At 52.6% G+C, this 109,225-nt stretch overlaps 3 protein-coding genes across 3 annotated transcripts; 1 reads left to right on the top strand and 2 right to left on the bottom strand.

The window, feature by feature from the left end:
* Positions 1 to 7,774: 7,774 nt before the first annotated feature.
* Positions 7,775 to 45,267, bottom strand: Cep104 (centrosomal protein 104). The gene is made up of 21 exons (XM_051171320.1): positions 44,970 to 45,267; positions 42,803 to 42,976; positions 42,418 to 42,556; positions 40,577 to 40,639; positions 40,052 to 40,137; positions 37,562 to 37,730; positions 37,128 to 37,286; positions 35,816 to 36,028; positions 34,261 to 34,458; positions 32,227 to 32,394; positions 31,619 to 31,792; positions 28,801 to 28,977; positions 26,842 to 27,048; positions 23,514 to 23,621; positions 20,596 to 20,632; positions 19,172 to 19,238; positions 18,523 to 18,631; positions 13,936 to 14,074; positions 13,695 to 13,762; positions 9,011 to 9,101; positions 7,775 to 8,660 (listed from the first exon to the last, which is right to left on the bottom strand). The coding sequence occupies exons 1-21, from the start codon at positions 45,080 to 45,082 to the stop codon at positions 8,548 to 8,550; spliced, it is 2,772 nt and encodes a 923-aa protein (XP_051027277.1). The 5' UTR covers positions 45,083 to 45,267; the 3' UTR covers positions 7,775 to 8,547.
* Positions 45,268 to 48,603: 3,336 nt separating this feature from the next.
* Dffb (DNA fragmentation factor subunit beta) lies at positions 48,604 to 57,842 on the top strand. The gene is made up of 8 exons (XM_051171891.1): positions 48,604 to 48,804; positions 48,987 to 49,117; positions 49,461 to 49,464; positions 50,518 to 50,746; positions 51,739 to 51,818; positions 52,727 to 52,897; positions 53,810 to 53,910; positions 57,410 to 57,842. Exons 1-8 carry the CDS (start codon positions 48,682 to 48,684, stop codon positions 57,666 to 57,668), a joined length of 1,098 nt encoding a protein of 365 aa, XP_051027848.1. The 5' UTR covers positions 48,604 to 48,681; the 3' UTR covers positions 57,669 to 57,842.
* A 3,752-nt stretch (positions 57,843 to 61,594) lies between these two features.
* On the bottom strand, positions 61,595 to 66,131 carry C29H1orf174 (chromosome 29 C1orf174 homolog). The gene is made up of 4 exons (XM_051171447.1): positions 66,052 to 66,131; positions 63,762 to 63,875; positions 62,353 to 62,811; positions 61,595 to 61,851 (listed from the first exon to the last, which is right to left on the bottom strand). The coding sequence occupies exons 1-4, from the start codon at positions 66,064 to 66,066 to the stop codon at positions 61,750 to 61,752; spliced, it is 690 nt and encodes a 229-aa protein (XP_051027404.1). The 5' UTR covers positions 66,067 to 66,131; the 3' UTR covers positions 61,595 to 61,749.
* Between the last annotated feature and the right edge of the window lie 43,094 nt (positions 66,132 to 109,225).

The following is a 109,225-nucleotide window of genomic DNA, read 5'->3' as shown; positions in this document are numbered from 1 at the left end:
GAAATAGTGGGCTAGGATAAGGCTCACTGCACTGGGGCTGGAGTGTCTCACTCCATGTGGGCCTCCAATTATCCCTTCACTTTGGGCTCCAACTATCCCTGGACTGTCTTGAGCCACCAGCCGCCCAAGTAATGACGGAGACTTTTAATTAATATGAAAGCTTGACCTTAGCTTAGGCTCCTTCCCAGCCAGCGCCTGTAACTTAAATGAGTACATCTATGCTAATCCTCACAGTGCCGCATGGCTCCTCACCTCTCCTCAGAACCAGCACCCGTTTCTTCCCTGGAATCCGGCTGGTGAATCCCGTGCCTGATTCTTTCCCGTAGTTCTAGCTCTGCCTGTGATGTCTCGCCTATCCTCTCCTGCTTTTCTACGGGCCGAGCAGCTCAGAAGGTGATGGGGACAATGTTTGCAAAGCACTGAGACAGATGCTGCCTCATAAAAACTATACCAAAGTCTGGCCCATTCTCAACTCTCTGTCATGGGAAGTCAGCATCTGAATAATAAAGACAATCTTTACACAGTGCACAAAAAGACCATCCTGACGTCTCCCCTTTTAGCCCAATAAAGGCTCTTTCTCTAACATTAATAAGTTATATACAACGAGAACAGCTATGAAAACTAATCAGGTAAGAATTACATTCCCAGCATCCAGTCCGTTTATATGTGGCAACCTTGGGGAAAGCACTCCACTCTCTGTCCTGTCTTGGAGACTTCCAAAGTTCTGTACCTAAATCCTTTTGTATCATAACTTGCTTTTTAAAAGAAATCAAGTAAAAGCATCGTTTTGGATATTAAAACATTTTCTTAAATCCTAACCAATTTAAGCCCATTTGTGAGGCTGTAACTCTCCAGTCTTCAGTCCCATCAGAGACCTGAGAGGGACAAATATGTAAGCAGGAAGTGCAGAGCAACCGGCTTCCAGAACTGTGAAAGTGACAGAGGGCCATGGCTGCCTGGGCAGTCAACCAAGATTCCTTTGCAGCATCAATACTCAGACGTCAGGCCCAGAATCTCTGACAGACTTTTCTGTGAGGCAGGAATTATAAAGGACTAGCCTACTTTGTCTTGGCAAAGTTTGGGAAGTCAACTTGCTCCGTGCTCTGCTAATCTGCAGCTTGGATGGCATGTTGTTAACAGTTGAGGGAAGGACATTTTCTTTTCTTTTCTTTTCTTTCTCAGCAGCTAGCTTTGCCACATCTGAAGCAAACTCCATATGGAGGTCCCTTGGTGCCCTTCATCTTCTTTGAAGTATTACGGGGTGCTGTCAGGAGCAGACGTGTCTTGCTGTCAAAAAAGCCTCTTATTACCAAAACATCTTTAAATGCCATATAATGCAGATCTCTGAAGTGTTTGAAGACCATCCATTTGTAGTAGCTCTGACTAGGCAAATGTTGCTTGTTTCCAGCTATTTACTTCATCTTGAAAGCACCCACAGGAGGTAAAGAAAGCTTATTTAGTGTATTTGACGAAACTAGTATGTAACAAGACACGTTTGACTGACTGACTACTAAACTTGCATTTCATAATTGGCCTTTACAGTTTGTAATCATAGCTTTCAAAGACCAGAACTTTATATTTTTTAATGAGTTGCATAGGTACACTACCTAAAGAGTTGAAACACACACATACACACACAATGTTATGTGTGTATATATATGTGTGTGTGTGTGTGTGTGTGTGTATATAAAATATAACAAAATGTAGTCTTAAATTTGTATCAGTATATAAAAATCCATGCCAATGTAAAGTATTTGGCTTGTTGATGTTCTTTAGTTTAAAGTAGATTCAACAACCCCCCTTTCTCTTTTCATCCCCTCCCCCCTTTCCTCCTAACATTAGATAAGATGGAGAGAAGGACAGAGGGGAGAAAGAGAAAGAGATCCCCGAATCTAACCTCCTTTCTGTTGTTCCCACCCTGACCAAGACCACTACCCACTGAGGGAACGAACCCCCACACCTCCCCTTTTGGGAATGGGGACACTATTAAAGTTGCTTCCTGCTCTCTGGGGGGTGATGGCATGTTTTGGGGACCCTTTTTGTTTATTTAACATCTCTTTCAAGGTACTTTTAGATTTTTCTATAACTGCTTGTTCTGTAGGATTTTGTGGTATGCCTGTAATATGCTTCATGTTGTAATATACAAAAAAATTGGTTTTTTTCTTACTAGAGACATATGCTGTCTTAATTTGTAGAGGATTCCCATAATAGCCATAATTTTTCATAAATGTGTAGTTACAGAATCATTCTTTTCAGAACTTAAAGTAGCTGCCCATTGAAATCCTGAATATTTACCTATGGTATGATGCACATACTTTAATTTTCCAAAGTCTGTAAAATGAAACATATCCATTTGCCAAGTTTTATTTCTTTGGGTACCTTTTGGGTTATTTCCTGCAGGAACTGGAATTTGGTAATACAAAGAACACATAGGTTTTCTTATAATTTTCTTGGCTTGTTGCCATGTGATAGAAAAATCTTTTTCAAACCTTTGCTGATAACATGGTGTTTCTTATGAAATTCTGAGGCTTCTAGCACATTTCTTCTTAACAGCTGATCAATTTCATCATTACCTTGTGCTAGAGGGCCTGGTAGACCTGTATGGGATCTGATATGTGTTATATACATAGCATTATTTCTATTTATAATTACTTGTTTTAGTTGAATAAATAGCAAAGTTAATTCTGAATCATCTGGAGTAAGTTCAGTGGGTCAGTAACTGTATCAAGAGATTCAAGAAATTCTACTAATACCATAAGAATGGCATACAACTCTGATTTTTTAACTGAATCATAAGGGCTACAAGCCCCTTTACTTATTTTTCCTGACTTATAACCTGCTTTTCCTAATTTATTTGCATCAGTAGAGAATGTAGGGGCTCCTTTTTACTGTATGAGGGAAAACCTAATTTAGTTCTTTTTATAAACTGAAGTCCCTTACTTTTGGCGTATTTATTTTTAATATCTCACCCAAAATACTCAAAGCTCTTTGCCAATGTTCTTTTTTTGGCCCATAATGAGGCAATTTCAGCATTAGTAAAAGGTACCACAATTTCTGCTGGGTCTACTTCTGCTAAATGATGAAGCTTCATTTTTTCCTTTCAGAATCATTTTAGGAACTTTTGTATGTAGCTCTTTAATTTTTAAATCTGTGTGCTAAAAATATACATTCTAAAATATTATCTTTTCTCTGCATAAGAATTCACATGGGAGAATGAATAAAAGGCAAAATAACTAAAATACAATCTAGCTTTGGGACCAAATGACCCACATGTGCACCCTGTATGTCTTTTCTACCAGAGCCAATTTTTTTTCAGCTTCAGCTGATAATCTTCTTGGATTATTTAAGTCCAAATCACCTCGTAAGGTTTGAATAAATTACTTAGCTCTTGAGTAGTCAATCCAATATGAGCCTTAGCCAATTAATATCTCCCAACAAATTTTGAAAATCATTAAGAGTTTGTTATTGATCTTTCCTGTTTTGTACTTCCTGTGGTCAAATTTTCTGTACACCTATCTTATATTGTAGATAATTGATAGAATCTCCTATTTGTATTTTTTTCAGGAACAGTCTGTAATCCCCAGGAAGGCAAAATTCTCATTACTCTATCAAACATTAGAAGTATCTGCATCTGAATCAGCCAGTAAGATATCATCCATATAATGACAAATTATAGATTGAGGAAACTGTTTATGGATTATTTTTAATCACTGTTGTACAAAATGTTGGCACAAGATAGAGTTGTTTAACATTCTTTGTGGTAAGACTTTCCAATGATATATTTTTTAAAAAGAATTTATTATGCATAGTGCTTTTACCTGCCTGTTCCCCTGCACACCAGAAGAGGGCACCAGATCTCATTACAGATGGTTGTGAGCCACCATGTGGTTGCTAGGAATTGAACTCAGGACCTCTGGAAGAGCAGACAGTGCTCTTAACCTCTGAGCCATCTCCCCAACCCCGATATTTCTTTATTGGACAACTATTATTATAAGTAGGTACGAGAAAGCAATTTTTTCTCTATCTTGTTGTAAAGGCATAGTAAAAAAGCAGTCTTGCTCAGAAAGACATGTGCCTGACCTCAGAGTGGCAGGGCTGTGCTGTGCGAAGCCACCAGAGTTGTGCTATCTTGCTAAGGCAGCGCTGGTGTGTATTCAGAAGCAATTATACGATTTCCAACTGTAGGTTCTAGACTGGGCTGGAGAGAAGTGTGGTGCTTGCTCCTTTACAGATGTGTAGTGTCCTCTCCCTTGAAGACACAATGTCTTTGTTGGCTGTGCTCTGAACGTCTCCCAACACTGAGCCCCTTTTGGGTCAGAGCTCTGTACGTGATTGGTGAGTGCTGTGTTCCTGATCTAGACATCCAACTGCTCACCTTTGTCTACATATGTGGCTTAACAAAGCTTTAATTCTAGAACAGTCCATGGTTGGCTGGCTTTATTGTTTTGGGCCTGTGGAGGAGTAGAGATGGTGTTGGAAGCAGACAGGAGAAGCTGCACACCTCACGGCAGCCAGAAGAAGGGCAAGCAGAGTGGAGAGGAGGAAAGAGGGGTCAGAGGGGCAGAGCGGACTGAAGAATGCTGGCTCAGAGCCAATCTTTGGTTAATTCTCTCTGGAAATGTACCCCACTACCACCACCACACACAGAACGTGGCGTACAAATCCAAGTGCTTCTCAGCTCAGGCTAAATTCACAATGGAGACTGTCAGAGAGGTTCTCCGTGCACTGCACCGAGGCTGGATTGCGCGACCAGCAAGGCGTTGAACAAAGGACTGAGTGTCATCAGGAACCATGGAAGACATTTGCTCCATGGATCCCATGCTCTGGGGACATTTGGGTGGGTCTTTTGAGCAGCCTTTAGGCCCTCTGCTCTTGGACTGACCCAGGCCTCCCACCTGGGGTCAAGAAGCAGTGAAGTCCACTGAGTGACAACTTGAGTGCCCAGGATGGCCTGTCTTAGTTAAGGTTTCTACTGCTGTGAAGAGACGCCATGACCACCATGACTCTTACAAAGGAAAGCATTTAATTGGGGCTGGCTTACAAGTTCAGAGATTTAGTCCATTATTATCATGGGAGCAAACAGACATGGTGCAGGACAAGCAGCTCTGAGTTCTACACCCAAAATGGCAGGCAGCATGGAGAGAGTGACACTGCGCCAGGCTTGGGACTTTCTCACTCTGAGGCCCCGGGGACACACCTACTAGGCTGTCTAACAACATCACTCCCTGTCAGTCATTTCAAACCAGCACAGCTGATCCAGAGAGACCTTCTCAGTGGCTGGGAGAGCCATCCTCGCAGACGTTTTTAGCCCTTCAGCCATGGTCTGACATAGAGGTAGCTGTTATGGAGAGGGCCCAGGGACCTCACTCAAAGCAGGTAGGTGTGTTGTCTACCACCAGGCTCTGAACGTGTACATTTGGGAACTCTTGCTGTGGGCATGGTAGCACAGGGTTGTAACGCCAGCAGGAATAAGGGGAGGCAGGAAGATCAGAAGTTCAAGGCCATCCTCAGCTACATCGAGGTCATCCTTGGCTATGGTGACAGCAGTCTTTAAAGCACTTCTTTAAAATGATGCCATAAGTTTATCTGTATATTTTTGGATTCTAGGACTGCAAAATGAACACATTATAGGTCAGTCACTGAGTGGCGGCTTCGGCTCACTGTTCACCTGCATAAAAGGCAGCAGGACACACTGAACGTGACACTGTGCCTCTCCTTGAGAACATTCTGCAGGGCGGAGTCTCTCATCTTTCAGCTTGTTGGTAGTAAATAGCTTATCCTGACAGGACTGTGAAGTGCAGCCCTTGCCCAGCAGCTGGAGAAACCCCAGCACTCTGAAGTCATCCCACAGAGCGAAATCTTTGCTCTGTCCTAAACTCATTTTAAGGACTGTTTTGAAGACCCAGCTTTCTCAAACAACTCTCCTTAGCAAATGTGGAGGGCTGGGCTTCTCTCACTGCTAACTTGAGGGTGATTTACAGCACCCTCGCTCCCTCCTTCCCTTCTTTCCAGGCTGCACATGGCCCAGGCTGGCCTGTAATTCCCACACAGGCAAAGGATGACCTGGAACTTGCCATCCCTGCTTCCAATTCCCGAGTGCTGGGAGGTCAACCTCAGCCAGGGCTTTGCGCACACTAGGCAGGCACGCTCCCGGCACATCAGCTGAGACACAGCTCCAGCACTCCACTTGCTTGCTCCTTAGTGACAACTTTGAGCTGGGCATTGCGGTGCTTGTCTTTAGTCTCAGCACCTGGGGGGCAGAGGTAGGTGGATCTCTTGAGTTCAAGGTCAGCCTGGTTTACAGTGTGAGCTCCAAGCCACCAGGGTTGCACAAAAACAAAACAGGACTTTAGTGGAGCGATAGCTTGGTGGTTAGGAACACGTGTTGATCTTGCAGGGAACCAGGGTCCAATTCTCAGTATACACATGGTGCCTCATAACCATCTATAACTCCAGTTGCAGAGGATCTGGCGCCCTCTTCTGACCTCCATGGGCACCAGGCACACATGAGGTGCACAAACATACATGTAGGCAAAACACACATATAGGGAATAAAACAGATATAAGAAACCAAACAGATGAAATATGTGTATAACAATCTCATAATAGAAGTGACAAAAAACTGATCTTTTTACTGTATTAATGTACTCAAGGCAAATTAGCACATAAACCCTAAGACAGTAACAATAAAAATATATTATTTTATACTTCTGGTACCTGAAATAAAGACAAATAGAAACTATGTCAAAACATTAAAAAGCTGCAAGTTCCCACTAAAGGCATTTACATTTATGCTCTAGTGTCAGGTATGATGCACTTCTTTTAAATTAGATTTAATAGAATTATCTTTCATGAAAAATAATATAAATAAATATTAAATATCCACAATGCATCATATGTGAAGGTTGGAGGCGTGTTGCACACTTGGATACTGAGTGGTTGGGCTCTTAGTGCCTTCCCTGAATCAAGCACAGTGGCGTGGAGCTCTGTGATGCCAATACTGCCAGGCACCTCTGCAGACTCATGATTCTGTAACAGGAGACACGGGAGCTAAACACCAAGGCTTCCTGCTTGTTCTAATTTGAGCCTGAGTCTCCCTATGTAGCCCAGGCTTCCCCTGAACTTGTGGTGAGCTTGACTCTGGCCTCCCACATGCTAGGAGTACAGGTGTGAGCCACCATGCCAGGCTAAAAATGAAGGGTTTTTTACACGAATCTTCAGGTTACAGCAGGCAGAAGACATTACAGGTAACTATTAAGTTCTGAGGTTAAATTTCCACTATTGTCTGTAGTTTAAGGTGAGTTAGGAAACAGCAGGCGACACCTCTGACCTCAAGCACCGCCTTGCCATCCCTAAAGGCCTCTGACAGGATCCTCCTCTCAACAGACCCTGATCCACTTGGTACTCTGAGCCAAGCTGTTTGCCAAATGTAGGGTGAGCTCATGGGATTAACTACCCAGGGTGCTTGCTGCTCAGGCACCTAGAACTTTTTATGGATTTTGTTTTACATGGTTAGCAATTTTAAAGAAGTGTGCCCTAATTTCATAATAGTCATTTTCTCAATGCTATACACTTCAAAGGGGCATTGGGAAAACCTCAGGACGCAGCACAGTGCAGGCCCTCAGAGGGCAAAACCTTTAGCCTGTGGTGGCGACAGTGACAGGAGGGTCTCTGGTGGACTCGGTCCTCCTCACAGATGCTTGTCCATCAAGGGCTTCTGGGAGGAAGGCGGGGAGAGGCTGCTGACGGCTGTCTCCTGAGGTCTGTGTCACTGTTCAGTGAAGCACTTGTGACATACTGTGCGTGATTTGGAAAGGTGGATTTGGTTATATCACAAAGAGTGTGACAGAACTGACTCAGAGGCCCTGGGCCAGCAAGGTGTGTGGGACTTGTCTTTGTGGGTTGGGAAATGTGGAAGGTGCTCATCTTGCCATAAAGAAGACGGAGGCTTGTAGGTGGGCCGTGTCAGGGGAGTCAGGGTAACCAGGGGACACCATCCAGCGCCCATTCTGGACTCTGCAGCAGAGAGCCTGAGGCCCCTGAGGGAGGGTGGCCAGGTAGGGCTGTCAGGAGTGCCCAGGAGCATCAGGCAAAGTGTGTGCTGGAGGGGCCTGTCCTCAGGATGGCGGCCTTTTGCTTGCTTTACTTTATTGCTTGTTGCTGTATATGGCGTGACAATGTAGCAGACAGACCCATGAGAGAGACGGCTCAGCATGGTTTGCTGCTGTCCTCTGAGGCTGCCAAACCTACTGTGCACAACAGACACCAATGAGTTCAAAGTCTGGGGAACAGCTCCTCAGTAGTAAGGAAAGTGGGTGCTATGCTTGCTGGCTTCCTGAGCAAGATGCACTTCCTGCCTGAGCACTTCAGGCCCAGCTTGGGAAGGGTCTTTGGTCATATCCTTACACTGTTCCTGTGAGAGTAGACACTGGGACACAAGAGGCCAAGGGACGGTAGGTACCGAGCCCTGCATCACCACGCCAACACACATGGCTTAAAATGGGGAAACTTGCAAAGCCCCTGGGCAGGGACAAAGTGGAAACTCTGTCACCGCCTCCTGTATGTCCTGCTGGAGCTCTGACTCAGGCCCCCCTTTGGGGTGGGGATCTTGCTTCCAACCTTGGTACCTGACTTTGCTGCTGCTGCTGCTGCGCCTTTTCCTGCAGTGGAGACAGATGCACAGGACACAGAACCACGTAAGAAAAGGAGCTCCTATCCACAGGTGGGCTGCAGACCTCACAGTGACAGTGTGATGCTGGGAGAACCCACACTGGGCAGAGGTACCCACATGGCAGCCAGAAAGGAACAAAGGACACAAGCCGCAGCAGCTATGGTGACCCTCGCCAGCCCCCCAGTGAGTTTCCAGGAGGCATTGTGGGGGGGGCAGACATAGCCTGCTGAACATAGAGAATGGGGGTGCTAGGTGCCAGCACATGGACAGGAGGCTCAGGATGCACTGTGCCCAAGATGGAACAGAGCACAGGCGCCTGGCACGTGGCTGACGTCTTACCTTGCTGAGGGGCTACAGCCTTGTAGAGAACGTGTGTTTTGCGCAGGTTCATTGTGCAGCCATTGGGCCCCATCAAGTGAACCTTCCATGCCTGCAAAAAGGCAGAGGCACAACCTGTAAGCCTGGTGGCCCAAGGGACCTGGGATGTTGCCACAATAGACCCTCACTGTTCATGGTGAGAATGAGGTGCTAAGCCAGTGAGAGGCTCGGAGTGTGGTTTCCTGCCCTTCTGGAGCTCAGTCCTGTGACCAGGAGGACTTACTTCTGCCAGCTGCTGGGACGTACTGGGCAGTTGGCCTACCAACCTGAGCTGCCGGAGAACGTGTGGCTTGGCTAACAGCTCCATGGCTGGAGGCCCAGCCTGCCCAGGCCCCGAGTCAGGGAGACCATCAGGTGGTAGATGCTGTCAACACAGCTAAGTGGGGTGTGGCTAACAGCTCCATGGCTGGAGGCCCAGCCTGCCCAGGCCCCGAGTCAGGGAGACCATCAGGTGGTAGATGCTGTCAACACAGCTAAGTGGGGTGTGCACACCATACAGCTGCTGACAGAGAAGTGTTGGTTCATGGCAGATGGTAGACATGGAGGAAGCATGGAGGGAGCACCGAGGGGGCATGGAGGTAGCACGGGGGGCATGGAGGGAGCACAGTGGGGACATGGAGGGAGCACAACTGGGACACAGAGGGAGCACGATAGGGACATGGAGGAAACATGGAGGGAGCACGGCGGGAACATGGAGGGAGCACAGCAGGGACATGGAGGGGCATGGAGGGAACACAGTGGGGACATGGAGGGAGCATGGTGGGGACATGGAGGGAGCACGGCGGGGACATGGAGGAAACATGGAGGGAGCACGGCGGGAACACGGAGGGAGCACAGCAGGGACATGGAGGGGCATGGAGGGAACACAGTGGGGACACGGAGGGGCATGGAGGGAACACAGTGGGGACACGGAGGGGGCATGGAGGGAACACAGTGGGGACACGGAGGGGCATGGAGGGAACACAGTGGGGACATAAAGGGGGCATGGAGGGAACACAGTGGGGACACGGAGGGGCATGAAGGGAACACAGTGGGGACACGGAGGGGCATGGAGGGAACACAGTGGGGACACAGAGGGGGCATGGAGGGAACACAGTGGGGACACGGAGGGGCATGGAGGGAACACAGTGGGGACACAGAGGGCATGGAGGGAACACAGTGGGGACACGGAGGGGCATGGAGGGAACACAGTGGGGACACGGAGGGGCATGAAGGGAACACAGTGGGGACGCAGGGGGCATGGAGGGAACACAGTGGGGATACGGAGGGGCATGGAGGGAACACAGTGGGGATGCAGGGGGCATGGAGGGAACACAGTGGGGACACGGAGGGGCATGGAGGGAACACAGTGGGGACATGGAGGGGGCATGGAGGCAGCTGTTGAGGGTTCAGTGCTGTTCAAGGTGGGAACCAGCAGAGCACAGGGAAGTGAGAAAAGACTGTGTCAGTTGCGAGTGCACAGCTATTAAGATGAAAAGTGAAGGCGGGGTCTGTGGATGTGCACAAGGACAAGTCCTCTGAGCACAGGGTGAGGAGGGGACAAAGACAGCAGCCTCAGTATGGATGCAGTTCTTAGGACAGGCCTTATGTACAGATGTGGGAACCATCTACAGAACTCAAGCCCTCCAGCCCTGTGAAGGAAAACAATGCACCCATGCTATCTCCAGTGGTTGTCCAAATTGACAGAACCTGACTCTGGTTACCCCTGGGTACCAGATAATCGCAGAAGAGGCTGGACACACTGACTCCAGTGCTGCCCGGGCTGTCCTAGGGCAGACAGGAATCTCATATCCTTTGGGCCTCTGAGGTTGTGAAGCTATGGTCAGGGGAGGGGCATGCTGGGACGCCAGGGTGACAGGGTGGGAAGGCGTACTGGCTGCGTGTGCTCTGACAGGATGTCCCAGCTCTGCCCACTGTGGCTTTCCCTGTGCTGAGCACTGAGGCCTGCTGGGAGGACCACACGCCTTAGCAGGACAGCTGATTCCTGGTCTGGGCAGAATGCTCTAGAGAGATCACTCACTACCTGAGGCTATGCGCCAGCTCCAGAACTTCAGGAGCCAGGTGAAGGGCCTTGTTGTCCAGAGGGACCATCCGTAAGGGCAAGGATGGCAGTGACTCTATACCTACTCTCATCCGTGACTTTAGCAAGATGCTAAAAGCAGATAAACTAGTGAGCAGGCCTGCCCTACTCCTCCTCCTCCTCGAGACAGGGTTTCTCTGTGTAGCTCTGGCCATCCTGAACTCACTTTGTAGACCTGGCTGGCCGCAAACTCTGCTGGGATTAAAGGTGTGCGCCACCATGCTGGCAGGCCTGTCATTGTGTTGTGTAACAGTACAAGCTCCTTAAGCAGGAAAAGAAATAACTCAAAATAGCTTCGGGAAGTCCCTGAAACTAATCCGATCCACTAGGTCCTCCCAGTGTATACAACCAAGCTTCAAAGACCCCGAGACCAGTTCAGCTGCCTGAAAGAAGCAGAAACCAGCCAGCGGGCTGCTTGGAAGAGGATAGACCAAGTCACCTGGATAGGACATTCATCAGGCTGCGGGCTGTGCAGAGTTTCAGGTTCCTAGCTTCCATGAGCTGCCCTCCATGCTGGGGTGGGTACTGGGGCTGCAGTGGAGCCATTTCTGCCTGCTACACTCCCCTTAGGTTATCACAGTGAACTCATATTCACACGTGGACTGTGATGGTGTCTGTTGTGGGATCTCTATCTGGGGCTTCCCAGGAAAATCTCACCACACAACACCCTTGATGAAGAGGGGGTGGCAGGAAAGAGCGCTGGACTCTCTAGCATCTCCTGGGGCAGAGGCAGAGCCAACAGCAAGCCCCGAAAGCTGCCTGGCATGGAAGGCGCTGAAGGGACGCAAGCGGCCTGAGTATAGCAAACATGGCTCTGGTAGGCCTTGCCTTTCTCCCTCATTCCCTGTGCCTTGCTAAAAACTGTTAGGTTAGCCAGGCAGTGGTGGCGCATGCCTTTAATCCCAACATTTGGGAGGCAGAGGCAGGCGGAACGCTGTGAGTTCAAGGCCAGCCCGGTCTACAAAGCGAGTTCCAGAATAGCCAGGGCTACACAGAGAAACCCTGTCTCAATTCTCTGCCCCAACAACAAAACAAAACAAAATAAAAAACCCAACCAACCAAACATTAGATGACACTCCTAAAGCTGGCCACCAAAGCCCACTCCCTGATTTGGCTGCTTCCCCCTCCTGAGGCTGACCACCGAAGTCCAGCTATCAAAGTACTGAAGTCCAGCAATCAAAAGCCCCCTCTGGCTCACCTAATTAACATGCCCAATCAGAATTAAACCCATCCTAACACGGGTTTATCCCTTTACCTTTATAAACCGCCATCTGCCTCTCTATCCAGAGGCAGTCCTCTGTCTCCTCTCTATCCAGAGGCGGTCGGTCCTCTCTCTCCAGAGGCGGTCCTCTCTCTCCTCTCTATCCAGAGGCGGTCCTCTGTCTCCTCTATCCAGAGGCGGTCCTCTGTCTCCTCTCTATCCAGAGGGGGTCCTCTGTCTCCTCTCTATCCAGAGGCGGTCCTCTGTCTCCTCTCTATCCAGAGGCGGTCCTCTCTCCCCTCTCTATCCAGAGGCGGTCCTCTCTCTCCTCTCTATCCAGAGGAGGTCCTCTGTCTCCTCTCTCTCTATCCAGAAGCGGTCCTCTGTCTCCTGTCTATCCAGAGGCGGTCCTCTGTCTCCTGTCTATCCAGAGGCGGTCCTCTGTCTCCTCTCTATCCAGAGGCGGTCCTCTGTCTCCTCTCTATCCAGAGGCGGTCCTCTGTCTCCTGTCTATCCAGAGGCGGTCCTCTGTCTCCTCTCTATCCAGAGGCGGTCCTCTCTCTCCTCTCTATCCAGAGGCGGTCCTCTCTCTCCTCTCTATCCAGAGGCGGTCCTCTGTCTCCTCTCTATCCAGAGGCGGTCCTCTGTCTCCTCTCTCTCTATCCAGAGGCGGTCCTCTGTCTCCTCTCTCTCTATCCAGAGGCGGTCCTCTCTCTCCTCTCTCTCTATCCAGAGGCGGTCCTCTCTCTCCTCTCTATCCAGAGGCGGTCCTCTCTCTCTGTCCTGGGACCAATACCCATTTCCCTTGTTCCTTTTCCTTTCTCCCCCTGACTTCCATCTTTGCCCCTTAGCCGTGCCCTCTGTTCCATGGCAGGGGGCAAATAAATCCCCTTTGTGCTGAGAACATGGTCTTGGGGTCCTGAGCTGAATCCAAGGTTCCCACAGGCACCACCACTGTGCTGTGCAGGCAGCCAGAAACAGGGGGTAGACCATGGATACCTCAGGCCCTGCATGCAGACCCAAACACCAGAGGAAAAAACCTGCAAGTGTCATCAGCTACTGCCCAGGACTGGAGGAGAGCACAGCATTAAGTAGGAAAAGAACTATCAACCACCATGGCACACGTTTTGTTAATCCAAGTGGCTAATGGCTGGCAGACTCTGACTATGATGCCGGGGAGGCCCCACATACGAAAGCTATGACCAGGAAGAGCAAAAGCAGCGTTGCTGTCTTTGCAGTGAGCTGGGACTGACGCTGACCTCTACTGACTGTTAGGAAGTTAGGAGGCTGCACCACACAGCCATCATCCTGAGAGTATGCTCAACTCTTCCCTGGGGCTCCCATCTCAGCTCAGAGCCCCTTACCTCTTCTCCAGGGGCAAAGTTCTCATGACACAGAGGACAGCGGTTTGCCACTTTCTCCGATTTGGCAGCTGAAATGATTTCAATAAAAAAGACTTGGTTATTTGGATGAACCTTCTACAGGGGGATGGGGTGGGGAAGAGGAAGGAAGGGTGCATCTAATCCCACAATGCTTGTGTCTGACCCCCCAACCCCAGCAGCTGGACCACACCCAGGGAGGACACCTGGCTGTCAGATGACTCACGGTTACATTCCCTAGTCTTGATGTGCCTGGGAAGCTCCTCCTTGGGAACAGCCTCGCTGCAGCGGTGGCACTTCCCAAACTCATCCCTTCTGTCACACTCTGTCAGCAGGTGCTCCGTCAGGCTAGATATCTCAACCACCTGTGCTCAAGGAGACAGCAGAGTGTGACGTCTGTGGGCAGGACAGCTGTTCTAGCTCCCCAGTATTTCTCAGAATGTGCAGGTACAGGACTCTCCCTCCTGCCCAACTCTTGGTGGGAAAGCCTTCCACGCAGCCACGGCCCACATGCTGCTGAGAGGCCAGGTGCCCACCTGGGGCTTTCAGAACCTGTGCTGCCAGGGAGCAGAATGAGCGTCTTTACACTCTTCCTGTGTGGCAGAGAAAGCAGACAGCCCCCATCCTGTCTTCCTCCTTGGAAGAGGGAGGCCTGGAGCAGGAGTAGGACCAGGGCATGAACCCTTGAAAAGACTGGTGGGGCCGAGGGCCCGAAGTAAAAAACACAAGGAGACAATGAAAAGATAGACATGGCAGAGAATGAGGAAAGGCCAGCCCACTGCAGCTAAGGGTCAGTTGGCTATATCCAGATGTAGGCAGTGCCAAAAGCAAAGGGCCTAGCAAAGATGGCGATGACCAGCGGGCGGGGGTGCTTCCCCCAGTCATGGGCAGCACGTGTAGTACATGTAGCATGGTGAGAACAGAGGCACTCTCTCTCACTGCCCTGAGCTGTATAGCAGCCAGGACTCTGCAGTACCTGTGGGTCCTGGCTCAGAAGCAAAAGCCTGTCCTATAGGATCATGGCTAGGAATGCAGCCCAGGGTGGTCACACCAACGGGACCATAGCTAGGAGTGCAGCCCAGGGCTCTGCTGTGGTCACACCAACGGGACCATAGCTAGGAGTGCAGCTCAGGGCTCTGCTGTGGTCACACCAACAGGACCAGAGCTAGGAGTACAGGCCAGGGTGGTCACACCAATGGGACCATAGCTAGGAGTGCAGCCCAGGGCTGTGCTGTGGTCACACCAACGGGACCATAGCTAGGAGTGCAGCCCAGGGCTGTGCTGTGGTCATATCAACGGGACTATAGCTAGGAGTGCAGCCCAGGGCTGTGCTGTGGTCACAACAACGGGACCATAGCTAGGAGTGCAGCCCAGGGTGGTCACACCAACGGGACCATAGCTAGGAGTACAGCCCAGGGTGGTCACACCAACGGGACCATAGCTAGGAGTGCAGCCCAGGGCTCTGCTGTGGTCACACCAACGGGACCATAGCTAGGAGTGTAGCCCAGGGCTGTGCTGTGGTCACATCAATGAGACCATAGCTAGGAGTGCAGCCCAGGGTGGTCACACCAATGAGACCGTAGCTAGGAGTGCAGTCCAGGGCTTTGCTGTGGTCACACCAACGGGACCGTAGCTAGGAGTGCAGCCCAGGGCTGTGCTGTGGTCACACCAACGGGACCGTAGCTAGGAGTGCAGCTCAGGGTGGTCACACCACCGGGGCCGTAGCTAGGAGTGCAGCCCAGGGTGGTCACACCAATGGGACTGTAGCTAGGAGTACAGCCCAGGGTGGTCACACCAATAGGACCGTAGCTAGGAGTACAGCCCAGGGTGGTCACACCAATGGGACCATAGCTAGGAGTGCAGCCCAGGGCTGTGCTGTGGTCACACCAACAGGACCGTAGCTAGGAGTGCAGCCCAGGGCTGTGCTGTGGTCACACCAATGGGACCGTAGCTAGCAGTGCAGCCCAGGGCTTTGCTGTGGTCACACCAACGGGACCGTAGCTAGGAGTGCAGCCCAGGGCTTTGCTGTGGTCACACCAACGGGACCGTAGCTAGGAGTGCAGGCCAGGGTGGTCACACCAACGGGACCGTAGCTAGGAGTGCAGCCCAGGGCTCTGCTGTAGAAATGACTGTGGCACTGTAGAACAGAGATCACTCTGCTGATCTTTAACTCACAGTCATGGCAATGAAATTATACAAAATGATACATGGAGAGCCCAGGAGAACCCAAGAGATAGCAAGGGACGGAGCTGCAGCCCTCACCTGAGACTCCATCCCCACCTTTCCGGGGCCTGCCCCTCAGCTGTATGTCATTCTGAGGAGGTCAGCAGTACACAGCAAGTGGAAGGCTAGCTGAGGCTGACACTGCTGACACGGCTGTTGTGACCTGTCTCCAGAGCCGCTGTGAGTGGCCTGAGGAAACTCACTGGCTCACCACTCTGGGAGGAACTGTCTCTTTGTTTTGCTGGCGTCCTATCAGGGGTGAGCAGAGGTTCTGTATATCCCTCCAGGAAAACCCACACAGCCAATCAGTACCTGACTGCTGACATGGTAGAGCCAAAAGTCTTAGAGAAGCAGACTTGCATGGCCTGTTATAGCTAACAGGAGCCATCTGGAATTGAGGCTGAGCCATCTAGAGTTGGAACGTCTGCAGGGCATTCTCAGTATGTCTGTCCTCACGTAGTACAGGATGGCATACGTTTTGTAAGAGGTCCTGAACATGGTAATCCATCAGAGAATGTGGTAACACACAGGGGTCAGAACTGAAGTTGGCCATGGCTGGCTAATCGCTGGGGATGGAGGGCAAGCCAATGCCCATGAGCCTCTGTAAGATGGAAAATTGCTAAGACTCTTCCTATGATGATATACAAAACAAAGGAAACGCAGAGATGGGCTGAGGCTCTCAAGAGGAAGTGACTCAGCCAATGCCCAGGAGCCTCTGCAGCACAGATCACAGGGAGCTGCTGCTGACCCTCTGCCTCACGCCGTGGAGGAACAAAACCCATGAGGTAGGAACCACACCAGCTTCTTTCCAAGAGGCCCTCAGAGACCTGCCCACTCTGTAAACAGGTCTCATCACTGCAAGAATAGGCAGCTGAGCAACTGAAGGGCTGAAAGCAGAAGGCACGTATCCCAGGAGCCTTAAGGGAACCTCTAAGGGAGGAAAGCCTCAGTGCCTGGAGTGGGCTCCATGCCAGAGTGTGTGCAAAATTCCTACTGCTAATGACACCACATGCTGCAGTAGGAAGACATGAAGGCATCAGCTACAACTCTGCCCACTGGCTACTCGGGAGGACTGTCACTGACAGCCCTGCTCAGACATGGACAACATGCCAGGTCCTGCTGATGCGAGAGTACCTCAAGTCCTGCAGTAGAACCAACCGCCCTCTGACAGGGCTAAGGCCCACTCTACAGCAGAGGCTGGGGCAACACCCATAATGCTGAGAACATGGGCCCAGTGCGAGGCTCCTGCTCCTGTTTCCTTAAATGGGATGTCTGTCAGACTGTCCTCTGAGCATCTGCGGACATGTCTCTAGATCCCTGCTACTGTGAACTGTGGTGAAGCCCACCTTCCTTCTGTAATGAACACCAGTTACTTCCAAGATTCCTAACGGCCCGAATGCCGAGGATGCGCGTCTGCTGCGGAAGAACAAACTGAATATGGCTGTTAACCTCAGAAGCCTTCTCACCTAACTCCGGTTTCTTTGAATCTCGGCGAAGTGGAAAAGTACCAGGCTTACCCTACGACCTTGTCCCAGAGTCTGTTGAGCCACATAAGGGGCAAAAGAGGTTAGTTCAACTGTCTAGAAGAGACAGCTTCGAGGAGCCAGTGCTGCAGATGACTTTCATGAAGCAGCTACTAGCTAAAGTCAGCCCCACTTGCACCTCAGTGCCCTTGTGCTCTGACCCCATCTGTGGAGTGTGAACAAGTTTAGTTGCTTATTGTGAACAGTTTTCTGTTTACACCATGTTGGTGTAAGCCTTTGTTCAGTTTCCGCCTAACAGCACAGAGCCCAGTGCTCAGTTACCCCACACGGCTCAGGAGCACAGTGGAAGAGGTGAAAGGTGAGCATCGGAGGAAGATGTGGCAAAGCTTATTTTGTCTGGGCTTAATGTAACTATTGGCCTCAAGGGCCAGAGACTGAGGTGACCTACAGAGTACCTTGGCCCAGTTATGACAGTGACTCTCATGACTGATAGGTCTGGGTGACAGTCACAGAGCTGTCAGCATCCCGAGCATCCCCCCCCCCCCCATTCCTGGTCCTACCCGAGGCGCACATGTGCTACGTGGCAGCAGTGAGTGGAAGTGAGGCTGTGGGCATCAGGAGAGTAGGGACTCCTTTCAGGGATGCAGAGTTCGAGCATCAGCTGTAGGTACCTAATACATTAACTGGTAAGCTGGACTTAGAGGATCATGGGACAATGGATATTTCTTTATGTTTCCCGGGAGTAATGCAGCACGAAACTTGTCAGCAGCAAAGCTATTCCCAGCAGCCGCAAATGCAAACAGTCAAGCACATGTGTCATGGACAGGGCAGCAGGCAAGCTAGCAGCGGAAAGCGGGGCCCACACTGCAGGACTCCACTCACACCAAGTGCCAAGCAACAGACGCCACGAATGCCTTCAGAGTGGAAGGTGGCAGCTGGTGCAGCGGGTGGTAGAGATGGTGGCTGGCACAGCACGGACTTCTCCATTCTCCTGGCTCCCCGTGCTTTGGTCTCTTTCTCTAAGCCAAGATATCTCAGGTGCTTAGCCCCTGACTTGCCCACAGTAGTCACCCATGAGTGGCCATGGCCCATGCCCAGCTCCTGACCTGCCTGCAGTGATCGCATCTCGTCAGCATGAGGCAGTATTTCCAGTAGTGGAGGTCCAGGCCCTCTTCTGTGAAGGACTCATTCCTCTCCCCACAAAAGATGCACAGACTACAGTGAGAGAGAAAGATGGACATGAAGGCCGAGCTCTGGCTGCTGTGACCACGCAGCCCTGACCGTACAGGACGCAGGATTCCCTAGACCCCTCCTGTCCTGAAATGCTGGCGCGCTGAGGGCAGGCTGCACCTCTTGGGCAGGACAGTGTGGCTCAGGGTTCTTGCACAGTGCCAGGGAAGGGCCTCACCAAGCAGGCTACAGAGCCCTCTGGTTTGAGTCTTGCTGGCACAGTCCTGCTGTAGGTGGCCTAAGTCACAAAAGAGGTGAAGGACATGCCAGTCCCTGACAAACTGAACCTGACCCTGGACAGTGCGAGTCATTCGGCTGCAGCAGGGTGCAGAGGGAAACTGTGGTGGACGAAGACGGGACACTAGCTGAGCCTGGCCCAAGCCCGCAAGATCAGCTCAGGGTAATTTCCAGGCTTTAGAATCAGGAAGGAGTCAGAGACTGAGCATCAGAGTGAGCCAGGGAGGAAGCCCACATCCCTCGAGCCTCTCCACGCCCTCAGCAACAGACCCAAGTAGTGTCACTCACTTATACAAATAGTGGTTATCTGGGACTTCCGGAGTATCGGGTGGGACAGCTTTCCTTCCTTGAGGATCTGAGGAGATTAAAAGAGCACAATTTAAGTAATGTTTGATTGAAATGTTTAAAGTCTCAGTAAAAAAATAGTAATTAAAAAATGTCATTTTAAAATTATGAACCCAATGGCAGGGCGTCCAACACAAAGGATGTACCCAGTCAGGACTACAGGGCCAGGGAGGAAGCTTTCCTCCTCCTCCTCCTCTTCCTCCCTTCTTCAGGGCTCAGGGTCAGATCTGGGGCCTTGCACACCCCAGGAAAGCACTGTCACCACATGCTACACCTGCAGCCCCTGGTTGGTGGGCTAAGGCCTTGCTTCGTAGCTACAGCAGCCTCAAATGTGCTGCAGTGCTGCAGTGAGAACGGCCCCACAGGCTCATGTGTTTGAATGTTTGGTCCCCAGTTGGTGGAACTGTTTGGGAAGGGCTAGGGGGTGTGGCCTTGTTGGAGGAGATGTGTCACTGGGGATGGGCTTTGAAGTTTCAAAAGCCCATGCCACTCCCAGGGTCTTTCTCTGCCTTGTGCTTGTGGGTCATACGTGAGCTCTCAGCTGCTGCTCCAGCGCCATGCCTGTCTGCTGCCATGTTCCCCCGATGGTGGTCATGGCTCACCCTTGGAAACTGCAAGCCCCAAATAAACTTTTTCTTCTGTAAGTTTCCTAGATTGTGGCATCTTATCACAGGAATAGAAACGTAATTAAGATATCGTCCTGTCTCTTCTGCCATTCCCTAGGCTCATAAGTGACACCAGGCCTGCTAAAGGAAGTGATTTCGTTTTGCTTTGAGACAGTGTCACTATTAGCCTTGACTGGCTTGAAACTTGGTGTTTAGCCCAGGCTGCCCTCTGGCTCACAAGAGACCCTCCAGTCTCTGAGTGCTGGCATGAAAGGTGTGTGTCACCATGCTCGGCAAATGTCAGGAGCCATAGGACCTTGCCTGACCTGCCCCAGTGGCTGAGAGGCCCTGCTGGCTGAAAGCCACAGCTGTCTGCATACTTGAGATAATTATTCTGCCTGGCAACCACAAAAGATCCAGCCTGACCTTGAGAAAGAGAACATTCGGTGTATCGCGACTTCTGAATAATCACCCCACTCCACACCTGCTGCCCTTGGGCCTGGTCCAGAAGATTTTGTAACTTTCCACTGCATTCCTTCCTACCCCCCGCCCTCCCAGAAGCTTACTTTAAATTTGGATACCCCCTTACAATAAACGGCCCTTGACAAGCAATGTTTCCCTGGGCCCCTGTCTCTCTCTCGCCCAATTCTTTATTCACAGGTCGCGACCCCCCTCGCCACTCCACGAATAACTGAACCCGCGGGTCAGGGACAGGCAAAGGTGCATTCTCAGTGCTGAGCTGCCCTATGGGAATTTGCTCACCTTGATTCTGGAGCTGCGCAGCATCACTCTCTTTCTCCTAAGACACAAATACAGAAAGGTCAGGAGGCAGTGTCCTCATAGCCCATGTCTAGATGTTTGATATTTCTATCAAAGAACAACAGGACTTATGTGTTTTCCATCCATCCACTCATCCAACCCACCCATCTATCCATTGACCTATCCATTCACCCATCCACCCATCCATCATCTATCCACCCATCCATCATCCATCCACCCACCCATCATCCATCCACCCATCCATCATCCACCCATCCATCATCCATCCACCCATCCATTATCCATCCACCCATCCATTCACCCATCCACCCATCCATCATCCATCCACCCATCCATCATCTATCCACCCATCCATCATCCATCCACCCACCCATCATCCATCCACCCATCCATCATCCATCCATCATCCATCCACCCACCCATCATCCATCCATCCATCCATCATCCATCCATCCACCCACCCATCCATCCATTCACCCATCCACTCATCCGTCCGTCCATCCTCCCACCTATGCTTGTGACAGTCTCATCTACGCAGCACAGGCTAACTTCAACATTGCCATCCTGCTGCTTCAGCTTCGTGAGTGCTGTAATTACAGGTATGTCCCACCCAGCTCCACAGGACTATGAAGGTGTTATCAGTGATCTTTCCAAGCTGACCCTGATGGTGAACACTCACGATGTTGCTGCTTGGGAGGCGGAAGCACGAGGATGACAGTTGGAGGCCAGCCTGGGAGACTGATGAGTTCTAGGGCAGTCTGAGCTACACCTTCATCCTAACAACAACCACAACCACAACCACCACCACAACAGCTCCAGCACTTCCTCCTGCTCTCTTTATTCCCTTCTTGCAGGCCCTTAGCTCCGCCAGTCCACAGACATGCCACATACCAAGGCTACCAAACTCCTCCACAAGTGACTGTTATTCCCACTAGTTGAGTGACCAGCAGCCCTACCAACACAGGTATGGTGAGCAGCAGACACCTGGCCATGTCCCAGCTAGCTTGTGACCTTGAGTGAGCCTCTCGTTGGCCACAAGTTGTAAACTAGTAGGAAACCCTCAGCCTGAACTGCCCCGCAGGTGGCTTGCATCATGCTCCTGTGGCACAGTATCCACCGCAGGCCTGCAGGGAAGGCAGTGCCACCTCAGCCTCCTGCGTTTTCCTCACCACTGTTCTCACATTGGCTTTGGAGGGCAGGTCTGGGGATCTGTAGACATGTTTTCTGCTTCTCTACTTCTTGTTCTTCCCCATTTGTGTAGAGCAGCATGTGAGACTTCTGCCCATCTCACAGCATCCTTGGAACTTGTGCAGTAGCTGTTGCCATGGACACAAGTTGCTCGGAGGCAGGTTCTAAGTACATCTGCATTTGGGACTGTGGACCTCCTTAACACTCCTGCCTGCTTACATTTGTAAAATTATTTAAATCTGCAGGTATGTATGTATGTATGTATGTATGTATGTATGTATGTATTAGCATGTGCATGCCACAGTACAAGCACAGAGGTCAGAGCACTGCTTTAGGGAGTCAGTTCTCTTTCTATTATTATGTAGGTCCCATGGACTGAACACAGGTCATCAGGTTTGACAGCAAAGACCCTGTGAGCTATTTTGCCAGCCACTTGTGGAGGAATTTGGTAGCCTTGGAATGTGTCATGTCTGTGGACTGGTGGAGGTATCTCACCCTTTTTTTCTTTTAACTTCAGGAACTTAACTGCACAGTTAATGTTAAGAAACTAATTCCAACCCAGAAGCAGGATGCACAGGAAGGTTTCTCCTCCACACAGGAAGAACCTGCTCCCAGGGCTCAGAGAGGCCTCAAGCACAGTGCCTGGTGGGTGCCTTCAGCTGCAGGCCCTTTCCAGGATAGGCAGGAGAGCTTCCCCTCAAGCCCACAGCAACAAAGGCAGCTAGTAATTGACATGGGACACCCATGGCTCTGTGCAGGCCTCTTTTATTTGTGCCCCCCTGTACAAGAACATTAACTCAGAACACGGCTGTTCTGGCAAGAGATCACATCCAAAGACCTTCTAGGTCTGTGTGATCTAGCTGGAATACAAACATGCCTTTAATCCAGGAGACAGAGGCAAACAGATCTGAGTTCAAGGCCAGCCTAGTATAGAGCAAGAATCAGGTAAAGAAAAGCTTAGGTCCAGGTGTGGTGGTGCATGCCTTTAATCCCAAACGGAGGTAAAGTCAGTTTGTAGAAGGAAGCACCTGTGTTTGAAAGTGATGTCTGAGTAGCAGAAAAGGTGACAAACCAGAGAGGATTTGACAGAATAGCATACGTCCAACTCTCATGATAGGAGAGAGGAAAGGGAAGCTATGTAAGAGGCAGTTTTATCAGAGAGAGAGGAGGCAGTTTTACCAGGAGAGTAATAGAGAGATGGGTTGCAGAGAGAGAACTCAGGTGAAGATGAAACAAGCTAGAAAATGAGAAAAATCCAGAAGATTGAGCAGACTGCTGAGTTAGTTTAAGGTCAAACAGAGCAATTCTGGGCCAAGAGAGAAGCCAGATTAAATAAGTCAGCTGGGAGAGGAGTTTGAGCCAGAACAGCTGAGTTCAGCCATGCAGCCCAGAGCTCAGAAAGAACAAGTAAGGGTGAGCTTATTAAGCAGTGAGTATCAAAGGCTGAAAACATTCTAGGCCTAGGTTAGATTGTGTGGAGGCTAGAAGCTTCCAGGACTAGGCCTAGGTGAGCAGGAGGAGGCAGTGAGCCTCCAGGCCATGACCACGCCAGGACAATCAGAGCTACTTTTACATCCAAACCTAGAAAAGGGAGGATGCCGCCGGCATTGCTGCACCGCACTTGGAGGGAGGCGTAGCCGAGTTCTTACCAGGACCGCAGCCTGGGCCTGCCTCAGTGCTGCAGCTGGCCCTGTAGGGCCTTCATCTCTTACCTGGACCGCAGCCTGGGCCTCTCTAAGTGCTGCCAGCTGGCCCTGCAGCGCCTTCATCTCTTCCTGCTTTTGCTTTTCTGCTTCTCTCATGGCCGCTCTTTTCTGGGCCTATTAAAAAAAAACACACACACACACACACACACAAACCACTTTCCCGACTAGGAGAGCTTTCTCGGGATAGCTTCAGACATTGGGAGACAAATTATAGCTTCTAAATTTGGTGATAAGAATGTAACTCATATTAAAAGTAAATTCTCCAGTAGTTTCTGAAAGGTCTGTGCATTGCTAACCCTGCCCTTCCCAGACACGGAAGCACTGGCCCTACAGCGCAGAGGCAGGAAACGCACAGCAGGGCCCGGCTAGGGACCGCTTCCCATCACAGCCTGCCTCTCCACATGGGGTCCGTCCCCATCACAGCCTGCCTCTCCACATGGGGGTCCTTCCCATCACAGCCTGCCTCTCCACATGGGGGTCCTTCCCATCACAGCCTGCCTCTCCACATGGGGGTACTTCCCATCACAGCCTGCCTCTCCAAATGGGGTCCTTCCCATCACAGCCTGCCTCTCCACATGGGGGTCCTTCCCATCACAGCCTGCCTCTCCACATGGGGGTCCTTCCCATCACAGCCTGCCTCTCCACATGGCGTCCTTCCCATCACAGCCTGCCTCTCCACATGGGGGTCCTTCCCCATCACAGCCTGCCTCTCCACATGGGGTCCTTCCCATCACAGCCTGCCTCTCCACATGGGGGTCCTTCCCCATCACAGCCTGCCTCTCCACATGGGTCCTTCCCATCACAGCCTGCCTCTCCACATGGGTCCTTCCCCATCACAGCCTGCCTCTCCACATGGGTCCTTCCCCATCACAGCCTGCCTCTCCACATGGCGTCCTTCCCATCACAGCCTGCCTCTCCACATGGCGTCCTTCCCATCACAGCCTGCCTCTCCACATGGGGTCCTTCCCCATCACAGCCTGCTTCTCCACATGAGGGTCCTTCCCATCACAGCCTGCCTCTCCACATGGCGTCCTTCCCATCACAGCCTGCCTCTCCACATGGGGTCCTTCCCATCACAGCATGCCTCTCCACATGGGTCCTTCCCATCACAGCCTGCTTCTCCACATGGGGTCCTTCCCATCACAGCCTGCCTCTCCACATGGGGTCCTTCCCATCACAGCCTGCCTCTCCACATGGGTCCTTCCCCATCACAGCCTGCCTCTCCACATGGGGTCCTTCCCATCACAGCCTGCCTCTCCACATGGGGTCCTTCCCATCACAGCCTGCCTCTCCACATGGGGTCCTTCCCATCACAGCCTGCCTCTCCACATGGCGTCCTTCCCATCACAGCCTGCCTCTCCACATGGGGGTCCTTCCCATCACAGCCTGCCTCTCCACATGGGGTCCTCCCCCATCACAGCCTGCCTCTCCACATGGGGTCCTTCCCATCACAGCCTGCCTCTCCACATGGGTCCTTCCCATCACAGCCTGCCTCTCCACATGGCGTCCTTCCCATCACAGCCTGCCTCTCCACATGGGGTCCTTCCCATCACAGCCTGCCTATCCACATGGGGTCCTTCCCATCACAGCCTGCCTCTCCACATGGGTCCTTCCCCATCACAGCCTGCCTCTCCACATGGGGTCCTTCCCATCACAGCCTGCCTCTCCACATGGGGTCCTTCCCATCACAGCCTGCCTCTCCACATGAGGGTCCTTCTCATCACAGCCTGCCTCTCCACATGGGGTCCTTCCCATCACAGCATGCCTCTCCACATGGGGTCCTTCCCATCACAGCCTGCCTCTCCACATGGGGTCCTTCCCATCACAGCCTGCCTCTCCACATGAGGGTCCTTCTCATCACAGCCTGCCTCTCCACATAGGGTCCTTCCCATCACAGCTGCCTATCCACATGGGGTCCTTCCCATCACAGCCTGCCTCTCCACATGGGGTCCTTCCCCATCACAGCCTGCCTCTCCACATGGGGTCCTTCCCATCACAGCCTGCCTATCCACATGGGGTCCTTCCCCATCACAGCCTGCCTCTCCACATGGGGTCCTTCCCATCACAGCATGCCTCTCCACATGGGTCCTTCCCATCACAGCCTGCTTCTCCACATGGGGTCCTTCCCATCACAGCCTGCCTCTCCACATGGGGTCCTTCCCATCACAGCCTGCCTCTCCACATGGGGGTCCTTCCCATCACAGCCTGCCTCTCCACATGGGGGTCCTTCCCCATCACAGCCTGCCTCTCCACATGGGGTCCTTCCCATCACAGCCTGCCTCTCCACATGGGGTCCTTCCCATCACAGCCTGCCTCTCCACATGGCGTCCTTCCCATCACAGCCTGCCTCTCCACATGGGGGTCCTTCCCATCACAGCCTGCCTCTCCACATGGGGTCCTCCCCCATCACAGCCTGCCTCTCCACATGGGGTCCTTCCCATCACAGCCTGCCTCTCCACATGGGTCCTTCCCATCACAGCCTGCCTCTCCACATGGCGTCCTTCCCATCACAGCCTGCCTCTCCACATGGGGTCCTTCCCATCACAGCCTGCCTATCCACATGGGGTCCTTCCCATCACAGCCTGCCTCTCCACATGGGTCCTTCCCCATCACAGCCTGCCTCTCCACATGGGGTCCTTCCCATCACAGCCTGCCTCTCCACATGGGGTCCTTCCCATCACAGCCTGCCTCTCCACATGAGGGTCCTTCTCATCACAGCCTGCCTCTCCACATGGGGTCCTTCCCATCACAGCATGCCTCTCCACATGGGGTCCTTCCCATCACAGCCTGCCTCTCCACATGGGGTCCTTCCCATCACAGCCTGCCTCTCCACATGAGGGTCCTTCTCATCACAGCCTGCCTCTCCACATAGGGTCCTTCCCATCACAGCTGCCTATCCACATGGGGTCCTTCCCATCACAGCCTGCCTCTCCACATGGGGTCCTTCCCCATCACAGCCTGCCTCTCCACATGGGGTCCTTCCCATCACAGCCTGCCTCTCCACATGGGGTCCTTCCCATCACAGCCTGCCTCTCCACATGAGGGTCCTTCCCATCACAGCCTGCCTCTCCACATGGGGTCCTTCTCCATCACAGCCTGCCTCTCCACATGGGTCCTTCAGAAAAGAATCAGCCGTTTGTTCACGCCTCAAGTCGCACTGTATTTTCCCTTCTTCCCTTTTCTTCCCCTCCTTCTAGCTCAGTCTGGCCAGTTTCACAGCAGTGCTCTCAGCTCCACCTCCCATGCTGAGACTGCGGGTATGAGGCAGCTGTGTGCTCCAGCTCACTTCCCTAAACACAGCCTGCAGCTTCATCAATTCATGAGGCCAACTCACCGTGACCTCAGCCTCAGTTGGCTTGCCATCTATCTTAGCAAACCCCTCAAAGATGGCTTTGTAGAGGAGGTCCCTGCGCGTGCTGCTGTCGTCTGGAGGAAGGTGGTCCAGGGTGGGTGCAGGGTGCTGCTTGTACATGTCCAGGATGATCCTGACGGCTGTCTCTCGCACCTCGTACGCCCGGTGCCCCAGGGCGCTCACTGCAAACTGCAAAGAAAAGTCTCATTGCTGCTGCCGAACAACAGAGTTAACTTCTCACAGCACAAAAGTGACCTAGGGACACTGCAAAGATTTGGCAAACAAAGGGAGGCAGGGAGGAGACAAGCAGAGGCGCCACAGCAGTTCTCTTCAATGTCCTGGCACGCGCACTTTTCTCTTTCCATTAGAGTGCTATGAAGCATTCCTTAATTCACACCCATCCACAAACTCCCTATTATGAACGACTTCATATATATAGGGGATCATGGCAAACCTAGGTCAGGTAGGGTGACAGTGTGCCAAGGCTCTTGATGATCTTTGTTTGTAAGGGACAGAACACTGGCTCTCTTGTGCCCTCTGCCTGTGTCCCAGGCTGTTTCTGTCCCTGCCTGGAGGTACGCATGCTCCTGCAGCTGGTGTGTGCTGCTGCCCGCAGGCTCTCATTCTGCAGCTGGTGTCTCTGCAGGGTTACTGTGTTAGCATCATGAGCAGCATGCTGGGGGGGGGGGGTGTGGGTGCAGCTGGTGTTGACAGCACCTAACTTCCTTATGTGGTCCCTAGCACTGTAATTGTACATACCACTAAAAACACTGGGCGATGGCTCAGCTAGTAGTGGTCCCCAGCTTTATTGCCTGCCTGAGTTCTAGCCTTGGGGCCATGGAGGAAGGAGAGACTTGCGTGTTATTCTCACACTGCAGCATGCACATATGCACACACAAACACACAAAGAAAGGCAACGTGCACCTCCACATCAACAAGAGCCCTGTGCATAGCTGCTGTAAACAGTTCCCTGCCTTCTGCTCCGCCGGTGCTCAGCAACATGCTTGTGTGACCCTGAGCTCTCTCACCTTAGCTGTGTGGCTGTCAGGCTGGCATTGCCATGTCAGAGGTCAATGCCTCCCCAGTGTCACTGGGACCTAGGCTTCCGGCTCCCACACTTCTGAAGGGCTCATTCCGAGCCCCACTCTTGGGTCCTACCCCACACCTGGCTGTTTGCGGTCATCGTCAGGCCCTCACCTCCTGGTGACGTTGTTCTCTCACACCAGAGCCTCTGGTCCACCTTCCCCTGAGCCTCCCGTGGTCCCACCCCGCATTCCTCAAGTCTCCAGTAACCCTCTCTTCCTTTCCTTTGTGTCAGCAAATGAAGCCCATGTGATGGCAGCTGTCCCACGGGTGTTTGCTTCACTTCAGACTTGGCCCCACACCCACGGGGCCCTCTACCATGGGCTCCGGAGCTCAGCCACGAAACAATGGATGCCTTCAAAGTGTCTGGCAGCGGTCTAGGCAGGAGACCAGGGTAGGCATCATGTATTCTTAGGCAAAGAAATTTTTCTTTTCCAGTTTTTTTTTGAGACAGCATCTCATATAGCCTAGGCTGGCCTCAAACTTACTATTTAGCCAGGGATAACCCTGACTCCTGATTCTCCTGCATTTACGTCCTGAGTCCTGGGATCACAGGCATGCACAGCCTGCTGTATGCAGTGTTGTGGGATTACAGGCGTGTACAGCCTGCTGTATGCAGTGTTGAGATTGAACCTGGGATTACAGGAGTGCACAGCCTGCTGTATGCAGTGTTGAGACTGAAGTTGGGCTTTGTGCTTGCCAGGTGAGCACTCAGTCAGCTCCCTGAAGAGTGACCCTCATGACCTGCTCCTCACTGTGGAGAATGCCCTGTGCACTCTACACGCTCAGACACGGATTAGACAGCTCTGCTCTGAACTGTGGCACGGGGCCAGCGTCGTGCCACGTGAGGCGGCTCACCTTCATCACACTGTCCACGGTGAAACCTGAGCCCCCCGTGCCCAGGTCTCTCAGCAGCCGGGCCAGGAGGTCCGCCTGGCTCACTGCCAGGTGAACGGAGGCGTTGGCCTTCAGTGGCTGCACCAAGTAAGACGGAACGAGCTGCAGGGACTTCACCTCCTTAAACAAGGCCATTTCCTAGAAAACGCACCATGATTTGTTAACTTTACAGGTAGAAGCTGGAGGTCACTTAGTGCAGTGTAGCAGACTGTCTCTCTGAACAACGACGGGAACAGAGTGGGACATAAAGGGACAATGACAAGCTGCAGGAGAGTTTGAATGGGAGCTGGGGATTCTGGGAAACAACTAGAGTCGCACTACCTACCTGAGGCACAAGAAATCAACAGAACTTTACAGAGAACAGTGAAAACCTGTTCTTGGCATTTCTTAACATCAGCAAACCTTTTTCTGAATTTAACATCTGGAAGGACGTCTTAGAGCTAAATTTTAGCACCGAGTGTCAACAACTCTCTGGTCGAGCGGATCACTGGTGAACAGAGGGGAAGAGCACAAGTGCCGCCCACTGCTTCTGTTGTTGGGTGAGGGTCTCGCTATGTAGCCTGGGCCTCCTTGAACTACACGGCATGTTCACTGTGCCTAACAAGCTCTCTTTGTACGTGGGCCCATGAGTGACAGCTCAGATTCCAAGGACAAGGCATGGTAAACGCGGCCTTCAGCGGTCACGACAGCAGCTTCCTGAAACAGGGGGGCCTGAGCATGGAGGCTCAAGGCCAGTTAACCTGGGGTCTTTGAAAGCTTATTGTTTTTAATGTGTGAGTGTGTCTGTGTGTGTATGCCACGTGAGAGCAGGTATCCGTGGAGGCTGGAAGAGGCTGTTGGGTCATGTGGAGCTGGCCTCACAGGAGGACGTGAGAACCCACACACGGGAGCTGGGAGCCCAATTGCAGTCCTCTGAAAGAGCAGCAATTGCTCTTTACCGAGCTGTCTCTCCAGCCTTACTGGTAATGTCTGCACAAGATTACCTCAGATAGAGGGAGCCGCACCCTGGGAGCCCCGCACAGGAGAGGCTGAGGTCAGGGATTACGAGTCAAGGGTAGCATGGCTATATGGTTAAACCACCAACGTGAGCTGGCAGCTCTGCTGTGGTGGGAGGATCACTTGTGACCAGCAGCAGGTGGCCTGGGTGACACAGAGAGACCTGGCTCTTAAGAAAAACAGGACTAAACCAACTTACTCACTTCTGCTGTTTACTTATTTTTTCCACGTTTGTTTTTTTCCTAAACATTAAATTTCTTAATAAAACCAGGTCTTAAGATTCTTCACATGCTAAGAAATAACAAAAGCGGAGCCAGGTGTGGTGGCACACGCTTGTAATCCCAGCACTCGGGAAGCAGAGGCAGGAGGATCTCTGTGAGTTCAAGGCCAGCCTGGTCTACAAAGAGAGTCCAGGACAGCCAAGGCCACACACAGAGACCATGTCTCGAAAAACCAAAACCAAACAAAACAAAAAACCAAACCCCTTCCCCCAAAAAAGAAAAAAGCTCTAAGACAGATGTATATACACACAAAACTTTGCTTCAATTTAAAAGGAATTCTTAGATTTTCTCAAGTCCAGATATGAAGCTTCACTTAAGGGTCCCAAAGTCAGCTGGGCGGTGCACACCTGTAATCCTGTACTTGGGAGGCCAAGGCGGGAACACTGTGTCTAGTTCAAGGCCATCCTTGGTGACACAGAAAGTTCTAGGTGAGCCCTGGTTACATGACAGCCTGTCCCATAGTAAGAAAAAAAGGTTGGTACCCCTGAGAGGCTCCCCTTCTCTAAAAAGGAGTAGAGGGGGAAGGGCTGGTATCAGGCTGTAAAGTGATTAAACAAGACAAACAAACCAACCCAAACCCACGCTTCCTGAAGTACATGTGCTTGTCATCAGCTAACTTAAATCAAGCCAAAGGTATTGCCACAGGATTTCACAGACTGTGCTCATTTTTCACACACACGCAGTCCACAGTAAGCACATCTGGGGAAGGAATGGAAACACACTGTAACAGCAGTGTGCTTATTCCTTTCTTCCTGTGTTAACAGTCCTCTGGGTGATGACACTGTTTATTCTGCCTGTGCATATGTGTGGGTATGAGCACACTACAGAGTGGGAGACGGTTTGCTGGGCTTTCTCCTTCAACCCTGTGGGTCCATCTCAGCACTGAACTCAGGTCAGGTTGCCAGGCTTGGTGGCACCTTTACTCACTAAGCCTTTTGCAGTCCTTTATTTTGTTCATGTGAATGGTGTGCATGCGTGTGTCCATGCATGTTGAGGCCTGAGGTGATTTCAGGGAATCTTTCTCTATAGCTCTTCCACCTTATTTTGAGGCAGGGTCTCTTAATCAGTCCCGTGACTGCCAAGCTGGCTAGACTTGCCAGGCAGCTTGCTGCATAGATCCTATCTCTGCTTTCCAAGGTTGGGATTGAGGCAAGCCACCATGCCCACCTGGTATCATGTAGGCTCTAGGGACTTTAACGAGGAGTTAAACTGCTGAGCCATCTCCCTAGCTTTGTACATTCATTATCTTTATCTCCAGTAAGCTGGGTGTGGGATCATGCCTGCAATGTGAGCACTGGGAAAGCCAAGGCAGGAAGGAAGGTCACTGAGTCTGAAGGAGCCAGCCTGGAATACACAGTGAGTCCAATTCCATCCATCTCCACAGAATGAGCCTCTCATGTCTAGAGAAAGCTCATCCCAGCCTGCACTAGGGAGCACAGTGCAGGTGCCTCACCCTGCCAGGCGGAGTCAGACAGCTACAGGAAGACGAGGGACGCTCATACCTGGATGAAATTCAAAGCCATGACACGGAGGCGGGCAGAGGAGTCCCCGGTTCTGGTGAGCAGAAGGGGAACGGTTCTTTCTACACAGTGCGTCGTTTCGAGTTTGCTTAGCTTGTGCTTGGGAATATACTGTGTAATTATCATTTTCAGCAATTTCAGTGAGGCCTGAAAGACCTGAAGAAAATGAGGTAAGAGATCAGCGCCTGTGGTGGAGTTCAAGAGGAAACAGGACGTCAGCAACCAGTGTGTGGACACTGCGGCACAAGCTGCTTCCAGCTGCCGTTCTCACTGCAGGTCACAAGGTCACATAAGCTCCCTCACCACCCGACACTCTTGACCATGTGATGCCAGCTTGCCACTCCTGAGCTGCACCCACCCTCAGAGCTACAAAAATGAACGACTCCCAGCCCTCACGGCTCATGAAAAGGACAGCCGAATGCTGTTTGTGGAGACTCGGCCTCTGTGCTGAGGAAGCTGGGAGCTCAAGAGGCAGTGCAGAGCTGGGGAAGCCCCCTGGCAGTTTGGCATTTCCCTCCTGTCAGTTACCCTGGATCTGGAGAAACCTCATTCCTGGCCGTGACCTGGGAACAGCAGGCTGAGGGACTTACTGAGGTCACGATATCCTTTATGGCTCTTCTGATAAGAAAGACAGAAGCTCTGAGTATGTTTTTCAAATCTTCCTTCTGGGTCTCAACAGGCATCTCCATCAGCTTCTTGTACAAGGCCAGCAGCGCATCTTCTCGGCAGGACCACATCTTGGAATAGGCCCCAGCCACCTGCCAGGAAACAGTGGTCCTGCCTTACTTCAGGAGGCACCCTGCCCAGCACCACAGCTGCCCCACACTGCCATCTTGCACATAAGGCTCTTTTCTAGTAGGGAGGCCTCTGCTGAGTGAGAGGTAGAGCTGTGCTAATGGGAAACTGAGAAGTGACAAAAGGACTGCAGGCTCCTGCAAGCTGACCTCCACACGTGAATGGCAGGATGTGTAACATGCACACAGACAGACACACATACAAACACACAGACGTGCAGACACAGACACACAGACCCATACATATAAACACACACTCAGAGACACCGACAGACACACAGGTTAAACAATTCTTAAAAACGTGCAGCTGTTTTCCCTTCTTTCTCTGTGGTGTTGTGTGTACACGCACACGTGCACGCCACTGTGTGCAGCTGTTTCCCTTCTTTCTCTCTGTGGTGTTGTGTGCACACGCACACGTGCACGCCACTGTGTGCAGCTGTTTCCCTTCTTTCTCTCTGTGGTGTTGTGTGTACACGCACACGTGCACGCCACTGTGTGTAGCTGTTTCCCTTCTTTCTCTCTGTGGTGTTTGTGTGCACATGCACACATGCACGCCACTGTGTGCAGCTGTTTCCCTTCTTTCTCTCTGTGGTGTCTGTGTACACGCACACGTGCACGCCACTGTGTGCAGCTGTTTCCCTTCTTTTCTCTCTGTGGTGTTGTGTGTACACGCACACGTGCACGCCACTGTGTGCAGCTGTTTCCCTTCTTTCTCTCTGTGGTGTCTGTGTACACGCACACGTGCACGCCACTGTGTGTAGCTGTTTCCCCTTCTTTCTCTCTGTGGTGTTGTGTGCACATGCACACATGCACGCCACTGTGTGTAGCTGTTTCCCCTTCTTCCTCTCTGTGCTGTTGTGTGCACACGCACACGTGCACGCCACTGTGTGTAGCTGTTTCCCCTTCTTCCTCTCTGTGCTGTTGTGTGCACACGCACACGTGCACGCCACTGTGTGTAGCTGTTTCCCCTTCTTCCTCTCTGTGCTGTTGTGTGCACACGCACACGTGCACGCCACTGTGTGTAGCTGTTTCCCCTTCTTCCTCTCTGTGCTGTTGTGTGCACACGCACACGCCACTGTGTGTAGCTGTTTCCCCTTCTTCCTCTCTGTGCTGTTGTGTGCACACGCACACGTGCACGCCACTGTGTGTAGCTGTTTCCCCTTCTTCCTCTCTGTGCTGTTGTGTGCACACGCACACGTGCACGCCACTGTGTGCAGCTGTTTCCCTTCTTTCTCTCTGTGGTGTTGTGTGCACATGCACACATGCACGCCACTGTGTGCAGCTGTTTCCCCTTCTTCCTCTCTGTGCTGTTGTGTGCACACGCACACGTGCACGCCACTGTGTGTAGCTGTTTCCCCTTCTTCCTCTCTGTGGTGTTTGTGTGCACACGCACACGTGCACGCCACTGTGTGCAGCTGTTTCCCTTCTTTCTCTCTGTGGTGTTGTGTGTACACGCACACGTGCACGCCACTGTGTGCAGCTGTTTCCCCTTCTTCCTCTCTGTGCTGTTGTGTGCACACGCACACGTGCACGCCACTGTGTGCAGCTGTTTCCCCTTCTTCCTCTCTGTGGTGTTTGTGTGCACACGCACACGTGCACGCCACTGTGTGCAGCTGTTTCCCTTCTTTCTCTCTGTGGTGTTGTGTGTACACGCACACGTGCACGCCACTGTGTGTAGCTGTTTCCCCTTCTTTCTCTCTGTGGTGTTGTGTGCACACGCACACGTGCACGCCACTGTGTGCAGCTGTTTCCCCTTCTTCCTCTCTGTGGTGTTTGTGTACACGCACACGTGCACGCCACTGTGTGCATAACTTGGTTTTCCTTTTTTACCAAGGCTTCGCCTAAGATGTCGATGGCAGAGCTGGCTTCTCTCAAGGCCTTCTCGGTCAAGGGCTCTGGCTCTCCTGAGCCGCCCCGCCTCCGGACATCACTGCTGTCGGCCTCTCTCACTTCTGGCTCTGCACATGCTTCCCCCAGCTGCTTTCGAGCAACAGGAAGAGGCCGTTCATCATAGGGCAGGACCTCCACCTGCAGGCAAGCAGAGGCGCACAGCGCTGTGGGTGGCTGTTCTGCCAGGACGTCTCCTCCACAGCCCAATGGGCTACAGGGAGAAGTCTCACGGGCTGTCTCTGCTGAGTGCGAGCAGCAGCAGACTAGACTAGAATAACTGGAAACGTCAGATGAAGCTCTCAACTCCTGTCCAAAGCTGCAGCCCTTTCAGTTCGGCTCACACAGCCGAGAGGTCATCCGCTGCTCTTCAGACTAGCTAGCTCACATTCTTTTACCACACTACACAGTGCAACAGAGATGCTCACTATCTGGAGGCCTCAGAACACAGCACCTCCCAGGGAGGCGGTCTGTAACAAGCTTCCTCTGCGCTGCTCCTTGGTGAGGCAGCTGCCATCCCAGTCCTCAGGCTCCGGCACCTAAGTCACCAGGCAGTGCCTGTGGTGCCCACACAGCTGAGGACTCACCTTCTGTCCTCATAGCCCTGTCCAGTCAGACAAAGGCACAGCAGTGAGAGCAGAGAGGCAGCACTCCTGACTGGGCACAGACGCATGGTGACAACTCCTCTGACGCTCACTAAGGCAGCAAGGTGAGTGCACACCTGTGAGAGTAAGTTTCTAAAAGTTTGAAATCAAAGTGTGAAACTCTGAGACAACACGAGCACTAGGCACAGAGGCAGTGCTACCCTAAGCTGACACATGCGCACAGGCCCCTCTGTTGTACACTGACTGCTCTGAGAGGCCTGGTGGGGCCGGCCACACAGGCAGGCATCTCCTTTGCTGCTGTGTCAGAGGCTGGCCTGTGTGGCCGACATGAGAAGCCTTGTCAGTACTCCCTCCTGTGACAGTAGACAGTCTAGGAAGACAAGGAGCTGGGGAGTCGAAACCACCCCGAAGCCACAGGGCCTACTGTGTGCCCAGCTGTCGCTTGGGTTTCCTGTTACAGCGCTGCTCTAAAGACATGAGGACCATGGACATGACTCAGGGGCTGCCTGGAAAGCACGCAGAGGGGATTCACCCGCTGATTTTGGGGCAGGGTCTCTCTATAGCCTGGATGTCCTGGGACTTGCTACGCAGTCCAAGCTGCACTGGCAGCAGTCCTGCCTCGGCTCTTGAGAACATCTGCACGTACTCTCTTACTCCTTTCAGCGATGCTTGAAGCATATCTTCTTCCAGAGAAACCAGGGGCTCAAAAGATGGGTCTGACGGGGCAGGCCTGGGGGGTGTGTGTGTGTGTGTGGTCGGGTACGAGGGTGGGCCGGCCAGGGCTTCAGCTCCCTCCTGAGGAAGGCATGTGCTGTGCTTTGAGATTAGTACCCAGGACAACCCAGGCCCTCAGGATGCTGTTGAGAACTGTCACACTGCAGTGGATCACTTACATGACTCCTTGGGGCAGGGCCTGCGGCAGGCGGGGACTGGCCCACTGCCAAATGCTGAGAAGATGCCAAGGGCTTTTCCTGCAGGACTGGACCAGCAAATGTGTCTTCTGCTACCAGCTCTTCTGTGCGTGGGAGTGAGGACACTGCCTTCCAGTGTTGAGGACTGCTGGGAGACCCAAGGGGCTGGAGGGGCAAAGCGAAAGGCCTCTGCACCTGAGGAAAGATGGGACAAAGAGCCATGAGTACCTCAGATCATCTGACTGAAGGAAGGCTGTGTTGAGAGAGGAACCCCAGCATGCCAAAAGAAGTATGAAAAGCTCATGAGAGCACAATGGCCCACTCCATGTCCCAGGACCACGGCATCCCCTCACCTGTATCTGCCACAGTTACAGTGCAGACTACAGAGCAGGCCCATGTGCCTGACTCAGCCTGAGGATGGGTGTTTGTGCGTGTTTCACAAACATAGCTGTGCTAGAAGCACAGGTGCAGGCAGGGGACATGGGCCCCAGTTCACAGCTGGCCAAATGATTCTGCACAATGCAAACAGGCAGAGCAGACAAGCAGGGTCTGCCCCAGATGCCATGCTTCGCTGCTCACTTTGGCAGGAAAGCAGAGGTACACATCCCATCAGCACCAGCCTGGGACTGGTCGCTAGACAGTGGGGCTGTGAAAATTGGAAGCCTGCACTCAGCACGGAGCCCCCTCCCTCACCTGCACTCAGCACGGAGCCTCCTCCCTCACCTGCACTCAGCACGGAGGCCCCTCCTTCACCTGCACTGAGCACGGAGCCCCCGCCCGCACCTGCACTGAGCACGGAGGCCCCTCCCTCACCTGCACTCAGCACAGACGCATCCCCCCCCCACCTGCACTGAGCCCCCTCCCTCACCTGCACTCAGCACAGACGCATCCCCCCCCCCCACCTGCACTGAGCCCCCTCCCTCACCTGCACTCAGCACGGAGCCTCCTCCCTCACCTGCCATGTGGCCATCATCTGCCTGCCTGGATTAACTGTAACATTAGGGACAGAGTGTTGTGCTAGAAATCTGTCTCTACCCACTCACACTATTCCAGGATGTTTCACACCCAAAGGCGTGTGGTGCAGGCACCACAGCCCATACAATATGGAGACAGTCTGGAGGAGCTCCTGGTGAGTGGCAATGCCTTGATCTCTCTGACCCTGGGCTCCTCCTCCTCTGTGTGAACTCTACCTGTTGACTGCACATGGCATGGAGGACCTGCTTTAGCCCACGTACTCACAATACCTGAGCTCAACTCTGATTAGCCCTTTGCTCTCCCCAGGGCCCATTCTGACCTCTGGCTCGCCCTGCAGGAGGCCATGCAGTTCCAGCTGTTCGTACACCTGGGCGCGGTAGCGTGCCATCTGCTGTTTCTTTTCCTTGGCCAGATCGTAGTCTTCTTTCTCCACTGCACAGCGCTTCTCCACCTCATAGCGCCCTAGGCGCTCACCGACCTGCAGCACACACCATGGGCGTCTGCTCTCATTGGACAAGTGTGGGTGGACGGGATCTGTGCTCTGGAGCCCCACACAGGTCAAGCCAGCCCAAAGGAGCAGTACGCCTCCACCTCCAGCCCCACATTTTCACCTTCAAGGTGCTCCTTGACCCCCACCCTACTGCCAGGGATGCCAGCTCCTTGTGTGTTTCTCAGGCTTTAGGACCCTCTCTCTCCTGGGGTGGTGGGAGGAGAGCAGCCTGGGCGGATGAGGGAGGGTCTCGGAAGCTGTACCTTCTGTAAGTCAGCGATTGCTTGCTTCAGCTTCTTTGCATGGTCATAGCGCTCCTTCTTGACAGCTTCCCGTTTCCGCTCATCCAGCCTGCGGATGATCTGGGCAACTTCGGGGTCTTGGTACATGTCAAACGCCAAGTCGTCCAGTGGCGAGATATAGTCAGATCTCCTAAGGAGAGAGGCGACACTTTCATGTTGGGAGCGCCAAGAGCTCATGCTGAACAGACAGTAAGAAAGGTCCCAGCCCTGTTCACATGGTCGCCAGGCAGGCTACTCAGGGTCCTGGTGCCTCACTGAGAAGCACGTCAGGCCACGCCTCAGGCACACTCAGCATCCATGAGCTGCCGGCATCACCACTGGCATTCTTACGTCTCACAGTACAGCAGTGAATGCCTTCTTCTGGGGCTACAGCGTGCAGCAACAGTACATGCCTGCGCACGCCACACAGCCCCAGGGGAGTGTCAGATGCCACACAGCCTCAGGGGAGGCTGCATGCAATGCGCCACATACAAGCTGTGACTTGGGTAAAGTTCATGTAAATATTATTAGTTACAAAGAATTTAGTTGGAAAACTTGAATAATAATAAGCTCAAATGGGACTTGGGCATGGTATAAAAACCCCCAGGTTCCTTTCTGCCCCTCTGCACCCTCTAATCAGGCCCTTTGCCCCCAGCCAGCTGTGGCAGCTCTGAACCCTTCCATTCGGCAACGTGAGGCTGACAGCGCACATTAACTCTCGACACCATGCTTTAAGTCTACATACATCAGTTTTCTATGATGCTCCAGAAGCCAACACAGATATTTCTGCAAACCTCAACTCCCCCAAACCCTAACTCAAACCCAAACGTTCCATGGTACCACCACCAGAATTTCTAGGGCAGGGACACACCCACTCTCATGCAGAACCCATAGTCAAGCCAGGTTCCCACACAATGAATTTTAGCACTGACACTCACACAGGTTTCTCACAACCCTCTGCTTTCACAAAATCCTGGGGACCAGCACGGCCGCCCAGCACTGAAGAGGGGAGCCCTGCTGGAGCACGCAACTGTGTGCCGTAGCTACTTCATAGACTCAGGCTTCATGGAGGGCAGAGACCAAGGTGTGGCCACCAGGAAGGAGCTGCCCAGTACAGGTGAGGGCACACCTGGCTCCGTGAAGCAAGGCCTGGGAGCTGAGGCTTGCTGGACAAGTGCACCACTGTCCTCAGGGGCCTCTGCTAACAGCTGAACACACAGAACTGAAGCATCTCTGAACGGCAGCAGCGTAGGTGTGCAAGATACACATTAATCTTTGCACAGACACAAGGCCACCCAACCAGCGCCTTATCCGCTCTCACCTGACACACGCCTTGCCTGACCTGGCATGGGCAACCCTCTGGGCTGTCTGAGGCACTAACGGAGTTATCTGGCAAAGGAATGGGGGAGTGTGGAACCCGCTTTGTAAGGTGGAGTCCAGTGTTTCCTGATGGCCAGCTAAGCTCAGTCCACAACAATGGACTTCCTTTCTCAGTGGGGTTCTCTCCTTGCCTGATCTGGGGACACCCAGATCCCCTAGGGAGCATCGCATAGCCAGCAGGGAAGATTACAGGCCCGACCTTCCCCCCTCCAATCCCCCCAGAACCTGTTCAGCAAACCTCTGGGGACCCCTGGAAATACCCCACCCTCTGCTAAGGAGATCTTAGCCTTCAGCAAATGACCTTTAATCATATCTGGAAATTCTTCCCCCACCCATAGGATAACTAAGAACTGTGTTCTCCTTCCTGTGACGGGACCATATGCTACCACGTGTAAATGAGGCGCTGCACCTCCACGTGTAAATCAAGTATCCTGGCACCTCTAGCCCCGTGAATCAGACGCATTCACCCTCAAACCCCGCCCACTGCCCAAGGTCTATAAATTCTCTGATTCAGGAAATATACTCTCGCTGTGTCTCTGTCTCTGTCTCTCTTGTGCTTGTACCACGCCTCCACCACAGCCTTTGGAAATTCATCATTTATTCTGGGGCTTGACTGCTAGTCAGGCAGTGCTGGTGGATCTGTTTTGGCAGCTGCTGAAGCCCACTCCATGGCCGTTAGCTTGGTGCTGACTACCGGTGAAGCACCCACTGGGCCTGCATCTCACTGGACCTGCCTTCCAATTGGTTTCAGGTGTCTGCCCACACCCTCTGCGGTACTTGGTACAGCCGCTTAACCATGGGGCTGTAACACTGTGGTGTCACCACAGTCCTTTGGAATAGCAGTCCCATTCTAAAAGAGCTAATCGTAACTAACACCCAGTGGAAAGAAAACTCAATTTCTACCTCCCCTAGTGAGGCCAGCAACCTCGCCTAGAGCGCATACCTCACCCTGTGTATTCTAAGCCACTCTTGAGGTAGAAACGGCGCCTCTCATCCTGAGGCTTGTCTGTCCTCCTCCAGGAGCAAGCGGGGCCTGGGTGGAACCCAAGCCACCTGCTGCCAGATGATGAATGCCAGGGGTGGGGGTCTTACCCAGCAAAAGTTCCTTCTAGGGCCGGGTCCTCAGGATTGTGGGGACTGTGGCCCAGGTAATGGTCAATCAGCTTCTCCCTAGAGGTCTTCGGGAACAAAATACCTTCTTAGACTCTCAGGGAATAAAAAGACAAAATGCGTCTTAATTTTACAACTGTTTAATAGAGGGGGTGCAAACAAGACTCGGTGGCCCCAGTCTTCTGGATGAGCAGCTAAAATTCTTTTTGTGGTTTTTTGAGACAGGGTTTCTCTTATGTAGCCTTGGCTGTCCTAGACTCACTTTGTAGACCAGGCTGGCCTTGAACTCACAGAGATCCACCTGCCTCTGCCTCCTAGTGCTGGGATTATAGGCGTGTGCCACTGCACCCGGCTGTCAGCTAAAATTCTTGAAGAAAACGGCTGCTAAATTATCTGGCAGTCACCCACTCGCTGTATGAGGCTTCCTGAATTGATGTGAGAATAAAATGATGCCCCTTCTCACAGAAATGATTTTTATTTCTTTAGGAGTGAAACTTTCATACTTACAATATTGTTTTCATCTCCAAAATCTGCAGGGTCTCCAATGATATTTATTGCAACCAAAGCCACCTAAGAAATAGTTAAACCAGCAGAAATTAATTATGAAATGTCTGAGGTGCCTCAAGCCCTTTAGCTACCAGACAGCATGCTGGACTCCCCGGGCACTGACCGCGACGTCACGCTAAGGTAGAGAACTGCGATGTGCCACAGGCGAACAGAAACAGTGCCCTAATGCTCACAAGTGGCCACGGGTCGCAGGCGTCTGCCAATAACTGCTAACCTAGAGCTTTAACCGAGTCTCCCAAGCAGCCAGCACTCAGGGAAGAGTGATCAGAAGCCCAGACCCACGTTTGTGCACTCAGGGAAGAGTGATCAGAAGCCCAGACCCACGTTTGTCCGTAAGAAGGAAGGAACGCTAACTGACGCGGGTGCTGATTCTCACCTCTCACCTGGTGGAGAAGCTGCTTTCCCACCCACCATTGCGGCCCAAGTTTGTAACCAGTTCCCACTGGGGTCTGGTCTGGTTGCTGCCCAAATGAGCGGACTCACATACCCCAAAAGGTTTGCAACCTTGTCTAAAACTGTGTTCCTGTTTGACCACTAAAAAGCCAACACACGTGGGCAGGACAAATGGGAAAGGCACGGCTAAGGCTCCTGGGCTTTTGGGAGGAGAGCGGTGGAGGAAGAAAAGTCAGGGGCCGGCGCCATAGGTGGAGGAGAAGCACATGGCTGGCGTGGATGGAGAGTTTGGCCCAGATGAAGAGCATTAACAAATATTTGGGATTATGGATGGGAGGGAGCTCAGCTAATTATTAGAAGCAGATGGCATGTGATTGGGGCAGGGTATGGGATACCTGCCCCCATATGGGAGGTAGTTTAGGGGATTAATATCTGCCCTGCCCCAGGTTAACTAAGGCTATTTTAAATATAACAGGTGTCTGTGTTTCATTGATTGCTAGCGGGTTAGAAAATACAGTTGTAATGATAATTATAGGGCTAATAATAAACATTAACTGCAACAAGTTCCTACTGGTGGACACACACAGACGGGGTGGGAGGAGACAACAATGTCAGGATCTCTCCAGTTTCCCATGAGGCCGTGCCCCGATGCAGCTCGTGATGTGGTGGTGCCTCGTAAGCCATTTGCCTGCTAGAGTCAATGTTGATGGACAGGCAGCGAGAGGTGTGAATGTGTGCACACATGGTGCCTCGTAAGTCATTTGCCTGCTAGAGTCAATGTTGTTGGACAGGCAGTGAGAGGTATGAATGTGTGCACACAAGATGGCTTTTGACATACTTGATTTCCTTCTTCAGGGTTGGAAGGGTCTTGGGGATTGAACTAGGCTTGGAGCATGCTGGGCAAGCAGTCTATCACTGAGCTACATCCCAGCCCTGATTCCAGCTCATTCATTAAAGAAGGCAAGGGCGGCAGTGTTGCCTCAGCAGCTGGTGTGGGGCCTGCTGCGGGGCTGCCCACTGGCAAGCCAGCTCCCACGGGCACAGCCCGTCTGGATCGCACTGCCAAAACAACAGCCTGCCAGTCACGCGCGCTTCAGCAAGTGTAAACAGGAAGAGGGAACAGTCAAGCTACCACACACACGACACAAAACCTCCAGGAACCTTTTCACACTCTTTTTACCTAAGTCTGGTACAGTCACAGAGGCTCTTGTGCACCCTGTGACCAGGTGCCCAGAGTTGACACAGGGGAGAGCCTGGCTTCAGAGAACAGCAGCCACTCTTGTGAGAGCGCCCTGACAGTCCTCTCACAGAGCCTGGAGCCACAGGGTATAGAGGGCAGGGCGTTGCCATGGTGTCGGCGCAATCTCAAGCACACACACAAGTCTTACCTGATTATGTATGTTGTACTTGTTGGCATGGTTTTGGTGAAAAATCAGTTTAAGAAACTGCCCCACGGCATCCACATAGACAGACTTGAGTTCCCGGGCTTTGCAGCCTGTCTTTTCATTATCACAGAGAGAGACGTAGCTGAAAGGAAAGCCACAACTCAAGTACTGTTGACAAAGCCATCCTGTTCCCACCGAGCCGCACAGGGCCTAAAATGAAAACCTAGGGCCCTCCCAGGGTCGGGCTCCCACTAACGCCTTGAGAGAAGCTCTCCACCGGAGGAGCAGCCATGCTGAGCCCCACAGAAGTTAGGCATATGAAACCCCAGGTGTGTGCATAGAGCCATCCTGAGCGTGTCACACTGTGTACTCTGAGCTTCTCTCTTACCCCAGCCTGCGGAAGCGCTCTGCTTGGTAGGGCACCAAGTACTCGGGCAGGCTCTCACTGATGTAGAACTCCACCTTGCTGGAGATCATGTATTGGTGCGCAAGCAGCTGCAGCTTCCTTATCCGACACCTCTCCACCATCTGGAGAACAATCTCCTGTGGGAACTGGCAGAACCTGAAAGCAAACACACTTCTGGGCTTCTGAGCGATGCTGCCAGGCAGGGCAGTGTGAGGTGCGGCACGCTGGGTGTGGGGTGTGAGGTGCGGCTCGTTGGGTGTGAGGTGTGAGGTGTGAGGTGCGCACGCTCGCTGGGTGTGAGGTGTGAGGTGTGAGGTGCAGCACGCTGGGTGTGGGGTGTGAGGTGCAGCACACTGGGTGTGGGGTAGCCTGCACCCGATCAGAAGACTGTAGCTTCCTCCCTTTTAAAGGCTGGACCCAAAGGTGACTGGCCCTGCTGGCCACCTGCAGACCTAACCTCAGGCTGTTAAGACTAATGGCTCCTGTGGGACTTCAAGATGATAGGACTAACAAGCCATTCTTATGAGGCTACACGAGCAGGCTAGGCAGAGCCAGGGGCCCCGCAGGAGCCCAAGGACTTAAGAAAACACCTGCTGTCAACATGTAGGAGGCGACCTTGGGTGTGCTCAGTGCTCCAGGGCAGGCTGAGGTGAAGCCTCTAACTTGGCTTAGGACCTACAGACTGCAGGAACTCCAAGTAAGACTTGGCTAGGGCACCACTTCCATCAGTAAGGAACCCACACAGCAAGGCATGGCCACGACTCAGCAGTACATTAGCTGGCAGGCACTGTGGCACGTGGACAAGCAGCTCTGAAGGATGGGTGGTCAGAAAGGCCCCTCCCTTCACAAGCACCAACATTGCTGTGCCTGGTGAACTGTGCATGCACTCACGAGTGTGTGTGTGTGCTGGCACTCTGGCCAGGATCAGAAAACCCATAGCTGGCTGAGGCGCCTGTGGGGCTCTTCAAGAGAGGAACCACCTCCCCCAGCCTGGGTGGGGCAGAGCTAGCCTGGCACCACTAACACATCAGGTTCTCCAATCACTGACCCTCTGTCTCCCACTGAGCCACACCCCAAGCTTCCCATCCTCACACACTGCCAGGGGCATATTGCTCTGAATAAAAACGGCTCAGGGGATGAAGGTGAGCTTGACACTAGGACCCGCAGGGTGATAAGAAAAAATGGGTCTCACAACTGACCTCTGACCTCAACAAGCATGCAGTGTCACATGCATGGACACAACATACAATAAATATAAAGAACTCATCTCGAGCCATCAGCACATGCCACACTCTGCTCGAATCTCTTGCTCTGAAGAGTCTAAGTCTGGATCCGAAGGCCCAGAGGAAGACATGGCAGGAACTTCCCCCCTCCCCTGAGTACCACCCATGCCCATCCTCACCAGCACCCTGAGCGTGCATTCTGTAGCCCACAGTGACAGGACACCTTGTCCATTCTGGTGCTGCTTCCCTTGCCTCCTGGCCAGGGTACATACCCTGCCCTTTGTGTCCTCTGGAAGCATGCTACTAAAATGAATATAGCTATGACCTTGAAGAAACACCATGACCAAAGTACCTTGTAGTGTGATTTGCATAGTTGCCGATCCAAAGGAAGCCCTGTATGTCTATTTAACTCCTTCATGGAGTTGCAGGGCAGACATGGCTGATGCTGAAGCCCTCTGCAGAGGGAAATGCAGAAGAGGGAGTGCAAGAATCACCCTGCGCAGCTGGAGGGAGGCAGGAGATCACTGAGCTTGGGAGAAAAGGGGTGCGGCTGGGGGGTGCGGGCCTGCCCTGGCCTTGCCAGAGGCACCTGGGCTTATAGGTGTAGGCTATAGCATTCCTGGGAGGTGTGTGTGACAGGAAGCTCAGCACCTGCAGCCTCAACAAACGCTGCTCTAACCCACCTGTTTTGGCTCTCCAGCCCCTCAGGCTCAGGCAGAGGGGAGGGGTCCCGCTCGATGGGTCCCTTCAGAAACTCCAAGAGGAAAATGCACTTGAATTGTAATGATTTAATTTAGTTTTCACTGAAGTATACTATGAAGCTGACTAGACATGCATTTCATGTTTTCAGATCATGAGCTGTAAACCGTGCCATGCATTCAGACTCAGCGACATGCTCCCGGCCCTGCCCCTCAGTCCAGCCTTACTTTGGTGACCTCCACCCACTGACAGTCGGAGCGTGGATCATCAGTTCCCGGGCACTGAAGCCATCTTCATGTCCAGAGGAGCTGACCACTACAAATCTGATCTTGTGGGGCATCGTGCACACATGGGCTGTTCAGAAGAGCAGGAAAGAGTGCTGTGGAGGGATTTAACTAGGTCAGATGTAGGTTAGCTCATGCCGTACAGGGTAAGCCACACACACTCAGGATTGTCCACCACTCTCAAAAGGCTAGTTTGTCTACAGAACTTACTAATTTTTTAAAATGGACGTCCTAATTCTATTTAATGTACCATTTAAGTTATTTTGATGTTCCCAAAAGTCTGAACATTGCGTTCTTACTGATGAACAGACGCAGGCTTTGCTGCAGGTGAATGTGACCTTACTGGGGTCTCCGCAGATGTGATAAATTAATATCACCTTACTTGGGGGGAATCCAAAGTGGCTGGTGTACATAAGAAGACTAAGACTTCATCTCCAGAACCACACATGCGCATGAATGCACACACTTGTGCACACACATACATGTACACACACACACACACCACACTCCCATAAACACACACAAGAAGAGGAGGCACAGACACACAAAGGGTAGATGCCACACACTGCCAGACACTGGGACCATGGGAAGCTAGAAAAGGCAGAAGATCCCACGCCTCAGGGACGCTTGTCCTTGGTAACAGCCCTCTGGGTCTGAAGGTCTCAGCCATCTGGTTTGTAATACCCTCAGGGCAAAACCAAAGCTTTCAGTAGGGTACAAAGTATCTCTCTGCATCATGAGGAAACTTCCAGCTGGTAATGGGTGTGGAGGAGCAGCCTGTTAGCACAGCAGTAACTGCCTGTGTCACCTTGCAGCCCTAAGGAAAGCAGTTCGTCCAGGTGAACCGGGGCAGAAGTGAGCACAGCTGGGCTGAGAGCCTGACTCAGGACATTTTAAAGTGCTACCTGAGAACAAGCCGGACCAGGATCATCCGCTGGCTCCCAGATCCTGAGAGTGTGTGGAAAACCTCCCAGCGATGCCCACTAGGCAGTATCCCCCCCTCCTCGACCCGGACAAATAGTTGTCAGTTTCCCCCTGAACCTAGAGTTTCTAGCAGCGGCGCTCCCAGTGCAAGTGAAGGAAGAGCAGCACTGCCTGTTCCAACACAGTCAGCTGGAAGCCAGGCTGCCAAGCTGAGGGGACACATGGCCCAGCCCAGGGAGCCTGAGGAGGAAACGCTGGCTGAGTGGATCTTTCGGTTGGATTTGTTTCAGGGAACTGACCTGTATCCTAGCTCACCATCAGTATTGCTGCTTGGCACCCTGCAGAGTGCGCTTCTCTCTAGTGGCTCCGCTGGGGCCTGCTGGCACTTTCCTAGGCTTGGACAGTCCGTGAATTCCACACCCATGCACAGCGAGGTTCACGAACGGGGACAGCCGTGTGTTGCCCAGAAGGAACCTGTACCACTCAATCCCAGGCCTGTCCAGAGGCCACAACAGAGACTCCTAGCACTAGAGTCTGGGGCTGCTGAGGAGGCTCTGGCCAAGCAGAGCTAACCTTGGGCAGCAGCACTGCCAGAGGGCAACATGTGGGCCCTCAGTGTGACCTAAAATGCTTATGGCTTCATGGTCATTTCTCAGTACATGCCAATCAAATACCTGCTCAGCAAGCCAACTGGTGGCGAAGTAAATCACCATAAGAAAAGACACTCCTCCTAACACAGGACAAAGAAGCCCTCTGGAAGTCTCTTGGCATAAGATGCATCACTGACATATACTCTGTAGGGTGTCACTGCCAAACTAGCTCACAGGAACCCTGCTCGTGTGAACATGCTTGGTGTGTAATCCAGATCTTTCCTCTCACCTTCACCAGCTCTGGGGAGGACCACTTCAAGAATCAATGTCTGCCTGGTGTTAGCTGGTGGATGTCCAAATTATTACTTAGAACGGTGAGTCACTGTTAAAGCTCCTACACCGAGTTTCTCATGGCTGTCACGTCACAGCAGACCCAGAAAATAATCCTGAGCAGTACATAAGCAGAGCAGGGTGATGTAACATGTTTCTCCTTTGACCTTTTGTTTTTGTTTATGAGACAAGAGTCTCATATTTAGCCCTGATTGGCCTAGAACTTGGTATGTCATCTAGACTGGCTTTAAACTCACAGTGATCCTCCTGCCTCAGCATCTTGGGTATTTTGTCTGGCTATGGCTTGAATTGTAGAGAAGAGCCAACTTTTACCAGCACTTACAGGTACACCCTTGGTTCTGACTTCTCCAATCCTTTGGTCATCTTCAAGAGGCTGGCCTAAGCCAGGGGTGGCATCACACACCTTTAATCCCAGCACTTGGAAGGAAGTTTTCTTGTGAGTTTGAGATCAGCATGGTCTATGTAAGTAGGTCTGGAGCTACATAGTGAGATTGGAAGAAGGAGGAGGAGGAGGAGGAGGAGGAGGAGGAGGAGGAGGAGGAAAAAGCAGGCCTGTCTACCTTGAGAACAGTTGTGCTCATCTGGGTGTGAGTCTCTGTTTTAACCAGCACCCTCTGTGGTGCACAGAGAATTACAGACAGAATGTTGAAGGCAGATACAAGGGTATCTCTAATAAAAGCAAAGCGCCAGGCCTCAAATCCCCACATCCGCAAAGACATTAATTTTCATTCTCTTACTCTGCAGGAGACCTTCCACCTCCTCCTCCTTGGCTTTACACAAAACCCACCACACAGGCTTCTGGATCTGTGCAGTGCTGGGTGACTAGCTGGTCACTACAGGTGGGTGGCGTTGCAGCTGCCCCTAGGGCAGCCACAGCCAGCAGTTGTCAGGTGACACTTACCCTAGCCTTATTTACAAATAGTAACTAAGCCCAAACTCTTATATTTTTGGCTGTGAGCCTAGGCTTTAAAGCCATCTTTCCAGCCCTAAGTCCAAACTCAAGGCAGCGACTTCCAAACATTTTGTTACAAGGAAATGAAATGTTTCCAGTTTTCTTTTCAAGAAAACGTAAATGTTACAAGATTAAGTAATGATTTGGGAGCAATTGTCTTAAGGACTGAAAGCGCTTTAGAGAATCTTAAAGCTTAAGAAGTATGTCAAGCCAAACCCAACTCACAAAACCCCCAAACAACACGGAAAGAAGGGTAGCCTACCCGGAGGCTACAGCCTTTTATTCTTGCGGCAACTGGTCTTGTTCAGAAACGCATCCAGAAGAGGGCAAGGCGAGGCTCGATCCTGAAGCGAAGGCCCAGCCAGATGCGCGGCCGGAAGGCCTCCGTCCCTTCAAGGCCAGGTGTCAGGAAGCCTCCGCCCCGGGTGGCCGCTGAGGGAGAAGAGCAGGCGGGACGCTGCGATCCGGCCTCCGTTAGCTTCGGAGGGGCCTCGGTCCAGCCGCCCCCACCCCGGGCCACTGAGGCGAGGGCAGCGGAGGAGCCGCCCGGGCTGCCTCTGCCCAGCGCCCGGGCCGCAGCTGCGTTCCCATGGCAACCAGGCCGGCCCGCGCTGTACGCCTGCGCGGCTGGCCCACGGCGCCTGCGCGCGCAGCCTGGCCTCGCGGATCCCAGCTGGGGATAGGTCCGGTGCTCGGACGTTCCGGGTAGCACTCTGCCTACGTAGAGAAACACGTTCCGCGATGCGCCTATGCTCCATAGTTTCGGGCAGGGCGCGTTGAGAGAGAGGGTCAGTCGTCCTCATCCGGTGCAAGCAGAGTCCGCTGCCGCAACCCTGCCATGTGCGCGGTGCTCAGCCAACCCAAGAGCGTCAAGTTGCGAGCCCTACACAGCGCGTGCAAGTTCGGCGTAGCTGCCCGGAGCTGCCAGGAGCTGCTGCGCAAGGGCTGCGTCCGCTTCCAGGTAGCCCGGGGGATTCAGGGCGGGCACTGCAGGGCGAGCACCCTGGCTACTACCTGCACGGTTTCCATCCCCTTGGATGGGCTTGGACGGGCGCTGGGCTCCTGTAGAGTTAGGCGGTACCCTGCGCTGGCAGTCTAGAAGCCAGGACTGTTGTGGGACAAGCCGATCTTCCTGTCTTCCAGCTCCCGGTGCCCGGCTCCCGGCTGTGCCTGTACGAAGATGGCACAGAGGTGACTGACGACAACTTCCCGGGCCTCCCTAAGGACACCGAGCTCCTCTTGCTCACCGCTGGCCAGACCTGGCAAGGCTGTGAGTAGGAACACTTTGGATTTGGGAGGAACCCACACGGTTTAAGGCCGGGTCCAGGGGGTCTAGGCAGGAGTAGACCGGGACGCCCGATGTCAAAAGCTTTTGCTGAAGAACTCTGTTCCGTGGTTTAAATTTTTTTATTTTCTATTTTGCAACTGCCAAGAGGTGAAGGATTGAGGGAAGGTACCGCAGAGCTGGACTGGGTAGGGTAGGACAGGGCAGGGCAGGGCTGGACTGGGCAGGGCAGGGCAGGGCAGGGGAGGGCTTACCTTTGCTCAGAGCTGGTCTCCAACAGGTGAGTGCTGAACCGCTGTCAGGGATCATGGTTTTTATTCAAGCTACTCTAGGTGGGTGTGTGATGACAGCTCATTGTGGCCTTAATCCAAATTTCCCTGGTGGCTAATGGGATTGGGCGTTATCTTCCTATGCTCCTATTTGCCATCTGCAGGCGCTCCTTGGTGAAGCGATTCTTCGCATCTTTTGTGTTTCTTAATCGGATTTTTAAAGCTGTTTAAGTATTTACCGCACCCCCCTCCCCAGATATCCTGGTTATGAGTTCGATGTCAGATAATGTGGTTTTCAGACATCTCCCGTTTCTGTGAGTTTTCATTCTCTTTATTGGAACAGAGCTCCAACCAGCTGAGCTAACTGGCCTAGCTGCTTTCATGCAAAAGGTTCAGATTTGTGGGGGTGAGTTGGGGGTGGGGATGGGGGTACAAGGTTACACGCAGCTAAGACTGGCCTTAAATTTGTTCTGTAGCTAAGGCTGCCTAAAACTTCTGATTCTCCTGCCTCTACCTCCCGACTGCTGGCATTCCAGGCATGTGCCCCCACACCCAGCTTCAAAGGTTCTGACTTTGGTGACATCCGGGTTGTCATTTTCTTCACTGTGCATTTGCACTGTCCAGGGGCCTCTGGCCAAGCCCTGGCTTCCTGAGGTTTTCTCCTGCATTGTTTGCATCTCCTGGTGCGCTCATAGGACTCACTTCTGCAGGCTCACTTGCTGTGGTCTGTGCTCCTCACGAGTTCCTGAATTATGTTTGTTCCTGTCTGCTCAAGCTCCTCAGTAGAATTCACTCGGCATTTAGCTTGCTTGGAAAGCTTGCAGTCGACACTTGTGGGGAAGGCTCCCAGGGAAAAGTGGGGAGAAGAGTTGGAAGGCCTGAAAATGGGGTTCAAAGGAAATGGCCAAAGGAGAAGGCCAGAAGAAGAGCAAGTGCGCTGGGGTAATGCTTTTCTAGAATACCGTAACCCCATTACCTGACAGGAGGTGGCCAGAGGAATGGAATTGGTAGTGTGACCCCAGTGGAAGTGTCAGGCCAAAGTAAGCATTGGTGGCAGCAGAGTTTTGACTTCTGGCAGGCTCTGGGCTGAGCGGACAGGATCCTCTTCTGGGAGCCAGAGCAGCATGAATGGGTTTCTGTTTGTCTCCTGGTGGTTGCAGATGTGAGTGACATCACACGCTTCCTCAGCGTGTTTAATGAACCGCATGCTGGGGTCATCCAGGCTGCACGGCAGCTGCTGTCAGACGAGCAGGCCCCACTGAGGCAGAGGCTGCTGGCCGACCTTCTGCACCATGTAAGCCAGAACATCAGTGCGGAGACCCGGGAGCAGGATCCAGCCTGGTTTGAAGGTCAGTGGGCTGGGGTGGCCGTGGTGGCCAGGGTGTCTTGGGAGGGCAGTGGAGGGCCTCTCAGGAGGATCTCTGTCCATTTCAGATCACAGTGCTTCTCAACCAAGGGTGGACTGGTCTCGGGTGGGTTATAACAAAAGGTGTCTGTGGGAAGCCGTCCATCCAGGACTCATGGGTGCAGGCAGTGTCCCGGGCAGCCTGGAAATAGCCTTTTTAAAAAAGTAGTTAATTATTATTATTTTTTTAACATTCTTCCAAAAATCATGGAACTTGGAATTTATCACCTTACTTTGAGATACACACACACACACACACACACACACACACACACAGATATTATATGGAAAGAAAGAGAGAGATGAAGAGGATAACCCTGGGTATCAAACTTCAGGAATACCATTGAGGCAGGCACCTGGCTGTCCTAGACACACTGTGCAGACCAGGGGCGTGTTACACCACCCCTGGTCAGATGGGAGGGTTTCAAATGGATCAAAAGCCTATGGTTGGGTGAGTCTATTGTAGAGCAGCCGGTGGTGCGAAGTTAGTGTCTCTCAGCATATCCACGCACCTTTCCCTGGTCCTGTCATCGTCACTGGCATTTGTTGTTAGAACCCTTTTCTGTTAGAGCCATGCTCTGTGGCTCTGCAGCCCAACCCTTCTCTCTCCAGTTTCCAGCTTTCTAGATGGGATCCCTGCACATGTCTTCTTCCTCCACGTGGCACCTCGTGCGAGTGGAGCCCCGCTGTTCATCTCATGCAGCACGCTGTCCTTAATGTTCATCTGTGGGTGGCCAGTGTCAGTGATTGAGATCCGAGGGTTCGAGGGCCAGCCACGCAGAAACCTCTCATAGTGTTTGCAATGCGTCAAAACCAGTTCTCTGGGATGGACGGAGAGCATGCACACCCTGGGGGCCACCCCTGCAGCTGCTGCCTCCCCTCCCCCTTTCTGGCCACAGTCCTCCTGTGGACTCCAGGGCACCATCTTTCTTGTAGGTTTGGAGTCTCGATTCAGGAATAAGTCTGGCTACCTCAGATACAGCTGCGAGAGCCGGATCCGGGGCTACCTGAGGGAGGTAAGGCCACGTTTATGTCCTGCAATAAGTGTTCAGCACAGGACGGACCAGGTGGTGGGGTTGCCGCCCCTCCGCTGATGCATAACTGTAAGGTCGCTCCTGCGTCAGCGGAGGTGTGTGTACCTCAGAGAAGCCTGTCCCATGCATCTGTTCTCTTCGCGCCTCAGTCTTCCATCCCATTGTCCGACAGTCATGAGACCTTTCCAGGCTGTGTCCTTTGATCCCTCTCGCTCCCCTTCTGTCTGGCAGGGGTCCTACTATCTTAGAGCAATGCCAGCTCGAGCCTTGTGCAGCTGGCAAGTGCTCTGATGTGAGCCTAACCCCATTAAGGATTAATTCTGTCTCCTCCATTGTGCTGATGGCATCTTCATAATGCGGTGGTAGTTTTTCTCCAATACTTGGTTCATTTTATTTCCTCTGGGCATATCGAAGTCCTCTGACCTTGGAAAAGTTTTTAGACCTTTCATCTTCCTCCTCTACCTTCTAAAGTGGGGTCAGCTTGGTCTTCACTGTCTGCTCGTTTTCATGTGAGGTTCCTTGTTATCAGTGGAAAGTGCTGCAGGGGCACCAAAGGGCCTGCGTGCTGCCCTTGTACTCCCCAAACTCAGCATAACCCCTCAGTGTGGCGTGGCTGCTAACGTTTTGGGGTCCTGCACTCTGTACTTGAGGTAGCCTTGGTGACTGCCTGGTCTTGCTTCATTCTCCCATTGCTGACTCCGTTCCATGGGCCCAGAGCCATTTCCTAGGCTGTGGCAGTTGAGCAGCGGTCAGACTCCCTGACTGTAGGACTAGGCTGGGGCAGGCTCCTGACGACCGGTGCGTGCCGTGGCTTGGTAACTGAATGGCATGGTTAGGGCGTGGACAGGCGTGTGCTCAGGCTCAGCAGTGCCTCTGGCTCACTCTTGCAGGTGAGTGCTTACACTTCCATGGTGGACACCACAGCCCGAGAAGAGTACATGCGGGTCCTTAGCGCCATGTGCCAGAAGCTCAAGGCTGTGCAGTACAATGGCAGCTATTTCGACAGAGGTGCAGAGGCCAGCAGCCGCCTCTGTACCGCAGAAGGCTGGTTTTCCTGCCAGGTAAGCTTCCTGCCCTTTGTTCTAGGCCGCTAAGGGCGAGAGGCCGGGAGGACATGCTGGTGACCCTCATGGTGGGGATGGTGGTGTGCAGTTTTTGGGGTGCCACAGGGGCAGAGCATGCTGGGAATAACAGGCCTGCTCCTCTGTGGACCTGTGGAGGGGCCTCGGAAAGAATGGTGTCTCTAGTGACAGGCACGGAGGCCCCTTCATCTTTTGGAAACTCAGAATATAAGATCGAGGGTAACCCGGAATGTCAGGGGACAGGTAGAACTCAGAAGACAATTAAAATAAGTGCTTATTTGATGTGCATGGGTGTTTGTCTGCGTGATTGTCTGCACACGTGTGCTCTGTGGAGGCCAGAAGAGGTTGCAGATCCCTGGGACTGAGGTCGCAGGTGGTTGTGAACCACGCATGGTGCTGGGTGGGAGCCAAACCCATTGCTCCTAACCGCTCTCTGGCCAGGAGAGAATTTTCAACCTCTGCAGAACAGCAGGCAACTTAGTTGTTTGAAGATGAGGTCTGACTGTGCCACTGAGCCTGGACTTAAGCTCACTCTATAGCCCAGGCTGACTTAATATTTATTTTATTCTTGTGTATATGTGTCTTTGTGTGTGTGTGAGAGGACAAACCACATGGCTTTTACACGGGCTCCAGGAGTCAAACCTGGTTTTCCGGCTTGTGTGGCAACTGCTTCTTCCTTCAGAGCCACCTCCCTGGCCTGAAACTCACAATCCTCCTGCCTCTGCCCCTTAGTGCCGGGGACATAGGTGTTGCCAGGGTGCCTGGTTCAGATGTCTGTTCATGAACTGAGCGAGCGCTTCGTGGGCCTGCTCTTAGCGAGCTTGCTGGCTGGGAGGAGAGCAGTAAGCTCCCAACTGCAGCCTTTCCAACCTGCGCCCTTGGTCACTGCAGGGCCCTTTCGATCTGGAGAGCTGTCTTTCCAAGCACTCCATCAACCCCTATGGCAACAGGGAGAGCCGGATCCTCTTCAGCACCTGGAACCTGGATCATGTGTGAGTGTCTGTCAGCCACTAGTGTCACCACTGGGGACACACATGTGGTTGGGGTCCTAACCCCGCTCAGGCATCTCAGGTCTGGTACGTCACACCTGTGTGGTTCAGGCCCATGGACAGACCCCTATTCCTCCCCTCATACACATGCTTTATGGAAGGGGCCTCTGGAGAGATGCTCCTGTCCCACCTGCTGCCAGTGCCTGATGCTAAGCTGTCCCTTTGCCCTCCAGCCCCCATCTGTGGGCTGATCTGATGGCCTGGCTCTTCATGGCCCTATGTTGGGCCCTAAGAGGCTGTATACTGTGTGTCTGAGCCAGAGGAGCCAGCTCCAGGGCTCTGATGTGGGCGGTCAGGGCCAGCAGGATGGCCCACAGCTGGGTAAGCTCAGCCTCTTCTGGTGAGCCAGGGCAGGGCAGGAACGTGCTTCTGTAGTTGTGGCACTTGCTTTATGAAGGCGAAGTGCCCAAGTACCCCCAGTGGCTTTCTGACTCTTGGAATCAAAATTATTAAAAGTATATACAAAATGTGTTACAGTTGGGGACCCCTTTAGCCCTCTGTACTCGGTGCCCTTTCCCTGTTGCCAAGGGAACCACTGTCCAGAAATGTGCCCTGTTAATGTGCGGACCTGTGTGTGTGCTCCTGCTCCCTGGTTCTGCAGTGCTCTGTCTGTCCCCACAGCTCAGGCAAACAGCGCAGACGTCTTCACCTGTTTGCAGACTCCTTAGGCCATTCTGAGTACTCACCATCATCCAATGCTGAGGGCTCTCAGAGACGCTGAGGTGAAACACTGTTCTCCCAGTTCCATGCCTGGCAGGCTGATCTGTGGACTGGGTGCATCCACAGCTGGTGAGGAACGCAGACTTGCGCCCCGCCCTGCATCATGAGGGTGTCTGGGGTCTGGTACATGCTCCGGATGAGAAAGACTGCCGTGGTTCAGACCTCCAGGCCCTGTGGCCCTGTGGAGACTTTGCAGCCTTCTGGCTCACGTGATGCAAGCTGCGTCATGTCCTGCCACCACTCGGTGTCACTGTGCCTCTGCCTTTTCCTGTCTGAGGTGAGCACCCACTTTGCTGCTTTTGTTTAGTTCCTGGGAAGGCCGTGGCCTCTGTGGCTCTCCGCCACGCGTGGCTCTCGTGTCACTCTGCTTTGCTCTTGTTTACTCTTGTCCTGTCCTGGGCACTAATTCTCTCTTGACAGACGTTGCTATATCTTTGGCGTATCTATGATCTCTTTTATCACACCCTGATGGGGTGGCTGTGGCGAGCCCTAGGAGACTCTCAGGGTCTGAGGCGCTGCATCCAGCACACTGACTCCAGGCCCTGAGTCCCCCTGCAGGTGCAGGAGCGTCTGCCCGCTCCTCCGTGTCCGCGCTGCCTTTGCCCTGTGCTTACCTACAGCGGTTTTTGCTTATAATTCTATGCTCTGCTCATCTTCGGTTTCTCCTGTTCTCTGCTTTGTCTGTGTTTTAACAGTCTTCAGGCCCACGTCTCCAGCTGTACCTGGGCTTAGTGTTTTGAGATCAGTGTGACTGACTGTTCTGACATGTGGGTCTTTGCCAGGCCCTGTAGTTCCCAGAGCTTTTCTGTCATTTTATGTGGCTCGGCTCCTCCTTCCTGTGCCCTGGTGCCTGTGAGAGGCCGCGGCTCTCCATGCCACTCTGCTCTTTGTCTCACCTTTCCCTTGGCTGAGCTCCGGTTGCCACCAAGAGGGTGTCTCTTGTTGTTTTCAGTGTTGTCCCACCTGACCTTAAGCTTGCATAGGGGCTTATGTTTTCACGGTCAGTACCCACTGGTGCCACTCACCCCTCTGCTCCCTGCCTGCTGTGGGTTGGCTAATGAGTGCTCCTAGTCTTCTGTAGGAAGAGTCTGAGGGTGAGCTCTCCCTTGGAACTTCTCCTGTGGAGTGAGTGGGGAGAGGCTGTCTCACAATGAGCCTGCCATGACAGGCATCTGGGTCCCTTGGCACTCCCGAGAAGGAGGCTGATGACACTGTTTCCTGGCATCTGCTCACGGGAGCCACTTTCAGTCAGCATCCTGCCTTTTCAGTGGAGATTGCTTGATTCCCCTTGACTGAGAGTGATGTACATCCAGGGATGGGCCTTTGTGTGTGGTTCTGCCCTGACTTGTCTTCCGTTCCGGAGAGTTCCAATTCTCCTCTGCAGACTCTTGGGTTGTCGTGGGCGTTGGCTCGGTGATGCTGTTTCAGGGTAACTTCCTGCTCTGACTCCTCCCACCCCAGACATACAGTGTAACTGTCACCTAGTGAGACCCCATCTGGAGGTAGCTCCTTTGGGAGACAGGGTGAAATGATATCATAGGAACACACATCTTGTGAGTGGGAGAGTGTGCTCACATTCCCGCTGCTGTATAAGGACGAGCCAGGGAGCGGGCGCCGAGCAGACCGGACCACTGTGCAATGGCTTGGGCTGCCAGGCTCCAGAGCTGTGACATGATAAACGTGGGGTGGTGCCTGCCTTCCACTCCACTGTTCTTGCTGCGGCTGTTTGGATCTGAGTTCCTCTTTGGTGACTGTTGCTCCACTGCTGGCTTGTCAAGGTGTCTCTGCAGAGTGGATCTCAAATGTTCCCTGTAGACATCCCATTTTCAGTGGCTCTGGAGTAACATGCCATTGATTTTACTTGCCATTTCTGTGTCACATTGGTCATACATACTTGGATCACATGCCTGTGGGAGACGCGGGCTTGGGGGTCTGTGGGCGCCTGTGTAAAATGGGTACAAACAGGAGTCATCAGGAGCTGAGAAGTACACACAGTGAGGTTGGCTTTGTTGACTGGCCGTGTGGGGGATCCTGGCCCAGCCTTCTTGCGTTCTTTTCAGTATGTTAAGCAGTGCCCACCATTCAAGTTTACGAAGTAAGACAAGCAGCATTGCTTGCACTGAACTCTGCCACACTGATCGTGCCCACTCATAGCCCCTGTTAGGGACAGGCCAGTGTCACCAGTCTACAGAGTGTGGTGCTGGGTGCCTCTGGTGGGCTCTGCCACACTGACCATGTCCACCCATGGCCCGTCAGGGACCGGCCAGCGTCAGCAGTTTTTGGCGTGTGGTGCTGGGCACATGTGGTGATTCATCTATAAGTCTTATCCGTTTCAGTGCCTCTGTCCTGGGCTGTTCCCAGCTCAGGCTCCTTAAAAATCTTCAAGGTCTTCACATACCTCATCTTAGGGTTTCTATTGCTGTGATAAACACTGACCAAAAGCAACTTGGGGAGGGAGGGGCTTGGGGGTGGCACTGCCCACAGTGGGCTGGGCCGCCCCACATCAATCATTAATCAAGAAAATGCTTCACAGACTTGCACACACAGCAGTCTGATAAAGGCATTTTCTCAGTCGAGGTTCCCTCTTCCTAGATGACCCTACCTGTGTCAAGTTGACAAAAGACTAACCAGGACAGTAGGGTTGTCTGCTGTGGTAGGCCCTGCTGTGACCGTCTGTGGTGTGTGCCGACGGCAGATGGGCTGTCTCTCTGTGACTTGGCAGGATAGAGAAGAAGCGCACCGTGGTGCCCACGCTGGCTGAGGCGACCCGGGACGGGAGGGCGGTGGACTGGGAGTACTTCTACAGCCTGCTCTTCACCGCCGAGAACCTGAAGCTGGTGCACATCGCCTGCCACAAGAAGACCGTACACAAGCTGCAGTGCGACCGCAGCAGGATCTACCGGCCCCACACAGGAGCCAAGGGCAAGCGGCCTGCTCGGAAGCAGCGCGCTCGGAAGCAGCATGCTCGGAAGCGCCGGTGACACATGCCATGCCGTCTTCAAGGTGGCTGCAGTGCTGATGGGCTGTGTGTTTTGTCACTCTAGAAGGTTCTAGGAAAGTCTTTATGAGTCTTTGCAACACATCTGATCACAGTACCTTCCTAGTTTGCTTCCGCAGCCTCTGACAGCCCAGTGTGCGGAGGACAGCTGGTGCTGGTGTGTTCAGCTTCTCTACCCTCCCTTTGCACTGCAAATGGCAGCTCTGACTACATTCCTTTGAAGGAAATGGTGCTTCTAGGGTAAATGTTTGCGTTCATAAGGAGCATGCAGGATGTTCTGCTGAACGGCTGACTGTGGCGCTGTCGTCAGCCGCATCAAACTGCCGCTCTTAATGGGTGAGTAACGGCTGCCATGAGTTTCATGACTCAACACTGATACACACATGTATCCACAACTGCAGCAGGTTAAGCTTCTGTGTAGAAATGGGAAGCTGTGAAATGCACAGATGGCTCACTGTGCAGAGAATGACCTTCAATTCCTGGTCCTCCTGCCTCATCCCTGGAGCTGGGATTACAGGTGAGCACCACTGCACCTGGTATTTGGTGTAAATGTGTGTCAGCGTGCAGAGACAGTCTGAGGGGATGCCACGCTGTGAGCGCAGCAATCCTGGGGCTTCAGCAGGGATGAGATTGACCACCAAGTACTAATTTCCTACATCATGTACTTTAAAGTACCTTTTTCCTTTTCCTTCCTGAGACCGGCTCTCACTGTGCAGCTCTGGCTGGCCTGGGGCTCACTGTGAACATCAGTCTGGCCTCTCACTCAGAGTTCTGCCTCTGCTTCCTGCGTGTCGGGATTAAAGGTGTGTGCTACCATGCCCAGCCTGAGTTTATTTTTGAAATAAACCTTTTATATATTCTGTAATGTTTGGATTTTTACACTTGTCATGTAATAAGAAAAACAATAGTGTTTCCAAAATAGCCATGTCAAAAAGGTTGGAATGTGTTGAGGAAGATGGGAGAAGAATGAGCCATCTTCACAGAACCGGCAAGGCAGTGCCTCAGCCCAGTCAGGGAGCGTGTGCAGAGGACCCAGCTGTTGCTCTTACTTACCCTCATAGGTGCACGTTGCTCACAATGTGTCTTCTGTTTTTCTGCTCTTTTCAAATACCCCGGTACATGCAGAGTCACTGTCCCCTACCAGGACTGTGGCTAGGACTGGGCTCTCTGAAGTTTGGCACGTCTTATGTCTATGTGTGAACCTGAGCGTGTTAGTGTATGCAGGTGCCAGAGGCCAGCAGGACCGGACACCTCGGAGCTGGAGTTGCAGGGGGCTGTAAGCCAGTACGTGGGTGCTGGAACCCAATCTGGGTCCTCTGCAAGAGTAGCAAGTACTCTTAGGAGCTGAGCCCTCTCTTCAGCACCACCTTTGTGGCCTCCTGTCACCCACGCTGCCAGCATGCTTAGTGAAGGACCGCGCTGACCCCTCCTGTCACCCACAGCTGCCAGCGTGCCTAGTGAGGCCCGTTTCTCTAGCTGGTGGAGTGTAGAACACCTTTGCAGCTGGCCATGAAAAAACGAGCTTTTCGTGAAAGCCAGAAGGCTGTCCTAGATGGGGCGTGCTTTACCTGCCCCTGGGCCCTCAGCTGTCAGATGGAGTGGTGGCTACAGGTGGGAAGTGTCACCCCAAGCCCACTATCCAAGGACAATTCAGGCAGTGAACCCCAGAAAAAAGTGAACTAATAAATATTTGAAATGGCACAGATTCATGGTGCTGTCAGCACCATGAGGTCACAATCAGTGAAAGTCAGCAGCCGCCTGGGACCCAGGCAAGCTTCGAGTCTCAGCTGAACAAGCCAAAGGGCAGTGACCCACTCCAGCTGGTGTAGGTTGAAGGCAGGCGTTAGGTCCTCAGCAAGGCAGAGCTACTGAAGGCAACTGAGCGTCTCTGGTTTAAACCTGAGTCCAAAGGGCCTGTTCTCAGGAAGCTCCTGCAGGATCCAGCAATTAGGTGCCTGTGGGTGAATTGTCTGCCCCAGACCCTGGGCCCATTTGACCTGTGGTGAGACTGGAGTGGGAACAACAGGTCTTTAGCAAGAAGCCAGGTGACTGACTTCCAGAAGTATCCAGAGCCTGACTGGGCTATCTGTCCCACTGTCTTGGGAATAGCAGACTCCACAGGGCGGGGTACCTGGAAACTCACATTTACTTTGGACCCTGCACTGAGCTCCCCAGGCAGCTGGTAGCTTCAGTCTGTCCTCTTGCTGTATTCACTGGTTTCTGAACCCTGAGAGGCTGGTTCCCAACAGTGGGAAAACAGGATGCTCTTGTTTCAAGGTGCCAACGACAGAACCCTTCACACAGCTCAGGCAGATGCTGAGCCGGCAGTGCCACATCCACAGACTTTGAAAATTGTAGAAAGTCACTCTTGTGGCACAGCTGGCTGGCTCAGGCTCTTAAATAATCTAGCATATGTCAAGTGCTCACAACACTGATTCTAATAACTGCATTAGTGTTTAAAGTTTAAAGCTGTGTGTGTGTGCATGTGTATAGGTCAATTCTTTCCACATGTGTCATCTGGGGATAACAAGCGAGCGCCCGTACCTGCTGAGCAGCCTAGTGGCCCTGGTTAGGCTTTATCTATTGTTTGCTGTTGCTGCTGTGGACACTGTGTCCTTTGGCACCTCACGTCCCGCAGCCACCCACCACCATCTATATGCTCACAGAGGATGCCTGTGTGCTGGCACCTCTTCCTCACATGACAGGGCTCAGGACTCAGGTCTGTGACCACCTCCACAGACCCTTCCAATCCCACAGGATTCTTTCAGCGTGATGAGGCGGCTGACGCTGCTGAAATGGGGCCAGTTAGGACAAAGTGTCCCCTGCTGCAGGCTGCCACTTACTCCAGTGTTTCTCGACCCAGTGTCCATCAGCAAGGTGACTCTGAGTAAAGGAAGCGTGTACCCAAGGAAGGAAGCAAGATGGTTGTGGCATGACTGCCTCTTTGGAAGGCGTGTTGTGGTTACGTGTGCTGCTGACTGAAGTCTGCTTCCGGGAACCACCCAGCTGTCTTTCCCAAGGGCTGAGCATCCCAGCCTGTGTGCTATTGCCCTTGCCTATTGGAAGACTACACGGACAGCTTTAAACTGTGGTTCTTCAGAGAGTAGGTGAAGGTCACAGCTAAAGAGAAAGCATCTCGGTGGAAGTTATCTGTTGGGGCAGACAGGCCGGCTTGAACAGGAGCAGAACTGGAAACTCCTTACAGGTCTGGAACCCTTGTTGCTCTAGCACAGGAGCCAGGTTCAAGTCCCAGTGTCCACATGGTTAGCTTCTAACCCAGCAGAGCTACCTCTTGCTCAAGGCCTGTACCAATGGCCTTGCCTCTCCTGCTTGCTAATGGGCCCGAAGAGTGGTCCTGGGCTAGGACAGAATTCATTTCCTCCCTTGGTTCATTTGAGAGATGACAGTTTTGAGGACACAATGTTTCTTTAAAATATTTTCAAAATATATTTCATTTCCTTCTCATATGAACTTTGCAAAAACTACAAGATAAACGATTAGCTTCACTCAGAAACAGGAGTCCTTCCAGAAGAAATGAGAACTCATCTCCAGTGATCAGTCTGGCATGGAAAGCAAGCTTGTGTTACCAGAACCAAAGCACAAGGAATTCCCCTTCTTTCCCGCTGCCCGGCCCCCTGCTGACCTGTGCCAGCATGGCATGTCTGCAAAAGGAAGATGAGACAAGGGCAGCAGCCTGTGCTCACAGGGAACCTTCCACAGGAGCCGGGGGGGGGGGGGGGTGGGTGGTGGGTGGTGGTGGTGGTGGTTTGTGCTCACAGGGAACCTTCCACAGGAGCTGGGGGTAGGGTGGGGTCTGTGCTCACAGGGAACCTTCCACAGGAGCCGGGGGTGGGGTGGGGTCTGTGCTCACAGGAACCTTCCACAGGAGCTGGGGTTGAGGGGGGGTCTGTGCTCACAGGGAACCTTCCACAGGAGCTGGGAGTTTGTGCTGGGGACATTCATGTCGGTTTTGCGTTCAGTTTGAACATGTTCTCGAGGATGTCATAGAAACCTTAATCCTTGCTGCACTGTCGACTGCTAACAGCTAAGCAGGCACAGACCGGTTACAGCTCGGTGTCATCCTCATCATCTTTGGCTCTGAAGTGCATTTTTCTGAATTCTCGTCTGCTCATAGAAGGACAAGATGAAGAGGCCGGTGGCAGATCCTTAGAGGGGAAGAAAACATGGCTTCAGTCTCGAGTGGCATTGCTAGGGCATCCAGGGCCATTTCTGACCACAATCTGCTCAGGGCCTTGCAGAGCGGCCTCGGTTACAAACATGGGAAGCCTGTCCAGGCACTGGCCCCTTGGTGAGAAAGATCCTATGCTCCAAATGAGAGAGACAGAGAGACAGAGACACGGGGGCGAGGGGGGTCGGACAGAGACGTGGGTGCATGTTCACAAAACCCCCAGATCTGACTTCCTAACCTTGTGTGCGGCACACCAGAGACACATCCAAGGTGAGCTGCTTCCCAGCTAGTGAGCCTGAGAGCGGGGTGGGGTGAGATGGGGTGCAAGGAGAAGCACCTCCAATCCAATCAGCACACAGCTCATCTTCTGGTCAGTTTATGCTCAGGGTTGTGTTGGGCATTGTGGGTACACGGTCAACTGGGAGTGTGTGGAGGGAGCGCGCCCTGGCGCTGCGGGCGAGACTGGAGGAACACCCACCTGCATCAGCTCCACATTGCCGAAGAAGCGGCTCACAGGCATGGGCTGGTTGCTGTCGTCATCCAGAAACACGCTGCCGTCCATCTGCAGCAGCGGGACCTGCACGGGCTCCTCTGCCTTGGGCATAGGCTCGGCGTGTGTGGTGGAGCTGTCAGGGGGCTCCTGGGCCTCAGCCGCACTGCTGGGTTCTGCTGTGGGCAGGTCATCTTCAGCCTTTGCCGAGGGTTCCTCACTCACAGGCTTGGAGCAGCCCTGGGGAGGTGCTCCGCTCTCGGGCACAGGGACAGCGGCCTCAGCACTGTCCTCTGCAAACTTATTTTCACAAGGGGCCACTTTTGGCAAAGAAGAAACGTCACTTTTAGGGTCAACTTTTTCTAATTCTGCCTTCACAAGGTGACCTTTGTCACACTTGAACTTTTTGGAAGTGCGCTTGTCTGTAGCCTTGTGCGATGAGGAAGCCTGCCAGGAAAGAAAAACATAGGAGAAAAACCAGACCCATTGAGCAAAGGCACAGGTCAGTCCCATCGTCTCCTGTTCCTCCGCCTGAGACATGCAGTGCTGAAGTCAAGGGGCAGAGCGTATTGGAGGTCAAGGAGGACCGCACAGCACCCCCACAGCCCCTCCCCCCACAAGATCACCCCCACCAGGCTGAGGTCCCAGGGCTCTTTACTCAAGTGCAGGTTTGTTTACTTTAAAACCATTGTAGGGACAAGCAAGAGGGCTTAGAGCACAGAGGTGCCTACTGCCAAAACTATGTCCCAGAACCCTCCTACTGCAGTTGTCCTCTGACCTCACCTATGGACTGGGCCTGTGTGCCTCTCTTCAATGTCTTTTAGAAAACCACCTGAAAGAACCCAGTTTCCATCTCCTCACGCACAGCAAACTCTGAATGCCCAGGAGTCTTGGTTTTACGCAGCAGCGGTGCCTGGACACTGCAGGAAGGCAGCAGATGTGCAGGCTGCTTCAGCAGGGTTAGCATACTGTGTCCTGAGTACAGCGCTGTGCAAGGCCAGGGAGGGGGAGTGCCCCAAACATCAGCTGCCCTCGTTCAGACACGAGACTCTCACTAGGCCGCTGCACTGGGATCCACAGCAGCACGTAAGCGTCCTGTCCTTGCTGCCTGACTCTTCTTTCAGCTCCAGGTGAAGAGCTAGAAGGGCCACCTTCAAAGGTGCACAGTACAGAAAGCTGTGCCACAGTGCCTGGGTCATGAGCACACTCACACACACACACAGTGCACAAAGGCCAGAAAAATCATCTGTATTGCAAAGCACACCCTCTCCGACCGCAGTGATGGCACTGCCACACACCCTCAGTAATGTCTCCAGGGTACATGGGACAGCAGCAGGCTTGTATTTCACAGAAGTGTAGAAACGGATGGAACCTAGGCCTTGCTGCTGGACGCTTACCAGACATGCTGTCTTGGCAGATGTGGAGCTAGCGATGTTCTCGGCAGAGGGCAAGCTGGCTGAAGAGTAACTTCGGGCCCGAAGGCGTGCTGAGGATCGCACTCCACCTGTGAGCTAGACAAGACAGGTGCTCAGGGACCACTCTCACGGAAGAGCGCCAGCACCGAGTGTGGGTCCTCAGCTCTGTGCCTGAGGCCTCCCCACGGTCCCTCACCTGCAGGCAGCGATGGCTTCAACCCAAGGGGGAAGGGGGCTCGCCACAGGACCGAGGACCCATGTTCAATTTCTAGGACCCAAATAGCGGAAGGAAAGAACTAACTTCTGCAAGTTGTCCTCTGGCCTCCACGTGTACTGTGGTTCACAGCTAAACATGCTCATACAGATTTAACAGAAAAAAATGGAAGCATGGTCGGCTGTCCACTGTGGCGGCATCAGCCCCGCTGCCTTGTAGGTTTCTAAGAACCAGCACTGTGGTGTGTGGACATGAACTCACACCAACGTGCCCCAAGTAAGTGGACACATCCTTCCTCAGAAGGCTCTCGAGTTTTTTGTTTGTTTGTTTTTGTTTTTCGAGACAGGGTTTCTCTGTGTAGCCTTGGCTGTCCTGGACTCACTTTGTAGACCAGGCTGGCCTCGAACTCACAGCGATCCGCCTGCCTCTGCCTCCTGAGTGCTGGGATTAAAGGCGTGCGCCACCACGCCCGGCTGGCTCTCGAGTTTTTATATGGTGTCAAAACCCCTGACAACAGTCCCATGACACAGAGTCAGCAGCTCCCAGCTCACACCTCTACCCCACACCAGTCCCAATCCTAATGGAACAGGCACACGGCCTCTGTGGGGCAGTAAGTGAGATCGGGACCTCCATGCATACAAGGCAAGTGTCTACAGCTGTGCCACGTTCCCAGCGCCAACTCTTTATTTATTTATTTTTTTGGAGACAGTTTCATTAAATTACTCTGACAGGTCTTGAATGCCAGATGCATCTGTGACAACCTCTTGAGTGCTGGGGTCACAGCCTGTGCCACCACACACAACTGTCTCATAAGTCTTCTTATTGCCCCAGCTGACCTAGAGCTGCCTAGGTGGCCTAGGTTGGCCTTTAACTCACATAACAGCACACAGGTGAGGGACAGCCAGAAAGAAAGGCTGAAAACCTCCTGTTTATTGAAAACAATAATCCATACATCTAGGAAGCTCAACACACAACTGCAAGTTGACAGACCATCTATGACCCAAGAAGGAGACGGACACACACACAGACAGACAGACAGACAACCTCCGAGGACGGATCTAGTCTTGGAAGAACTGGTAAGAAGAAACCAAGCCCCTATTCTCCACAAACAGTGGGCGCCTCGGTGAGAACATTCCATGCACTTAACAAAACGCCAGCTAGGGAAATCCACACCCAGAAAGTCTGTCCTGTAAAATGAAGCTAAGAATAAACACGCTTCTCTCAAAAGGCGAAAAGAGGCGAAGTGCTAGTAGCATGCCCGAAATAACGAAGGTGGTGGGTATGAGAGAGGCCCGCTGGCCTGAGGAGGTGCCTGCAGACAGGAAGCAACGGTTGCAAGGCTGGACTGTCAAGGGCTGTCTCACAAAATACCCCCAAAGTGGGGCGAGGACTTCACAAGAGTTAGACCCTCTGGATCTGTCTCACTTGGAATGGAGGCCGAACAATCCAGAAAAGCAGACAGACCCTCACAAAGAAGTGAACAACACAGTGAAAAGTTATTAAATTCAAGCCTTTGTATGCAAACGGGGGACAGAGACAAGGACGACGACGGTAACGCGGGAAACAGTTACCTGTCACCACAACACACGTAAACCCCTCCAAAATTCAAGCTACAGGCGGGGATGCCAGCCTGGATTTTGACCAGCTGCAGACAGCAGGCACACTGCACCAGGCGAGGGCACAGCTCAAGGGGGCTCCTGTGCCTGCAGCTGGGGCTCAGGTCCCAGTCGCCCTCCCTACGGTGGCACTGGCAGTCCTCCGGGGCTGGGCTGAGGCGCCATGCCCGCTTGTGGGCAGCGCGGAGGGACAGCAAGCCAGGGAGGACGGCAGCCGCACTGCAGGGGCCCCATCCAGTCCCAGCGGCGCACTCGTAGCCCTCAGCCCAGGGAAGGAAGCTCCTCGGAGATGGAGGCGTCTCCGCCGCCAGGGGTTGCAGAGGACAGGGGAGAAGGGGTTGGGGTGGGGGGTGAGGTCTTCCACTCCCAGGGGCGGGGCTTGGGGAACCGCCCGCCCGTCATCGGCTCCCCAGGGAGCGGTCCTGCCAGCTGGGCCCCTCACCTTCCTGCTCCTCATGAGTAGGCGCCCCAACCTAACGCTTCTCCGTTGAGTCTCAATCGCGCCGCTCTAAGCGCGCGCCGCGCCGCGTCCGACGTCACCATCACCAACCGCGCGGCCAATCGCAGGCCAACGTCTCGGGACCACGTGCCGCTAACAAAGTCCGCGAGCCGAGGGCGGAGCGCCGGAAGCCCGCCGACGTGCCTGCCGCACGGGGAACCGGGCGCTTCCGTTGTTGCGTAACGCACGCCCTGTCTGGCGGCCATGTTTGAAAAGGGCACATCCTCTGAGGCCTCCCCCGCGGCGGCCATGTTTGAAAAGGGCGCTCCCTTGGCTGCATAAGGTTACCATGTTTGCAAAGGGCACAGCCCTTCATGCTTAAGTCGCCAGCGTGGTTGAGAGGTTGAGAGGGGCGGCTTCCTGGCTGGAGGGCCTCTTCTCTGTGCTCTCAGTCTCTTCCCACCCTGCAGGGTCCACCGTCAGCTCAGGTCCCCATTTACCATGAGCGAGGCGTGGGCCTTGCTCTGCCCTCCAAGAGCACCTTGGCTTCTTGGCAGGAGCTCAGAGGCTAGAGGCACTTGCAGTTAAACCTGACCCCAGGGCCCACTTGATGGGAAGAGAGAACCGAATTTTACAAGATAGTCTCTGACAAGACGGACACTCCGCCTCGAGATCGACTCACTTATTTACTCTCAAAATAAATCAACGTGATGACTGGTTGGCATCTCCGGTTGCCCTCCCCGTCCCCCACAAGGCCTGTTAAATTCCACAGCTTTCTCCAACCCTACCCCCTCGAAGGAAAGCCTCTGCACGTGCTTAGCATTGCTGGGAACACCCTAAACCCCTCCGCTGGGTCCGCCATAGCTCTGGTGCGACTTCTTCTGGCCTTGTCCCAGAAACTTCAGTTCCCAAGTAAACCTGCCTTTTTATACATTTAATCTGGTTTCGATTAGCTTATTTCGTCGGTGGAGGTAGCCCATCAAAATAACGATGACCACGATGATGATGGTAGTCGCAGTAAAGAGCGCAAATACAAATGAAGTCTTAGGCCTCAGCCTCTGGTCCTGCTGGGTAGCCAGAGACTCTGGTCTCACTACGTCCCCAAAGGAGCGAGACTGACGACATCTCTGCTTTGACATCGTTTTAAGGGTGAGACTCTAGAGGCCAGAGACGGAACAGATCTAGCAGTCCCATAGTTCCTGGCCGTCGTCGTTCAAGTCTCCTGCTATCCCCGACAGCTCTTCCAGGCCCAGCCCAGCCCGCACCTCTCTGCTCTCATGCACTGAAAGAGACGCGTGTGAAGACCCTGTCTGCTCTGAAGAGCTGCACAGGTGCCCTGCCTTTAGAAAGGTTGGGCAGAGAGCCAAGCACCTTGCAGCCTCGGCCTGCTGGCGCCCTCTGCTCAGCTTCCTGGCTGCTGTTCCCTCCTCCTCAGCCTCATGCCACTGCACCATTTCCCACGATGCTTGGAAGGGGACTGACAGATGTGTGACTGGCAGGAAATCCATTGGAAAGGAAATTAATATAATCGCACCCAGCCATTTGTGGGAAGCTATGCCAAATTCTGCCACGTCAGAAATCCTGTGCTTAGGCTGCATGCTGTGACCTTCGAGTTGCTGACCTTTGCCTCACGAGGTCTTGTGTTCCAGGCTATCCTTGGACTATTTACATTTGAAAGAAGTAGGGAAGTCCCAACTTGGAACCACCTAGAGGATCAAGGAAGTTCTTACAGGGACCTACTCAGAGAACTAAGAAGTTCTACAGGGAGCAATTCAGGCTATTGTATTCTTGCCTAGGGGGCTAGGGTGAGTGAGATGAGAATAGATCCTATTGACCTTGCTCTATATATGTTCCTGCTAGTTGGCATTAAAGGGAATCTTGATCAGAAATTTCCTGACTTGATTCGTTATTTCTCACGTCTCTGTATTCTACTTTCAATCCCCACTCCCTCTTTCAGGTGAACTCTGATTCGATTTTTTCCAGAAAGCCGGGACCCGACAGCCATGGAAAACCAGCATGTGCTGTGACGCAAGGAACCTGCCCAGCCGTCACTGTAGTTAAGCCTAAGTTCGGCTCACTGATTTCTCTGTCCTTCATGTGATCAGGAGCACTAGCCAGTTCCGGGTTCTGTTGGGCTTTGGGGTTGGTGTCACTCGAGCTCAAAATGTTAACACTCCAAAAGGCTTGTGATCTTTGTTTTAATCTTGTATCAATTTATTTTATTCTAAGAGTGTTTTGCCTGAATATGTCTGCACCACGTGTGTGTTTGAAGTTCTTGGAGGTCAGAAGATGGCTCTGGGTTGCCTGGAACTGGAGTTATGGATGGGTGTTATCCCCCTTTCGGGTGCTGGGAACTGAACTTGGTTCTCTGCAATAGCAACACGTGCTCATACTGAGCATAGCTGTACTGTCTTGTCCCCTCACTTTCAGCTAGGACAGGAATGGTGTTCCCTCAGTTGCTTCCCTGGGTGGTCCTGACATTGTACTTTTACTGCGCACATCCTACCAGCAATTCTGTCAGTCTGGATGGGAGAGCCCAGCTGGACCCACCTTTCCTCTGGCTCTGACATCGCAGATGTACGCCAGGATAGATCTATGCCTGGGAGCTTGCCGGAGCTCTTCTGATGGCCTCACTGCTTCCAGAATCAAGGCCAACACTAAGGATGGGGCCTGTGAGGTCCTGTCAGGCACCTGCGGTAGGCCCTGGATGGGGGCTTCCTGGTGATATGAAGGTGTTGAATGATTATTGATATCTAATATTGAATTATTATTTCAGTGAAATCAGTGGTTACTCCTTAACCAGCTTTGTACCCAAATAACCACACAGAGAGACCAGGGTCTATTTAATCAGTCTATAGCACAATGCTGCACAAAAATGACTCCATCCTAAACCTCCATGCTAGTGTTGTTTCCTCCAATTCTGATTTCCCACTTTACACTTTCTTTTAAATAATATCCTACATCTTTTAAAAAATAATTTATTTTTAGTGCATTGGTGTTTTGTCTGCATGTATGTCTGTGTAAGGGCGTCATATCTTGGAGGTACAGACAGTTGTGAGTTGCCATGTGGGTGCTGGGAGTTGAACCCGGGTCCTCTAGAAGAGCAGTTAGTGATCTTAACTGCTGAGCCATCTCTCCAACCCCCTCTCCTATGTCTTTTTATGTTTCCTGGCTTTTCTCCTCATGGATCCCTCCTGTCCTTCCTATTCTCTCTCTTCCTCTCACTCACCAGGATGTCTGTTCTCTGTTATTGCTCAGCATTGGCTAGTTGGTTTTTATTAGCAATACAGAGAATAAATGGTGACATGTTTACACAAACTTGAAACAGGAGATATTTAGAATAAACATCACAATGCAATGTCTAGATTGAAGCCAGAAAGTAGGGTAGAGAAATCAGCACTTGAATGAACAAGGGTAAACTGTGCACAGTCCACAAGAAGATTACACTGACATGAAGGCCTTTCCTCTTGCTGGCTGCCATGTCTTCCTAAGGCAGGCTGTAAAGGCAGGGGAGGGTTTGGAGTCACTACAGGGGAAAGGAGCCCCTCACGTCGCAGTCTGGCTAAAGCCTCTTGACAGATGAGAAGGGAGAATCCAGCACTACACACATTTCCTATGATGGCTGCTAACACAGACTTAACATTCCTTTCATATATGATGTTTTGTGCTAAAATAGCAATGAATCAGACTGAAGGCCTGAATTTGCACAACCTTAGGAAGATTCCCACTCCTTTTCCCATTTTTGTTTGGTTTCTTGTTTATTTTTCTTCCCCCGCCCCACAGAGTCTAATGAAGTCAACTCATTTGTAGGAAAGGCAGCCTACTGTTCTGCATATTCCTGACCGAGATTTTAGCCATATCAGTCATAATCCCACAGAGGCCCCTCAGGGACCACCTGTAATCTTCCATAGGTTCCTTAGGAACCCCTTGAGGACAATAACTCCAAATCCTACCATGCCAGGCCTGGTATCTAACTATTAAAATATGAAGAAATGAGACTCTCAGAGAAGCTCACCCTGACATTCTCTCTAGATCCTTTAAAATCTATACTTAAAATCTTTTTTTAAAACACCAATTCTGCTTCATACTGGCATGCTGTGAAATTTTTTTTTCTGCTCCAAAGTCAATGATTTAGTTTTGCCTCAGACAAGTGGAGGCAGACAAGGGTAGGGAATAGCTTAGCAGCGTGGGACTCCCCCCGGCTTGCGCTACGCACACGCCCTGGCAGCCTAGGGTCCCTAACCTGCTTATATCGTGCTTGTACACCCCTTTCCTAACAATGCGCGTAGCCACTTAAGAGCCTCCACCAGCATGGAGTTGTTAGCACACCCCTGCTATGACCTGCTTGGTCTGAGAACTGCGCCAACTAGGGTCACGAGAGAATGAAGAAAGGGCAGATACATACACAGAAAATCTGGGGTTGGGTGGGCAGTGTGCTTTGATGGAGGCAAGTCAGCAGCATCCTGCAAACTCAGAACATCTAGTTTATGTGTCTGGATTGAGGAGGTGGGTGTGTTGTACACAGCTGAACAAGGGAGGGGGTGAGTTAGATGATCTAGGTAGGAGGTGTCTGTAGGGGACAGTTGCAGGTTGTAGTGATCTGAGAGAAGGGAACCGTTGGGCATACTGGTTTTAGCAGGTCAATTGTTGGCAACATCTGCACTTAGACCAGAGGAACGCTTTGCCATTCCCATGGGTGACAATGCTTGTTTGTAAACTCTATTTTATTTGGGGTATTGACACATCTACCTCCTTTCCGCCAACCCCTTAATGCTGGGTAAGAGAGAAAGAGTGTTAGAGGGTAGTGGGGGCGCAGACCCCTTATTCTCCTGGCTGTTTAGGGTCATAGGGTTCCTTGAGGTAATTCCAGTCCTCATCTCAGGACAGCTTCAACTTTCTCATCAAAGTGCGTCAACAGCAACTGGGAGCAGCATGGGGGAAGCACCACAGCCGCCTTGTTTCTTGGAGCCTCCAACCTCTCTGTCTCTCTGTCTCTGTCTCTCTGTCTCTGTCTCTCTCTGTCTCTGTCTCTCTCTCTCTGTCTCTCTCTGTCTCTCTCTCTGTCTCTGTCTCTCTCTCTCTCTCTCTGGCATTTAGGCACACTGGCAAAAACCACACACCTGCATGAGGCAGTTCCCAGCTGACAACCATCACGCGCCCTTTTATGAGGCAGTTATCAACTATCGACCAAACTGGAGCAGCTCCATATTCCACACCTGGAATTAAAACAAAAACATATTTAAAAATCATGACTGAGAAACCAAAACTTCCATAACACATGGGTCTGAGGGGTTGGGGTCCTTGACATGCCTGTGGTCATCTCAATAATATACGTTCACTCAAGGCCTCATTCGCTCCCCACATACCATACTCTGAACAAAGGAACAAGATGCTTTCCTTGGGCTAGGTGTGCTGGCGCACAACTTTGACTCCAGCACTTCAGAGGCAGAGCGAGTGCATCTCTGGGAGTTTCAGCCAGCCTGGTTTATATGGTGAGTTCCAGGCCAGCCTGAGCTACATAATGAAGCCATGTCTCAAAACACCATCACCGTTCCCCAGCATCTTCAGTGACCCTCCTTACGTTGTCAGTTTCCACTTAAACATAATCTAGAATATAGCTGGGCGCAGGCTGAGGAGGCCAAGACTGGCTCTGCGTCCTCAGGCAATGAGGAAACTGAGTCCCCTGAATGAGTTTTTAGGGAAGAACTCCTGTTTAATATGTGCCAATCTGTGATTGGGCCTGCATATGATTCAAACCGGATGCACTTGTTATGTCATATTCGGTTGATATCACGGGGAGGCCAGGTCTTTTCTTAAGGGAAATGGAGGAGAAGTGGATCTGGGAGAGAGGAGGTGGGGGTGGGGCGAGGCTGGGATAAGTGAATGGAAGAGAGGGTGTGGTCAGGATGTAGTGTATGAAAGAATAGCAAATAAAAAAAAAAAAAAAAACCCAGATGCATCAAAGGAAGGGGCGCTTGTAGTTAGCCCAGGCTTACATAATCCAATCCTGTCCATCTAAACAGGGTGTGTTCTTAGCACACCCGTAGCAACAAAACTCCTGTTGACTACACCAGGAGAATTGTTCCTTGGAACTGATATCCTTACAGTTTTGTTATTGTGTTCCTTAATCCTCTTTTCCTATTGTTTAGGTTAGTCAGGTTACAAGTGATGTACGCTTGGTTAATAAGTTTGTAATAAAAAATATTTGTTAGGAAAATTGAGCCTACAGAGTTGGGCTTAAAACAAAAACATACTTACATAATGTAACTGAGTTTACGAAGAACCTAAAACTTCCATTACACCCCCTTTAACCAGCACTCTGTCAAATTGTGGGTGAACCTTTCTCAGCGCTTGTCCTGCCATGACTTAGATTGCTGCACATCTGACTCAGCTATGGCAGGTGTGGCAGGAAGGAGAGATCTGCAGTCTATGTCTCTTGATCCATGAGTTGGCCACCCAGTGTCCATGAGCGCTCTGCCCTATTGTACTTAGGCCATTATGTTAGTAGCTCTGCTGGCAAGCAGTGAGTGGTGGCCAGGACTCTCCTAGGCTTTTCCAAGCCTCCAGAAAAGTGAACACCCCTGACTTTGCTCTCGAATACGGTCTCTTGCAACTTTGCGTTCTGTATTCTCTTTTGCAATTCTTTGATTGTGAAGCCAGAACCTGCAGACACCTGGTCCAGACAGTGACCCTGGGCAACAGATGTTCCTGAAAGATTGCAGGAGCTCCTCAGGGTGTTGTGGAGCACAGAGTGGAGCTGTGTGTCAACACACAGGATGTGGCGACAGGTTGAATGTTCTCTCTCCTTTCTGTTGCAGAGTGTGGCTCGTTCACTCCTTTCCCTACATTACCAAGTTCTCGCTGTGGGTCTGGGACAGGGACGATGTTGCTGTGGTGCCAAGTGATTCGTCTCTCATATTGCTTTTACAGCCTTTGGATCAGTGGGGGACACAGGTGCTACTGAGACACAACATAAAGAACGCTGACGTTTCCTAGGCAACAAGAACCACAGCTCAGAGATGTTACATGACACGGTGGGTGTCAGACCTCCCAGGTCAGATGAGGTGCCTTGGTGACTCTTGGTCACCTCTTTCTGGCCTACCAGGAGAGAGCAGTAAGGATTCCTCAGAAACAACTGAGGTCAGGCAGTGCTATAGACTGCTCACTGTGCTCCTCCTCAGCTCTGAGCTGACAGGTGCTGAAAGGAGTGGAGAAGCTGTTTTGGACTCGCCCAGACCCCCAATTCCAATGCCAGTGTGCTGGGATGCAGAGAATCCTGGGATACAAGTCCATAAAAACCAGAGCCAGCTATTTCCCCAAATCCCTGTGATCCTCTTGTCCACGTCATTTCTTTATTTGAGATCACCTATACCCTCTGACCTCCCAGGATGAGGGAGTAAAAGGTTGGAGGCACCATCTTAGTGGCAGGATAAGACGTTTGTACGGTGCTTGTATGTAGCTTGTCTCCCACACAGACGAGAGTCTGTTGAGAACATGGTCCAGCACAGTGGCTGGGGCATACTGGCTGAGCCCCAGTCACACTGCTAGCCGGATCTAGGCAAGCAGTCTGCTATGGAACTGCACTTCCTGTTCCTTTTCTTTCCTCCTCTGCCAGCTCCATGGAGTCTAGCCTGGTGCTCGTGTCCCACCAGCTCCGTGGAGTCTAGCCTGGTGCTCGTGTCCCACCAGCTCCATGGAGTCTAGCCTGGTGCTCGTGTCCCACCAGCTCCGTGGAGTCTAGCCTGTGCTCGTGTCCCACCAGCTCCATGGAGTCTAGCCTGTGCTCGTGTCCCACCAGCTCCATGGAGTCTAGCCTGTGCTCGTGTCCCACCAGCTCCATGGAGTCTAGCCTGTGCTTGTGGTCCTCATACGTCGGCCCCCAAGTGCTTGCAGAACAATGTTTGTGGGGTAGGTGGTGGTGGCCCACAAAATGATGGAGGATTGCAGGTTCTAAGGAGACTTTCTATGTTTGTACATGACACACGTTCACTGACTAAATGCTGTGTGTCCACTGCTCAGTATTTGCCTTTGACAAACAGTGTAGGCCTGAGGAGAATTTTGAACCAATTAGTAATTGGTCAGTAGCCTCGCTCACCAGGGCATGCAGGCCAGAGCACATTTCATTTATGCTGAAAAAATGGAGTCCTCCGTGATGAAGGAACGCCTCCTACTGTCTGACTCCATGCTTAGAGGATGCTGGAGTGCCTCGAGAATCAACATGACAGGAAAGAGAGAACTGACTTGTGCACGTTGTCCTGTGATCCCTATGTGTGCACGCGTGCACGCACACACACAAACGTACACTGAATAAGTGTAAAGATTGAGAATAAGACATACGATAGACAGAAATCCTCAGAGAGAGAGCACCCCCTCTCCAGAAGCTTCCAGCTCATTTTTAAAGCATTCTCTTACTTGTTCTGATAAATGTCCTCCTGGTAGGCTGCCTACCTCCTGGCTTTGCCAGAAACAGCGGGATTGCCGTCAGCAGTGGATCCAGCATGCATTGGTCCCACACATTTGCTGAGGTTCTAGAGGGCTGAGGAGGTGGAAGGGGAGTGGGCAGCGTCAGGGAGCTCATCGGCAGAGACTAGGCGCAGACATGGAGCCGGCTTGGTCTCGGGACAGATGCCCTGTGGTAGGCAGCACTGCCTTGGGCTTTGGGCTGCAGGAAACATCATAGGAGGTAGAGGAGACAGCATGGGGACAGGGCTGAGCCCGGGAGGGGGCCTGTGCTTGCTCCTCGCTGAGCTCACTGGGGGTAAGCGCTTGCGGCATTTAGGTAGCTTCACTCTGTAGACTGATCGATAGCCTGTGACATTAAAATGCCTGTGTACAGTAAGCCGTTTTCTGCTTCAGACAGCCGACAGCCCGCTGGGATCAGGATCCAGCTGTAGGTCCATCACCCTGGCTCTTCGGCATAACTTCCTGACCCAAGATAAGGGCAGATTGGTAGCAGCCGCCTGAGTCGATGGCTGCTCAGCCTGCTTGCCCACCTGTCCCAGAGCTCACAGCCCAGCTGGTCTTCCATCTCCCCTCTGCTTGTAGGAACCAGAGGCATCCTGTTCACAGCTCTCATCCTGGCAGATTCACTCCTCTTCCTCCTCCTCCTCCTCAGTCTCCTGCCTCCTCTTCCTCCTCCTCCTCAGTCTCCTGCCTTCTCCTCCTCCTCAGCCTCCTGCCTCCTCCTCCTCCTCCTTGGGGACTCTATCTCTTTCTATGAGTCAATTGTGTGTGTTTGAAAAATCTGACTGTGTTCTCATGGGTCATGTTGGTCACTCATCAGATGCAAAAGGGAGATGGAGGCCTCCTCATGGGAACCAGCATCCGATTGGTTCACCTGACAAACATCATGTGGCCCCAGCATGAGTTTCAGCATGACGAGAAAGGTCACAGTCGGCATAGAATGTAGCAGGCATAAGACTTCTGGGCGTGGCTTGCGAGAGTCTGAGCGTTCACATCAGGGCAGCAGACGGATGCCATGGAGCTATGGTTTCAGGCACTGCCAGGTTCAGCTTGCCCCAGCAATGCCAAGGGCATCCTTCACTCAAGTGGTGGCAAGACTGCAAACCCCATGCAACGTTCACACTGTGAGCTCATCCATCATCTGAATACAAAGGCTGAGCCTCTCCCTCACAGCCCTCTGCCAGCCCTGTGGCCACAGCTCAGCCACCCCGCGCTCTTTGAATAAAACGCTTGGGCTTGCAGAACATTGAAATGGCTGTTCCCAGCTCAGTGGAAACAAACGCCATCTTTAAAAGAAACTTTGGGCGTACGAGAAGAAACACAGAGGCAAAGCCCTATTTTGAAGGTCCCTTGTCTTTTTGGGGGGGGGGGTGCACAAGCAATGGTGGAGAGCCCCTGTGATCTCATTTGATGGGAACTGGGGCTCAGACTACAAAGCAGAGTGGGTGAATCAGCCTGGAAGCAGTTCTTCCTGCCTCCCACTCAGATGCTCCCGCCTCTTCTCGCCCTTTTGGCTCCTTTGGCTAAACATCAGTGACACAGTGGGGACAGCTGCCGGAGAGGAGGATTTGCCTGTAGATGGGGATCATTAACTGGTGGTTTTCTTTTCCACTGCGGCTGGGTAATGATACTGCTGTATATAGGAAAAGCAAGTTCCAGGGCTTCTGTCAGAGCCAGAGGCAATGTCCTTTATCAACCCCGGGGTCCGAGCTGTGTGGTGGCTCTCGCTAATAATCACGGTGCCTGGGGAGGCTGAGGTAGGAGGATTGCCATGAGTTTGAAACCAACCTGGGCTACACAAGGAGCTCCTGGGCCAAGGGGCTGGTGAGATGCTTCACAGCTCAGAGAACTTGCTGCTCTTGCAAAGGACAGGGGGTCAGTTCTCAGCGCCCACATCGATTGGCCCAGCACCAGCTTTATTGCCAGTTCTAGATCTGACACCCAATTCTAGCCTTGGGCACCCACACATGTGGCGTGCACACACACACACACACACACACACACACACACACACATCCTTAAAAGAGTGAGATCCTGTCTCAAAACAAACAAACAAACAAACAAACAAACAAACAACAACAACAAGAACCTCAGGCCTCCACTCATCCTCCCTGCCTTGGCCACAGGGAAAGGCGCCAGGAGAGGATGACCCGGGGGCCTGTTTGTTATTTTGATGGTGGTGACTGACTTCAGCCTGTAAGTCACATGGCTTCTTCAGGACCATAGAGACCTAAGTGCTGGCGCCCAACCCCATCTGCCCACAGAGAGATGGTGACTTCTGAGGGGGCAGGGTGGGGCACCAGGAATCAGGAGGGGCGATGAAGGACGCATACAGGAGGGTTGAGTGCCACCCCTGAGAGAGGGTAGAGCTGGGCGGCCATCTTCCTTCTCAAGTCACTTTGCTCTTGGAGACTTGGATGGATTTGAGGCAGCACCATTGTCTGAAGGAGCAAGAAGGCTCAGGGAGGAATCTGTCTGTTTCCATACCACGAATCTGCCCTTCCGGAAGGTGTCCGGAAGTTCCCCTGTACGATCACAACCATGGAGCCCCCCGGTCAGCAGGAGGGACCTCCGACTAGACCAGGGTCCTTGATAAGGCCAGAGGTGTCTCTCTGTTCACTGGGGCTCCTCTGCACAGAGCAGACCCTGACTCCTTGAAGGGCATTTGCTTGCTGAGGTCCTCATGGCAGCTTAGAGCAGATCTGGGTCAGTGCATCTTGGGCAGCTAAAATGCTGGAGAACTGACACTGTGTGTTCATATGCGCAGCAAAGCCAGGGGTGCCGCCTGCTGCTGTTTCACAGTGGCTAACAGGTGTGAACTAATGTGCCTCTCACAACCACACCAAGGTCTGGCCCTGCCAAGGCTGCTGGGTCTCTGGCTATCTCCCAGCTGTCTCCTGGAACAATCTCACCTTATCTGCTGGAGGGTAAGCTCCCCTCCTGCCTCACAGGCTTCTCCTTTTCAGAATCCGGGCATATGTGGGGGGCAAGGTCTGCCTCCTTATCTGGTCTCCACGGCATCCCTTGGCTTGGGGTGTCGGCTCCTGCGTGTAGGTTGCAGCTAACAAGGTTTGTGTCTTGTCTGGGATTTTATGGCAACCATCTGGAGTTCTTGGACAATCCTCAGACTAACTCAGTTGGCCTATATTTAGAAGCAAAAAACGGAGGGTGGGCAAAGGGATACTCTATCCATTAATTTGTCATTTTGGGAATTATACTGTTAAGTATCCCAAGGTAGGATGGGACCCGGACAAGAAGAGGGGGAAATGGCCTCCCTCCCTCCTCCCTCTTCCCTCTCCTTCCTCCCCCTCCCTTCCTCTCCCCTCCTCTCCCTCCCCCTCCCTCCCTCCCTCCCCTCCCTCCCTCCCTCTCTCTCTCCTCTCTCTTTGTGACTTCTGTTAAAATTCCCCAGAACTAATGCCTCTTGCACGCCCCCAATGACAAAGACAGGTTTTGTAGAACATTTTCCTCTGAGGGAAACAGGCACCCTGCCTTTCTCTCAGTGAGGGAGAAATGTTCTTCCAGATACTTTTTAATTTACTAAAAATCTTTTGACTCTTTTGCTAAGGGGAAGCAACCTTCCCACGGAGAGATACACAGATAATGTCCTTTTAATATTGGCACAGAGCCTAAATCAGCCCAGGGGCCACCACACTTGCTAATGGACTCCACCCTCCTTCAGAGACTGAAAGCCAGCGCCTCCTTCCCTCCCCCCCAGTCAGGCTCCTCTCTCCTGCAGCCTTACCATGAGCAGGGTGTATGTGTGGGGTGGGGTGTGTGTGCTGTCTTCTAGAGGACTGTATAGGGTAAAGAACTCCACAGGAAAGAAGACCAGCCTTCCCTGCTAAGTGCTGACCCCAGCCAGCGGTTGCTACTGTCAGCATCATTTCTTCCAACCTGAGGCATGTAGGGGAGTTCCGCCCAGGTGGGGAGGACTCTGCTTTGTACACAGCAGCCTGTGTTTTCTGTGGATACCCACAGGCTGGGGACCGTAGTGGAAGATGGTTTCTGCTTGAGAATCTGGGGGGTGGGAATGGATGAGAAGAATGTTCTAGCAATGGTGCTTCAGACTGCACCAAAGCCCTCAGCAGAAGGAACACCTGGCACAGAGACTCAGGGTCCTAGGGAGTTCCCCTGGCCCAGGCCCAGAATTTCCAGCTGTTCCATCTGGGTCTTTATCCTTGGGTACCCTGTGTGTGTGTGTGTGTGTGTGTGTGTGTGTGTGTGTGTGTGTGTAGTCGTGTCTGGGTGCAATATCACATATATACAGGCTGAGGCTGGAGACACAGAGTAGAAGATACACTGCTGCATCTCCAGAGTCTCCTGAGAGAGCAGAAAGCAGGGCAGGCTCTCTCAGAAGTTGCATGATGCCCCAGCCTTGTAGGCTCAGCCACACTACTTCTGAGCACGAGCCATGGCTGTGTGTGAGGAGAGCACCTTGGACAGTATAGTTCAAAGCTTGTTTTGTGTGTCATCAAGTCACTGTTACAAACATCTGTGGTGCAGCGTCTGTCCTTCATCACATCATGAGGCACGTGGAAGGGGTGTACCTCACCCAAGATCTTGTGCAAATGGGTACTAAGGCCACAAAGTAGCTCTGGACCTAGGGGAGCCTGTGTGTCTCTGGTGTCTGACAGCAGGGGGCAGGATGAGACAGGAGAACAGGCCGGCTGCTGCTGAACTGCCCACCTCCCTGAGATCCAACATCCCAGGATGCTCTCCAGGAAGTAGCAGGGGCATCAGGAGAGGCCTAGTGAAAGCAGTTCCTTTCCCAGTGGCTTCTAGAAGCTTCTGTGTGCATGGAGATAGGGGTAGAAGAAACACCTTTAAAAAAAAAAAATGTGAGTCTTGAGCTTTGGCGTTCTGGAAAGGCCCAGAGAGAGAAGGTATCAAACATGCATTGGTAAGAAGAGGCAGTGAAGTCATCTGCAGGATGGGCACCCACACACCAGCCCAGCTGCCTGCAGGGTGGGCACCCACACACCAGCCCAGCTGCCTGCGGGATGGGCACCCACACACCAGCCCAGCTGCCTGCGGGATGGGCACCCACACACCAGCCCAGCTGCCTGCGGGATGGGCACCCCCACACCAGCCCAGCTGCCTGCAGGATGGGCACGCACACACCATCCCAGCTGCCTGCGGGATGGGCACCCACACACCAGCCCAGCTGCCTGCGGGATGGGCACCCCCACACCAGCCCAGCTACCTGTGAGATGGGCACCCACACACCAGCCCAGCTGCCTGCGGGATGGGCACCCACACACCAGCCCAGCTACCTGCGAGATGGGCACCCACACACCAGCCCAGCTGCCTGCGGGATGGGCACCCACACACCAGCCCAGCTGCCTGCAGGATGGGCACCCACACACCAGCCCAGCTGCCTGCAGGATGGGCACCCACACACCAGCCCAGCTGCCTGCGGGATGGGCACCCACACACCAGCCCAGCTGCCTGTGGGATGGGCACCCACACACCAGCCCAGCTGCCTGCAGGATGGGCACCCACACACCAGCCCAGCTACCTGTGGGATGGGCACCCAACACCAGCCCAGCTACCTGTGGATGGGCACCCACCACACCAGCCCAGCTGCCTGCGGGATGGGCACCCACACACCAGCCCAGCTGCCTGCAGGATGGGCACCACACACCAGCCCAGCTGCCTGCGGGATGGGCACCCACACACCAGCCCAGCTACCTGTGGATGGGCACCCACACACCAGCCCAGCTGCCTGCGGGATGGGCACCCACACACCAGCCCAGCTGCCTGCGGGATGGGCACCCACACACCAGCCCAGCTACCTGCGGGATGGGCACCCACACACCAGCCCAGCTGCCTGCGGGATGGGCACCCACACACCAGCCCAGCTGCCTGCGGGATGGGCACCCACACACCAGCCCAGCTACCTGTGGGATGGGCACCCACACACCAGCCCAGCTGCCTGCGGGATGGGCACCCACACACCAGCCCAGCTACCTGTGGGATGGGCACCCACACACCAGCCCAGCTGCCTGCGGATGGGCACCCACACCAGCCCAGCTACCTGTGGGATGGGCACCCACACACCAGCCAGCTGCCTGTGGGGATGGGCACCCACACACCAGCCCAGCTGCCTGCGGGATGGGCACCCACACACCAGCCCAGCTCCTGCGGGATGGGCACCCACACACCAGCCCAGCTGCCTGCGGGATGGCACCCACACCCAGCCCAGCTACCTGCGGGATGGGCACCCACACACCAGCCCAGCTGCCTGGATGGGCACCCACACACCAGCCCAGCTGCCTGCGGGATGGGCACCCACACACCAGCCCAGCTACCTGTGGATGGGCACCCACACACCAGCCCAGCTGCCTGTGGGATGGGCACCCACACACCAGCCCAGCTGCCTGCGGATGGGCACCCACACAGCCAGCCCACCCAGCTGCCTGCAGGATGGGCACCCACACACCAGCCCAGCTGCCTGCGGGATGGGCACCCACACACCAGCCCAGCTGCCTGTGGGATGGGCACCCACACACCAGCCCAGCTGCCTGCGGGATGGGCACCCACACACCAGCCCAGCTGCCTGCGGGATGGGCACCCACACACCAGCCCCTGCCTGTGGGATGGGCACCCACACACCAGCCCAGCTGCCTGTGGGATGGGCACCCACACACCAGCCCAGCTGCCTGCGGGATGGGCACCCACACACCAGCCCAGCTGCCTGCGGGATGGGCACCCACACACCAGCCCAGCTGCCTGTGGGATGGGCACACCTCACAGCATCCCAGAGCCCTACTGATGCTATCTGGTCCAGAGACCATCTTCATTCGTGCTCTCGGGGCACAGGTCGGGCTGGTGTGCTGTGGGCTCTTGGATGCCCTGGCAGCACGCTTTTGCTGGGCTTCTGGCTTCCGGTGCCACTCATCCCCAGATGGAGTATTCACAGGCCTCTTGACACTCTCACCCTTCCTGTTCACTGGCAGCAGGACACTGCCCTCTGCACGGAAGAAGCCCATCCCCTTCACTGAGCTCCCTGGGTAAGCCATCTGCCTATATCACGCGGGATCCAGTCCCCGGGAGACCACAAAGATTGCGGGTCCCAGCCGGGTTCCTGGCATCCCCTTCCTCTGAACCCTCATTCCAACTGCACTTTCTAGGATACGCCTTTAACTCTTGAGATTCATTAAATGATGGGGAGACATCCAAGGGGGTGCTGGTCTAGACAGGGAAATGGAACCTTAGAGTTACAGAAGCCCTGGCTGAGCCTTGTGGAGCATGTCTGCATGTGCACTCTTCGGGCTGTAACCGTCTCGTCTTCCTATAAACTGTTTGTTCTCCCTAAACTCTTCCCTAGCATACCCATTCTTTTCCTCCTGTCTCCTGTCTTTTTCCCTTCAGCCCCAGGGCCATGGCTCCTATCAGAACAGTAACCCCATGTTCCCCAAACCTGCAGGGGAGCTCCCTTCAGCCAGCCCGGATCCTGCTACCTCTTTGAGGAGCCTAGAGTGAGCTTTTGGGTTTTCAGAGCCTCTGGAGAGTCGTCCTGTGAGACACGCTCTTACATAATGTGGATCGTTACCATGGAGGCTGTGGCACACTGCGCCCAGCCCTGCTTTGGTACACAACTCGGTCCCTTTCCCCCCAGGTCTTCACTTAACCAGGCACAGAAACAGATGTAATTAAAGACGTGGGTTTGACTGGAATACAGCCAGTGCTATGGGCACTTCGGGCACTGGTCTATGGGAGAAGGGTAAGCTGGCACAGGCTGCTTCTCCTAAGACTGAAAGTTGGGCAGGGAAGGGATGGTCTGTAATTCTGAACTGCCACTCATGTGGTGGGGACCAAAGAGCACAGGCAGTGCCTCCCCCTCCTTCTACCCCCGAGTGTTGCAGGAGAGTCAGCCACAAGCCTTGTGAGCAGAACCAAGCACAGAGGAGGCTGGGAGGTTGTCTCTGACCCTGTCCTTGTCCAGCCTGACTGCTGCCTATGGGCCAGGGCAGCTGGCTGGGGCCCAACTGCCAACACAAACACGGATGCGGCATGGCTGTCCCATGTCTAGTGAGTACAAGCTCCCAGGGACTTCTGGGAGAGTCCAGCCCATAAGAATGGAGGTGCAGATGTGAAACATGCCGAAGTCATGCTGGTTGGCACTTGAAACCACTTAGGCTGGGGCACATGTCTGTAGCCCAAACTCCCTGGCCTCATGCAGAGCTCTGGTCCAGGTGTCAGAGTGTGCCCTGAGTGGCCCCAGGAGGACATTTTGTTAGTTCGACTGCCATATTCTCCTTGGATTTCAGGTGGCCTACAAGAAAACCGCCACCCATGGAGGGCTGCTCACGCGCTTGTCACCAGGAGGTCTGTTTTCTGTTGTCACATGCAGGCCTCAGAGCTCTCTGTGGGCCCCAGGTGGAGAGGAGGGAGGGTGCTTTGCGGTAGGGTGTGGATGTCTGGTGTCTGTGCACATGTGAGGTTTCCATGTTGGCCTCTTTGGTTCTCAGCAGCTTGAGGTTGAGTTTCTTGTCCCACCTGGGAGCACCCCTGCACCTCTCGAACCCCAGCAGGACTCTGTCTCTATTGCCCGAGAGCTTGTTTCTCACATCTCTTTCCATCTGACTCCCTGAGGGACATTTACTCTGAGGAAGCTGTCAGAGGCTTGGCGGGGGTGGGGTCAGGGTTCGGGAGACCATTAGGGGCTGCTGTTATGTCTGAAATTTTGTGGTTTCTCCTGTGTGGCTTCCAGATACACTCTTCAGGGACTGGTTGCTGCTATCTCTCTGATCCTTTGGGTCCTGGGCAGAGTAAGCTGTGCTCATCAGGCCACTGGGGTGTCACTGAGTCACCCTAACTGTATCACCTTCAAGGAGCCCTCCATGCGCAGTGACAGTCCCAGTAAATTTGAGCAAGTGTTCCCAACAAGGATTCTAACAGCAGTATGTGAGGGTTTAATGTGGTCTGGTTTTGTCCTGTCTTGGGTGTCCATCACTGTAGAGATGCGGAGATTGGATGGAATGTGGTCCTTGCTGCAGACACAGACCTGACTTAAACATTTAAGATCAGCTCTGCAACAAGCTCACAGTAAGTAGCGTGAACTTGACTGCATCATTTAGGTCCTTTGAGTGCCGGGTTCCGTATCGACCTTGGCGCTGATTTGAGATAGGGCTCTGAACTCCAGGTGGGAACATGAAACAACTCAAATCGGCTCGAGCTGAAGAAAGGGTCAAAGCGCACCTCCTGCACACATGCCAGCCTCCAGCCTCCATCTCTGCTGGCTTCTGTGGGTGATTCAGGGTCTCAGGGCTTGCATCCCAGATTCCAGCCGCTCTGGGCTGCTCTGATTGGGTACCAGGCCCTGCCACGAGCCAATCCTCATTGCCAGGAACCGGCTGGAACCAGATTGGTGAGATCTGCCAGGGAGCTGAGGGCAGAGTCAGTTCCATCCTAATGAAATCTCCACTGCCAACAGGAGGTGGGTGCTTCTTGAGGCGCCAAAGTCCAGTCTCACAGACCGGCTCACCTGCTCCCATACAGAGACATATGTGAGTGACCGTAACAGAGGTTGTCACACAGTGGCCTCCATAGGCTGGGTCTTCCTTTCCTTACCCTGAGGGCTATCTGCTCTTTGGGACTAAGCAGGGCAGGTCACACAGGCTGCAGAGGTGTGGCCGTGAGGAGGGGTGTCGGCATTTCGAAGGGGCTCTTACAAGTTCTCAGAAAGAGGGGTTCGGATGCTTTTCCTCCTATGCAGACTGTGCACATCTGTGTGGGGAGGGCATGGAGGAAACATCTGGATGGTGTCACTGCAGACTTTGCAGGCAGGGGAGTTGGCACTCAACCTCCTTTGTGTGTGTGTGTGGGGGGGGGGGAGTCTTTACTCAGTGCTTGCTGAGACACACACAGCACATTTCCTAAGAACGGCCTGAGTTGCCTCCAGGTGTGAGTCCCTCCTAAAAACACTTGCTGCAAACAGCTAACACGTGGAGTGAGGGCAAGTGGTGGCCAGACAGCCTTGAGTCAGCAGCTGCTGGTGCAAAGAGGGAGCCTCACACTCAGCTCACCAAGGAGGCCGAGGGCCTTTCTGAGTGGGATGGAGGACTTGGTGCTGAGCACTCCTTATCCATCACGTCCCTCCCGCCCGTGGACCCCTGCGCTGACATTCACCAGCTACAACGAGCTCAACCTCTACAGCACTATTTCTGGCGTTCATGGCTCACGTGGGTCTCCAGCTTGGTACAGAGGAAGCCTTTGTGTACTGGGAAGGCCAGCAGAGGAGGTTGGCCCCTCCTGCCACGTAATCCCAGCACACAGCATCAGCCACCTCTGCAGGGACCATTTCTTTCCTTTCCAAATAGGGACTCAGAGTCATCTGTGTCTCTAGCGCTGCCATTCCTTGGGAGCTGTGGTGCAGGGCAGCCAACGCCGCTCTTCCCTGCCTCAGGAAACCGTTCCCTGGGAGCAGGAGGCATGGGAAGGGTTAGGCTTACCTTGAGATACCCACTCTTTTTAGTTTCTTTATCTGGTGGCAGATGCAGGTTGGCACAGTGGCTGGCCCCACAGGACCCCCAGCAGGCAAAGGACAGACACTGTGGTAAACTGGGTGCCACTCACGTTTTAAAGGCATGTTTACTTTAATGGAAAGATATCGGCAGTGGAGGCTGCTTTCCACCCCAGCCGCTGCAGACGGGCTGCCCTGGGGAAAGACGGAGATCCCCGTCATCCTGCGCCAGTTACGCTCAGCTGCCTCATCCCTACCCCTCATCCCATACCCGGCCTTCCCTATCTCCTTAGCCTCCTGCCCTCTCTGGCTTTCTGGGCCCTCACCCCTGCACACCACTTAGCTGGGGGAACTCTGCATATCTGACAGAGTGAGACCCCTACCTGCCGGGTGCTCACTAGTTGACACTGACTGTCCCAACAGTGAAGGTGACACTGTGCCACAATGTTCCGGTGGCCTTGCGGAGGGCAGCCGGCCCCACCCATTTTTGGGAAGGCTGCAGGCCAGGTCATGGCAGGAAGGTTTTTAAAAATGGTTTTGAAAGCCAGGCGTGGTGGCATACGCCTTTAATCCCAGCACTCAGGAGGCAGAGGCAGGCAGATCTCTGTGAGTTCGAGGCCAGCCTGGTCTACAAAGTGAGTCCAGGACAGCCAAGGCTACACAGAGAAACCCTGTCTCGGGGAAAAAACCAAAAAACCAAAAACCAAACCAAACAAAAAATGGTTTTGAGTGTCTTGGAGTCAACACAAGCATGAAGTGTTAGTTTCAGAAGTTCAAGGACATGAGTTCGAACCCCAGGACCCATGGAAAACACAGCCAGACTGAGCATCTTTAACTCACAGCTGCAGGCACGGGGAGACAGGGCTGTGACTTGGGGTCACTAGTAAGCCAGTCTAGACTACTTGGCAAGTGACAGATCAATGCGAGACCTGTCTTAGGAAATATGTGAATAGCACCCAAGGAGCACTTCCTGAGGTTGACCTTTGGCTTCTAATGTACACACACACACACACACACACACACACACACACACACACACACACACACAGACAGAGAGACAGAGAGAGAGATCTGCACATAGGCAAACAGGCAGACAGGCAGATATGTATCTGCACACATAGACACACATACAAAAACAAATACTAAGACAAAATCACTAAAACTTGCATTGATTGAGTGCATCAGCAGACAAGCCACGGCCTCTGGGTGAGAGGGCTGGGCTGGAGTGGAGCCCTGCAACTTCTGACGTACAATAAAACCTCTTCTTCTGGGTCATGACCACGTGGGAACATTCACTTGCCAAAACCCTTTAAAATGTAAAACGTTCCACAACTCCACTCTGTGTGTGTGTATGTGTGAGTAAATGTTTGTATGAGTGTATGTGGGTGAGTATGCATGTGTGTGAGTGTATGTGTGTGTGAGTGTATGTGTGTGAGTGTGTATGTGTGAGTGAGTGTGTATGTGTGTGTGAGTGTATGTTTGTGTGAGTGTATGTGTGTGAGTGTGTATGTGTGAGTGAGTGTGTATGTGTGAGTGAGTGTGTATGTGTGAGTGAGTGTGTATGTGTGTGAGTACGTATGTGTGAGTGTGTGTTTGTATGAGTGTATGTGGGTGAGTATGCATGTGTGTGAGTGTATGTGTGTGTGAGTGTGTATGTGTGTGTGTGAGTGTGTATGTGTGTGTGAGTGTGTATGTGTGTGAGTGTATGTGTGTGAGTGTGTATGTGTGTGAGTGTATGTGTGTGTGAGTGTATGTGTGTGTGAGTGTATGTGTGAGTGAGTGTGTATGTGTGAGTGAGTGTGTATGTGTGTGTGAGTGTGTATGTGTGAGTGAATGTGTATGTGTGTGTGAGTGTGTATGTGTGTGAGTACGTATGTGTGAGTGTGTGTTTGTATGAGTGTATGTGGGTGAGTATGCATGTGTGTGAGTGTATGTGTGTGTGAGTGTGTATGTGTGTGTATGTGTGTGAGTGTATGTGTGTGTGAGTGTGTATGTGTGTGTGAGTGTGTATGTGTGTGAGTGTATGTGTGTGTGAGTGTGTGTGTGTGTGTGTGTGTGTGTGTGTGTGTGTGTGTGTGTGTGTGTGTAAGTGTGTGAGTGTGTATGTGTGTGAGTATATGTGTGTGTGAGTGTGTATGTGTGTGAGTGTATGTTTGTGTGAGTGTATGTGAGTGCGAACGTGTGTGTGTGCCTGTGTGTGTGAGTGTGAGTGTGTGTGAGTGTGAGTGTGTGTGTGTGTTTGTATGTGTGTGAACTGGAAATGGCCATGAGATTTAAATGAGATGGTCCACGTACATCTTTTATGTGGGTCCTGGGGATTTGAACTCAGACACTCATAGTTGTACAAATGTCTTTCCTATCGAGCCATCTCCCTAGCCCCCGAGTCCCCTTCCTACCTTTATATCCTGTGCCGAGAAGTACAGCAGTGTCAGCGTAGACAGGCCATTTCCTGTCCGCCATTCACAGGCCTTGGGTGGGAAGGTTCACAGGCTTCTCACGTGTCTATAAATATTGTGGAATGGTGTGCAGAGGTCAGGGTTACTCAGGGTTAGCCAATCTTGTGTTCCTATACTGATATCATTGACTGGTAATTTATGAAATAAAATGTTTCTGACAGTTCTGGAGGCTTCCGAGTCTGAGGTTAAAGGATCTTCTGGCTGTTGGTTTGAGACAGTGTCTTATTATGTAGCCCTTGCTGACTTCAAAGACAGGATCCTCCTGTCTCAGCCTCCCAAGTGCTGGGGTTACAGGTGTGTGCACTTGCTGGGCGTGTTGGCTAGCTTAGCTTAGCTTAGCTTAGCTTAGCTTAGTTTAGCTTAGCTTAGCTTAGCTTAGCTTAGTTTCGTTTCATTTCACTTAGTTTCTGTCAACTTGACATAAGCCATAGTCACCTAGAAGGAGAGAGCTTCAGTTGAGGAAATGGCTCTATTGGATTGGCCTATGCATGAATGTGTGGGGCATTTTGTGATTAATGATTGCTATGAGAGGACCCAGCTCACTACAGGTGGTGCCACCCTGGGCAGGTGGTCCTGGGCTCCTGCTCAGGGCCAACAAGCAACCTTCCTCCGTGGCCTTTACTTCAGTTCTGGCCTCCAGGTTCCTGTTTGAGTTCCTGCCTTGGTTTCCCTCTGTGATGAACTATGACCTGGAAGTAGAAGATGAACTTTCCCTTCAAAGTTGCTTTGGTCACAGTATTCATCACAACAGTAGGAAGCAGCTAAGCTGGAGGGCTGTGGTGGAGGACGGCAGCGCCGGCTGGAGAACGTGCCGTCTCATCGCTTTTCCTCTGGCTGGAGAACGCGCCGTCTCCAGCTTTTCCTCTATTAGCCACTGTCCCATCAGGAACCCCACCCAGCTGCGTGACTTTATCCAGCCTTCGTTACCTCCGATATCATCAGCATTTGACTGTAGGGACTAAGCTTTCAACATATAAATTGTGGGGACAAGTCACAACAGTGATGGCAACTCTATCGGCAATTTGATATTTTAACAGAAACCACGCACGGAAGATCACACCAAACACCCGTTTAGCTAAGCGAGCTCAGCAAATCTGTCTTACTCTGCTTCCTGACTGCACTGTGACCAGCTGCCTGGAGTGCCTGCCACCATGCCTTCCCCACTGTGAGAGAAACAAACAAACAAACAAACAAACAACAACAACAAAACCAAAACTCCTGGCTGTTTTTTGGGAATCTGGAAGGTGACTCCAGGCTCTTGTCTCAGGAGTGAATGTCATTTTTGGCAGATGTTAGCAGGTGTAGTGGGTAGGACTGTGTTCCCTGTAAGACCCTATAAGGCCTCAAGTCAAGGCCCCTGGTACCCATGTCTGTGGTCTCATTACATGGATACAATCACAGGGAGCCAGAGACACAGATGATTAGGGTGGATCCCAATCCAATGACAAGCATTATTATAAGAAAGTTGGGCACAGACCCAGAGAAAGGGCAACCTCTTGTGAAGGTGGAGACTCACACATTCAAGCGGAACACTGTGAGGATGGGCCAGGTTAGTCCGACGCATATATAAGTCAAAGAGAACTAACCATGACTACAGCTACAAGGAACAAGGAGATAGGCCTGGGACAGATACGCCCTCTGTGGTGGTTTGAATCAGAACGGCCCCCAAAAGTGTTATGTGTTCGAATGTTTGGTCGCTAGCTGGTGGAACTGTTTGGGAAGGGCTAGGGGGTGTGGCCTTGTTGGAGGAGATGTGTCACGGGGAATGGGCTTTGAAGTTACAAAAGCCCATGCCACCCCCAGTGTCTTTCTCTGCTTTGTGTTTGTGGATCATATGTGAGCTCTCAAATGCTGCTCCAGTGCCATGCCTGCCTGCTTGGTGCCATGTTCCTGCCATAGTGGTCATGGCCTCTACATCTCTGAGCCCAAATTAAACATTTTCTTTTATAAGTTGCTTTATAATTTGCTTTGGTCTTGCTGTTTTGCCATGGCAACAGAAAAGTCACTAAGCCACCCTCTGAGCTTCCACCCCTTTGGACTCTTGGATCTGTATTTCTGGCCTCAGAGACTCTGAGGGAATCAATTTTCAATGTCTTAAGTTTCTGGGGTAGAAACCAATATGGTAGCCCATATTGATTGTCAGATTGACATTAACTAGAGTCATTTGGGAAGAAGAGACCTTAATTGAGAAAATGCTCCCATCACACTGGCCTGTGGACATTCCTCCCTCCCTCCCTCCCCCCTCCTCCCTCCTTCCCTCCCTCCCTCCTTCCCTCCCCTCCCTCCCTCCTTCCCTCCCTCCCTCACTCCTTCCCTCCCTCACTCCCTCCCTCCCTCGGCCCTCCTGCCCTCCTTTTCTCCTTCTCTCCCTCCCCCTCCTCAAGATTTATTTATTTAGTGCTCTATCTGCATGTACACCTGTACATCAGAAGAGGGCATCAGATCCCAGTATAGATGGTTGTGAGCCACCTTGTAGTTTCTGGGAATTGAACTCAGGACCTCTGGAAGAGCAGAAAGTGCTCTTACCACTGAGCCATCTCTGCAGCCCTATAGGCATTTTCTTGATTCATGATTGACGTGGGAAGGACCATCCCACTGTGGGTGGTACCTACTCTGGGGAGGTGGTCCTAAAACATACAGGAAAGCAGGCAGAAACTAAGTAACACTCGTCCATGGCTTCTGCTACTGCTCCTGCCTTGACTTCCTGTCTTGACTTCCGGCCTTGACTCCCTTCGAAGATAAGACTATGGAGTGGGTGGTCACCAAACCTTTTCTCCTCAAGTTGCTTTTGGTTTGTGGAGTTTTAGTTTTAGATTTTGTTTGTTTTGTTTTGAAACTGGGTCTCTCTGTATAGCCCTGGCTGTCCTGAACGCACGTGGCCCTGAACTCACAAAGATCTGCCTGCCTCTGCTTCCTGGGGGCTGAGATGAAAGGCGTGCGCCACCGCGCTTGGGGATCATGGTGCTCTATCGCAGCAGTCGAAACCTCACCGGAGAGACTGTTCATTGCACGCTGTGGGACAGTGCTGACCATTTCCTGTTCATCTACCCATGACTTCCCTCCCTCATCTCAGCTGCAGCCATTGCATTGGGCTATGGCTCCCCCATTCCGTCCATGTTGCTGCATTTGATCGGGATGGACCGCACAGCCTCAGTGCTGAGTCCTTACACCCTTAACCCTGAGTCCCAGCAGAGCCCCGAGCATTCTGAGCGGCAACGCGACAAGTGCAGAGCGGCAACCCAAAGCCGCTTTTCCGTTGAAGCTCCATTTCCGCTCTGTCCGTGGCTCAACTCTTTCGTCAGTAGAACCATGTGTTGGTACCGCTCCCCTCACTAAGGCCTTTTGAGGAGAGAGTCAGGGAATACTTATGAAGACCATGGTGGAAGCTGGCTCACACATGGTCAGTCAGGAGACAGAACCAGCAATGGGCCCAGTCTTGCCCAGGCCATGACTGCAGGGTTCTCATTGACATCTCTCTCCTGCCCATTCCCAGGATCACACCCTGGGGACAGGTGTGTCCCCAACCTCATGACAGATGGCCTCCTCTGGGTACACAGAGACTCACTGCATTCCTGGACACCGTATGTTGTGGGTCAGTGGGTAGACCACTGGATGGAGGGGCGTTCCCAGGCCTGGGGTCAAGATTGAGGGAAGGATATGCCAGGCCTAGCTCACCCCAGAGAGGGACGAACAGTGTTGGGCTCCAGAGAGAGAGCAGCTTTGTTGCATTTTGGGCCCAGGTAGTGTCTAGAAACCCAGGCACACAGTATGGGGCTCTGCTGGCTGAGGAAGAGTTTGGAGGGACAGGGGGCAGGGACATCTGTTCATTGGGAGGAGGAGGAGTCCTCGCCCAGCCAGCACATGGCCTGGATCATTTGGGGACACCCCTGCTCAGTAAGTGCCAAGCATCTCTGGTGACAGACACACTGCTCGTGTCACTCACTTGTAGAGCCAGATAGATTAAGGGCAAGTGCGAGGTTATTACAGATGCCCTGGCAGCTGTGCTGAGCCAGGATGGGCTTTCCCTGAGGCCCCATGACCCCAGGACAGCTTCCCAGACAGTGCAGGAGGAATGCCGCCTGGGGACTCACCCATGGCAGCCTCCCTTCTCCGCTGGGAGCTCTGCTTTCCTCACCCGGTGATGGTCTTGGTTTGTCTGCTCCCGGCAGGAGGAACATTGCCCTGTGTGTTTGGAGGTGCTTGGTCTCCACAGGGTCTGGAGTGTGGCTCGTGGGCTTGGAGGCTCTTGGACTCCACGGACTGTGACCGCGGTTGCTTTGGTTCTCTTCCGTGTGATCCCCGACTGTTTTCCCACGCCTCCGTACTGAAGCTGTGCCTGGTCCCGAGTTCACAGCCCTGAGCCGAGTTCCCAAACCTTCACCTTGGCTGGGTCCCATCTCTGTTTGACAGTCCTCTGCCCTTCCCTGTGCCCCCTCCCCAGAGCATACAGCAAACATGAGCAGTGAGCAAGAGCACCTGCAAGCCCCTGTCCCTCTTGGTCCTTTATGAAAGGGAAGAGCCCCCGAGTCTGTATCTCTCTTCCAGCCACCCTACCTTGGCTGCCCTCGGGTGTCTGCACATCTCCTGAGCCAAGTGGTTTGCACATGCTTCTTGACAGACAGGTGACAGATGTCTTGCTTGGCTGAGACCATCTGGAGGCCTCTCTTAAGCCCTGGCAGTTTGTGTACACAGCAGGTGCTTAATGTGTGTGGAGCATCCTCCCTCCTGTCTGGGCCTGCCTCCAAATACCCGCCCCATGGGCCATTGCAGCATCTTCCTGGGGGCTTTCCCTTCATCCAGACCTCGGGCTTCCCCAGGGAAGGGCAGAGACTCATTATTCGTGTTCTCTGCCATTTCTGGTAGGGTCCATCTGTTGCACATAATGATGGGGTGAACCGGAGTGCTCTGGGAGTTCAGTTCTTTCTCTTTGGGGGGGGGCGGGCTCTGGGGTTTGGAAGGAGCTCACTTCCTGTTTCCTCCAGGTCATTGTTGAGTTGTGAGCCTGACTGACATCGCCAACTCAAACCTTCCCTTCCCTCAGCACACGCCCATTGTCCTTGTCCTTTCCTGTCTCCTCAGTCTGTGGGGTCGTGTTTGTCTCTGAGGTGGAGGATGTTTCCTTCTTGCTGTGCTTCTGAGGGCAGGCACACAGAGCTTCTGTGGTGATGTGTGAAACATGCCTCATGCTTCCAGAGCCCTGTGAGGGCCACGGTGGCAGCCAGAGACCCCACTCCCATGGCTCCTCCCCAGGACCAGCTGCCATACTGGTAAAGTCAGGAGAGTCACCAGAGAACGAACAACCACAGGCCTGAGGAGGGGGCTGGGAGCTAGGCCTGAGGCTGCGTGGTGAAAGCTGGGGGTGGGGAGTAGGGGGAGGAGCGTCCACCTATCACTCGTATTGTCCCTGTAGGTGCAGTGACACATGACTAAGGAGCAATGCGACTAAGGAGCGATACCCTGTAGGCCTTAGTTTTATTTATTTATTTTGCAGTGCTGGAGATCGCACACAGAGCCTCTGGCACGCTAGGCGATGGCTCTTCATAAAGCCACATTCCCAGCTCGCCTGTAGATTTATCACATCTACCAGGTCCCCTTTGCCATATTCATAGTGCTAGTGATTAGGACAGGGCGCGTCTAGGGGAGTCTTCATTCATCTCTGCGTCACTTTCAGTAAGTGATCCAACCTGAACGTCATGCAAATCTAATGCAAATGTGATGTAAATACTATGTAAATCCAATGTAAATGCTGCGTAGTCCAATGTAGAGTCTCTGCGAATAGTCGTTATCCTGTATTGCTGAGGGAAGGATGACAAGAGAAAAAGCCCTCGTACAGACGCGAATTTTCTTCTTTTTAATTTTTTTGATTGATGCTGGGTATTTGTACATATTCATGAAGTACGATGCGATGTTTTGATTCACAGCTACACTGGGTAGCGAGCCACTCAGGTAATTAGCATATCTATCGCCTAAACATTTATCATTTCTTTATGGTGAGTGGATTCAAATTCATCTCTTTTAGCTATTTTGAGATATATAACACATTCCTGTTAATTACATCCACCCTGCCCTGCTGTCAAATGCCTGTGTGTAGTCCCATATCAAGTACCAGCACTATGAACTCCCCCCTCCTCCCTTCCCTCCCCAGCACTATGAACTCCCCCCTCCGCCCTTCCCTCCCCAGCACTATGAACTCCCCCCTCCGCCCTTCCCTCCCCAGTACTATGAACTCTTCCCTCCGCCCTTCCCTCCCCACTCTCTTCATCCTGTCCTCATCACCATTTCTTCAGTTTCTATGTGAACAACTGTTTTAGACTATGCTTAAGCAGATGCAAATTTTTTTCTGTCGTTTAAATTTTTAAATTTTATTTTATTTTATGTGTGTGGATGTGCACCATCTGCATGCCTGCTGCCCAAGGGTGGATCCCTGACATCAGAGTTACAGATGGCTGTGAGCTGCCAAGTGGGTGCAAGGAGCTGAAACTGAGCAACAGATGATCTTAACTGCTGAGCCATCTTTCAGCCTCTGTCTGTCTGTCTGTCTCTGTCTCTTCTATTTGCTGTCTGTATCCATCTGTTTAACATGTCCTGTGTATGTGTCATAGCTACTGTTCTATTGCTGTGAAGAGACACTATGACTGATGCAATGTGTAGAGCAAAACATTTACTTGAGGCCTTGCTTATAGCTTCAGAGGGTTAGTCCATTAGCACCATGACAGGCATGGCGCTGCAGAAGTGGCTGTACATCTTGATTTGTTGGCATGATGGGGAGATAGATAGATAGATAGATAGATAGATAAAGAGAGAGAGACAGAGAGAGATGGAGAGAGTCAGAGAGAGAGAGAGACAGGGAGAGAGCGAGCGAGAGTAGCGAGGAGGCGAGAGAGAGAGCGAGGGAGAAGAGAAGAGGGCGAGAGAGAGGACAGAGAGAGCTGGAGAGCGTCAGAGAGAGCGAGAGACAGGGACGAGAGAGAGAGACCGAGAGAAGATGGAGAGGTCAGAGAGAGAGAGAGAGAGGAAGGGGAGAGAGAGAGAGGAGAGAGAGAGAGAGAGAGAGCGAGCGAGAGAGAGAGCAGGAGAGCACGCGGAGAGAGAGAGAGAAAGAGAGAGAGGAGAGAGAGAGACTGGGCCAGGCATGAGCCTTTGAAACCTCAGCGCCCACCCGCAGTGATACACCCCCTAATCCTTCTCAAAGAGTTCTACTACCTGGGAACCAAGCACTGAAACATGTGAGCCTGTTCATGTTTATCTAGCATCTATATTTATCATCAATAAAGCGTGTATCATCTATTTTATCTATAATGTACGTATGTACGTATGTACGTATGTATGAATGTATGTATGTACGTATGTATGTATGTATGTATGTATGTATGTATGAATGTATGTATGTATGTCATTGTGGTGGGTGAATAGGTATGGCCCCCATAGACTCATGTGTTTGAATGCTTGGCCCATGGGGAGTGGCCCTGGTAGTGTGGCCTTGTTGTAGGAAGTGTGTCACTTTGGGGCAGGTTTGGACAACTCCTATGCTCAAACTCCGCCCAGGGTGGAGTCCAGTCCCCTTCTGCTGCCTGCAGATCAAGATGTAGAGCTCTTGGCTCCTCCAGCACCGCGTCAGCCTGCACACCGCCCTGCTTCCCGCCATGATGATGATGGACTAAACGCTGAAATGTAAGGCAGGCCCAGGTAAAAGCTTTCCTTTATAAGACTTGCCGTGGTCATGGTGTCTCTTCACAGTGATAAAACCCTAACTAAGAAAACCATCTAATTCATTTATCTACCCACTTATTATCAACATTTCTCCATTTATTACCTTACCATCTATCCCTGATCTCATTTATCTATGTGTTTATTAGTCATGTATGTATGTGTATGTCTGTATGTATGTATCCATCTATCTATCTATTGGTAATCTTTCTTTCTCTCAATCAACAATCTATCTGTCTTATGTATCTGCCTACCCACCTGCCTACCTAATTTGAAGACCCAGGAAAGCCCATGTGCATCTCAGGGTGACGGCCTGGCAACTGTGAGGACACTGGTGTGAGTGCCTGAGTCCGAAGGCCCCAGGAGCAGCTCTGGTGTTTAAGGGTAAGAGAAGGGTGTTCAAGAGAGACTGCGTCCACCTTCCCTCAGCCCTTTGTTCCATTCGGGACTGCTGCTCTGATCGGACTAGCCCCAGGCTCATCGGGTGTTGTCCACTTATAGTGTGCCTTTGCTCCGTCTGTCTCTACATACAAATGCTTGTCTTTCCTGGAAACATCTTCACAGACACGGCCACAGTGTCCCAGATTCCAGGGCACCTCTTGGCCGAGTCTCACAGATGCATAAAACTAATAACCGTGCCGATCGTCGCAAGGGACTTGTATCTACCAAGTCCTCTTTGCCACAGATTCTAGTGACTAAGACAGGAACATGTTTGGGGGAGGGGAGCTTAACTCATCTGACACAGCCTTGGGAGCCTCTGTTTAAGGGGTACCTGTCAGTGTCCAGAGACACAACAGAGTTGGGGAGTAGTAGGAAAGGAAAGACTTGCCTGGGCCAAGGGCCTCCACCTGCCCTGCAGCCCCAGGCAGCTTCCACAAACACGACACATTATTCAGCTCCGTTTGTGGGGTAGATTAAAATTGCATCTGTCTGTGAACGCTCCTGCCCCCAGCACCTGCCCGAGACAGAAGTGGCTGCTGTACAGAGAGGCTCATTAAAAATGAAAACGCGATGCTGATTTCCACCGAACTTAAATTACTTAAGCTAGTGTACGGGAATAAATATTTTACGTGGCAGTTTGCAAGTTCCTACCAACACTGTCTGGTGTTGGCCAGGGACCTCTGTGGAAGCTGCTGCTTGTCTCAGCTGGGACTCAATGGAAGTCCGTCCCCAGCTCTGCTGATGTGTCCGCTGGGTTTTGGGGTCATGCTTGGGTCCAGCTGCAAGTCACTTCCAGTGCGGTAACTGGTAAAGTGGGCGATCATGGAGACTCAGAGCGAGTGAGATGTCAAACAGCTGTGAGTGGCGAGGCTTTCTCAGGGAGAGAGATTAAAACTATGACAGTTTGGGAGTGCCCGTGTGGCCCCATTCCTCTGGCAGCTTGTGCAGAAGTTGGCGGTGCCATGTCTGCCAGGTGGTGCACTGGCATCAGGGCCTCATTATGGGATGTCTGGAACACTTGCACGGACTCAGGACCCCCACCGTTGCTTCACTCTCTCTAGACTAAAAAACTACAGAACACTCACCTTCAGGGGTGTGCACAAGGATATGCAGATGTGGCCAGCGAGGCCACTTCACACTTTATCTTTCTTTCTTCACACTTTCTTCACAGGAGCCATCCACACAGCTGTTTCTGGAAAGGCGTTTTCACCTCTTAACACAAAGGAGTAGGCTATGGGGTGCGCGGTGGACTCCATATCCCAAGACGACCAGTACCGAAGAATGTGATGATTTGGAAGTAGAGTCCTCGCCATTGATGTTAGTTAAGGTGAGGTTGCTGAAGTAAGCCCTCTGTTGTACACACACACACACACACGCACACACGCACACACACGCACACACGCACACGCACACACACGCGCACACGCGCACACACACACGCACACGCACACGCACGCATGCACACACACGCACGCACACACGCACACACACGCACACACAGACACACACACACACCCGCATGCATGCACACACGCACGCACGCACACATACACGCACACACGCACACACACACGCACACACATGCACACATACGCACGCACACACCACACTGTGCATGTGCACACATACACAGGCACACTCAGAGATGGGGAGAGATGTAGACATAGACACAGAGACATGCACAGAGAAATACGAGGGCATACACATAACCCCACATAAATACAGACACACACACACACACACACGCACACACACACACACACCACACTATGCATGTGCACACATACACAGGCACACTCAGAGATGGGGAGAGATGTAGACAGACATAGAGACATGCACAGAGAAATACAAGGGCATACACATAACCCCACATAAATACACACACACACACACGCACACACACACACGCACACACCACACTGTGCATGTGCACACATACACAGGCACACTCAGAGATGGGGAGAGATGTAGACAGACATAGAGACATGCACAGAGAAATACAAGGGCATACACATAACCCCACATAAATAGAGACACACACACACACACACATACACGCATTGGGGGGTGTGTGTGAAGACAACACTAAACACACAGGGAACGGACACGCACATCGAGACATCTACATAGATAAACACAATCACACACAGAGAAACTCATATAGAGACACAAACACACACACACACAGACCCACATACATGAGACACTTATACAGATACACAGACACACATAGACACACAGATAAAAACCGAAACCTCCCTCACACACAGATACACAAACACAGGAGACCTACAGACACACACACATACACTCACACACACTCACAGACACATGCACATAGAGACACTTATACAGATACAGAGACATACATAGAAACACAGGTAAACACAAAGACCTCTATCAGACGCAGATACACAGACACATGAGACCTACAGACAGACAGACAGACAGACAGACACACACACACACACACACACACACACAGATATACAGAAATACACAGGTAGATATACAGAGACCTACAGACACACAGACACATGTTTCCAGCAGCTGAGGAGTGTTTCTTAGGCCTCAGCCACGTCTGAAGTGCTGCACCCCCTCAGCTCTGACAGCCTGGTGACAGGCACAGGCACTTCCTCACCTCAGAACCCACCATAGCGGGTAGGTGTTGGAGTGAGGATCTGAAATGCACACACTTCTCACTTTGGGCTATGCTTGTGCATGGAGTTGTGGAGGATGTCCTGGGAACAGAGGTGACATGTTATCCCAGCACAGCAAAAGGTCCTAGCTGTGTGGCCCCAGGCACTAGGAGAGTGGTCCAGTACGTATATGTTTACAAGTCCCCGCAATGTCCGGTGCTCATTTAGGGACCTCTGCAAATGATGCTGTGTGCCTCAGCTGGGACCAAAGAGGAGTTCATCTACTGATGTGTCACCTGGGTCCTTGGGTCATGCTTGGGGCCCACTGTGAGTCACTTTCACAATGCTCAGTACAGTGAGGAGTCACCAGGAATTAGCCAAAGTGAGCAAGAAAGGTTCCCTTGCCCCAAGGAGATGTCATAGAGGGTGGATAGGGGACCTCAATGCAGGTTCAGTGCTCCCCTGCGGGAGAGATGATGGCGAATGCCACGGTCTGAGTGTCCTGTCCACTTCTAGTGGTCACTCCATGCTGAGGTACTCCAGGTGGCTCCGTCTGTTTGGGAGTTCTCACATGAGAGCCCGTCCCCAGCTTCTGCAGGAAGCAGACATTTCTCTGTGTTCCTTCTATTCTACTCAACAGAGAGAAACCGATCCCTCCCCAGGCCTCCTTCCCCATGCCTGTCCTGGTCTCCAGGGTCTGTCTGGGCCTCTGAGCAGGGCCACTGGCAGCGGCCAGAGAAGCAGCCTTGCCTTTCCTCAAGGTAAGTGCTGCCACTCTAGGCCAGGCACCTCCGCCCCCTCCCATGGCTTCCTTCTCCAGGCTGACCTCCTCACATTGGTGGTTCTCCCTGTGACATAGGTCACAGCCTGCTCTGGTCACGTCAGCCTGTGGTAGCTGCAGCTGCTGGCGAGTGGGTTCTGGAAGGTGGCATGGGAGCTCTCCCTCTGTGTATTCAGCTGCCGCAGCCCAGGGATAGAAGACCTGAGACTCAAACAGGAAGTTAGCCTCCCTCAGAGGGTCCACTCTCATGGGCTCCTGAGAGGGTCTCTATCCAGAATGCCACAGGTTGGCTTGGAGGCTGACGTGTGAAAGGGGAGCAGGGCAGGCCATGGTCTGCTGTGTTTCCTCTGAGTTTTAGGATATTCCATCTTGCTCACAGAGCCGGAATCAGAGCGCCTTACCCACGGCTTTCTCCTTGGTGCCACATTTGGATTTGGGAAGCACCGTGTTTGGCTTAGGTGAGGCTGTAGGAAGGATCAGCAGGCTCACAGCTGACCCACAGGACTCTGGACTCTGCCCGTGCCTCAGGGTGCCTGACAGCCTTCGGTGTGGGTGGACCAGCCTCACACCTCATTTGAGACAGACTCCCATCACTGTTTCCCTCTGTACATGACAGGCTGGCGGGCTTCAGAGAGTCTGTCTCTCCTTCCCGTAGGAGCCCTGGAGTTACAGACACTCAGGCTCTGCCTCAGGCCTGCGCATGGGCTCTGGGGACTTGAACTTAGGTCCTCACACTTGTGTGGTGAGCACGTTGCATACACAGAGCCGTCTCCCCAGTCCCTAACATTTCTTTGCATGTCTAGAAATTGTCATGGGATGTCAGGTTTTGACTTAGGGTTAGTGTTTTTGGTTCTGATAACAACAACAACAACAATCCCCTAAATTCTTAAGTTTTGTTGGTTTAAAATTTTTGGCTACATTTTATCCCTTTCAGATTTCGCTTTTAGGTTTGGTTAGGTGGGAGTAAACCAGTGTCCAATCAGGGATAACCGCTCCAAACTGAGGTGAGACTCTGCCCAATGCCCCATGAGTTCTAAGGGTTTTCAGGAACAACAAAACTCTCACCCCTCGGGTGCAGGCACAGGGCACGGTTTCTTCACATCTTTGGGCTCTCCCTCCCAGCTCTGGGTCCTTTCTCACCTTCACTAAGTGTTGCCTTTCTGGACAGCTCTACAGCCCTCAATAGTGCGCCATGCAGCTGCCTCCCTGCTATCCTGTAGACGCTTGGCTCTCACGGTCTCCCTGGATGCTGGGCTCCATCTCTTCTACTCAGGGGTGTATTGGACTATCTTGGTTCCCCAGCACTGTGCTGTCATCTGCTGCGGTGACACTGAGGCTGGCTGCTTCTGTTTGCTGTTGCTGAGGAGCCACTGCCTCGGCTGCCTGTCTGGCACGGCTCGGCAACCGTGACCTCATGTGGTTGTTGCTCTGTTATTCCCACAGGGAGGGAATGTCCTGTGTCTGTTACTGGGCTTGGTGAGACACACTTGTGCCTTAATTGCGGAGGAAAAGGCAGAACACTCGCTCTGCCAGACACACCACTTCCTTGGTCGTGTCTGTCACATCTCCGCAACGGTGTGACGAGGCAGGCATCGCTGTCATGCCCTCCTTCACATGAAGCGAGGGCTCTTGTCCTGGCTGATCAGATCCTAGGTGGCTGGTACCTGCGCCACACTGCTATCCAGGTCCATTGGAGCGCTGGCTGCTGACCACACTGTGGAACTTCTGGAGGCTTTGTGCCAGGCCCCTCCGAAGGGCCAGGGCTCCGTGTGGAACAACTTTGGAAGCATTTGTGATGGTTCCTAGGAAGCTTTACAGAAACGTCTGGCCTTCGCCTTAATTTTTTTTCTGCATTGTGCATGTTGTAGCTCGTCTTCTAGACACCTGTTCCCAGGTTTGGTACACCTGGCTTACAGAGGTCCATCCTCAGTGGGGTCCTTCCACTGTCTATGTGGGGATGTCAAGGGCTCCTCTTGTTAGAAATGACACTAGAACGGTGCCTGGGTCCAGCTTCAGTCTGGCTACAAATTAACAGACTACAGTAGACTCCTGCTGATGTCTACTGAGCTAGCTATTTCCCCACTATGATGTTGCTAACACCCCCTCACACACACACAACTGCTAACACCCCCTCACACACACACAACTGCTAACACCCCCTCACACACACACAACTGCTAACACCCCCTCACACACACAACTGCTAACACTCCCTCACACACACACACACACACACAACTGCTAACACTCCCTCACACACACACACACACACACACAACTGCTAACACCCCCTCACACACACAACTGCTAACACTCCCTCACACACACACACACACACACACAACTGCTAACACTCCCTCACACACACACACACACACACACACACAACTGCTAACACTCCCTCACACACACACACACACACACACACACGCACAACTGCTAATGCCCCACCACACAACTGCTAACTCCCCTTCACACGCACGCACAACTGCTAACTCCCCTTCACATGCATGCACAACTGCTTACGCCCCTCACATGCATGCACAACTGCTAACTCCCTTCACACGCACGCACAACTGCTAACACCCCCTCACACACACACACGTGCGCACAATTGCTAACGCCCCTCACAAAAGCACAACTGCTAACACCCCCTTACACACACGCACAACTGCAAACGCCCCTCACACGCATGCACAACTGCTAACACCCCTCACATGCACACACAATGGCTAATGCCCATCACATACAAACATACAACTGCTAACACTCCCTTACATACACACACTAGACGTTTAGAGTACAAAATTACTCACAGATAAGTTTTTCTGAAAGGTCAAGAATCTGATAAGGGGGCTGGAGAGATGGCTCAGAGATTAAGGGCACTGACTGCTCTTCCAGAGGTCCTGAGTTCAATTCTCAGCAACCACATGGTGGCTCACAACCATCTATAGTGAGATCTGGTGCCCTCTTCTGGTGTGCAGGCATACACGCAGGCAGAACAGCGTATACATAATAAATAAATAAATAAACAAACAAATAAGTAAATAAATCTTTAAAAAAAAGTCTGATAAGGCTTTAGAGAAGCAGGTATAGGTGTTGAGGTGAACAACTTCCCCGGTTTCATTGAGGAAGAAGCGTGTTAGGTGGCAGAGGGAAAGATAAGGCCGTGTGCCACGCAAGATTCAGCCATCTTGATCACTCAGCCAAGGAGGAAACGGCAGAAGGGCCACGAGTGAGGGCTTATGAAGACTGTCCTCGGGGCCCGAGAGAAGTTCCAAAGCTAAGAACACATGCTGCTCTCGCAGGGGGCCCTAGTGCAGCTCCCAGCACCCACACAGGGCTTCACAGCGGTCCATAACTCCGGCTCTAGGAGACTGATGCCCCGGACTGGCCTCTGAGTGCAGCTACCCCATGCACACACCCATCCGCGATGCAGGACAGAAGTAAACACTGCCGTCCCAGGGTGGCTGTAAAAGAAACTGCCTCAGTTGCACTACGCTGAGTTCCCAGTGCTCTTATCATGTCATGAGAGCCTTTTGCTTGCATGATGGTTGGGAAGAAATCTAGTCACCGAGCCGGATCTGCCTCTTCTGGCAACTTGTGGCCTCCCGGGCCAGCCTCGCCGCAGCCTGCCTGACTCCTGAGGCTTTACTTAGATTTGCATTCCTTGCGCCAAGGAGTGTGAAAGTCATGGTCAAATGAGAGTGAACGAATGAATGTGAGACTCGTGAGAGCAAGGACTTTATGGATGTCTGGAAACTCAGGTTCTGAGGCGAGGTCGGCTGCAGGTGGGTGTGTGTGATCAGGGCTCTAGCTCCAAGCTTTTGGCTCTGTCTCTTCCTGCCCTCTGACAGTCACCCTCAGAGGCTAAACTCACCACCAATGTGTGTGTGTGTGTGTGTGTGTGTGTATGTGTGTGTGTGTGTGTGTGTGAGAGAGAGAGAGAGAGAGAGAGAGAGAGAGAGAGAGAGAGAGAGAGAGAGAGAGAGAGAGAGAGAGAGAGATTTTGTTTGGCTAATCCAGGCTATTTGCTTACTCCTGGGCCTATAATAGGCAATCTGAGAATATAGACTATACGTGCTGATTGGCTGAAATAATCATTGACAAGGAAGATGGCTGACTGTGATTGCAGAGCTAAGCAGAGCCTGAATGAGTGGACAGAGGATGGGCAGAGCATTCAGGCTTCTGCGCTGGGTTCATTAGAGTCTCACTAAGGGCCTGGGAGAAGCTCTTCCTCCTCTTTCTTCCCCTCAAGACAAACTTGTATGGGATCCAACAACAAGCCTTGTCTTAGGGCTGTGGAGTTACCTCAGCTCTCTGTCAAGGCTGTGGGTCCTGTGCACCTCGGGGCCTCCCATGTTCTCCTTGGAAAGGGACTGTGGTCACCCACTGAGAGATAAGGACATAGAGGTGCACAGAAAATAACAAACGTGCCCAAGCCAAACAGCTGGCCACTGTAGAGCTGTGGGCCAATGCCCACCTGCCCCTTCCCTGCTGCAGACCAAGGCCCCCTTCCTCCCTCAGTCTGCTTCCCCCACCCACCTTCCTCTCTCTTCCCTACTTGGCTCCCCTCCTTCCTCCTTTCTTCCTGACTTCCTTTTCTCCCCTTCCTGCCTCCCCCCCCCCCCCCCCGCCCCTCTCCCTCACCTGTCTTCCAGCTCCCTTCTCTCTCCTTCCATCTTTCCATCTCCTGCCCTCCTCTCCCTCCCTCCCTTTCTCTCCCATGTACTCCCTCCCACCCCCTTTGCCTACCTTGCATCCTGCCTTCCTCCTCCTCTTTTCTCTCCTCTTTCTGCCCCTCCCTCTGTGCCCTTTCTCCCTGTCCCCTTCCCTGGCCCCTCTCTCCATCCTCCATCTCTCTCTTCCATCCCTCCCACTTTCCCCCTGGAGCCAGCAGCAGCTGCTTGCTGTGTTTGCAGCCATGCCTCTCAAATCACCCGCCAATGCTTGGAAAAAATGCAAATAAAAGCAAGATTATGATATTTTTCGTAAATAAGCAATGTAGCAACTCAAATCTGGTTTGGACTGTCAGCCGAATCCACCAGAGAGACATCAGTGTTGAAATATTTGCGAACATCCTCGTGGAACATTTACTGTGGAATGCAGGGCTCCAGGAACGCTTTCCTATAAATTATTCATCATCGAATCCAAATGAACCGCCAAAGCCCTCCCATCCAGGGCTGCCATTTTCGCCTTTCTTTTTTGTTACCTCTGAAGTGCTGGTCTTAGTGAGCTTGTTCCTCCATCCGTCAGTGGGCGGCACAATTACCTGGAGAGGTGGGCATCTCGCTCAATAGTGCTGACTCCATCCATGCTCCACCCTTCCAAGGAACCTTGGTATCTCGGAGAGGATTGTCTCTGCTGGTGGATTGCTAATGCTTTTTCTTGCCCAGGACCCTGGTGGTCATGGGGTTGCTGGGTGACTCAAGGCCCTTTGCAGCTGACAGCCCCCCAGGTCCCATCTGCAGAGATCTAGAGACTGTTAAGGTTGAATTGTGTCTCTACCCTATTGTAGGTGTGGAGCGAGGTCCAGAGGGCACCCACTGTGGTTTCCGGGTTCCTGTGTTCAGGAAGCAGGCGGAGTGTTAAAGGCAGCAGGCTGGGGAGATGACTCAGTTGGCTTAACGTCTGCTCTTTAGCACATGGACCTGAATTTGGATTCCCAGCATCCATGTGAAAAGTAGCTGAGTGTAGCCACACACCTCCACAGCGTCAATGCAGGTGGCATCAGAGGCAGCAGGAGTCTTAGAGCTCACCAGTCAGCCAATCAGTTAGTGAGAACCGAGCCCGTGAGAGACCCTGCCTCAGTGAGAGACCTGCTGCCTCAGTGAGAGACCTGCCTCAGTGAGACAGAGACCTTGTCTCAAAAGACAAGATGGAAGGCCATATAGGAAGACACCAATGTCACCTCTGGTTCCCACACACAGGTAAAAGGAGACTGAGTTGGAGATCAGGCCAGGATATACACTGAAATGCTGTCATAGACAGACAGACAGACAGACAGACAGACAGACAGACACCAAACAGTCTGGAGAGATGGCTCAGTATTTGAGGGTTTTTGTTGTTCTTGCAGAAGACTGGAGTTCAGTTCCCAGCACCCACATCAGCTAGCTCACAACCATCTATAACTCCAGTTCCAGAGAGCGCTGATTGCCTTTCTGGCTTCTGTGGACACAGACACACACAGGCACACACACACACACACACACACACACACACACACACACATACACACACACACACAGACACACCACACACCCCACACACAAATAAGTAATAAAAATAAATCTTAAGCAAAACAAACAAACAAACAAAACAACAACAACAACAAAACAAAACAAAAAACCAAACAAACATGTTAAGGAAAAAAAATAGGAGACTAAAGCCCAAACCACACAGGGCATGTGTGAGGACATGGGGAGAAGATGCCACCTGTGAACACAGAAGGGTCTTGGGAGGAGCTGGCCTTGCTGCCCTTGCTCCAGGTCCTTCAGTTTCCAGGGCCGCCAATGGCCCTGCTGTGCCCAGGAAGAGAACTCAGAGGCGGGATGGCCAGTGCCTCTCTGAGTCTAGGGCCTGGTGTCTGGCTGGAGGGATAAGGAGCTTGGCTTCCGCAACAGCCCCGGGATCTTTCCTGAAGCCGGAGCTCAGGGAGACGGAGGCTTAGGCGGGAACCCTGCCAGCATCTTCATCCTTCCCCTTGGAGAAGTAAAGCAGCGTGTAAATATTTGCAGGATTAATTTCACAACTCACAAAAGAATATCTGCATGAGTGAGAAGCGAGTCCCACGTGGTCGGGACAACGCCTCAGACACGACGCTAATCCCTGCACTGGTCTTCCATGCCAGGTGTCCATGATGAGCCATGTTCGTCCTATCCCGTGACCTCTCTAGGACCCTGAGGCAGAGGGCTGGCTCTGAGAGGCAAGGTGGCATGAGCTGCTTTGCCTAGGGACCCAGAGCCTCCCACGCTCCGGCCTTTGGGGACAGATGAGGTCTGTCCATGTAGACTGCCCAGGGCCAGAGAGCAGTTACAGGTAGGGTGGAGGGGCCGGGGACACACTGGCTAGAATGACAGCTAGCGAGGTAGCTTCCTTTCTATGGTCATTCTCATGGAAGGCCAGCTGCTGGCCTGAGTCATGACCAAGTGTGGCCACAGTATTCCATAGTTCCTTGGCCTAGTGCAAGAGGAAACCACTTCTGTGCTCCTGCCCAGGCTGTTCCTTCTGAGGGGACATCCGCTCTTCTACACCCCCACTCAGAGTCGGGTCGGGCCAAGGCTTTGGGGCTATGCCTGACTTTGAGGTCCAACCTGGGCTGTGGGGTCTGTCCGGCAGGGTGTTTGACCTTGAGGTCCAGCCGGGGCTGGGGGGGTCTATCCGGCAGGGTGTTTGACCTTGGCTCACCTGCTCTGACTCTAGCCTTCACCCAGAGTGCTGTGTGGCCTGGGCTCAGGCATAGATATCTCCCATTTCCTGTGGCCAGGGCTCTGACTTGTGACCACCCTTCAAGTGACTGTTGTGTCAGTGCTTTAAACAACCACAGAGGACACTGGCTGAACCTTGAGACCGACAGTGCCTTGGTTAAAGTGACCCTTCGTTCTGCAGAATGGAGCCTTTTCTCTCCTCGAAAGAGCAACTTGTGGACATTCAGGAGGCCTCAGCTATATAGCCTTGGGGGAGGCAGGGTCACATGGTGCCAGGGCACACACCAAACTTCCCCAGCATCTTCTGTTTGTCAGGAGCTGAGGCCCTGGCTCCGCCTCCTTGTGACCAGCCTGTCCCTGCACTCCTATATTGGAGCACTGTTTGCTGCTATGGAGTGAGCCTGGCAGCTGAAGGGGCTCACTGGCTGCTTGCCTGACCCCGCCTCCCAAGGCCTTCTAGGCCGTGATAGATGCCTGTCACTCTGGGCTTTGGCACTGAGGCAGTGCACTGAAGCAATAAGCATGCAGGATACGGGGATGGCAGGGAGAGGGTGTGGACAGGCGCCTCCCGAGTGAGCGAGCTGATGAAGGTTGGAAGGCTGGCAGTGGCCTTGTGGGGAGGCGCCTCTGCCACTCAGTGAGGTGTTCCAAAACGTTCCTTCCTGGAATGCATCCTCACTGTGTCCTCACCATCTGTCTCCTGAGCTGGCAGAGAGGAGTTACAATTTGCAATTGTAAATTGTCTTTTCCCTCTTTCACTCCACCATGAAGAGGCTCTGGGCTTGAAGGGGCTGTCACAGTTTGCAGTGTGCCTGCCTGGATTGTTTTCCACATGGCAGGAAACACCACTTCCCCCTTCCTTAGAGGTCTGGGGCAGGCGCGCGTGGTGTGCGTGTGCACGCATGTGTAGGAGGATGCCCAGCAATGGCTCCGATACCATCCATGCACTTTGGGCGATGATGACAGTGATGTCAGGGCAGGCTCACTGGGGCACCAGTTTCTCTGATGGGACACTGACAGTAGCAGCTGAGGAAGGGGAGGGGGGGACTTCTGGTACCTTCTAGTCAACTTTTCTGTGAACACAAACTGTGTTAAATAATAATGCCAACTAAGAAAAGAACCTGAGAAGGAAAGCGATCAAAATATATCTTATGAAGAAGAAGAAAAAAAACTAAATAAAATTGAAAGAAGATAGCTCAGTGGGCAAAGTGCCTGTTGTACAAGATGATTTGCACTGGATCCCCAGAACTTACATGTAGACATCTGGGCGTTGTGGCATGCTTGTGATCTCAGTGCTGGGTAGGGAGGCAGGAGGATCCCCAGGACTCGCTGGTCAACATGTGGTCCAGTTGATGAGCTCCAGGACATAGAAGAGATCCCATTTCAGAAGAGCAACCTAGGAAGACACCTGAGGTTGACCTGGGTTTCTCGTGCACACACATAAAAATTAGGTGTCAAAGGAGGAGTGTGGGGTGTTTCTGAAGGTGGGCTAGGGTCAGGGACAATCCCAGCATGCCTGTGGGAGAGCCTCTGCATGAGGAGGGAGGGGAGTGCAGAGCAGACAGTGCCAGTGCGTGGGCTGAGCGCGTTCACGGTGGCTGGGCCACCCAACGCCGTAGCCTTAGGTTGTCCAATCAGTCTTCTCACTGACTAGCTTCAGGTCACCGCGGGCTCATTGGTGTCATCCCCCGGTTACAAGCAGAGGCACACCTGTGTCTTGTTCACTTCTTTCCTCAGCACATGACTGGAGAGAGAGAACACAGTAGGGGCGTCAGCTGGCCACGCTGCCCCTGAGTCACAGCTGGAGGAGAGCCACCAGCTGCTCAGGAATACCATTCGCGCTTTGGAGCGTGATGTTACTGAGATGCCATATGCTCTGGGCTTAGTTGGGATGGTTGGCGTTGTCTTTGCCAACACAATAGTAGGTGCTTTTATTTGTGTGGAAAATGTGAGATGTTTTTCCTCTCAGACAGAAAATTGCCACAGCACTCCTAAAAACAAACAAACAAAACAAAACGAAACAAAACAAAGAAACCTCAAAACCTAAACAAAACAAAATCCAGGAGGAGAAGGGCCGGTTTCAGTCTCTGCAAAGAGCATCTCAGTGTGCTGAGTAGATGAAGCTTCTCTGCTGGGTTAAATGCAGCCTGGCTCTGTGTGACCATCCGTGTTCACCGTCAACTCAGTGTGGGCTGGACACACCTCAGATTAAGGCTCGCCTCTGAGAGTGTCTGTGGAGGATGGCCCTGACTGTGCAAATCAATGTGAAAGACCCCTATTTTTTCCGAGATGGGGTCTCTCTGTGTAACCCTGGCTGTCCGGGACTTGCTTTATAGACCAGGCTGGCCTCAAACTCACAGCGATCCTCCTGCCTCTGACTCCCCGAGTGCTAGGATCACAGGTGTGCGCCACCCTTCTTAGCTGTAGGTAAGACCATTCCCTGGGTGAGGATGCCTTGGCTGTGTGACTGGAGCTGTCCTTCACTGTGCATGTGATGTGAGCAGCTGCGTCAGGTCCCTGCACACTTGGCTTCCCCCACAGTGCCGAGCAGTAAGCGGGGACACTGAGCCACACGGTCCCTTTCTCCCTTAAGTCGATTTTTGTCAGCAACAGAAATGAACTCATAACACCTTGTAACAGAAGAGGGATGTCACCCTGGTGGGGACAGCTTAGAATATCATTCCCTGGCATGGAACATCCCAAGGACAAGTAACCCCGGTCTGCTGTGACAGCTCTGCGAGGTCACAGGGCTGTTTCTCCATTTGTCTCTTTGTGCTATTCTTTTACCTACT

This window comes from Acomys russatus, chromosome 29, assembly GCF_903995435.1.
Source record: "Acomys russatus chromosome 29, mAcoRus1.1, whole genome shotgun sequence".
NCBI classification, from domain to species: domain Eukaryota; kingdom Metazoa; phylum Chordata; class Mammalia; order Rodentia; family Muridae; genus Acomys; species Acomys russatus.
Note: the sequence above shows the minus strand (reverse complement) of the source record. Positions and strands in the feature narration are given on the sequence as shown.

Excerpts from the sequence above, each read along its gene's own strand:
- C29H1orf174 (XM_051171447.1), bottom strand. Across the intron at positions 62,812-63,761 it reads CTGCCAAGACAGCATGTCTG|GCTTCCTCATCGCACAAGGC; the intron begins GTAAGCGTCCAG and ends CTTTCCTGGCAG. Across the intron at positions 61,852-62,352 it reads GCAATGTGGAGCTGATGCAG|GATCTGCCACCGGCCTCTTC; the intron begins GTGGGTGTTCCT and ends TTCCCCTCTAAG.
- Dffb (XM_051171891.1), top strand. The coding sequence starts at position 48,682 with ATGTGCGCGGTGCTCAGCCAACCCAAGAGCGTCAAGTTGCGAGCCCTA. Across the intron at positions 48,805-48,986 it reads AGGGCTGCGTCCGCTTCCAG|CTCCCGGTGCCCGGCTCCCG; the intron begins GTAGCCCGGGGG and ends CCTGTCTTCCAG. Across the intron at positions 51,819-52,726 it reads TCCGGGGCTACCTGAGGGAG|GTGAGTGCTTACACTTCCAT; the intron begins GTAAGGCCACGT and ends TCACTCTTGCAG.
- Cep104 (XM_051171320.1), bottom strand. The coding sequence starts at position 45,082 with ATGCCCCACAAGATCAGATTTGTAGTGGTCAGCTCCTCTGGACATGAA. Across the intron at positions 31,793-32,226 it reads TAAAGGATATCGTGACCTCA|GTCTTTCAGGCCTCACTGAA; the intron begins GTAAGTCCCTCA and ends CATTTTCTTCAG. Across the intron at positions 13,763-13,935 it reads CAAGACTAGGGAATGTAACC|CTGCCAAATCGGAGAAAGTG; the intron begins GTGAGTCATCTG and ends AAATCATTTCAG.